Raw genomic sequence first — 144,179 nt, 5'->3', positions numbered from 1 at the left:
AAATGCGCACTTCCATGGCTTTCCTAACGCTTTCCATTACTTCGTAATGGTTTGTATGAAGTGAGCTCGTGCCGGATTGATTGTACGACTTGGGTCCGATCAACTCTCGGACACTTTTCCGGCAGCTCTCAAATATTCAGTGAACTAAAAATATCTCTCAAACTAAGGAACGCTGCACCTGCGTTCCTGTTGTTGTTGTTCGTTGCGGCCGTCACGCTCGGGGGGGGGGCACCGGAAGGGGGGGAGATGGGCGAAGGCAGGGAGGGTGGCCAGGAAAGCCGCTGCCTCCATGGGGNCGAGGGCTGGTTCGACGCACTGCCTAGATACGGACGGCTTGGTGGCGGATATCACATTCGCTGCAAGGCTCCGGCGCGCTACGTCCGAGTGGTGTACAATTTTTTCGCGGTACGGCGGACGACGCTAGGCCATTCGATCGCCGGCTGTTTCTCCTGAGGGCTGATTGGTCTAATTCGATTGATTCGTTCTGTCTGGTGGCTTTCGGCTGCCTATATGATTTTCCAGAAGTGTTGAAGGCTACGTTCCGGAGGGCAGGAGTCATGATAGTCCATTACATCCAGGGCAGTGGTGGTCTTCGGCAGGCTTCCCGGCACAGGCCAGATCTAGGTGAGCGGATAATGGGAGGACGCCGGTCTCCTGGTGAAGATGAGCGATCGGGGCCATTCTGAGGCAGCCGGTGGCTAATCTCAGTGCAGTGTTTGCATTCATTTAACTACAATGCGGGCAACACAAGGGGCCACCATAAAGCAACACTAGGGGCCACGGCTATAAACTAAAAAAACTGCGCTGCAACTTCTCCACGTGAGAACATTCCTTCTCGCTTCGAATCACCGACATGTGGAACAGCCTCCCTGATAACATCGTTGGCGCTCCGAGTATGAACGCGTTCAAGAACAGACTAGAGAAAGCTATGGAAAAATATGTTCAGACTTAAAATGCCTGGCACCATATCGAACTCGGTGGAAGTCTAGTAGCTACTTCAAACTATCGTCAGTCTTGAAAATATCCGGTCAAATGACACGATTTTTAGATCTTCAGTGAACAAGTTACGAAAAATACAAGAATCGGCATCAGGCCTACTCTTTAGCGCCGACATCACTTATGTCATGTTATGATGTTTAGGTCGTTATTATTTTTTTAGATTTTGCCTTCGTTTCTCGCGGGTAGAAATTCCCAGTGAATTATTTTCTAAACAACAGAACATATTTGTAGAAAACTTTAAATATGCATTAATGATCGCATATCTCTGATGTTTAGCTCGTGCAAAAATTTTCAATTAAGTCTTTACTCACGACTTAAAAGACTATACAGAGAAGCTACCGGAATTTCTGAGGCCGATTAGAAAATTTGCAATGAACATAGAATTTTTTCTCAAACTAATGAACGCTGCTCCATGAAACTTAGCACAGGCCTTTAATAGTACCTAAAGGTGCCTGTACACAGGGATAGTACTAGCCGCTAGTTCATCCGGCGCTTGAACTGTCCACGCTACTATCCTCGTGTATAGGGGTTCAGCCGCTTCAGAGGCATGCGCCGGCAAGTGCCCGAGGCGCGGCCGAGAGAGACAACGATGTGTTGATATCTTGGCTGNCTAGATGTGTATAAGAGACAGTCTAACGACTCACTGGCGGGCGCGAACGAGAAGATAGCGGCACCTTATACTCTCCTCGTGTGTACAGGCTTACTAGCCGGATAGTCACCAAGCGACCGACACTAGCCAGATTTATTAGCCGTCTGCACTATCCCTGTGTACAAGCACCTTTAATAACGGTAAAGTTTTGGGCCCGATCGTTTTTTTTTCAATTTCGCCTAGGTTTGCGACGTGCGTGAACTGTAACTGAAGTGATAGTGCTTCATAATAATTACGTTTTTATTGGATTCCGCGCAAAGATTTATACGTCGCAAACTAAGGCAAAATCGATAATATATCACGACCTAAACATTGGTAGGTCCTAATGAATGCATGTGTAAATTTCACCGTGCTGCGTTAATTAGTTTGAGAGATAGTTTATGTGCACTGAACGGCCGCATAAGTGTCTGAGAGGTCTAAACAAGTTGGACCAAGTGAGCTACACTACTGAAGGGGCTACATTTTTTGCTCATCCCAACGGGTTTTTAGCGGCTTCAGGATTAATTTGAGAATTAACCTCAAAATTAAATACTAGACCCTTATAATTAACGTACACGAAAATTTATTAATACAAATGAGTGTTTCCTGTGAGTTTAAGCTTGTCATATCTCTTCATTATAACGATCGAATGACAGTGATAGAACGTTCATCTCAAAGTTTTTTGTTCTGCACTCAAAAAAAACTCCCAAGGTTGGACGATGTGTTCAACTATGCAAACTGCCATCAACGAACAAAATAAGAACTACTCGCATCTTATACTGACTAAAGTTGAACTGATGTTCCATAACTGGTCATTTTTCATCAATAGCTGTAGTGAGATATGATATGCGCTCTTCACCATTGAATTGTATTTGTTTTATTTTACATTACAAATTAGCAGCACATATTGACTTGTGCATTTTTCCTATTTTAGTTAATTTTGTTGCTGAGGATCTACGAAATGGTTTCATATGCCGACGTCTGGTGTACAAGCCGAAATAACAATTTTTTAACGTGGATATTATATCTCCGCAATGGTAACCAATTTGACCACCAAAATAGACTTATTGTCTATTAATAATGTCATTAGATTGCTTTAATCACAGATTCACTAGAAATTTAAAAGCTAAGAAAACACCGCAAAAATTAAGCATATCTCTATTGAAAACGTTTCGGAGACCAGCTCCATCGTTAGTTCGATAAATCTAGTACACAAATAAAGTCGAAAAATTAATAAAGTTTGTAGTAAAAAAAGGAGTTAAAAAACTAAATTTACAAACAAAGGGCAGAATAATAAAGTAAGCACCTATCTATTCACAATTTCTAATGGATATGAACTATAGGCAGCATTTAAACTAGGCTTCTCTTTAAAAATATACAATGATTCCAAAATACGAAGATCGGAAGCACAAGAACTATAAGCTAAAACCTTAAAGTCAGTGTTGGACACTGGAACGTTGCACTGTTCGGCGTGAGTGCGCACAGCCGAATGAGGAGGGCACGATAGTAACTGCCCAGTCTTATAACTCCTCCTCTGTGCTCAGCGACCCTAGTGTAAAAGTTGCGTACCGTCATCCCAACGTACGCAGATGCACATCGTGCACAACTAAATTTATACACTAGGAACGATCACATGTGACAAGGGAGGATAACTTTGTACCTAAAAAACGAACCTATTTTGAAATTATTCACCAGTAAGATACGAAGATTAATGTCCGGAAAGTATTTCATAAACAAATCTCTTAATTCTCTTGACATAACTTCGGACGCATGGCCAAAGTATTGAAGAGGACTGTAAATAACGTTTCTACTATCAGGCTCTGGAACAACTTCACTGTGGCGCTTAGACATGAATTTCTTAATATGGGTAAAATCCAAGCCAGAAAAAGAAATCCATTAGGCTAGAAGATATTGCACAAAAATTCAAATTCAGAATGCAGGGCATGGAAAGTCGAGCAAATACGAAAGCCGCGGTGTAATAGTGTTTGAAGCCTGTTTAACTTGAATCTAAAAGAACAAATACTAAAAAAGCTGGTACTTAAGCCGGTGTAAGTTGATTTTCTGTAAACAAATGTTTGAAGACGGCCATTAGATTTAGGAATATTGCAGTCTAGAAAGGACAAACTATTGTTCGATTCAAGTTCCATGGTAACTTTAATAGAATTATGTTGCCAGTTTAGATAATCGAAGAAAAGTTATTAGAAATTTTACTGATTCGTGTTACATTTAATTGAAATTATGTTCCGTTTTACTGTAACGGAGACCTTAGAGATTAAGTTAGATCAAGTATCGATTTCGAGAGAAATTTTGAAGCATTAGGTTCAACTTTTGACTGGCTTATGTGATACGGAGGTGACTCAAATGGTGTTCTAGGCTACTGTATTGCCCGCAGTGACCAGAGTGCAATTTCACTTCCTATCATCTTTTTGAATTAATGCATGCTATGGGCCCTCCATCAAGTTAATGCATGCCACGTTACTATTTGGTTTGACCCAACTTTAAGACGTCTCTGACGCATTAATTAAAGTTGGCAGTATTGCCGGCTTTCGAGCCTATTAACTTTACGCCCTGTGGCGCTCGAACCTTATTAACTGAGTCACGTTGGGTCGACCAGTCATTTATTAATATACTAACCTTTGCACTCAATTGCACTTTCAAAACACCTACCTCTAAACGGCTTTCAAGCCACTTCTAAATTTACCCCAGCGGTAATAAATTAGAAGGTTAGTCTCGAAATATTTAATCTTAACTTTGCATAAATTGATCAATATATCTTGATCCTCATAATGATTAATAGCATATGATACAATAACACTTGTTCAATCAATCTAATCTTGGTTTGTAACTGTTAATTTTGCAGTATAACCTCCGTCGCATCTCGTACGTCACATCTCTTTTGCCGTGTGTTTCGTGCCTCCAGTGCAGCCAGCGCGACATTATTTGTACTGTACGCGTTATTTCATTTGAGGTTAGATTGGGAATATGCGTTCACTGTCAAGTTTTGTACCGCTGAATTGGAATTTCTGAGCATAATTGATCAAATCATTTCTCAAGCTTTGGCATTCATTAAGTAAAGTTTATTTTTCTAATTTCAGTTTCCTCAACTGCATCCATCTGCCTATATATAGTTCCTATCCATTAGAAATCTTGAATAGATAGGTACTTACTTTATTATTCTGCCCTTTGTTTGTAAATTTAGTTTTTTAACTCCTTTTTTTACTCCAAACTTTATTAATTTTCTGACTTTATTTGTGTTCTAGATTTATCGAACTGACGACGGAGCTGGTCTACGAAACATTTTCAATAGAGATATGCTGAATTTTTGTAGTGTTTTCTTCGCTTTAAAATTTTTATTGTCTGTTTAATTATACAATAATACTCCAAACTATTCCAAATAATCTTTTTTAATTATTTGTGATTAGTACAATCACACTTGCTGACCAATTAATTATTTTATAACTTTATTAAATTGATAATTGATTTACTAATAACTAACCACGTGCCATCATAATAAGTTTATTCTGTTAACACGCATACAACTTTATCGCATTCAATGCCATTTAATCCTATGGAAAGTGTGCGCCCCACCAAAAATAAGCAACCAACTAAATTCGCTTCTATGAATAAATGCCTTTCCAGCACTGGACCTGCAAAAATTTACTATCTGTCTAAACATCGACTTGCCTGAACGACTTTACCTGATATTTTAAAGGCTCACGGTGCAAATCGAAATTGAAAGTAAATATGACAGCAAATTAGGATCTGATATTATTAATTTCAGAGTTGATGATATTGTATAGCCTATAACTTGTTATTCTACCGTCACTAATAGCCGTGTTGGAGTTCCCACTGTTCATGCTTGTGTAATGTCCAACGCGTTCGAAATTAAGCTGCCAGTATATACCGGATTCAATGGCGAATGATGCCAATTTTTATTTGTCTTATTAGAGTCTCGGGTTGGCAAGCGCAATCGTTGCCTGCTGTGCATTACTTCACACGAGGAAAACCTGTTCTCCCCCTTCAATTTTAAACCATTTTTGCTCCATTTCGAAAGTAATTCTAGCTGTGTTTTAATGAATTATCCTGTTATTTCCTATAAGAAAAATTGATGAAAATTTACTATCAAGATCTGTTTTGTCGTATAATAATCAGGTGCTCGCAGCTTTATCGTCAGTGTTTACGATGTTCGATAATCGGTGATCTCGGTTGCAGCTGAAGCATAAATATATATACATGGATAGTTTAGAGGGATACACGACAACTTAATTTATTCGAGAGTATCATTGAGTTCATCTCATGCGGTGAGCGCACCAACTGCCGGCTTGCCGAAGAGTTCATTCTGCTGAAAATTTCCTCTTTCTCCCGCCTCGACGACGTAATTATTTGAATTTGTATTCTATCGCATAAAGGCAAATGTTTTCAAGGATTAAAAGACGTTTTAAGTTTTTAATTGGACACAAAAAATCAGCTTGTTTCCCGAATTCAAATTGTTTGCACGCAGCCTAAAATAATTATGAATCATGAATTGGTGGGGACACGTTTTACGGAGGGCGAAATAATTAATAGCTGAGACTACTTCTTTAGAAAATAACTGTTTTATAGATTCTAAACGAACTATACAATAGTTTATTGCACTTCAAGTCCTATCAAGACAAATTAATTCGCTTCTTACTGATTCGACGAAATAAAGTAAAGACTGATTTATTTTCATTGCAAAAATGAAGTTTTTGTACGATTATCCAAGGCCTAACACTGCCCAAGGCATGCAGAGAGCTGTAACTGGAAAAAATCCAGACTCGAATTTAGTACATCGTTATCTGATGGGCATTTTTCTCGAACCGGTTCACTGCTTTACGAGAAGAAACTCTGACAAGGTTATTAGTTCAAATGATATCTTTAAGTCGGGGACACATCTGGGTATAGAAAAACGAGTGGTACTTATTCTATCAGTTAATCAGCGGGAAATGTAGAGCTTCATATCAAGCCGAAACGATCATGTTCGCTCGTATGAGAGACTAAGTTTGACAGTGCATCGATCAGCTGTGCCTTCTTCGTAAATGGCAGTTGTGTGACCACGACGGCTAGAAGATAGATTTTTTTTTTAGAGATGCCATACTTGGCTGATCGGCGAGTACATATGAGGCGGCGCATAGATTATGTAATTATAGTTTTTTGGTACGTTTTGAGAGCATTTTGTGAGCATGTTAGGCACCAAGAATTTTTTTGCAGCAAGCATGTCTGGTAATGATTTTTTTTCTGTCGAAAAAGCGTTGTTTACCAAAATTAGTTAATCTGGGAGACCGTTAGTTTAATAAATTGCAGCTCGCTGGTTAATATGCACATATTTAATTTATTTGTTGTTCGTAGGAAATGAATTTGTTATGCAGGTAACATTGTCTATAACGAATTGCTTCATCTGTAAGGCCGTTACGTAATGAATTTTCTCGTTCGATATCACATTAGGTAAAAAGTTCCTTTTATTAGTTAAAGTTTCTTTTAAAAATAACTACGTTATTTATTGAGTTTGTTCCCAGCATTGAATAAGGCGATAAATTTATTAATTGTAATTGGCATAGTTCGTTAGTTTAAAATAGGTTAGCCTAGTGGTTACAGTTCAGAGTACCATGATGGTAAAGTTCCTGGGAGCGCAGCCGTGCACCACCAATTTTGTGCACCAATAAGCCCTGGATCGAACGCCTTGGATCTCTCCGGACATCCACCAAATCAGCCGTGAACCACTCGGCTTTGTCTTCCTCCGGCCTACTAGCATAGAACCTGCCATGCACCACCAGGCCTCGGATCGAATATGACTTCCGGGCATCGTTAAATTACGTAATTTTACGTTCACTGCATCTGAGGTTAGGTTTCAGATAGCATTGTTCTGTTCCAAAATTTATCGTCCTTCGACAAGTGGCCGTTCGACCGAGAGCTGGTTCGACCCACGGCCTAGATACGGACGGCTTGAAGTGTTGAAAGCTACGTTCCGGAAGGCAGGAATCATGATGGTCCATTACATTCAGGGCAGTGGTGGTCTTCGGCAGGCGACCCGTTTCTCTCGGTACCATATTGACATGATTATTTTTCAGCTAATATTATAGTCGAATAAAAAATTATTCACTTATACTAAGAACGAGGAACCTGAATGTTGGGTCATCCGAGTTATTTTTTGTTAAAGTTACACTATCAAACATGGCTAACTAAAGATTAGTGCAGGTTCAACGGTCGTTGTAAAATTGTTATTTTTGTATGTTATTCGAGACTGGCAGCAGCAGAGGCTGATTGACTGCAGGTCTGCAACCAGTGTGATAGATGGTGAGGAGGTGGCAGGTGTCTGAAGTCACTCGGGGCCCGTAGAGTCGAGACAGAAGCAACGCGATGCAGTCGGACTCGCTCAGTTTCTTGCGCGGGGCGGTGAGAAGTGAGCCAAAAGTAGTACTCCTTACCCAAGGGACTGAAATTTCCCGTGTGTTTTACGGTGCTAGATTCCTCATGTGTTACAGCCGTCATTTGATGGGAAAAGTTGTGTGAATGGGTGCAAGTCGGACTCTATTCCAAATATATCATAGATCCGTGTTCTCAAACTATCTTCTATCTTCTTTCAGAATGTATCTTTTTTGCTGGTATGGTGATTGAATATTTGTTACCACATTAAGTGAATGCACGCTATTGTTGATCATTGTTTCATCACTTTAATGGCCGGACAGTTAGCATCAGAAAGCTAAACTCAGGCAGATATATATGCACTATTCCGTTGTAGGAACTGTGTTCTCCACTTCCGTCATCAGAGTACCTGGCAATATTTTGAAATACTACGACTAGTAAAAAAATAATTTAATGATGAGCACAGTAATTTTTTAAAATCTATACGAAATAAACACACCACTTTCATGTACGTCACAACGACCACATTTTTAAATTAACATAAACCGGCCGGTATTAATTTAAAGTTTCTTTAAGAATATAAAAATTTATTTCACCAGTCAACATCAGTTTTCCCCAAATTCAGCTCAGCTGCCCCAAAGGAAGGTATTACTAGAGTTCAGTGACTTGAGGAACTTCATTACTACAGAAAAACTAAAAGATATCCTTATTATTTTCTAAAGACCGTATATTTTTATACCAGAAGTGAATATAACTTTTTGATTCGACTGTGTACCCGAAGAAATGTGAATAACTAGATAAGATACTAGGTATATTCTTGCACCGGAAATCAACGTCTGTCAATTTCAGCGGAATTCATACTCCAAGGAAATATTTTCAAACTTCTGAAAAAAAAAAACACAATAATGACTGCCAGCACAGACTCCAAGCATAGGACGTCAGTTATTCTTCACATTCATTCTTGTTGATGTCACAAGATGCATTGGAGCCGTTCGTTAAAACCCCAAGTATGGGCTCTGGTTTACATAATTGCATCGCGGCTATGGGTTCCAACAAACTGCATAGTTGAAGGTATTTCCATGTACCCGAAAAGCAAACACGGCTTTCAACTCTCCGAGATATCCGTGCCGCAGTTTCTGCTCCTCATACTCGTGTTTTTAGAGCTGGTCCTGCTCTACACGTTGGGCATCTTGCCGGTAGAGTACGACTTCAGCTCGAACTTCGCTAAAAAAGGACTTGATGCCTCGTTGAAGAATGACACAAGCAGCGCCAGCGTCGCTTCACCGAACCGAGTGTGTCACAACAAGCAATTTAGAAAAATTTCTAATACCTGCAGAAAATATTTTTTGTGAAAACCATGCGATTTTTTGAAGCAGTAGTGCATCTATATCATATATGCCTTATTTATTTTGATTACTCCCAGGGCACCTATGCATTACTGAATATTGCATGTTAACCATGACAAAGAAATTGAGTGTATAAAGTGGACAATACTAATTTTAGATACACTTTGGCCAAGAAATAATGTCTTTCTTTATCACTCATCCTTTATTTTTCCATTCTTTTCTTTCAGGTTTTGAAGGTTGAAAACACTGCCGGTGAGTTGGAAAATAATTTGTGCTATTCTTCCGTTGCACTAATTGAGTAATCCGTATATGGGCAATGTCATTTATGTTCTTTCACCAATATTCTGGATAATTTTACTTTCATTCTATTCGCCAATAAAGCAAGTGGCAGTAGACTTGAATGAAATTAAACTAGCAGTGACCGCTAAGAATCACTTGAGTCATCTTCACCTGAAGATCGCAGTTCGCATTAAGCTGATTAGTGATTACGTATATAATTACTTGTTTCCGGAGAGGGGAAAAACTTTCCGTCGGGCTGAGAGATCAAATTAACCATGGTTGAATTAATACTATTAATTCAACCATGAAATTAACAACTCGATTAAAGGTGTTTGCCACCTTTGTTATATAGCTACATCGAGAACAAAACTAGAGACTTTTAAATAAGAGTCTCCTCATAAATGTCAACAGATTCGTTAGTAAATTTTGCTCTTTATGAATTAGGCAAGCCTAACATCAGCTTGGCTAAATTCTTCACTAATACAAAACATTACTTCTCATTGTTGCGTATTATCCTTCGCTTATATTCGGTTAGACTCGAAAACCTGTACATTGGTAATAACGTTGGAATAATTTATCCCTAATTTTGAAACGAAATTTGATTGAAGGATTTGTACAAACTATATAGTGAAATCAAACTTTGGTTGCTTTTTCCTCAAATGCAACTTAATTTTCACAGAATAATTTTGATATAAATAAAAAATCAATAGACCGGTAGCAATGTTAATGGTCATTTAGTTATATATTAATAATATTATATTTATTTGAAAAGTTATCATGCTACAGTTTGTTATTAAGATAAAATTGATTGCTAACGCACCTCATTTGTTGATTTTTTTTATTGCAGACACTGTTGTCCTGGAACAAATTAATCGGTACGACTACATAATGCTGCTGATCATCCTTGTGGTGTGGGCTGCAGAATCTATACCTTTCGACTTCTTTTCTCAATCGCGTAGAAAACGAGATTTGTTGCCAGAGGTAAGAAAGTGTGTTTGGGCTCTAACTCTTGTATACCTGAAATATCGGATTAACTCTTGTGAATATGGAATATCTTAGAAAAATTCAAATTCTTTAGTTGATGTACGTTAGAAATATTTTTTTAACTGGAAATCTCTACAGTATAATATTTATTTAAATTATTAGACGAAAGTGCTTGAAACAGCATCCTCCTCTCTGCGCACTGCGCAGGCATACAATGCACTCGTTTTTGTTTGGCAAACTAAAATTTTTATCGGCTGAATAAAAGATATATTCTGTGGTATTTGCTATATTTGAGAGACAACATCAACTGCGGTTTTTATGGCATAATGACTTCGTGCATAACGTTTGAGGTTCATTTTTTCCATTCTTTTAAATCCTGTTTATTGTGTCGAAGTAACTCCAAAAAAAGATAAATTTTCAAAACGTGAAATCATGTTTACATAAATGCAATAGGCTCGCATTCGGTCGATAAATGCATTAGCACAACGTCAACAGTTGATCAGATCTGAGAAGGCTTCTACCGGAGTTGGGCCGTTACATTCTGAGGACCAGGTACTGGCCGGCACTCTGGACCGCAAGGATAGAAAGCATTTGCAGGTTGTTTAGGCCAGTCTGAGACATGTTAGTAGGTCAACCTGCGTCTCGAAACGCAGAACAGTCTTGATTTCGCCACCTGTGGGGAGCAAGCGTGCCCTAAGTCGCTCGCGATCGAACTTTATTCGCCGGTACTCCTTGCTGGTCATTTTGCCATTCAACAAATAAACTAAATGATATTAGAATGCCGATTAAATGGTGCATGATGTCTATGTGTTTATCGTGAGTCACTTAAAATGAGTTAAATAACACAAATATTTTTAATACGGGATCAAAATTCGTTATTGAGTGTGTCTTTAATTGTCGTTTATGTACAATTTTTTGTTGATTTTGTGTGCGTCTGAACTTTTGTTGAAACTGAAATAGGATAAATATTGTCCTCTATTTGATGACTCTCACTATTTTAGCGAAATTAATGACCTGAATAGATTTATATTTTTCGGATACGCAAACAAACATTTTAAGGCATGAGGTTACGGAAAGAAAAGCAGCGGCTCGGGCTGCTACTTGTACTTGAGGTAATTTGTGCGCTAATCGTCGAAGTCCATGCTATTGCTGAGGAGATTGAAGCTACGCCAACGAATACAAACGGAGTAGAGCTCGGCGAAGTGTCGATGGCGCAGTTCATCTTGCTGCTCTTCGTGTTCCTGAAGCTCACGCTTCTCTACTCGGTCGGCATCTTGCCCCTGGAAATAGATTTGGGTGGACTATGGGACCCGGCTTCCGGCTCTGTTTTCGGCAGTCATAAATCGTCATCCGCCTCTTCCGCCGCGCCTAGCGAAGTTGAAGTTGGTCGCTCGTTTGATGGTTACCACGCAAAATACGATGAAACGGTTTCACAGGTAACCTGTTACGCAAATTTGATTATTACTGTTATAATTACGATCAAATGTTTTCATCTGTAACCCTATGTGAGACTCGATATGGCATTGTTTTTCAACTCCTTTACTGCCAGCGAAACAATCTTTAGGGCAGGGTGGCCCAGTAGTTATTGGTTAAAATTCAGAGTAGCAAAATTGGAGCAGAGTAACTTCTTTTCAACATTCAACTTTATTTAAGAAGTAGAAGTAGGGTTGTTACTGGGAAAAGTTTGATTTTTGCACGTAAGCTCGCAATTTTTTCACGTTTCATGATGAATAAATTACATGTTTTTTAGGGAGGTTGCATGAAATTGAAGAATTAAGATTAAGATGTCTTTTTAGCACATTTTCTCATTTATAGAAAAAAGGCGCTATTGTGCTTGTCATGTCCGTCTGTCTGTCCGTCTGTCCGTGACTTCACGTTTTCGTCGACGAGAAAATGAGCTATCTGCCACTCACTGCAGTGAGTACTGAGTTATATTTTTTGTGTTGATGAACGGCAGTGCTAAACAGTTGGCTGTAATAAGTGCTTCATGGTCATCATGGCAGTTGCCTCGTTTTTCTAAAAAATTGTTACACTTGATACATGTTTGGCCGCTTGAAGAACATTTATCATTTTTGTATACTATTTATTTATGTTGGGGGGGGACTTCTAACTTGAAGATTTGTTTGCATGTGAGGATACTTTTATGCTGGTCACGATTTATCGCGTATGTATTATTTGTTGCGTTGAGGAAGCGTTTTACACGACGATAGATATTGTAATTAAATCTTAGAATCAAGTCCGTACAAAGGAACGTACGTAAAGCTTGCGGCCCAAAAAATTTTGTGGCAAAGAACCGTGTAATGGTCACGCACAGGGCGCACATTCATTGTATCCACAATCTTAGCTACAAAGTGCCCCGGGTTTTGCCATTATTTACAGAAGCTCCAAAACGGTGCTCTGGACCACAGGGATGGAAAGCGCCTCCAAGACGTCTGCATGGGGCCGGAGCAATAATCTTTGTAGGTCAGCTTGCATCTCGAAACGCAGTCTTGCTTTTGTCAACTCTGAGGCTCAAGCCCGTTCTAAGTAGCCGTCATTTTACATTAATTAATGTCATTTAATGGTTCATAGGTACACTGTAATTTCAGCGGTCATGATTACCATAGTTTAAACAGTCTAATGAACTCACAGGTAATCCGTTATCCGAGTCTCAGTGATAACAACACGATAAACGATCAAACTGAGTCGAGATTACACTATTACATGAGAGTTGAAACGAACGGCCTCACTGGTAAACTGTTTTTCAGAAATTGATGATTCCTGCATGAAATACGGTCACATGATAACTTTCATGAGATTATTAATGGTTAGAACCTTAGAGAGGATTTAAGTGTCTCTCAGGTAAACTTTCCTGTGTCTTGATGATTACTAGTTAAGAAATGTATTCTATCAGATGTCATCACTTGTAGCTCGTTTTGCGAGCCGTGTCCATTACTTCTTGAGAGAGATTTCACTAGAGACCACTATAGGGTATATTGGGGCATAGTAAGGTAATTAATTTAATTGACACCATCATTTATGTTAGCGGCACAGGACTCTCTGTATCTGATGGTCACCTCCAAGGAGCACATTTTCAGTTTTAATCATTGATCCTAAAACGTACCGTTACATGCTGAAGCCAGAGAACAATAGACTGGACCTAAGGAGATTAGCGTTTGCAGGGTTGTCTAGGCCAGTTTTAGACACGTTAGTAGGTCAACCTGCGTCTCGAAACGCAGAGCAGTCTTGCTTCTGACACCTGTGGAGTGCAAGCGTGCCCTAAGTAGCTCTCATTCCAATTTCGATAGATTCATTCGAAAATTTCCCTATAAACTCATTCCTAAACAAATAGAACAGGTTTTTATAGCACCTAAATTTTCTGTGCTCAAAGTGAGAGGTGTGAAATGTGATTATAAAGAGAGAAAATTATAGTTTATAGTCTTTCCCTACCAGTTTAATATTGAATGACCGTTTGATTAATGAGTTTTCCAGAAAATATGTCGAATATGTTTTCATCTAAATTTATAGTGATCGTGAGTTGATATCAATCATCGATTAATGACCAGAAGAGTTTTCATAACAGCGCGATGAATTAATTGCTTCTAAAGAATTTGCCTTCGATAAGTCAACAATACATTTAAAATGTGGATAACGACGGAAAAGGCGCGGCTATGGCTGCTTTTCGTTACTCTTCTTACTTGTGCAATCATCGCTGAAATCAAAGCGATGGTTACGGAAGTGGAAGCTACACCAACGGCGATAAACGGTCTACTGATCGGAGAATTATCGGTATCGCAGTACATTTTTTTCATGCTGATATTCCTGAAGTTTACGCTGCTCTACGCCGTCGGAGTATTGCCCCTCGAAATAGATCTTGGAGGAGTGTGGGATCCCAACTCGAGGCCTCTCCCCGGCGCGGTAGATCCGTCTCGTGTCGGGTCCAGCGAAGCGCGGTCAAGCTTTGGCAGATCACTTGATCATCACGATACGAAATACAATCAAACGGCTTCACAGGTAAACTTATGCGATACTCCATTAACACTAAAGGGAATGCGATCAACTGGCCTTCAAATTGAAAGATTAACAATTCTTCATATATGTATTGAAACCAAAATAAATGGAACTTCCAGAGAAACGAAGCAGCTGTCGTGCGATTAAAAGTGTGTTTTAAAATAAAACTTCCTCACCGGAAATAGCTCGCGCTATTATAAGTAACTTCCAGGCATTCCCGGAGTTGCGAGAGATAAGCAATCAATAGAATTAATAAGCATCACGCTGCGTATACTGGCAACCTCAATAGCTGTGTTTTGTGTTGGCAACACTAAATATGTAAATACTAAGGCTGGTTTTATTTCGCGCGCTCCTTTGATGAGTGACATCGAACAACTTTAAATTGTGTGTCAAGCTAGCAGCTACTACTTGAACGATAATTGCCAAATTTTCTTTTTCATTACGTTGAGCAGTTCTAAATTTAGTAACGCCAAAAATCTTTAGTTAAGACTACCGATAATCTTATTTGCGGCTGAGCTATTCCACTCTATTTTCCCATTGAGCGTGTTTATTTAAAATTTACATGCTTTTACCAATAATTTTTTCTGTGGAACTTTCTTATCACCTCACATCTGAACTAACATGTGACTTATTATTTGAACAGAACCACCTACTACGCTCCGTCATGTGGGACTGTCCCCTGCAGTTCGTGTGCGAAGTCGACCACTGGGCCAACAGGGACCACGAGTTCCTCATCGAGTCCATGATTGCCAAGTGGCTCAGGTCTGTCTTATTCATTCATTAATGATCATAATATTGCAAGTTATACATTTAAATGAATAATATCTAAATAAAGGAATACGTATGATGAACTGAAATTCGCGAATATAACTAAGCAGGTCACTGAATAAGAAAGTGAGCGAGAGCAGTCTGATAAGATATCTGTTTTTATATTTTTATTTTATAGATCATGATATTCGACAGTAAAGGCTAGAAATAATAAAATCAGAATTAAAAATACATAGTCCATTTCCTCGAAAAGAACATTTCCTTCTCTGATTTTTCAACTATACTAATGTGCGTTTTGGCTTTATTTACGTGTTAAAAATATTAAAGTTACAATTAATAATACATAGTCAATTAACTCAAACTAGCTTCACGTAGTTAAGGATACTTTCTGCAATGTTTTTATTGGATTATTACGTTCAGACCCTCACTGATGCGCCCATCAGCTAGGTCAAGAGAAAGCCAATATTTATTCAGAGATCACATTGAAATTATCTGTACATTATATGATGAAGATATATTTCACATGTATTTGATTTATATTTAAGCTGAAGAATATTGTGTCATGTTTCAGTGATAATAAAGAAATGGAATATAATAACCACCTCCAGAGTGTTAAAATAGTATTTTCTATTATGACTGCGTCTCGGTGTTTCCAATACCCGGTATAAATACTTCAAACTACACTGCCTCAAACTCTGAGCAGCGATAAGCGATAGTAATTACATCAATTGATATTTCCCACTAATTAGGCAATTTCTTTAACATGCTTAATTTTAAACAATCCTTGTGAGATAACTTTAACCAAGTGTGATGCCGTGCAGGAACCCGAGCAACCACACGTTCCATTCAACACAAGGTCAAGTGTTTGGCGGGCTGCCCGAGACCTGCCCGGCGATGTACCCTTGTCCCTTCGACGTCCAGAAGGCGGTTGGTATCACCATTCCAGGGTCGGCTCGCGCCGTCAGAAATGATGTGGACCATTCTGATCCTGATTCATACCTTTCACTATTTTAATTATCAATTATCATATACATGGTTTGATTAAGTGCGTAGGCTAACAACATTCAATGAAGTCTCATAACTCTGATTTGAATGTTGCTCTCGCTTATCGTTACACACTTTCGCAAGGCATTACCTAGACTTTAATTTTCTATGTCGGCTAATGGCTCTGGCTACAAGAAGGAGTGTTGGTTACAAAATATTGACAAGTCAGTCAAGATTTTTCCGTTCTTCATAATTTCTATGACAACTATTCCAAGTTGAATAAAATCAAGAAGGAAAATTAATATTTGCTACAGTTTCCTAAGGTCACTTAATTGCACTAGACTCAGAGATTAAGATGCATTGAGTTCTTCACTTTACTCAAGCCAAAACTGGTGCAATTAAATAATTAAGCGCTTAATTGAAGCTCAAGTTCCTAAAATACCATGACTCGTATAGGTGTGTTGACTGGTTTAATATTATTGTGTAATGTGAAATTATTGTAGAAGTAATTCTTATTATTCATTAAATAACGTGAACATAAAAAAAGTATTATTCATTTTTTGACTTTAGATCTCGCTTTGGCTATAATACAATTTTGCTTCATCTTTATTTATTTATACGAGGCGTGAATCTCCTGGGATTTATCCCCGGCGTTATTTTTATAGGTTGAATTTATAAAAAATTGCTGGAACTACTGTAAGAAATCCATTGTTATCACAAAGTATTATTATAATTATTCAAATAGTTTATCAGTATTGTTTGAGCTTGATACTTGTTCGTAGCTCAAGACCTTTATAATATTTTTAGATTTTAATTTTGTTCAAGTTTTTCTTTCTATTTCTTTTTTTTTGCCAAGCGTCCGTCTTCAGAGACAGGATTTTTTATTTAAATCTGCCTTAATTTGTGAAATTTGTTAGTTCTATTTATAATTTTAGCCAAGTTGCGGCTTTTAGACTTCTTCTCCAACTATTAAGCGATTTTTATTCAGAGATGCTTAGAATATTGTACAACTGCAAATCTAAGAGCAAGTCCATGGCTGTATTGTAATTCTGTTGTATTAGGGTGCTTCTAAATACTTAGTATTATGATGAAGAACTATTGCTGGTTCTTGTATAACTTAATATATTAAAGTCTCGTAAATTGGATCATTAAATTTTTAGCGGAATGTGTTTCGAATTTTAGTTTGTGTTCCAGCAGCTCCCAGAATAGAACGACATCTAGCATCATAGTTTTATAGTTAGCATAATTATAGTGGATAGCATCATAGTTTTATAGTATAGTTGACAGACAGCCAGAATAATTTTGATGCATTTCCGTGTTAATTTCTACGCATATACTATCATTGTTCAATAACACTTCATCCCTAGGCGCGTACTTTTAAATTAGGTTACCAGGAGCGCATGTAACAGTAGCACTTGATAATAGTTATTACAAGTGCTTGTTGCTAATAGGTAATAAAAGTAGGTAAAAAATAGGTAAAAAAAATAAAAGTACTTCTTCAGAATCTCAAAAAACGACCGTTTGAATAGTCTTCTTCTAATTACCTAATTTAATCATTTGCATCAGCAAAAACTTTTCTGGACGCGATGGCATTGGAACAATTTCATAATTTACTCGAGTATTTAGCTTTATTACATTTATTCGTCATGACCAATAAGTTTGAACTGTGAAATATTCGAGAGTATTTTTCTGGCTAACCGATGCCCGGATAAACGGTGTCCGTACGTTCGCTTATTATGCTGGCTTTTGGTATGGAACAATTATTTAATACCATTGTTTGCCAAATGTAACAATATTTAATATATTATTCGAATTCCATGGACTTTAAATTGTTCAGCCAATATGTTCCACACAAAGGATGTGAGAAGTTCTACCCTCTGAAACCGACTCAAATCACTGATAGACAGGGCATGTAAAAACACATTAGACTATAGTTGAACAACAAATAAATGTAATATAGTATCTTGCGACAATTTAATTCAACACGGTTGAATAATCAATACTGTTGTATCCCTGCTTTTTAAAGCAAGAATTAGTGTGGTGGGATAGCTGGCTACATTTGAACTTCTCAGGGTTTCTGCCAGCGGGCCCTACGCTACGTAGACGATGTAGACAATTTAGGAAGTACTTCCGACCGAATGGTAGATTGATTTTTAAGGCTCCATTAAATTCGACTGGACGATTCATCAAATACTACGATCCGACAAAATAATTTAGTGGAAACTTGACACAATCTTGGCAACGTTAAAGATCGGCTGGAGACTATCATAAGAGATGACCAAGGTAGAAAGTATGACAACATTCAGTATTCCGACATAAAGATCATGTTCACAGAAACTCGACAATACGGCGGTTAGGCGGAGCCAGGCTGACGATTTTGTATTCACGCTTCAAGCCTTTATAGCTCCCAAGATCCCCATTGATACACGTGATTTCTTATATCAAATCTGTTAACTGTTATTGAACTTGAAGAACTTTGAAGTTCTTCGATAACTTATTTTAGTTCTTGGCAATAATATAAACACATGATAGAATTGCTGCTGAAAATGACCCATCTGACGCGGCCAATTCTGGATAGAAGCGCGGCCAAAGTCTGAAAAGTATTTTGCGTCGGGTGCATCTTCATCGTTTTGGCATTGGCCACTATACCCTTGCATGATTGCGATGTGGGGAACACTTTAGATCATTTTCCTCTAGAGGGCGCACAGTTTAGTCTGGAACGTCAAGTTTGGTCACTATTACATACAGGACTTGAATTTTGTTCCGATTCTGTCCATTGGATAAGTCGATGTACGATGTACGTCTTCTAACCTCAACGCCTTTTCCCCTGCTATACCTTCACGTCCAAGCTTGGGATTCAGCATAATGAACATTATCACTTCTCTTTCGGCGGGAATTTTCACGAGAATAAGTTTTTATAATTAGCCAATTTCCTTTACGAACTAGTACACTATCCCGTTAATCACGGAATCGGTGAGCTTCACAATTGAATTTTTTATTAAGTGCGAATCAGGAAGCATTCAGTCTTCAGTAATTTGATTTTGAAAAATGTGATGTTGCATTTACCTGAAATAATTGGATTTGCGTTTTCCTGGTGACTTTTTTTTATCTCGTGCAGAGCTTTTAATATATTTGTATGACATTCCAGAACTCTCCAAAAAGAATAAATCGAGCCTATGTTAGCTGCAATTTCCAATGTACGAGCTAGCCTCGCACTAACCCCAGATTGACTTCGCGGTACTGAACACCCCCAAAAAGATAGTATCAAACCGCTGACATCTACACCTGCTAGAATAAGGATCATCCTCGAATTAGCTTAAGATTGAACATCACGGTTCTGAACTGTCTTTTTCCACACCTCTTGAAATATATTTAACCGCTGTCGGTTACGCCAGCTGGTATACGAGCAATATTTAAACTAAATGAGCTGTATTACCTCGCTGCACCGCATTAAACTTTCAATTCGTAGGGGTTTTTATTGCGCGGTCGAATGATATAGTGTAACCCATAAGCCAGCCTCACCGTCGCCTCTCAACAAAACATAGTCTATGCCTTCCAAAACCTCGGAGTCCTCTGATTTTGGGTTCGTTAGTTGAAGTTTTGAGCGTAGGAAGCGGAATATGGGCAGCACGTACGATGCACATATGGTTTAAAGGGAGAGTTCTGCCCTCCAAAAAATGCCTTAACTAACTGACCTATCTTTCTGAAACACTTAACACTAGCAAGAACATATTGGTCGTCTGAATTTTTTGAGGAAATGAAAGAAAACGGTAAAGTGGGGAATTTTATGAATCTCATCTCTGTTTTTTAATTTACGAGCTATAACATCGAGTATTATATCATTCGATTCGTACCGCAAATCTAGATGCGACACTAGATGCCATTTTTTAAGAAGACTTTTTCCATTTTTACACCGCTCGCACTCCGTCTCCATAGTTTTTACTATGTATAATCCAATGAAAAGATAAATCGGAAAATAAGGCGTCTAGAACCGCTAGATATTCTGTTTTACAAATCGAAGGATTTGTCTCAAAATATTGTAGCTTGAAAATTAAGAAAGGAGATTTTGAATGAGGCGAAAAAGGCAATTTCAATTGTTCATCTAGATAGTATAACTTGTATAATTGAAATGTATTTATAAAAAGAGGTGAAGGCTAAACAATTTGCTTGAGAATATATCCATCCCCTGCTTTCATTGAGTAAACGAAGTTTTGTTATTATCTGAAAATACGCCAAAACCGAGCCAACAATGAACTAGCACCAAACGGAAGCATCGCGACAACCATCTCCTCCCAAAAATATATGAACTGTGAGGTCAAGGCAGATGAACGAATCCTACAGTCAATCGTGCAAAATGAAATTACGAGCACAAAAAAACTGACAGAATAAAACTTTTTATGTGCTATATATGAAAGAAGGAAATCATACAAAAAAATCCGTGTGAAATATCCGGACTCAAGATGCCTGTGACGTTTATAAATTTCTTTTGAGGTTAAAGATTCTTCAAAAATTAATCTATATTGGCTTACATCAACTACGTTAAGCCACCGTCTCACTTGCCAACTCCAGACCGGAAGACCAAAGAAGAACATGAGGGAGGCTCACCGTGAGACCAGCGCGATCCCGACGCAGCGCCGCCCTCTATGCATGCTTGCAATACCTATAGGCAGCATCGCTCAGACGCTACAAGACTGACATGAGCTGAAGCTCTCCTCACCAAGAATACGTCTTCAAATATCAATTGGCAAGCAAGTGAGTTCTTCAGGTAATAATTTCAGAGAAATCAAAGCTTTAATTTGATCCATAATACGTAATTTTCGTACTTAATTAAGTCAACCCAAAATCTAAATGTTAAGCCCTGTAAATTATTAGCTATCAATTTGCAAGCTAGTGAGTTCTTCAGGGATTTGGCATAATTTCAGAGAAATTTAAGCTTTAATTTTATTCATAATACCTAATTTTTGTACTTAAGTCAACCCAAAATCTAAATGTTAAGCGCTGTAAAACCTTCGCTTTACTTTACAATGAACAATATGTGTTCGAAACATCGAAATATGTTAATGAAGCTCCCTTTTCAAACATCATTTTCAATTTTTATTCCTTCAAAGAAATAAATTCAGTAAAAAGGGAAAAAACGACAGGAAAATTGTTAATAAAATTTGTTCACTGATCTTGGACAAAACCTGCATCAATGGATAATATTATACACTTGGATTTGATTTTTGCGAAGTAAAATTCCTCATAAATAGATAAAATTTGCTATGAATACACAGTATCATCAATCACATGACAATTCAATTCTTCTGGTAGATTGAAGCATGGTTGAAATATGTATTGAAGAGAGTGGCACGAAATCAATTCAGTGTTCGACAGAAGTGTTTTGCCGGTAATCTCAGTCGAACATTTAATAGATTTTTCACACAAAAAGCATGCTGGTTTTAATTAACCTTCCTTGCAAATCAATTTATAGATGTGTCTACTATCCTACAATCCTAGGTTATGAAATTTTTAGAACTTTTCCCAGAGAATTCTTTTCGTACTTGATAATCGGTCTCATACAATTGAAAATGTAGGATTATCCAGAATATTTTGTCTCCGAATATCTTACCGTCTCCCTTTGACGACGCACTGGCGTTATTCTCTCTTCTCTAATGGCATCAGACATCACTTTAATTTCAATATGAAATAATTTTTCTCTTTTGCTAACCTCATTGTAAAAAATTAAATCAACTATTACAGATAAGTATTTACATTTAAGATTCCGTCTTGAGTTTCAAAGACTCGAGGCCAACTTGCAATTCTTTTTTCAAAATTTTGTAGCGCTGATAATTTTCCTGCACAGAAAATGCACATTAATCAGACAACGGTTTAAACAATCTTGATGTTTATTCTTTAATTTCTAATCTAACTAAACATATAACTCGCACATCTGCAGCAATAAATTATCACTCCGAGAATCTCACAGACCCTTACCTGATTGTTCTTGTGACGTTACAAAAGATATTTTTCAAACAACAATTTATAAATGAAATTTTTAAATTACTATGATTAATTAATTAATTAATAATTACTATGATTAATGTATCTATAGTCGGTACGTAACTGCTACGTGGTAAAATTACTTATATAATTACCTAAATTTTCTCAAATATTTGATATCAAAGTCACCTTTATTTCACGCAGTCTAAATTTCGCATAAGTTTTGAGGTTCTGGAAGCCGAAGTGACTGAGGAAGGCGCGATCCAGCACCCAGTACTGGAAGCCCAGCGCGTGCAGCAGGTAGTGCTGTGAAAATAGCAGATAATTCATTTCAGTTATAAAATTAAAAATTGATTATTCATATCAATTATTTATATTTTTTCAATTGTTGAGTAAAAACGTTGATATCCGACAGCTGCGATTCGAATGAGAGATTTTCTAGTTTTTTGTAATGATTACTGGATGGTCATAGTTTGAAATTTTTTCTCTAGTACTCTTTAAGAAGAAAAAAGCGATTTCTACGAAATTTATGGCATTTTCGTAATATTAGAAAAAAAATTTTAGCAAGAACGAGTAGAAAATGTCAGACTATAGGAAAAAATTGCATATTTAGCTCCATTAAACAGCGGCAACGATCCCAGTCAACTCATGAATGTGAAAACAGCAATCTTTAATTGAAGTCTTTGATATGAACAGCCAGCTGAATGTTTCTTAAACTCATTTCTCATACTATATTGAACACAGAATTATAGTAAATTCTAATATTTAAAGTGCAAGATTATAAGCAGCTTCTAGCTTCACCAAACTACTCCGGCAGTGACCGAAGCCCACAAATCGTTCGTCAAACTCTGGCGCTCTTCTGTCAAGAACCACAATTGGCTCCCAGAACTCCTGGTACGAGGTGATGTTGTAGAGTTCTTGGTATGGCGCCAGTTCCTCGACGCTGTCCACGGCCTCGATGCTGCGGTTGCCTCTGCCATTCAGTGTCCAGAAGAGGGCATCAGCGGACGAGTTGGACACGTCGGTGCCCCATTTTTCCAATTTGCTGTTGCCTTGGTTTCGGGAGTAAACCTTTGAATGAAGCAACATATTAGTTAGTAGTATAGGCCAACGAGCTGAAATTTAGTCACATACTGGTTTCGATATATAGTCGTGACGATTCGGCTGTTAAAATAACTCAATCTTATACTTGTATGTTCTGTAATTGTTTATTAAATTTTCACATTGTCTTGATAATAAATTACCAGCTGGTGTACATCAAGTGAATGGACATGTTTTAATATGTTTAATTTATTCAATTTATTCGCAAACCAAACTATCTAAGACTCAAATCGGAATCAAATCAATCGCAGAACATTGCAAAAGAAAAACATCAAACTAAAGATCCATGTACTGAACGTTTACGCATACCACCTGAAATATGTCTTCGTGCACCAGTAGTGGCAGGCCCATATATTATACAGTTCGGAAACCTCTATCACACAGTGATAACAATCGAATGAGTAGCGCCTTATTTGCCATTGTCTGATCATACTTCAATTTCGACTGCACCTCGCATATGATGTGCAGACATTAAGGTATGAATAAAAAATGCAGAGCGTTTCATTGCCAGTCTTTCATTCGTCTTACCTTGCTGTGATATATTCTTGCTTCTTTCTTCCTCACCAAGCGCATCAAACTTTTTTTGGTAGACGGTAGCAAATTTCCCGGTGAATTTTGAATCTCGTATATAGGGATGACATAAGCACACTTCTCACAATCAGGTTTAAATTTCAAAAAGGCAGAGAGATTTTCGTACATGTATGGGCAAGGAATCATGTCAACATCGGCAGAGACGGAAAACGGTGTGTCGCAGCCACGTCGAGCCAAATTCCGCATAAAGTTTTGTGGGAATTGTTCGTTCGTTTTCGTTGGATCTAATTCAAACGATGTCAGGATATCATTAATTGCTTCTTCCGGACTGCCACATTTTAGACTATTCAAATCAATCGAATCGTTTGCTCTCAGTCCAAACTCTGGTCTGTCGTCACTTGGGTACACAAGATGGATGGTGACGCGTGCCATTCCGGCACCGTAGCATTTCCGGAGATAAGCTTCGATGATATTAACGGCATAAAATTCGTTGCCTTGAATGTAGGCAGAGACGGACACAGGACCTTGCCAAGATTCTATGATCCAAGGAAGCCATAACAATCTGTTGGCTGTAGCGAAGGTCGTGTAGCAGACCACCAAGTCCTCGCTTGCAGGACGAAGAGCTGGCCAGAAGTGCGGATGTTCCACCAAACTTCCAGAACGCGAGTGAAGTTTTGTCGTCGTTGAAAGCCGACGTTGCGACTGTAGCTGCACAGATTGATGGTATCTTTTTTAAATTTGATATTATAATTCCAAATTGGGCATGTCACTCCTCTCAGACTGATAAACGGTTTATGATTACTTTTTTTTAACAAAAAATCCGTCCAACCTTTTGGGTTGGAAGAGGACGATTTGCGACTTTCGTAAAATTTTAGACACCGTCATGAAATTACATTTCGATTTAAAAAATATTCCAAACTAACTGGTTTTTCAAACAAACATGTGTCTGGAGTGTATTAATTTTCAAACAAACCTGTGTCAGGAGTGTTTTGAAGTGTGGTGTAGTATTATTAAAGTGCTCTTCGATCTTGCGGTCAGCGCTTGCCCATAAGATGTCTGAAACTGGAAATGTCAGCTTCCCTCTTTCAGAAAATTTTTTTCGATAAGCAGCGGAGAAGAGGAATAACAAACCGATGCATAAGCTGGTGAAGACGATCTTTCTGCGAGTGACATGACGATTTCTCTGTGGTAAATAGTAAAATAGTATTATGTTATGGATTGTTATTATTGTTGAGTAGATACTAATTTACATTATGTTGATCGTTGACGTCTAAAAACAAGTGCAAGTTCAAGTATTAGAAGGTATTAGAAGGTATAGAAGAAGGTATAAGAAGTATTAGAAGGTATAAATTTGATGCTGAGAAATTGTAGAATTAGGAATCAACTTTTAATCATGAAAGTTTAATCATGAAAAGTAATCACTTTTAATCAAAAGAATCATGGGACGTGAACGTGGTCATTTTTCTATGATACTTGATGAACCATGAAACTTCGTTGGTCTAGGAAACTCTATTAATGGCGTCAATCTGGGAACATTTCAAATTAAATACATACAGAAGTTTGCTGCAATAACTGTCAGGAACTGGGATGAAATTACCAACATTTTTCGAAGTGAAATTAAACTTACATTTGACTATAGTCAAAAAGTTTCGCATTAACTATTTATATATCAATGACTTCATCACATCGGAAAGAAAATCTAGAAACAGAAAATTAAAAAAAAGTAATAATGGTGAGACTTAATCACAAGAAGCACAAATTATAGAATTATTTAAAGCTATATATAATACAAACTTCTTTTCAATCATAATTAGTTCCATATGAACAAGTTTCTATGTCATATAAATTTTCCAGCTTGTTAATTTTTGACTTAATTTGTACGTTTTGATGACTAAACACCATAACGTGATCATGATGACAAAAGAAATAGTGTACAACAGCAAGAATATACAGCCAATATGACAGACGGTTACTCAGTAAAATCGAAGTATGAAATATCTTACCGGGAGGCACGGGAGAGACGGCATCGAAGAACTGAAGTTTCACATCCGAAGCTGCAACTTTATAATCTATGTCTTTGAGATCACACTCAATATGTGAATACGACGGAAGATACAATAGCCGTTATCTTTATACGAGCTCCTGATACGAGTTTGATGTTCTCGGAATACCATGACATCATGTCTACTCACGTCCATACGAACTGATCGGGAAAAATAATTGCTCAGTAGCGTTCAGACAACAACAAAATTCAACTAGTCTATATAACAAAATTCAAACTTGCCTGAAAACTGCACCAAAATAATTATAAAAATTATTTGTTATCGAAAAGAAACTTGCCATCGATCAAGGAACTGATACTCATATCTATAAACGAATGTTTTCCAAAAACTGAAATTTGGCAACGATTTGAATTTAGATCGCGAGGGTCCATAGATTGATTTACTTTGATCGCTTTTTCAACAGTGAATTTAATCGAGTTGAGTCGTGCGTCAGATTAAGAAGAATTATTTTCCAGGGATTTCCACGCCAGCTCTTTTTAACGCATTTTCTCATTTATGGAAAAAATGCACTATTGTGCTCACCATGTCCGTCTGTCTGTCTTTCTGCCTGTCCGTCCGTCCGTCCGTCCGTCTGTCCGTCCGTGACCTCAAGTTTTCGTCGACGATAAAATGCGCTCTCTGTCACTCACTGCAGTGAGTACTGAGTTATATTTTTTGTTTCACTATTTTACGCAAATGGGGCACAAATTTTGATACAATATTTTGTTGAAAAATTGGATTCCGTCGAATCTGGAGTTTCATCGAATTAATAAACTCTTTTCAACTCAATATCCTAAGATTGTTGCACCAGAGATATTACTTATTATTCACCATAGCCCGGCTTTTTATTATCAAAAATATCAAATAATTTACTTGAGAATTTGTTCTGACGTAAACTATATTGGGTTAAACTATTCAGAGAATTCAAAATTTCTCATAAACGTTTCCAAACAAAATGCAGAATTGTGATTTATTTCAAATATCTGATGAATTTGCAATTGCTATTTCTGTTCATAAGTGATCAGTAAAACCAATAGTTTTCATTGTAACCATTTTAGCAAATAGGCTTTGAATAATTAGTTGGTTTATTAATTCATGAAGCTACAGTGCGATAAGTTCCCTCAATATCAGTTCATCTCATCAGTTCAAATTGTTGCCTCGATAGTCTCATTTAACCATTAGATCATTTACGGAAGTAACAAAACACAAATATCTTATTATTATTCGTATTGCTTCATCGTAAACTTTAAACATTTGTTCATTGTTTTCAATTGGCTTCTCTTGCGTCGTTTGAGCTTTTTGAAGTTCTTGATATAATTGCGAAAAATCTCGCTTTATATTTTTCTTTCTGCTGAATTTTACACACTTATTCCTACCAACATATGATCATTGACCATTTCATGATTAAATTTTCATGATTAACCTAATATTTCTAATTACATTAATTCACGATATTTTCTCTATGGACACAAGTACTTAAGGTAACGACCCGAGCTCGGTAACGTCAACACTGATATGAAGCCGCTGCCTCACCTGGCCTATACTGTGCCTGCCCGTCTACCCTGCCAAGAACGGCCCACTCGGCTGCCAAGTGTTCCGTCTGACAACTCTGCAGGTGTACTTATATATTTCATCTACTCTGGTATAATTTGTCTTCTTTAATACACTGTATTGAAAACAATGAATAATTATGTTAGTTATTTAATTTGAACGGCTGTCAAGAGTACGCGTGCTGGCGAACCGCATAAATATTTAATATGCTATAAAGAATCATTTATCGTTTGTTTATATGAAATATTATATTGTTTATATATTTTTTCATATAAAACATAAATGAAAATCATTTGAATACGCGAACCCCTGAGTCGTCATGGGTCAAGAAAGATTAATTATATTAAATATTTTTCGATGTACGAGTGGAAAAGCGAACGCAAGTGTGCGCTCGATAATAATTAATGGCGGATGTAATAATATGAATCTATCTGTGGCAAGCCTTGAGCCGACGAATTTGTATTTGCCACAGCAATGATATCCAGGGCCTTCCTTTTTTTCAGTCCTGGTTCAAAGCCATTAAATTCTGCAGCTGTGGGAATCTTCAGTGTAACTTTAACGATAGCTGTACCATCTTAGCTAGAAAATTTGGTATATCCTGAGCAATATCTTAGCTAGAAAATCGGGTAGATCCTGTGTTATATCTTAGCTAGAAAACTCGGTGGATCATGTGCAATGCCTTAGCTAGAAAATGTAGTAGATTCTTTGTAATATCGTAATAGTGAACAGATACATGTGTATGCGGATTTAAGTTAATACTAAGTAATTTAAGAAAATTTTCAAAAAAAATCTACGGAGTTTTGTAACATATTTGGATATCGGAATAAATTACGATAGCTTGAAGAGGAATTAAATTTGCTTTTATACAAGCAGTATGAAAATTATTTGAAATTGATATCGATATATGATAAGTTTAGAAAAATATTGATGAATGGATTGATTTCTAAAGATTGCAGATACTAAACAAATTACAGATCATGAAAACTAAGCGAGAAAAAATATAACAAGAAATACATTATTGGTTTGAAGGAAGATATCTATTTCTAAATAATTTATGTATGAAGCTTGATAATTTTTCTAAGTCATTCTTATCTCATGCTCATCATATAAGGCGTTTCTATCAGCCGCCGTCTGGTGTGGCCATTTCAAGTAGATAGCAAGGTAATCTACGAGTAAGATACATATTGTTCCCTCCCATTGTCATTCATGTTGTATAGTCATAACTTATATGTGAAACTTATTATAGAACATAACTCTATATCTTCCCGCAAATTGACGCTTTTGTGAGACAACACTAACAGTCCAGCACAGTTTTTCTATATTATGCATGACTCTATTAACAAATTTCATGGAAATTTCTATTTCAAAATTTTCTCGTAATTTATAAGTTTTGTAATATTATAAGTCATAATGATCTGACTGAATTTTCACCTAAATACGTGACCGAGTGGGAGAAACAGAGAGCAACCGTATGTTCATATAAGTCTTTTATTGATTTATTCGACCACATATACAAGCCTAGTCGGCATGACGCTCCTCATCAATAGACTGCAACTCACCCCTCCAACAGCGGGCTGCTCTGACAACTTCATCGGCGACGTAGAGACGAAGCAAAGGCTAAGCCAACAAACTCACGCTGCGCAGGTATTAAGGAATTTTTCTCTCGTGATCAAGTCGGAAACAATCAGTTACATCACGACCCATAATGACTCGTTATATAGCAAAGGAGATTTAAAGGGATTTACAAAGGGATTCATTCAGGATCCAATTCACAAAACCGAATCAAGGTTCACTAATACATAGACCAAAGACCCATTTTAAAAAAACCCTATATACGGCTCATGACCAGGGACTCCTTACCATGGACTGGTCCTATATCAAAATCAAAGAAAAAAATACTAATTTTTTGCCCGGGGGTCCCTTCATGCATGGTATATCATGTTTATTTACATCAACCTCCTCCACGAACTTAACCTTACATATAAGTGCAGAAATAAACCATTATTAGGACTTTGGATGGATAAAAAGAAAGAGAAACGTCAGAAAATATAAAAATCGTATGTTTCAAAAATCGTATCAGATTCAATTTTTGAATAAAATAATTGAATGGAAGAAGCTGGCTACACGATATATAAACTGAAAAAGTATGGAATAGAAATTTACTTGGCTATATCGAGTTTTATATATTTCGAAATCTATTAATAATAACAGTTGAAAATTGGTATGAACTATATTATATAAAATCAATATGCTGCTTAATCGACCTCTTTCATACCTCAATCAAATTTTTGACCAGCCTAGTTTTTTTCTCCACCCCCAGAGGTCGATTTATCGGATACTTTGGCGACCTCTGATCTAAAATAACGAATAAGATCACAGAAAACGCAAATAAATACCAAGAACTACAACTCAAGACCTTGACCAAAGACCGTTATTCTGATCCAAGACCTTGACCAAAAACTGAGACGCGAGAGCCACACCAAAGCCTAGACTCCAACCTAAGACTCCTGAAACGAAATCCAGGCCCCGTTATATAGTCTGGGCCATGGTTCTGGGTCTTCTGTTCCAGACCAATTGGTGGTCTCGCTCAAACTTGATCACTAGAAAAACTTTATCAACATCTACAACGATCGTTAGCTCGACCACAAACCATGCATGGATGTGGGGAGCTTTTTTAGGACGTTGATTTTATGTTACCGTGAATGGCATCAGTTAAAAAAGCAGCGACTGTCAATTGCGCGCGCGGGTCGGCTACGACACCGAACTTACTGGTTCTGCATTCACGGAGGTGAGCTGCGAAAACTAATGCGTAGTGCTCGCATTAAGCTCTTCATGGTGCCTTTTCCCTCCAATATGGAGGGTAAAACCTCCACTTATGCCTATATTAACTAAGTGAAAATTTGAAGTCCTGTGTCTATTACCTATTTCTAATGCTATAGCGGTTTCAGCGTTTAGTAGGCCGTAGGCCTGTCGCCGATTCTTAACATCGCAGAACACTCACAGTATTTTGCGGTCTCGAACTCGCAACTCACTGATTCAATTCTGTTGTGCTTAACCGCCCGGCCTCCTTGCCGATTCTGACCAGAAACTGGCGCACAGAGCTGGGATCGAACCCGCGCCTCTCTGCGCCAATTCTAGTACTCTGAACTTTAACCACTGGGCCACCCTTTAATACTTGAGTCCTCTTAGCTCTTATCCGTCTCTCTTATCCTGTGAGCTATATATGCGAATAATTAAGACTTCCTGTTAATCTAAAAACATTTCACGTTACAAATTAAAACGAATTGTTTCCCTTGCGCAGTGCAAACTCCTATTAACTATTATCTAGTTGAATGCGGGCGAGTGCGCTGAAACTCGGGAGGCGCGTCCGATGGTGGCCACTGCCATCCTCGGCTCTCGACGCGGTATTTCTTGCGGCGATCAATTAATAAACAATTATTTAGTTGATATTGCCTTATTTATCCCCCACTCGGCCGTGTTTTCAATATAAGGCATTTCAATTTGTGATACATTAATGGAATCTTTTGATGAACTCGACGCCTAAGACGAATGAATCAGAGCTTTAATTTCATAGATTGAGTTTGCCAACTTTGGTCAGTTTTAATATCTTCATGGTAACTTTATTTCATCTGAAATGCCCCATTACCCACAGACAGCGGCATAATGCGCCTTAAATTCATGCCTGGACTTTCATTGGACGTTTTCGAGTTGCTCGTGTGCTTGCATGCTTCGTCTACGAAGTCTTGCTTAGCGACGCTGTATCCCAGTGAGCAGAACGTGCTTCCCTCACAGTTCATGTATAATTTTATTTATTTCAGTATTAGGTGGAGTATACACGTGGCATATGTAGAGCAAGCATAAGTAACATTGGCTTAGTAACATGCAACGTGAATCAGAACCACTGATTGAACTGCTATGCTAAAGACGTCCACTCGAATGAAGGGGATTAAAATCATTAACATTATCAGTCGCTGCCTGAATTGACACCACTGTGCAGAAATTATTCGTACTCATCACATCCTTCACAAGATGTCCCTGTATCACATCGTTTCCCATGGTTTAGCATTTTAAATCCGAAAATTATTGGGTATCAAAAAATTCCTAGGAAATTGATCAACTGCATGGGCTAAATAAATCTTTGTGCGCGGTTGGATTATTGTGCGTAATTACATACAAGAGCGGAATTTATGTGCGTGATTTCATTTAGATAATTGTCGAGTCATGCTTCTGCGCTCTTATGAAAAATTTTTCAGGCTAATATACTCCCTCCAAACATTTAAAGACGTTTATAATGGACCAAGTGCAGAGATCGTCATAAGCGATGATAATTTATAGTGCGCGATCCTTAGAAGTAGTAGAAGTTTTCGCGTACAGTATAAAGAGATAACCTTCAGAAGCCTCGATCTGACTGGTATCAACCGAGGAAACTAATAACATTATCATTTATACAAGCCAAAATTAAGGACCTTTCATTGGGAAATATACTATACAAACTTGAATTTCTAAGTATTTAACGAGTTAATTTCGCTTCCGTACACTGAAAGTTCACTTCACAAGCGAAAACCTCTACCACAGCGTATAAGAAAGAAAAATTATGGGCCAATCTGCAAATTACAAACTTTAGGAGAAGAAGTCGGAGATACAATTAATATTTTGCACAACAGTCAGTCGTAAATTTTTGTCTAAATTCAGACTCCAGCGGACTAAGTAACCGAAACCCATGCCAGTTAACAGGTTTGCAGTTGACAAAATACGTGGGGATTTGAAAGTTTATAACTGTACGTGACGCACGGATAACAATAGAAGCGCTTAGCTTCGTATGTATTACACTAACAAATTTTTTAACACCATATACACCAGCCTCCCCAATTACATCGTTGACGCTCCGTGTATGAAGTATGAACGTGTTCAAGAACCGACTAGACAATGCTATGTAGAGGTATATGATTAGACTTGAATCATATACCTAGCACCCTACGGACCTGGGTAGAAGAAATTATAGGTAGCAATTTCAAACCCACGTTAGTTTAGAAAAGATGCGGTCAAAGTGCCAGTTTCTAAATCTCCTGTGAACATGTCCCGATTGGTGCAAAAATTGAAGACAGGTAGCATCAGGGTTATTCTTCAGCGCCGACAATTCTATGTTAGAATATTTTATTTTATGTTATGCTATGTTATGTTATGTTATGTTATGTTATGTTATATTATGTTATGTTATGTGTAAATATTTTTAGCGAACCTTTTGTTAGCTTAGTTTTAATAGTCTATTTTTTTATGCGCTCCTATGATTTACTTGTTAATCCGACCTTTAGAGTGTGTAGATATTGTTGTGTTGTGTTGTGTTGTGTTGTGTTGTGTTGTGTTGTGTTGTGTTGTGTTGTGTTGTGTTGTAAAATAAACACATGCATGGTAAGTTGTTATCTAAATATCAAACGCATTTGAACGGAAAAGTGGCTTGTGGTTCAATCGTTTAAGCCATCGACGTCTTCACTTATTCATTTGAATTAAATCGTTATTAATTCCAAAAGATTTTCCGGGAGAAGAGGGCAGCAGACTAACTATATCAACGGAATCCAGGCAACTCCTCCAGCTGGGTGCGCGGCAGCAACAGCTTGCATAACATCGACTGACTTTTTGACAGGTTTTCTTTAGAGTTTAGAGCTTCTAACCTCACTCTCCCTTATGGAAGCTTCAGTATTTTGCGCCTGTCAAAGGCAGCCCTTTAGTTTTCGTTTGCGTAGCTTATGCTTTCTCCTGCCCAGTTCTTCACTTCTTGGCCAAGCGGTTCTGGTCTATTCATTTATATATAATCAGGTTACCTGATGTTCAGAATGTGGCCTTCTCATCTAGTGGTAAAAATCTTGAGCTTTCTGGTGTTGTTGTTGCAAGTATATGTAAACCTATCACCAGCAATACTCTGCTGGAACCAGAGTCGAACACAGAAAATACCATCACGTAAGTAATGAAAATCTTAATGAAAATTCTATCTCATTGAAAAGGGAGAGTTATTTGGGGCCGAAGTTTGGTTGCATGGTGTTGAATAAGTGCCTGGCTTTGTCATTGTCTGCTCAACCGTCTTTACTGACAATGCTTCCAAGCCGGTTTAGCGGTCCTCGTCGTGATGTTTTCTTCTGTACTTGAATAGGTTGGTCTGTTTTTTGAAGATGTGGAGTCGTCCCCAAGAACCGAAGTGTAGATTAATTGTATAATTTCACGTGCTGCTGCTTGGTGGGAAAGGTTGCAGATGTTGTCTGCAAATTCAAGATCCACGATCGAGCGGCTCCCATGAAGGTCTACTGAATGCCAATGATGTTATGCATGGTAGTTCTTTTCATGATTGTCGATGGTCACTAGGAAGACTATGGGCAGGATGTAGCCATGCTGCGTCAAGATTGAATTCGATTATTTTAATTAATTAATTAGTCCTTAGACTAATTGTTCTTAGGCACAACTTCCGTCGGGGCCATGTATGGCGAGAAAACTCAGTAAAATGTAATGCTTATCATTATGAAGGATGGACAATTCTGTAGATAACTGCCTGTGAAGAGACTCATAATTTTCCAGGTTACTTTTTTTTGAGTGAAATAAGAAAATACTTGAAAATTGTAAACACAAATGAAAACTTTGTCTTCAAGCCTATCAATCATACCTCCTAAATATGAGGCATATTTCAATCAATTATGGTAATTTGAATGCTTATACACTTGCACATAATTTGATAGTTAGTTCTTTTGTAAATCAATCTATCACGAGACTAACTACGATGACGGTGGCCGAATGTTGAATTATTTCTTACACTTTCAAAATGTTTTATTCAACGGAGACCTCTACGGCAATCTCCGTATATAAGTAGGCTGACATGCCTATTGAGTTCTTCTAATAAATTATCATATATATTATAATCATTTGAGCCTCTACGGAATATTATTCATTTTTTCATGTTGTAGTCTTTAATGAATAATTACGTGATCGTTGTATGAATTTTCTCCACACATTCATTGTAGTCTGTTTCCATTAATTGTTTCCCGTCTTCACTAACATTAAACTTTTAATTGCAGAAAAAAATGAACGATATTTTCATTTCAATTTAATGTATAACTTTAGACGACTGGATCGTTACGAATAGCTTGCTGTGAATGAATTCGTCCCCTCACAAAACTTTAGAAACATTCCCGCACTCTGAGACTACAGTATGCACAGGCACAAACTAATCGCATCTGAGGTAAGTCAAAAAATCTTTAATCGTTGTGGATTGTCTTGACGATGATTCATAGTGGGTCCGGTAGCTGTCTACAGGAATAGAATAGGCTTTCAATATCAAGCGCTTAATTCTTAATTGTAATTAATGGGTTGATGGTTTACATTAGTGTAGTTAGTGGCGTAGTAAGTAGCTGAACGTCACACGAGGATCTCGTTAGCTGCAATCAGTGCTGGGCCAGCGGAACAGAGGAGTGCATGTACACTGAGTTGTGTGATACTACATCGCAGTGCCACTTCTGCCCGCCGGCAACTGCTCTCTGCTCTTTAATTTGCTAAAATGAGAGGCTGATCGTTGATGAAAACATATTTTTGTGCATTTGATTCCATAATCTTGAACATAAGGTACAATTTCTCAATGAATGATAAAATTGGGTGAGTAAATTTGCATGTGGTAACGTGTGCTTACTAATTTAACAGGGAACGGTAACACGCTCTTCTTATTACAACCGAGGATTTACACGTGATTATTTTTCAAAATATGAATTATTCACTTCATCATCGTGACGTAGCAAAAACTTCGATGCATGTTTGTCATTCTCACCATCGATCTGAACGTGTTTTGGTTCAGCGAGTTAATTTTAAACTAAATTAATCGCACGACGTTGAAGGGCTTCTATTAATATTTTCATTGTTACTTGTCGTTTCCTGCCGTTGTTTTGTCTGAATGGGAAAATTTGGCTTATGTTATTCATTATGAAGACTGATTATTTGTTTTGACCGCGCTTCTTCTTGAAGTGCGCTGGGACCTGAAGTGACCAGGCTCTCATGCTGGGACCTGAAGCGACCTGGCTCTCATGCTGGGACCTAAAGTGACCAGGCTCTCATGCTCGTATAGTTTGCTTCTACTAAGATGGCCATTACTTCAATTTTCGCGTGAGGATAAAGATTATTATGAACAGCTCAAACTATTGTTATGAGAAGCTCATACTATTAATATGAATAGTTCACAGTATTCCTATGAATAACTATTAAAATTTTCGCTAAACTAACCAGTTTTAAATACATCAATTCAGCCATATATACTGAGGGAAACACGAAATTTTTAATGACACTCTAAGTTAGCTCGTTAATTGCTCAAATTTTCTTATTGCAATGTTATTCAAAGTACATAATGAACATGGGTATTACATGAAGTTTAGACGGAAACGTATCTGTTTTGATGATGAGAGACTGAATATTACGTCATCAGCTCTTATCTATGTCTAAGCGCACATACATGTTTTTGTTTTTCATTACTGAGGCATTAGAAGTTATTTCTGTAGTTTAGGTTTGACAGGTCATTATAATAAAAAAAAATTATCTGTGTTTGGTACAGGTATCGAGTTCTGCTCGAACTGCCGCATTCCTATCCATCGTTTCTCCATCAAGCATCACTGCACACGGTGGCGTGGAAGTTGCACAAGTTCTTCATGCTGAAATATCTCCAGGAGACATTAATACATTCCTTATTTCTTCTGCAAGACATTCATCATGTGCACGGTGAGCAAATTTTGTTCTTGGAACTCATCCGTTCAAATCATTGTGTGAGTATCTGGGTTTGTGATTTATCACACACATGTTCTTGCTCGCTGCAATTCGTGGAAAATATAAGACCTGTACAAGATATTGTTCCTTTCGCCGAGGGACGCATCTGATGTTTTATCTTCAGGTTAATTTTAAAGGCATTCTTCATTAAAATAATGAATAATGACAATTTGGGCCCAAATGTTATGTGATAGACTTTTGTGATCCTTGCATGCTGTAAGTTGTAATAATTTGTATTACCTTAATGCATTGCATGATGTAAGTTGTAATAATTGTATTACTGCAACTGTTATAAGGTTTTGTCTATACATTAATTCGCGAATATATGGTCTCTAAATCCTAAACTTTACGGTTGCAGATGAGCCACATTTTATTTTATCAGGCCGGGCGTCCCGTAACATTAATCTCAACCTTTTTCACACACATTCGTGTCACATTCTTTTCTTAGTGTTGATAAGTTATCACTGAAATGATGATAATTAATACTATCGAATTGCATAGTTGACCTTGAAATTCATTCATCTCCATTATTATCGTTACGAAGTATCAATACATTTAGAACCCCCAACCTAATTTCATCAAGTCATCTCGCCATTCTCATGTACTTCTTTATCTAAATAATTAATTTGTCATTAATAGACTGGTAACTCATCCGTTAGTTTACGTCCTTTTGGTCGTGTAGATTATTTCAAACCTTAGGCGTTTGAATCTTTCTTCAATTATAAAAACAATTAACAATAAACTTTTAATTTTGAATACAAAGTCATTGAGAATCAGACTTTTTATTTCTGTTAATCTTAACAATTCGTGGGCCCAACAAAGTGAAATACTCTTACGAAAGCATTGTTAACTATTTGGTGAACAAGAGCACGTGATCACCAACATTGCAGGTTGGACTCTTCTAACAGCGGTGACGTAGTAGAGTGTTCACTCGTAATCATGTAACGCGAGGCTATACTATCTGATAAAGTTATCTCTCGTATACGGAGTGCCTTGACCGCCTCGCTAATTCAGCCTCGGCTACCATGTAGTCGAGCGGTGTCAACAAGTCATGCGGAGTTTATCCCCTGAGTCGTTTTGTTCTTTCAATTATTCATCAAGGACAAGAATAGTTTGTTATTTGCATCTCAAATTACTTTAGTTTGCTTCAGGCTATGTCATTTCGTGTTCCGACTCGTTAGTCCTCGTGCTTTTGGTGATTTATAAAAGTGAGTGCTTTGTTGGAAATGCGTGGAGATCACTTGTGGAATTGTGGCGGAGATAAAATAATCTTGGAAATAGAGCTTGAATGGCTATAACTTCGGGTACTGAAATGTCTGTGTTAATAATGCATTTCCCAGCTCCTCTGAACCAGGAAAATTTCTGTTCTTTGATTAATTGATGACGAATATTGAGTGCTCCAGTTTAGAGTGTCTGTCACATATGAGGTGCATGCATGGACCGCCTTCGATATTATCCTCGACGTTGCAGGGAGAAGCTGCCGGCCTAGGGATTCTGGTAATGCAACGTTTAATAGGGAACTTCGAGTGTAAAATTTCGCATTATTGCGTGAGTATGGAACATTGAGCAGGCAAAATTGAGTATGTGACTCCGAGTATGGAACATTGGCTCTACAATATTGATTATGCAACATTATCTACCGAACATTGAATATGGAACATTGATTATGCGGCCTGGAGTGTGAAACATTGACTCTGCAATATTGATTATGCAACATTATCTATCGAACATTGAGTATAAAACATTGATTATGTAGCATTGAGTGTGGAACACTGACTCTACAATATAAAGTGTGCAACATTATCTATATAACATTGAGTGTTGAACATTGATTATTCAACATCGAGTATTTATATATTCGTATATATATTAGGCAACATTGAGCATTTAGGTTGAATACTTTTGGTATGCAACCTTTAATATAAGAGATCGTAGATACAGAATTGTGGTTGAACTTTTTTGTTTATTTCAAATCTGCAACTTTTGGTATGCAACCTTTAATAAATTAATATGAGAGATCGTATAGACAGAATTGTGGATGAAATTTTTTTGTATATATCAAATCTGCAACTTTGAACCTACAAAATTCAGTACGCATTGAGCGTGTACAACTTGTCACGATCGTTCATAAACTTAATAGTACCTTTCATGTGTTTTATTTTAGGAATCGTAATATTTTTGTTTCCGTTGAGAGCTGAGTACCATTTATATTACACACCTCATTAATATTTAAAACAAATGCGCCGTATATCTGGTATTAAATGACAATAACTGAAGTTCATCACTAATTTATTTTATGCTTAACTAAACAGATGAATAGGTTCTATCCTGTAACCACCTAACAATTAAGTGCATTGTTTTTTACACTTAATTGCAAAATTCATATTAGCGCATGAAAAATTTTCGTTTGAAGGAGAAATTTGAAAAATTGGGTAAAGCCACTAGTTTTCGTCCCTTATTATGATTATTATTATTATTATTATTATTAATATAATTGAAATTTACCTAGAATTAGGTTGGTGCGTTTCAAGATACTTTAAAATTTGTTTTTATAAGAATTTCCTCAGTTACGAGATGCTGTAAAATGTAGAACTAACACTTAGTCAGATATTCCTGCAGAACGAACTTATTTCACATTTATTTATTGGTTAACGATGACAATAATCGAGAGTCTTGAAGGTGAGTCCTATCTTCTGCGTTTTGAATAGTTCCAGTCTCGAACAACAGCCTTTTCCCAATTTTGATACATCATTATCGATCTTCTTCTATTACTTAGCACTATTACTTCATTGATCGTCAAACATCGCAGCACTATATAATAGATGCTAATGAGATCATCCTTATTCTAAAGCATGAATAAAAAACTATGCCTATAATTTCCATGGTCGTGATCCATTTAAAGTACAGCCGGTTTGATGAGACCCATATGCACTCATTCTCTGCAGTGATGCAGTAGCTTCAGGTCTATATTCAGTCCATTAGTTGGTATTCATCTAAAGAACCACAATTAAAAGGACTCGTGAACTGAGATTTCAATGAGAATTGAAGTTTCTTCATATTTATATATTGATCCTATGTCATATAATCTATTCATACCGACGAAGTCTTTCCATCACGTGCTGTGGAGTTCCGTGTCTCTCTGCATGGTGTGTTTTATATATGGAGCTCTGTCATAATTGCAGCAATATTTTTTTTTCATTTCAGTTTAATGACCACGCAGAGGAGAAAGACTTATGAAGCTCGCTCATGTCCAACACTACACAAAATATATGGATCTCCTGGATATATGGATTAATAAGATACATGATATAGTTTCAGGACATCATGAACCTGCGGTATTGTTTGAAGCTAGCCGTCGTGTTGCTGCTGCTCAACGTGTCAGCCATCATCTTCATGAACATCATTTTTATGCTGACGACGCCTTCGGCAGTCAAAGAAAAATACGTCACTGTGGGCCCTCCTAAGTCGCTCCTCGAGGTGAACAAACGTTAACCAACAGACGATATACATAGCACCGATCAGATCCATGCATTTCTAGATAGATTAATAGTGTTAACGGGATTCTTCCATCTGTTATCGAAATTAGGTGCATCGCACGTCATTTCCTGCAACCATTACTCTTAACGGCATTTTTCGAATTAAGAAAATACTTTCTGAAAACATTTCCGAAGGATTTTGGACTTGGGAAGTGAATGAAAGGCTTGCGTGTCAAAACATTGATGAAACTTTGTAAAGCAGCTCATCGCAATTGACATGCACATGAAACAAACGCAATAATGCGTCTGTTACATACATGTGCTGGGCGGGTGTGCGCTGCAGACGTGAAAAATAAGTACTTTAGGTCCATTTCTTGTACAGCACCTCCTAATTTCTTATTGTGTTGTTATTTAAGTGACCTGGGCTGAAATGCATGACTTATCGTTATAAACGTTCTTTGTCAGCTAGCTTAGTTGTTATGTCTAAAAAATATTCATACAACTTTAATTATTTTTCAACGAACTCTGAAGGAAAAACACTAGTTTTTCAGTATGGCATCAGGAGTTCAAGGTATCAAGATTTATTTATGATTTTTATTGTTTTGTGGAGGAAAAAAACTCAAAACATGTGTGAATATTCATTGTAATTCCTCGCAACCTCCATTTTACAGGATGAATACATTGCTGAAGGGGATTATAAAGAGACCGAAGACCAAACTAGAGAAAAGAAGCTGATAAAACAATTTGAAATCGATTTGTCGACCGGACTTTGGGACAAGTCACGTGTTTTCAAAGTTCACCCATTCATCATTAAATCCTCCAAGTGGGATGAATTACGGCGTTGGGAAGTGTGCATGTCTTCGCAATGCTCAGCAGATTTGCTGTTCTGGGTCGTAGAACAAGTCAAAACATGGCAAGGCCCGGTTTCCATTGCTGTCTTTGCACCAGATGTGGATTTCATAGTTGCTAAACTAATGATTCAGTACATGAGAACTTGCTTTCCCGAGGTCAGGGAGCGAGTTTCATTCCACCTGGTATACCCAGGCATTATGCCTCCCGTTCTAAACACATCCAAGTTATTAGAATATGATTGCCAGCGACATGAAGATGTTAATAATGAATTGAAAAATTTATTCCGAACACCAGAATTAAAGAAAATTCTAGGGGTATCCCGTTATCCTCAGAATTTAATGCGAAATACGGCCAGGCATGCTTGCCAGAACACATTCAGTTTCACCCCTGACATAGACATGCTTTCCATTCCAAGCATGTCGGAGCAACTGAATGAATTCTTAGCGAGGCCAAATATAGCTAATTGCCATAAATGTGCGTTCATCATTCCCACGTACGAGATATCAATTAGGGCTCCAGCAAATCCTACTTCAAAAGAGGAGCTAGTGAAACTCAGGAGCAAGGGACTAGCGCAGCAGTTCCACATCAGAGTCTTCAAGAACAACCAAGCCAACTCAAATCTCTCATATTGGGAGACTGTACCGAGTACGGATGGGTCGTTAAATATTGCTTACAACATAACCACGTGGAAGCGTCACTGGGAACCCATCTACGTGACCAATGCCAAGGTGCCAGCTTTCGAAGAGAGGTTCATCGGCTACGGTTTCACTCGCAACAGCCAGGTTTGTGGTGCCGCTGAACTGTTTTTAGGCTTTGCTTCTAGCTTCGCTGCTCAAACGAACTCTGCACGTAGAAAATTTCAAAGACACAGAGAAAAGAATTATTCTAAAGATTGGGTCTGTTTTAAATATGTTGTAAGTAAAACATAGTATTTAATTCTTTATCTATAACCGATCTACACAGAGTTTTGTTAGTTGACTATAGATATGCCTATATTCCTTTCAGCAACCCTATATATCACTCTGAGAAAAATTGCTCATGGAGCTTAAAACGCTACTTTCTTGTCTGCCGTTTGAAATGATCTTTTGACTTTCATCACGTAAATCGTTATATGGATGTAAATTGAACGGAAAGAATGTACGAAAATAATCTGTGATCAGGTATACGAGATGAGGCTGGCGGGCTACTCGTGGTTGATGCTGGACGGCGCCTTCTTGACACACCGCGGCTTCCAGACCAAGCGCACGCACACCAAGACGCGCAGAAAGCAAATCGCCGAGAACAGCGGCCGTTTTAACGTGAGTCTTTTAGCAGCACATGCAATGAAGCTTGCGCACGTGCGTTTCCTAAAACTTGAAGCAAATTTAATATCCGGTTTCTTGGGAATTTTCAAGTGCATTTGTTCTTTAGAAAATGAAGGAATTTTTACAAGGTGAGCTGAATTTGATGGGTTTTTATTCATGGTTTCAAGAGCTGTTTACTGAAGACATGATGAGTAATATTATTGATGGTCAGCCTACTAAGTGCACGCACAATTAGCATCGGTAGTGGGTAGGTCATACGAATAATTTCTATCTTCTTGTAGTTCTTTTCTCTAGAATCTTAAATACGAAGGGACAGTGCAGTAAAAGGAATCGCTACTGATAACAGTTGGATAATCATATTAATTTTTATGATCCTTGAACAACATTGATGATATGTTCAAGCCCTCGTTTTTTTGCAAGGTGCAATTATGATCCGCATGTAGGAATAGTTGTAGGAATCAGTATTGCGGATCAGGTTGACATATATACAGCGTCAATTGGAACGGCAAACCTGCCTATCTGAGTCTGTTGTGCATCCTACACCACAATATAATTGTGAATTTAAAGTTGAAACATTGCACTATTTTTTCTCGCATGTTTCGTGAGCGAATACTCGCATCAAAGTTTTGAAAGTGGCAGAGTTTGGCCATCATAAATATTGAACAACAAAGCATTGGTGCAGATGGCTGTTTGTGACACAAATGAGTTTGGCCTGGATAAACGATGAAGTTAGGTCTTTTATTTTTTCATTTACGCTAAGACATTTCTTCTCAGATTTTTGTACGCGAGCTCTACCAGCGCTACCACATCCAATTGAAGGACGAAGACGCTATGTCAGCCTTCGGCCAGAAAACCCACACAAAGACGGAAGATAAAAAGATCGAGAATCATCAAATTGAAAATGTAAATTCTGCTCCTGATTCGCCGAACCAATCTTAACCGGCAGATGTACTTATTTTGTACTTATAATTATTATTTGTGTTTTCGAACTAAGTGCTTATGAACTCAACTGTACAATGCTTCCTATATTTAAACAAATTTGTTGTTAGCTATGACTTAAGTTGTTGAGTCACGGTTACTATATGATGTCTGGTCTAGGATAATTACATATAACATTTCATTGCTCCACGAGCCAATCTTGATCTGTAACATGAATTTACATTTTTCGATGAAACAATTAGGAAGAAACTTCTACTAATGTAAGTATCAATTTGCGTGAAAAACATTTCTCGCTTATAAGAATAGAATTGATTGTTGCAGTGTTTTCGTATCTAGCTAATTAAGAGTAAGATGTATGCACGTAGTCTGTATATATACTTTAAAGTACAAGTTTGTATGACAGTTTATTTGAAGAAAATAACAGTCTATTACTATAATCCATTGCATGGATGAAAGCGAGGTAAATTCAACAAGAAGATTTTTCGCGTGACTATACGTTTGTGTCGATGATATTTAAAATAGTGTAGAAGAGAGGTCTAATATAATATAATTAACCCTGATACGCGCTTTATCAACATGGTTATCATACCATTATTCCCACGCCTCACAATGACTCCTCTAAGAGGCCCCTTGTTGCAGTAAATTCATCATAATGTCTTCATGATTAAGCATGAGCAGGATCGGCTCAGTGAGCAGATCGTTTTTTAATTGTGAGCCAGTGCGTGAACCGCAAATTTCAGGGAATCCGCTGTATATGAGCAAGAGTTTGCTCGTATATGAACGAGTAGAGCTCCTTTACATTACAACGCAGTCATGTAGTTATATTTTATACAATAATTTTATTGAAATAATTAAAAAAAATAAACCTAAAATTTTACAATTTCGAAATATATGGGGAAAAATCGTTCAAGGGGCCGGCAGACCCGGTACGTGATAATAACCCGTTTCGCCTTTTTCCAAATGTGGTACGGGTTCCTTGAGTTAAAATTACAAAATAAACGGCAACACGCTATTTTACGGCAGTTTTTTCGAACAGTGTGGCCAACAGCGTAATCTCTAAATCGTAAGTGTTTATAATTTATCTTCAGTTTACGGGGGTCGCCAGATTGTTATCTCTTGTTTTAGAATTTTGTAGTGCATAGTTAGGAATGAGTTCATATAATACGTCCGAATGAATCTATTGGCAAGTTATAATTTTAAAATTAATTTACGTTAAATAATCATTTGCCGAAAGGCAAGATGAGGCGTTTCGCAGGACGCACCATCTCTGAAATGCAGATGGCATACTTGTTAAACAGGGTTGGAATAACTAGCATTGATATTGTGCTTCATTATCGTCTCTATTAGAATCGTGTTTGAGTAAATAATACAATAAATAAAAACTACACTCAATATAAGGAAGTAAAATTCGGGAACTAGGAAGTCCAAGTAAAGTATTAGAATATATGCTTAATATTTTGCTCATTTTGATGTAGTTAAATACTTAAGTGAATTTCTAAACCTTTAAACACATCACAACAACAGCACAACAACTCATAACGTGCCGAATCTAAGACTGTTGCTACTCAGCCTAGCCTGTCATTTCGTAACAACTTTTTCCGGTCAAAATTTGGCTCGACCTTGTCGAACATTGGCTCCATATATGTTGCGTGCTCCCCTTAAATGCACTAGCCGGCCGCATTATCCCTCAGTCAGCACGTCCTGGCATTCGTCAGCACGTCCTGGCATTCGTTTGTCCGTCCGTCCGTGACCTCAAGTTTTCGTTGACGAGAAAATGCGCTTTCTGTCACTCACTGCAGTGAGTTCTGAGTTATATTTTTTATTGATTTTCGGGAGGTCAAATTAAAATATGCTTCAAATTTATTCTTCGACACAATCTTCGTTAAAAATCAGGCAGTTTCTAATTTACTGATAAATACCGCTCTAATCTTGGTTATTAAAAGGCACGATCTTTTCTCTTATCATCCATACGAAAACATAATATTAGAATAACTTTACATGTTTCACTTGAATTGAAGTCCATTTGGCTTCGTATGATACGTTTTAAAATTTAATAACATGTTTAGTCTCAGAATTGGTGATCGCTCTGACATTTCATAACGTGTAGGTTTTCGCACTCGTTCAAAATACCGTTTTTCATATTAATTTAACTTTCTCCGGTTATTTAGCAAACGTTTTACCGATGCAAAACAATGATCAAAACTGCTCTCACATAATCATATATTCTACATTAAAATACAACTGCATTTCCCTCACCTTCATTCTACACAGTGATTTACGAACGAGTTCATGTTTTTTCGGTGCGAAATTTGTGCGGCTAACTCTCGACGAACTATTTGTTGTCAAGCCAGTTGATGTACATAATTTGTTACGAGGAAAGTTTCATTGATATTCACATGGAACTATGCGCTCAGAAATTTAATTTTAAGGCCGTTTTTTAATTCATGTGAAAAATGGGTATACCCGTTCCATATAGGAATAATGCATGATCTGTATCCAAGATTTATAAAATATCTTATATTTTATTATAATTTGCTGGGGTTGTCAATGTTTTAAGTTATTATTAATTCTTCTGTAATTCGCCTTCATCTTTTGATAGGAAAAGTTTTCTAAATCACTATTTAATTCGCGCTATAAGTAATTGGTTATGAGTTTTAATGTGCCATTTGCGTGCAGAGACGATTTGTTAACAAATATTAACTTGAGTTCTTTGTTTCACTATTGACCGACTCTAAACAGACTCGCTGCGTTATCTTGGTCTCTGTAGATTGAATTTTAATAGCATTCTAGATAAAAAATCAATGCAGATCACACGTTAATGAATTCAAAATCAAATTTTAACCTACTATTGCACCAATCAGTAATTTATAATACATTTCGTTGGGAAGTTTTTGTGTTAAGTTTAATAATACAAGTTCGAAAAAAATAATATGCACCCTATACCTCAAGTGAAGGTAAATTCCTTGAAACAGATAAATGTAAACAATGTATGTATATCACACCAAGAAAATATGTTATAACCGTAGACCGCCGTGAACCGGGTAGTTTCTCCTCTAAAATGAAACTATAGTAATGGTACTAGTGGTTCCAGCCTTCATTAAGCCGTAGGCCTGTCGTCGATTCCTAACATCGAAGAACATTACCAGCTTGCTGCGGTCTCGAACACGCAACTCAGTGCTCAAATCTTGGTGTGCTTAACCGTCCCGCCTCCTAGCCTATTCTGGCCACTACCATCGCACAGAGCGATACTCTGTATCCTGAACTGTAACCACTGGGCCCACTTGCCGATGTGTCGGATTTTGGTATTGGCTCGGATTTTGGTATTGGCCGGTTCCGTTAAACTCTTCGATGATGTCGCTTCCAACAGAGCCATTCTTGTTTATTAACACATTGAGTGCAGCACGACCCACCGGCGCCTGCCAGCTGGCCTAAAAACGGCCGCCAAGTCCGCAGTTAAAAAGGCCTATGATTAAAAATATACTATTACATTTGTAGGTTCCGGAGCAAATGTTAACTTTTCCTTTTTTCCGTACTTTTTAAATTTAATAAGGTAGTCCAGCCATCAGAAATTTTTGTCGACAGACGCTATGAAAAAATACTATATTGCGGAGTTTGTCCGGAAAAAAGACCCTGCTACCCACCGGTGGGTTGTGCCGCACTCAACGTGTTAAAGTTATTGTTGTATTACGTTACGGAGTTCAAGTTCGTTGTCTTACGCATCGCTGAAACACTGACTGGCTTGTCATTAGATGGAGCGTTGACTCCCTCATTCAGCGATTTCCATGACGCACTAGATTTTATTTGCCTTTACGTTCTTATGCAATCATAATGTTACTTGACATACGTGAGCATTGAAAATCACTATCTAACCCAGAGTTTTACTGGTCGGGTTTCGGTAATTTGGTGGCTATTTTTGTATGAGTTACTGTCGAGTGCGAGTCAGTCAGAATGCCCTATCCAGCTACCAGCTCCATGAGCTAAATCCTAAAACGCAGTCAAAATAGGATCTGCTTGAATCCTACATCGCAAACCTCAAAACGACAATGGGTTGAACAATATATTGAGGGTCGAACGTTTAACGTATCTTCGTTACAACACTAACTTTCGAATGCAAGTTGACTTCAAGGAATTTTCTTAATCGAACATAGTGTAGATGCCGGTAAAATTCATATTTTCCATTAGGGGAAACCTCATCAATTTTTCCATGTTTTTTTTTTCAACAGACTTTGAGCAAAGGTTTTTGCCATTACCGACCATTTTTAACAATTTTTCACCGAGACGAAAGTGCTTCGGCGACTAACACGCAATGCTCAATCGTGCACTTGTATAAGTGACTGTCAGTCGCTCGAACTAACTCTTTTATTGGAGGAGTTCTTTTCAGTCCCTGTCTCCACTTATAGCCGATTGGCGAATGCAATTATTGAAATTTTCTGACGCACAACAAGCAAAACAAACATTAAATTGGGTTGTTGATTGAATAAACAAAAAAAACTAAACGAAAATTCATACGGCTTGTAATGTGCCACTTGAAACAAATTGATACCTCGACATATTATTTTGAACATAAAACATGCTATCAAACAACAAATTAGGCGCTGTTTTTTTATAATTTTGATCTGCCTTCTTTACATAAAAAACTAAAATTGTTTTGTTATTAATTTTTTCTGCTGTTCTTCATTTATTCCACAATATTTTTTGTCGTTAAGGATGCTGCTTATTATGTTTTTTTGGCGGTTTTTTCTGCTAAAAGTTTGAAGACATACAAAAATCGCTCGAATTTATGGCCAAGTTAACTTGAATCAGTAAATTTGGTGCAAGCCTCATCACGGATGGATCAAAGATCGGCTTAGCAAAATTATGGATTTCGCGCGGTCATCCGGGACTACATTTTCTCATGCATTTATAATTAATCATCAATTTCCTGGAAAATCCTCTATAGAGGAAAGCATGCATGTGGGTATGGAGCTGGACGCGATTCGTCCAAGAGGGCGGGTCTAAAATTTTTGTTCCCGCCACTGACAGTCACGGTCGTGAGTCACGGAGAATATCACGCGTTCGCCGTCGTGGCTTTTATTGCTAATGACCAAAAAAATGGGCGAAGAGAGAGATAAAAACATTGGCCAGCTCATCTTTCAAATTCCCGCCCGTCTGCATGCTCTCAGATGACCCTTCCAGTTACCAACATGGATTATTATTATTATTATTATTATTACTATATCAAACTCATTATGTAACTTTTTTGAAGCGCGAGCAAAAGAGATCGGTCATGAAGGATAAGTCAGTCGTTACGTCAACTCTGCAACAAGGATTTGAAGCTGATGAGCTCCTCGCGCGCTCAGCGAGAAACATTGCTAAATATTCTAAATATGCTGTAGTTGCTTTCATCATCAATATACAACATGATCATTCGACTGCATACATCTGTTTGCTACACGGACAATTTGTGGGTTTGTTTACGAAAAATCTTGAAATATTTTGGAGTTTAAACGACAATTTCCTTCCAGATCTTTGTACGTGAGCTCAACCAGCGCTATCACATCCAGCTGGGCGACTACGCCGAGTGAGCCGCCAGCCAACGAAATCGACATTTAATGATGAAAATTGGACACGAGAGACTAAAAAAAATTGAATCGGAGTCATCAGTGCCTATTTCAATGTCAAATCCAACTAGATTCCCTGAACAATGTCAAATCCTTAGATTTACCTGAAAAGCTATGGTTCCTATCAAATTTTAGGGTGGTAACTAAATTATAAATTGCTTATAGTAGAACTACAAGCCAATTTTATAAAATTTTCATGCATGGATTTTTGGTCGCGTTAATAATTAATCTTGATTTTCTAAATGGTGATTTTGCATTTATTGTATTTTCGCGGTTTTCGATACGTTTTCTTTTATTAAACAAAAATGTCCTTTCTTTAAGAATTACTGAGAATTGTCCAGTGTATACCAGTCAATCGCGTCAGCTTCTGAAAATAGAAGTTCGACGGTAATCGTCATAAGTCTTATGAACTTGATTTGCTTATGTAATGTGCAATAAATTACATTTTTAAAATAATAATGGTAATGGGGGAACGCTTCAACACTCTTTTTTTCCTTCTACTAACTTTTATATCTATCAACGGCAGATAATGATGTTAAGAACAGACGAATGAGACATTATACTTAAAATTTTTTCTAAAACATCTTGTCCAGAGATGAAGTTTAGATTATCCCAATGTGGAGCAACAACAAAAAATTGCAGCAATTAATATTCATGGAATTTTATACTCATGATAAATGCAAGAAAGGCTACAATATTCCTATCACATGATTAATTTTTCTTGAAGACCTGTGGAGTCGCTATATCGAGTAAATTTATATCGCTCATCTCGAATTGATTTCCATTTATTTTTGAAACATCCAGGAATGAAGATGCAATGCAAAGAGTTATCCAAGAGCCGGGAAAAGTAGTTGGAATTATCGTGCTTCAGAGTTCATTTTTAAATTGATTAATTTGATCAAACTGATGATTTCATTACCGTAGTCAAAAATAAAGAGTATGATTCTACAGTTTATAAGCGTTCGATGTTAGTTGGCGCAAAATAAATTTATTTGAAAAATTACACAAGAGCAGATGACGAAACCTCTCTGAGTTTGCGGTTACAATATTTTTCTGATTTTTATTCCTCTGCCAGCCTTTCTTCACATTAAGTTTTGAGAGCAAAAAGCGCTGTGATCTTAGCACAATTAATACGTTCCCCGTGAGATGTTGGCATGGCGTTGAGTTTCGTAATGAAATGATTGTTTCTGAAGAATTTGAAATCTTACGTTAGATCAACATGGAATAACTGATGTATTATTGGCGATAAATACAACCGACACTACAAGGCTGCAACCAATCAATGGCAAGACCCTGAAAGGCTGCCACCTAATCCTCGAGCAATATAGTCTTTTTAGCGCATTTTCTCATTTGGAAAAAATGCACTATTATGCTCGCCATGTCCGTCCGTCTGTCTGTCTGTCTGTCTGTCCGTCCGTCCGTCCGTGAACTCAAGTTTCATTGACGAGAAAATGCGCTCTTTGTCACTCACTGCAGTGAGTACTGAGTTATATTTTTTAGGATTGCCCTTGAGTGTGCAAGTGATTGTGCAATGTGCACCCACTCATTGGAGGATGCAGTCAATAACAAGTAAGTTTCGTTCACGTGAAGAACAGTAAAGCTACAAATTAGATTGGAATAGGAGTTGTCACTTATAAACAAAATAAACAAAATTAAGCAACTACCAAATTTTGAAGGGACGCCGGTGGTGTTCAAAATATGTAAAAAAAATTGTTATTAATAATAAATTAAATCTATTCTTCAGCTGTGAGAAGTTGCTGATGAGGGAGGCACTTATATTAGAAGGTTTGGCATGTGCTGTGATCATAGTGACAAACTAGAGATTTTTTAGAATCATTTCATTTTAAATTTTCTATTCACTCAAGATTTTAACCAATTTATTAAATATGATAATGNAAAAGATGAGTGAATCAGGAATAAGGATTAAGCGGGAACGTGCAGAGAACAGTTCTACATCGACTGCTTGGAACATCAAGTTGCGCAGTGATCAGTTGGAGACTTGGAGTCCCGCCGTTTATTTGGCAGCACCAAACCAACACGTAAGTCATTACGTGCATGATTGAACTGAGAACTACGAGCGTGGGTCAACCTTATATATTGTGGTCATAGTTGAACATCAACGTTCACCTATGGTTACATGTACCTGCGATGTTTTGCTAACATGGTCCCTGCCCTGTGAGGTGGGGGTTGGTGAGTCGCAGAACACTAGCCGAGGTACGTCAGACCGGGTATGGAAGGGAAAATTTACTGCAGGTTTAGGTTAAGTTAGGTTGATGAAATGGGAAGGTTACATCACAGTGAAGTATCACAGCCTTAAAACCCGAAAAAAAGGCCTGCTGACGACGACGAGTAATAAAGCAATTGAGAGCAAAAAAAAAAAACTTCAGAAAGAATTAAAGTAGGTCATTATAACGCACCAGAACCTGCAGTATATGTACACGAACCATTACCCACTCAGAGCAAGGACAGGACAATAGACTGTAGAAGGTCAAAACCAAACAGGAAAATTGCACGTGGAAATTTAATAACCTCATACGTGAAAACATTTGCAGAAGTTTTTCATAAAATCATTTTCTGTTTTGCAATTATGAATAGAGAAAACAAAAATTTGAATATGAATAATTCTGAGTTTTTGGAGACATTTGAATGCAAATTTAGTAAATTTCTTATATCTGGAAATAAAATTTCGTTTTTTTTCTTAAATGCTGTAATATGCGCGCATAGTTTAAAAATATGCACTTATATATAAATCTCTAAATTTATGTATATTTCTTAGAATGTTGTAGTCGAACATTTACATTTAAATCAAGACAAATTTAAAAATGTCTAAAAATTTAACAATTTGTGTCGTTATTTGTAATTTTCGAAATATTGCTTGAATGAAAAGTTGAAGAGAGTTTTAGTTGGTTAATTCTTTTAATGATAAAGAGTTATAATGCAACAAATTTTCACACAATTTCCAATGGCAGCATGAAATTTATTTATTTTGGCTCTGGTTGAGAATTTATAATGATAGATTGAAATACAATCCGTGTGTTGAAGACTTTGGTGTTTGTCGCTTATAGTGAGTTTGCACCCAAATATTGAAAGCTGGGTCGATGGTCGAATTATGGTTAATATTGCTTAATGACGTGCGAGATGCGTCGAGCAATTTGAGGTAAGTTTTCAAAAAATAAGAGCCTAGATGTACTTGATCGGTTTCCTGTGATTTTTAAATTTATTATACATATGAATAAACTCAATTGCACCAATCTTTCCTGGGAAAGACGCTCCAGCGGCAGTAGAACTTGGACTATGGCGAACGTAAACACCGATTTGCGGCGTGTGTGGTCGACTTTCATATGTCCTGCCCTGCGAACTTCACCTCTTATTTGATAAGTCGATTTGCCCGTGTTTCGAGTTGCGTAATGCTAAGAATTATTCTTCGAGACTTGAAATTTACCTCTACCTCCAATGAGGGTATACAAGTCCTTAATTCTTAACACAATTTAATTCCTTGGAGCGACAGGCCATTCGCTTGGAGTCGATAAGCTCAAGAGATGTAATAATTGGAATTTGAAGGCTTGAAGCTAGCTATATGTATACTATTATACAAAGTACCTACGTCTCTCTGGATGATAACAAACGCATCCTCCAACAAGCCAGTTATGTAAGCAGTTTTGTGAAAATTTCTTCAATGCTGGGACCCAGACTCCCGGAGCAACACAACTTGAACTTCTCACATTCAATTCCGATCAGGGGTAGACCGTAGAGTTTATATAATAATTGATAAATATAGGAATTATAAATGGTAATTAAAAGGGAATAGTTAAATATATAACTCATGTTTTGGATCAAACTAGTGAGCTAGCTTGATTAAACTTGCATTGATAAGCTGCCCATTGTTCATAGAATTTAGCCTGCTTGCAGAAACTCTTCACTCTTCAGTCAAGTGACTAGGCTAGGTACTGCATAGTGACAAACCAGAGATTTTTTTTAGAATCAACTCATTTTTAATTTCCTCATTTACTCAAGACTTAAACCAATTTCTTATGTAAGATAATGCTGGTATCCATGATACTTTACTGGTCTACTTATAGGACTCAAAAATGAACTTGAGGGAGAGTCTAAAAAACTCTCTGCTTTGCCACTATGCTAGGTAGTATAGACTAATTTACTAAGACCAAAAAGTTGCAGGTAATTTTACCCTTTACTATGGTATGGTGACATGGTCTTAGCCCAATTTCTTGTGTGAAAATGATGTTAAATAATATATTTTGCCCTAAATTTTTGGGATAGTTATTAGAACTCGCTAAGGTAGTTATTTACATTATTATATGTAATTTTGAATAATTTTGTCTAGCATAGTGGCATTCCAAATTTTAGTGTTTATATATGTCTAAAAAAATTTTTATACCAAAATAATATGTATGCTGCTTGAAGAATGAAAAATATCAGAAATTATATAATTAAAATTAACACGTTGGCCGCGATGTGCGCCATATATGTACACGCTGTACTTCTCAGAATCACGATGTGTACACATGTGGTACATGCCTATGAAATATAGATATTTTTATAAAATCTTATTACTCTTTCAAATTTAAAATTTCAATGGTACAATTCAATAGGCATGTTAGGGAATGCTTTGAAGTCAACTACTGCTTAGAGAAATAGTCTTATTTTCAAATGCAAGTAAAACAAAAACTACAAAATTTGTGTCCATTGATGAAAGCAACATATATATCTATCTTTGCATGAAAACAAAATAAAATATTTTTTTATTGATCTGAAACTACAACATTGGGTGCTGCCTACATCATTATCTTGCATACGTGATTAAAAACAATTATCGCACACGTTTGGTTTTCCTTAACAGTCATCAAAATATTCTTTTACCCTTTGAGTTTCACCTTTGCTATGGCAATTCCCTCATTTGCTGAGAGCATGTTGTACTTGTAGCATTCATGGCAGCGCATCCTGGTTTTAGTTATAGTTGCTTCAATGAAAGTGGGCTGTCCTCTTTCCCACTCAATAATTTGAGATATACATCCTGATTTTACTCTCTCTGAGATGCTGCTTGTAACAGAAGCTAAAGACAATATAAATGACGAATGATCTCTATAAGGTAAATATAACTGAACTAACAATGTAAATACCCTTAATTTTATTCAGGATTATGAAAACCTGGACACCAATCTCTTTCCATAGTAATTTCCATGCGTAATATACATCATTCACAAAAAGCTAAGAGATGCTGGTAGTCATAATATGTGCAATTATGCACACAGTATTTTTGAGTCATAATGTGTGCAGTTATGACTCAAAACTAATGTAGATTACTTGTGTGCATCACTCACAGTAATAAAAGTGATAACTTTAGGCATTTTTTGGCAATATGAGCCATAGATGCATGTCTTTGCTTGGTACACATCACTCACAGTATTAGAAGTGATTACGCTAGGGGACATGAGCCACAACAGGCATGTCTTCACTTGGTACACATTGCCCAGAATAATGACAAATTTCAACCCTGAGTGATGTGCACCAAATACAGTCACCAATTTTACATGACACAATGACAGAACATACTTGTGCAATTATGCACACAGTATTTTTGAGTCATAATGTGTGCAGTTATGACTCAAAACTAATATAGATTACTTGCATGCATCACTCACAGTAATAAAAGTGATAGCTTTAGGCATTTTTTGGCAATATGAGCCATAGATGCATGTCTTTGCTTGGTACACATCACTCACAGTATTAGAAGTGATTACGCTAGGGGACGTGAGCCAATATGAGCCACAACAGGCATGGCTTCACTTGGTACACATCGCCCAGAATAATGACAAATTTCAACCCTGAGCGATGTGCACCAAATACGGTCACCAATTTTACGTGATACAATGACAGAACATACCCCTGCAGAGCTGCACACAACTTTTCTCCTTGCTATCTACTGAGTGACTGAAGATATGCAAGTTTGAATCTATCACCCGTATGGCATTCGGGCCAAATCAGCAATCACGGCCAACGTGTTAAATATGTGTTAAAATTACTAACAATTTTATATCACCATTAAAATTGCTTTTAAGAATAGATCTTGTTAATGCCATTCCTGTCAAATTCAAATTATTGAGCAAAATTTTTCAGAAATTATGGATAAAAACTTTTTGCAGGTATTTATAAGAAATCTCATTTTTTTTTTAATTGCAGGCAAGACTGTGAAATTGGTGGCTTCTGCCCATTTTTCCATAATGGATTCCAGTGGCCATTTTCTCTTTGCATTAAAACAGAAACGTGTTTTCATGGATAAATGATAATGATGTACAACTCACAAAATTAGGCTCAACTATTGATGAAAATGCATTCCTATTAGGAAATCTTTTTGATAGGTATATATATACACAGGTAGTAATTGTATTTTTATATTACATATCGAATTGAACCAATGACATGATGTGAAACGCAGTTCTGCCAAAGGGTTGTTTTTTTGTCTTTCACTACATATTCATCAGCTTCTTGTGCTTGCAGAATAGCAAAATTTGGAAATCTTACATAAAACTATCAGGTTATTTTTTGTCACTCTAGATCAGTGGTTCCCAAACTTTTTGAGGCTGGTGCCCCCTTTGGCTCCCCAGTGAGTCTTGACAGACAGACAGACAAATGCCTATTTCTTGATATTTATTATTATTATGCTGCAATTTTAAAAGAGAAATGTTGAACACAAATGTGTATTTCAGAAATAGAACCCCATTTAGTAAACCAATATATTTTTTACAGTTTAACAGTTTCAGCACTAAAAATTCAAGACAGCTTGGACTAATTTATGGCCGGACTTGTATCTGGTAGCACAGCCGGTCTCATGGCCTATCCCCAAATTCAGTGACCAAGTAATACCTCCCAAACTAATGAAAGCAACTTGATAAAACTTGGACCACATATTCATTAGGACCTAATTGTGGTGTTTAGCTTGTGAAAAATTTTTTAAATTTCACCTTCATTTGGGAGTTATATGGCGATATGGGCCAAAATTTGCTGTGATCAAAGAATTTCTTCTAAACTACTGAACAGATTTGAATGAAAATTAATAAATTCTTATTTGACAAATAGTGATTTTTAGCTTGTGAAAATTTATTTAATTTGGAGTCATGTTCTGCATGTGTTGTGTACAAATTGTCAAATGTACTAACTTCTGACTTTGACTTCGCGGAATTCTGCCCCCTACTGCCCTCTTCTTCCTCACTGCCCCCCCAGATCTTTCCACTGCCCCCAGGGGGGCAATATATCCCACTTTGTAAAGCACAGTCAAACAAGTACATGGTAAAGAAACTATTTCAATGAGCAGGATGGCATATGGTTATGATGCAGATTCTTTTGTTAGTTTCCAAAGATGAATTGACAAAAGTGAGCCATCTGTTAAGCATAGAGATGTGCTGGTCTACCATTTTGCTGCTTAGTTGTGTTCTTTGCACATTTTTTTTTGGCAGATACCTAATTTATGGATTGATTGTCTTGCAATAGGATGCTCCAAATTATTTGGCTTTAGCTTGGGCATACAAGAGATGAGGTAGTTCCTTCAAGTCCTTTGAATGGATGCATGAAGTATCATTAATTATTTTAAATTCCTAACTTCTTTAAATTCCTAATTGAGTATATTTTAAATTTATAATCATTTTATCATTATGAGCATGCAAATTAACCAAAAATGAATATTAATTCTGAGTGACGCCAAGAAATTTCACTTATTTCGAAAAACTGTTGGCCAATATTCATTAAGTAAGATTCCTTGCAAGGACTAGAATCAGGAAAATTATGGTAGCTAAGTTTGATGACTTGAGAAAGTCTCTTGGTAGCTCGTGAGCTATTGCTGGCAAAATGTTTGTTTTTAGTCTTCTTAAATGTTATTTTGAGGTTATTTCCTGCAGATTAACAGAAATAGAAATGTGTTTAGATCTATTAATTTGTTCCTAAAATTATTATCGTTTTCACACGAGTTCTTTGAATTTTTTATTCTGATTTTAAATTTTTGAATGCCTGAATGCGAGAATTCACTGGCAATTGGCAGGGGGTAAACTTGAATTGTTAGACTCAAAGTTTATTACTGTGAAACCACCTGCAACATGGCTTTACGTTTCATGTGTCTGAATGGTATCATTTGAAGTAAGCATTGAAAATGAGTTTAAAAGATATCACTGTTGATTAATTCATGCACTAAAGTAGGTTCATATGGGTATTGATGTTTGTCGCAAAGATGCTGTTCTTAACTGCAATTTTTATGGGGATATTCTTGATCTCAAGTTTCTTGATCTGTTAAATTGTAGCAATTACTAACACCAGCCACAAAAGTGTTATTAAGAACAATGTCAACATACCTGTCATAACATGCACCATTTCTCTGATCTGTCTCTCATATTATGGAGCATGGTAACTCATAAACTTTGTTTGACTTGCTTTAACTTATTCACAGAAACTTTTGTATCATTCCCATATTAGCCTCACATTCCATAAAGCGAGCACAACTGTCCATTTTTGATGAACTTGATAGCTGCCTTCAAATGCATGTGGTGGGTATGGTGAATGCTTACCTTAATATGTCAAGTTTTCCACTTTGTGCATTTCCAAAACTTGTTTTTATTCTCTATGATGTTCTGTTGAAATTCTAACTTGTGTCAAGTCTCCACCAGTTGTGTTTGGGTGNCACCTTGGCCTGTTGGCCATTATTGAAGGCAATAAGTGCCCTTTTTAGCCATCCATTATGGTCCATATACTGTTATTGTTAGTAGGCTGATTGCAACATAAAAAACAACACTTCAAAAAGACAAAAAAGTTGAAAAAATCAAAAAAATCAAATAAATCAAAAAAATCGAAAAAATCATTTATTTTTGATTTTTTTGATTTTTTTAAAAAAATCAAAAAAATTGCCAACCCTGGTCAAGTCTCCACCAGTTATGTTCAGTTGTCATCATGGGTTACATGTGATGTGTCTAGGTTCTAATTTGCACCAAGTCTCCATTGTGCTGTATTCAGTTGTCTAGATGTGCCGCCTATAGGTCAATATTCCTGCTGCTTCAAATTGATTAAGGCTGTTAAAGAACCTCTGGATTCCTGCCAAGATTTCTGAACATTCTGACAACTTCATGTGACTTTAGTTTCTTCATTTTTAATTTCTATCTTATACTTTTCTCATATTTTCTTCACTAGCTCATGCCAAATTTTTCTTGTCAATTTTTATTCTATCATTGAATGCAGACTTGAATTTGAGTTGAAACTACTTCTACCATGTTGAAGAAATTGACTGTAGTTATATTTATGTATATTTTCATGGTAATAAAAACTTGAAGTTTCTTTACTAAAGAACCATTCTTTTGGCTAGATAATTGAACATTTATGATGATATTATGGGGTTATTAGGTAAAAATATGCATAGGAGCATTGGGTATGGTTCATATAGAATAACAAATTCTTTATTGATTGTTGTAAGCCATCTATGTATAAGGAAACTCTTTATCCAACTGTTTAGAAGGTTGAGTCTGGCCCCAGGCTCTGGACTGATGTTTATTGCTATTTTTGTGACACAAGGAGGATACTTTGCCTTGAGCTTGTCCATTCTCACTCATTAGGTGCTAGTTATGTGTGATTGAAACGAAAATGTTTGTCTTTTAGTTTTATTAAATGACGTTGATGTTATTGTTTCGTTTTAAGATTTAAATCTAATGGTGGTAGAAATCTCGGCTATTCTTTCCATATGACGCAATTAAAGAAGATTAATCTTAATATATGGACATGTATTTTCTTACACCTTAAGTTGTGTATTGGATTTGTGTGCTGCTTTTTCTAATTGAAGGTATTAATTCCTGGACATAAAGTCTAAGTATTTGAATATATACCTTGACTGTATTTTTCTAGTAGTGTATTTTGGGCCCGTGCACAGTGCGTACACTGCCCTACATGACCGTCTACGTGTACGTTGACGCGCGGTTCACGTGTGCGTATTCCTGTACATGTACGGACTACTATTTTTTGCACACATGTGCGCGCTCGTGTTCCGTTTGGTGGAAGTGACGCGATGTGGCAACGTTGCAGCAGCGGCACAAATGCTGCCCCCTCTCCAAATTTTCCCATGCCCCCTCCCTCCGTAGCTTGCCTCTCCTCCATCTCTAACACTTCCCAACTGTCGCCATCTTGTTTCTCTATGCTGACGCCTATCATCTTTCTTTTTATAAGTTATGCTTATTACGGAAAGTGCATAACAGAAAATCAACGATTTTATTTGTTTGTTGGGAAATCGTTCTTATCGTGTTTGGCGTCTGGCTTCTCACACCCTCCTCTTCCTGCCTTCTGTCACATCTGCCCCGTTCATTTTGCTCCATTTCCTCCTTACGTGTCAGTTCGTATGAATTATTGTGTGTATTACTTCGTATATAATATCGTTCTTCTTCAATACCCCATACTTTTCCGTGTTTAACAAGAAATTATTGTGTGTTGTATGAAATTTAAGTCTGTGATGGCATGATGCTGATAGTGGTGATGCCTTGCGTGTTGACGACGATGGTGCGCTGCTAAGGTTGCCGCGGCTGCTCACACCGCCATAGCTGTCCGTCTGTTGGTGTTGCCGGGTTGTTTCTTGTGTAACTGCTATTATTTCTGTTTTTACCGTCTCGTAACGGCACGTGTTTTGGCAGTGCTTTTATTTTGAGTCGAAAAACGTTCTGTGCTATTGGTGACGTGTAAGTTCTTCATAAATTTCCACGCATGTGAAGTGAAACTTATGCTTTCCATACGATGCTCCGCCGCCTTCACAGAAACCGCTGGCGCTAGGAAGTGTTCCTCCTGTCAAGTTTACGGATCAAGCGTCCTACGGGACCAAATATCCTTTGTGCCTTCGTGATTATAAGAGTGAAGATTTGTACCTCGTCGAGGGTGCTCTTGAAAACTTTGTTATCGTGCCGTAATATGCATCTCTTGTTTGTATTTTGTGGTAAAAAAAATTCAGTGGTTAATTTGGCATAGATGATAGATCGTATCAGTCGTCCAACTTCCTGTGAGAAAAATAACCCAAAGCTGAAGTTGCTTAATTGAAATAAATTTAATTACTAGATCAAAAATAAGACGGAACTCTTCTGAGTTCTGAGCCTGGGAGCAGGATAATTAATTATAATTAATTTCTTATAATTAATTTCTAGATATTGGCTGCTGATGTTTTTAATAGCATTCTATATAAAAAGAGAAGAAGTAGCATTCTTGGACTCTGTTATTTGTTTGAAATACTTTGCTTTTCTTCCTCATGAAATCTTTTTTAGTATCTTTCATATTTAGCATTGAATTTGAAAACTAAACTTAGTTTAGGTTTGAATTTTAACATGGTTTAAGAAAATATTTTTATCTGAAATCTTGTGGCTCAATTGTGCTCTTCTGTGGATGGTAGATATTCTTCACATGTAAATGGCAAGAAGCAACAAATCAGAAAACTGCATCACAATAGTTTTTAATCAGCTGATTTTAACTTATATTAAATGTTTATTACTGATGGAAGCAGGTATTTATTGCAAATTTTCAGCTGTATAAATCGTTTTCTAAAATTTATTTATTATTTGTTAATATCATGGTGACTCTGTCATTCCTATGACACAAAAACCCTGGATTAACTTTTTCTCAATGCTATCTATAGTATGAAAAGTTTCACTACTTTGACCAACACAGTCTGATGCCTTGACACAACCTAAATTTATTTTTCATCGTGATAGATATCTATTATCCACAGATGTGTATGTAATTAATATACACATCAGAGTGACATTTTTTCCTGATCTGTACCAAAGAAGTACTCCAATTCAAGTTAACAGTAGCCCCTTGTCTGCTTGCTTGATCTATACAAACAAGCATTAAGTTTGCTATGGCATAACTAACTAACTGATGTAGAGACTTCTATGTGATGTGGTAATGAAGATGGCTGATATTTCAATATGAGTTGTGCATCATATGGAGGGCAATTATTTGAATCTAATTCCTTTACCTATGCCTAAATATCATTTTCTCTAATTGTGTGCACAATTGTCTACATGTGACAAATGTATACCAATGACCTAAATATTAAGCATAGAAAATGGCAAGATGAATTTAATGTAAACATTGCAGGATTCATGTTATCCAAAATGTTTCTTAGCAGGCTAGCACTGGTGATTTAATATATTGTAGGATTATTGTTAGCAAGTAAGCTGTCACCTGGAATATCACGGAACAAGCATCCATGCTGGATGGTTGCACATTCATCAATGCACAGCTGCTGGGTTGGCTTCCTTGCACCTAAGATGTCATCACACATGCAAGACAATGTTGAGCTTGGTATGGACGGGAAAAGCTGTCACGATTATGTGTTTTTTATGTCATAAGCGTATGGCTTTTCCCCTCTGTCCCAAGCTTCATTCGGCAAACTGCACTTCTTCCATGATCTGGCACTGCTCCCCTCGTCCCTGCACCTCCAGCACAGCCACATGCACAGCGCAGAGAAATCATTAAGTTGTCTAGTCCACGCAGCTCTGCAATGGTTCTTATAGTTTTAAGATACTATTTTTTGTATTGTTCAGAGTGCAGCAGCTTCTGAATAATCCTGTGCTCAATGGTTCCTCCATTCCTCTTACTCTGCAGTGGAAACTTAATTTTTTTTATAATGTAAACAGTGATTCATTCATGAATGTATGTGAAAATCAGTGGGAAAGAAGTAAAGTAAAGTGTAGTTGATCTCATTTGGATCCTGGAAATGTTATCTTGACAATTACCTGTGTTCTGGTTTTTTACAATGTTCTGGAAATCTATTTACAGACTTTGGAAGCAACTCATTGTCTTAGGATTCTCAGCTCCTATTTACCCATTTGTATTGTATCTACTATTTGCATTTGTATCATATTAATGTTATCCTTAATATAATTGTTTGGAATATATAACTTATCATTCTTTTTCCAGATTTGAGTGTAAATTATCATTATTTAAGCTATACAATTTTTGTTTTTTCTGCTTCTACATTATGTAGATTTATGTAACATAAGTCAGGAATTCAAATGCTACAGAATGAATATTTATGATGCAAATGGTTTATTGCTGTGCTAAATGAATTTTGATAAAAGTGTACATCACAGTGCATGGTAAGTTTCATCCAGTAATCTTAATAAAAAAAAGTTCTCTTGCAAGGATGTGCAGGGCTTATTTATGTGATGAAGATGACACAATGTTTCACTGTTGCTTTATCATGTGACATCAATATTTCTCTATTGCATTCTAAGAAGTCATAAGCAACAGCAGGTACACAACAAATTACCTATTCACCTTAGTAAAGTGTCTTTGGTCCACATGAAATGAGAATGAGGCAGTTGCACTGAATTGTATGTCATTTTCAAGTTAATACCAAAATTTAAGTTAGAAATTCTAATTTTCAAAACTCTTAAATGAAAAGTACATGGACGGGAATGAATATTATACAATAACCTGCCATGCTAAAAATGTTAACTTTGTATATCTTTCCTGTGCAGGCCTTGTGAGCTATGCATTCAAGACTGGTAGCTGCCACCAACAGTATGATAGGCAAGAAAAGAGCCTGGTCTATGATTATCCAGCAGCTGAGTACCTAGCAAAAAGTTATTCTTGTTGAAGAATGGATAATTTCACTGGTCTCTTTGGAGATGCAGATTTAGGGGATTTGGATTTGGGTGTGGACTCCTTTGGAGGTCCCCCCGGTCCTACACCAGTGAGCGTATCTGACCTCGACCTGGCCAATTACTCCCAGCCAAGCTACACTAATATTGGCAGCAACCCTGAGCAGCAGCAGGCACCGTCCCAGCAACCTCAGAAAGCTGGTCATTTGTCTTGTCAATCTCAGCCTCAACCCCAACAGCTGCAACCCCAAGGAGGGGGTATTCCTGGGGGACAACCAAGTTTTGGAGTTCCACCTCAAGGCTACCAGTATGGCTCCTCAGGAGGAGGAGCTCCCCAGCAGGCACCCATGGGGCAGTTCTCTATGGGAGGTCAGTACCGGCCTCCTTACCACAGCCAGGACATGTATGGCCAGTCAGCCATGCCCAGCTGGGGAGGCAACTCTGACCCGTTCAGTGGTCCCCCATCCCAGCCTGGCTACCCCATGCCTGGGTCTCAGCCTGGAGGGCGTCAGATGGGCGGGTATCAGGGTGGACCTATGCAAGGCATGCCTAACAGCCTTCCTCCTGGTCCCCCCCAGCAGCAGTCAGCGCAGCCAGGCAGCATTGGTCAGAACTACCCTGGGCACGGTATGCCTCAGGGATACCAGGGACAACCAAGCCCATACGCGACAGGGCCGCGCCCGTCGTACCCGAGCTATGATCCTCAGCGTGGGCTGGCTCCTGGAGGCTCCATGATGTTCCCCGGGGGACCTCATGGTGGTTCACTAGGAGGTCCTGTTGGTCCCCACCCTGGAGGACCTTTGGGTCCTAGTGGTTCTCATGGCCCTGGCAACCCTCCGCAGCAGTACGTGGTACGGCCGGCCACTCAGCAGCCCCAGCAGTACGCTAACTTCCCTCAGCCTAGTGCCTCTCAGATGATGGCCAGTCACGGTTCTCCGGCAGACATGTCACGACAATACAGCACTCAGCACCCACAGGCACCAAGCCACCAGATACCTAACGGCAGTCCAGCGTATAGGCCTTCATACACCCCATCTGCCACCCAGATGTCCCCACACTCACAGATGTCCCCTCATCCTCAGATGTCCCCTCGTTCTATGTCTTCCCCTCACCCCACATCATCTCCTGTCCCTAATCAGTCAACTTCAGGTGCTGCAGGGCAGGCAAATAGCGCTACAACGTCGAGTGGTGGGGTGGGTTCCAGTCTCCAGCACCTTGAGAATATGGTGAAGCCTTCTATGGGGGCGCCACCGAGCTCGGCACCTACGAGCCAGTCGGGCTTGCAGTCGTCCATGTACAGCGGACCCTCTGGCATCCCTAGCCCCATATCAAACAGAGGAGCCCCGATGTCGCCGGGTGTCTCTCGGCCTGTTGGCCCCTCAATGAGTCCTGTTATGAGCCCACGGCCCCCCATGTCTCCTCAACAATGGGGTACTCAAGCTAGACCTCCTCAAAACTACAACATGCAGCCTGGATACCACTCCAGCATGACAGCTAGAGGGCCTGCGCCAAACATTGCCCAGTTGCAAGAAAATATGCATCCTGAAAGTATTGGTAGTGCAAGTGATAGTAATACGTTGACTCAAAATTGTGGCAATGTGAATAGTGCTGCTCAGTTGAATGGACCTTTATTAAATGTCAGTGTTAATAACAGTAATAGTACTACCGTTGTTAGTGATAGTGTTAAGGATAGATTAGAAAACCAGCAAAGTTTGTTGAACATTAATGGTCCAGCTAGTGGGAAGCTCAGTATACCAGCCAATGTGCCTCAATCAACTTCAGCTATGCCTGCTGTGGACTCAGGTCTGTCAGGTGTGACAAATGTCGCTGCTGCCACTGCTCCTTCCAGTATTCCGAACCCTCTGGGAGTCGTGCAGCAGCAACAGCCTGGAGTTCATGTGCCTCCTAACACAATGCCAGGAAACACAGCCCCTGGTGCGATGCCTATTGGTGGTGCCGCTGCTCCCAACGGCATGATGTCGCACAGACCGCCTGGCTCTTTAGCTCCATGTGGTCCTTATCCTCAACAGTTCCGCATGAATGGACCTCACCAATACCGGCCTGGCAGCCCGCTGAACAGCATGCCTCATCACCAGGGCATGGCTCCCCGACAGCCGTCGATGCTGCCGAACATGTCTCAGTCGATGATGCCTCAGCCTCATCATCCCTCCAATTCCAGCGCACAGGCCATGAGCGTCGCCCCCAACGTCAGCGCTCACCAGATCAACTCGATGGCGCCTTCTCAGATCTCCACCGCTCACCTGCCGCGCTCGCCGCAACCCGTGTCGTCCGCCAGCCAGCATTTTAGTATGGGGGGTATGACAGACCTGCCGTCACCTCACTCCTCCCACACCAACCATGCTATGAGTAGACCGGCCACTGTTTCGTCGCCCGCCATGTCCCAGCAGTTGTCCGCGAGTGCTGGCTCTTCCTCTGGCTTGATGAGCCAGGCAAACTTGCAGGGTTCCGGCATGATGTGCTCGTCGCCCCTACAGTTGCAGCCATGCGGGTCCCCACAAATGATGCAGCAGGATTCCTATTTGCAGAGTGGCTCGCCAAGCACCAATACTGGGTCGTCTCCGCTACCCAACAACTCAGGTGCTGACGCCACAAGGCTGTCCCCAATGGGGACTGGTATGTCATCGGGATGTCCGACGCAGGTGCCGAGTTCGGGGAACACAGAACAGCATCCAGACAGCAGCCCCCACCACTTGAGGCCCAACAGTCAGGGACCCATGATTCAAAATTTAGATGGCATGAGTGGTGGCCCCTTGTCGATGGGAGGCTCAAACCAGAGATCGTTTTCCCAGCATGGAAACATGGGATTCGGAAATACGAGTTCAATGGGCCCAGCCCACATGCGACCCAACTCCTCATTAGGGATGCACGGCAGCAGCGGGGCGCCAAGAGCTCCCTCCCCGTGTGGGCCTAACGGGTCCCCAGGCATGTCAATGGGCGGTGCCAGCCCTATGATGCCATCTTCAGGGCCCGGGCTTGCTGGCCCACCCCTGCATGACCCAATAATGATGCAGCAGAGGTCAGCCGGGCCGACCCCCACTCCAGGCAGACCTGAGATCCCCAGTCCTCTTCGAGCCCCGGGCTCTCAAATGCCCATCGGGACTCCAGATGACGCAGATATGGTGGGGTCTGGGTCTTCCCCCAGCACTCAGCCGTGCGGGGGATCAGGCGGTGGCCAGTTAGGCACGGCTTCTCCCATGCTTCACGGCAGCCCTCAAATGAACCAGGGGAGTCCTGTGCCATTAAGACCGCAAGACCTCAACCAACCTATGGGTGGGGTCACTCCACTGGGAACCAATGGTCCTGGCCCAATGAATATGGGAGGATCCAACGGTCAGATGCTTCCAGGACCACCCGCCATCAGTCTACATGCGCCTATTATTGGTCCCGGTGGGATGATGTCCAGTATTCCTTCCGCGGGTCCATTAGGGCCCGGGATGAGACCTGTTGGCCCGAACATGATGGGGCCTCGGGGACCAAGTGGGCCAGTGATGATGCCTCTCATGCCTGGTCAGCCGCCGCCTAACCTGCAGTTTGAGCTGCAGCAGTGCCAGCAGCAGCTGCAACAGCTCTATAAAATGCCTCAAAATCTCCAAACGCAGCAGCAGGTAAGCACAAAAAATTGCGCCCGCAGCGGTGTGTAGTTCATACCAGAGTTTCACTTGCTCAAGTTAAAAGCAATATATTGTATTATTTCCTGAATATTTCCCGTATACAAATAAACTGAAGGTTAGTGTACTTCCATTTTATGATGTTAGGGCTATATTTTCAACTGATATTTTCAAGTAGATGCATCTCCTTCGAAAATTTCAGTCGGGATGTGACCTCGATAAATGTGTAAAGGCAGGAGGAATCGAATCCTGAATGCGGTCAATTAACACGCTTTATATATTTATGTGTTTCCATCTTCGGCGATACTAACTTATCGACGCTCTAGCGTCGTTCGCATAACTTTTTGGTCTTATTTTTTAATTGTTAATTAATGGGAACGGCTTGTTAATTATTCAACATCGTTTTCGCTTCCTAGATAAACGACATACAGCAGCGCATCAATCAACTCCAGCAACAACAACAACAGTTCATGCAGTCGCAAGCAATGTTTGTGGTGAGTACTAAAGACCTAAGACTTGAGCGTTTGTTGTTCATGTAGTAAAAATTTATATTATCGTTATTCACTTGCACCACGCACCTTCTTTTATCTCTGCAGTAGTCGGTGTTAGTGTGTTGGCTATAAACTACTACTAATTATAGCCGTGCTTCTAGGCTTGGCTATGCAGGCATTTCAAGTAGTATATGATTTTTTTAGGCAATTGAAGTGCGGTAAGCTAATTTAGCGTCATATCTTTCCCATACATCCATCGTGGCCTGGGACTACTAATATATACTAAGGATACAGCGCCGAAGTCATTATTTGAGCTCACATTAACTGTGATCTTGTTAATGAAAAATATAGCTATGCGTGTTATGTATAAATGTTAGATTTTTCAATTGTGTATACGATAGTAAACCAGCAAACGCAGCAGCTGCTTCGGTGATATTTGTAGGAGCGCTGCGATACATTATTCAGCATTGAGATAACATCGCTGTGTGCTACGACACGCTCGTATCCCGACACGCGGCCCAAGAGGCTCTGGTGCTGCTGGTGTGCGGCCGTACGTGGCATGCGACGCGCCCCTAACTGGACACCGGGCGCATCTAGGGCGCTGGCTGCTCTCGCAGAACGAACAAAAAATGAGTTTTTTTTTTTCTATCGTGCGATTCCGATAGTTTTTGTTCACAGGACAACCGTCCATGGCCGCCGTACACCCGCGGACGCTGATGTACACCCGCTAAAGACTGCCTCAGTTTCATGTTGCATGCCAAGAATCTTTCTACTCTCTGACTGTTTACTAGGGGAAAGCAACGATACTAAGAATAACGATTTTCCAAGGTCATCCCTTCAAGACTTGTTAAGCATATAGATCACGGGTAATGCACGTATTGCTAATCTTCAGTTATTATACGTGGAACTCCAGGAAAAATGTAAGGGATTTTTTGCGTTTATTTAGCAGCTCCGTACTGACGCTAGCTAGGCCTTGGGAGGGGCCCGGCGTGGCTGTTGTGTTGGGTTTGTCACGGGGAGAAGGGGGGCGAGATCGTCAGTAATGCCCACCGCAAGAGCAGCGAGCGGCCGGCATCAAACAGCTGTATCGATTATGCCGCTGAGATGCCGCCGCGCCGCTCTGCATTGCTGCTGCTACTCTGCGCTTCTGATGCTGGTGATGTTCTATGCTTCTGATGCTGCTGATGCCAAGCGTCGTCGCTGCTGCTGCTGCTCTGCGTCGCTGCTGCTGCTGCTCTGCGTCGCTGCTTCTGTTGGTGATGCTCTGCGTCGCTGTTTTTGCCGACGATGCTCCATGTTTCTGCGCTGCTGGTGCTGCTCCGTGTCGGTGGTGTGTTGCTGCGTTCCTGCTGCTTGATGTCTTTGCTGGTCCTGCTGCTGGGGCGCATGTCAATCACTCGAAGGTCTGGCAGTGCACAATTGGTCCTCACTGATGCGAGTCGACAGCGCACCAGCCAACCCGCCCAGAAGGCTACCCTCGCGAGAGAGCAGTAGAGCTTGTGGCCATCTACTATTCATGGTGGTTGTAGCGATAGAAAAACAATTACATAACATTCCATAGTTAGACCAAACCTCATCACTTCTATTATCAACCTTAAGTGTCAGTTCGCATGTTTTCTTACGCGCGTCGTTGCATGCTGAACTCATGGTCACTGAAATGCGTATTTTTGGTGCAGCAAATACGGCGCTCACTGCAATTAATATCAGGGGGGATTTATTGTCAATGTTTTGGATTATTATCAAACTAACAGCCTAAGAGCCTTTCACTCATCAATTTTGTGAGCGAAGTTGTTCTACTCACCTTAGGATTGCTTATATTTATTTTCAATGACGGCAGTTATCGTCTCGGCAAACCCAATGCGTCTTATTACGATGCCGTATCATGCGTGAATGAACTGCTATCATGAAATTGATCGAAAATGAAGATTTGGCGTTGGTCCCTTCAGTAAAATTCAGGGCGTGTCCAAGCATCCGTCACGCATTGAATAGCAAGTTGATATATGTAGATCGTGAGCATACATCTTGGACGATTTGTTGTGTGATGTTCTTAGTACTGCCGTGCATGAGTGCTCTCACTGCTCTGCTCTGGCCGAGCACACCGTGATCAGGCACGTGCACGCCGCACGCGTGCGAGGTCCAGAGGTGCTGGCCGATAAGAGGCGTCGTGCATGGCTGTGTTGCACCGTGGGAACTGACCTGCCCGAAGCTCCCGTCCCCTCTGCCCCCTTGAGCCCGGCAAGGAGGCAGGGGAGGTGTCGCATGTTGCCCCACTTCGACCTGATTGAGAACGACCTCTGTGGCCGCCTTGCCAGCATTCCAACTTCAGCTCAACGTATTCGCCAAAACAATGACCAAGTGAAGAATTTAGAAGAATTTAGCGGCGAATGTAATGAGAACCGTGATAACAAGCGTTATCTTAATTGAATAGTAACAGTTAACAAGACGATTTTCTATTGACAGCTTACAAATAGAAAAAATTAAGATGTATTATCCTACAAAAATTAAGTTTAATTTCTTCTAAGCTGTGTCAATTGATCAGCCTGTAGCTACAGGATCCCTTAATTTCGATTAAAGTATCCACCCCCGAGGAAGCGTAGCGTTGTGAGAGAAATGTTAGCCATGTGAGGAGGAAGTGAGCTTTGTGAACTAAGCGCCCGTTCTTGGGATGTATTGCGTTACACTTATGCCTCGCCCGCAGCCCATGCCCTTCTCTTTGTTTCTGATCACCGCTCTTACCGCTTCGTATGGACACTCTTTGTGCGGAACGCTTTTGTGTACTCTTTTCATTTGGAACTAGTTTTCGCTCTTTTTACTTCTGTCGTTTGATTGCACAATGTACAGTTCCAACCTAAAGATTTTGCTTAGGTTCGGTAGAGTTCTGTGTATCATCGCCTAACGATAATCGGAGTGTGGTATAACGATCATCGCCGTATTAAGACCTGAGCTATGACATCTTCTCTAACGGCAACGTATACTCATATCGCGTGCTAAAATTCTACAGCAATTATCAAGATTCATGCATCGCGTCTAGTTTTCAAAGGGACTGCTGCTCTATTTCTAGCTAGATCAAGTCAAGATAAATTCTCTAGCTGCGTTTAAGAAGCGTGTAATGCGAGTTGATCGTTCGTGTTCATATCTACGTTGAGCGTGTATCAGGAGATAGTATATTAACTTGCATCTTTCAGTGCGTCAGCCTTGCATGCACTCGCTCCACTGCGCCGTCGTTTCCTTGCTCGCCTTTGTATGGTTGTGCGTTCGTTTGTACGGCGGTGTGTGCGTGTCTGTGTGCGTAGTATCTCTAATATTTTCTCTATTGAATAAAATCTAAGCTTTGGCCGCCATTTTGAATGGTTGAGCCGGCACACTCGCTCTCTATTGCCTTTCGTGTGATACCGCGGTAGTTTCTTCAGGACACTACTTGCGTTGTGACATCTACCATAATGCGTCTCTCTTTGTTTCTCTTCTCTCTCTCTGCCTCTGTCTCAGTCTCTCTTAATACCGTACCGCTTTGGCAGAAAGTTCGAATCCTGGTTTGTCAAACTGTTTGTCAGAGCCAGTCTAGGGCGTCAAGTCTATCTTGACGAAAGCGGGATTGACAATGTGTTGTCAATTTCTATTCGTTATTCATTATATAATTGCTCATCATTTAACTCGATTCCCTTCTATTCTTCTATTTCACATAACCTTGTAATGCTCAAGTCGGCCCAAGAATAACCCAGCCTTGTGGTCATTCTTTTCTCCACTTTGTAGCTGCTTGCTGGCTTTTTTTCCTAAGCAACTCAATCGGTATAAGTTCTCTCCAACGTCTCGAACTCCTCCATATTCACTTCTACTTGTTTGCCCAGTAAAAGTTGATACTTGACGAGGAAAATCGTATGAAGAGAATTATCTCCTAGAAATGCACGTTGGAGCCCGTCCTAATATGCCATGCTTGTTAACGTTTACCTTCTACCACCGCTAATGATGTTCAAAAGTTTCTTTTGACAATTATGAAATGTGACACTTTCCTCGATGAACATCAGTGGCTTGTGCGCTTGCACTGGTGTGCGTGTCCATTCGAAAAAGGCGCACATGTGTCGGTCGTGCTTCCACAGACCTACTTGGTAACGGTATTCGTTCGAGACCAGCGCAGCAGTGGTATTCTTACGGGAGTACTCTCAAGCACTGAGGTGCAGACAGGGCTCTTCTACACATTTCAGGAATGCCATTCATGCTGCCGCTGCTGCTGCTGCTGCTGCTGTCTGGTCTCTGTGCTTCTTTGCTGGGCGTACGGGAGAGGCTGCGTCCCACTTCCTGCCCGCTCTACGTTGCTTTCTTCTCTATTTCTTCAATTGTCTCATCGCCATGCCTTCTCCGTCCAGCCTTCACCTCATCGGATGGCCTTCTTTCTAGTGTGCTTTCTCTGTCTAGCTTCATCTTCCTTGTGAAGCCGTTTTCTCGTTGACATGCCTTATTATGATATCACTGCGCTGTCTAGCCTAATTATCCCTGTGCCACTTTTTCTCGCCGACTTGCTTTCTTCCTTCTGTATATTAATACTCTGCCTAGCCTTCTCATCTCTGCCTGACATTTTTACTGTCTGCCCTCTTTTCATTCGTTTTTGTTTGTCTAGCCTTCTATTTCTAGCCTTCTTTATTTCTCATCTTGCTATGAATTTTTTTGCTTTTCTTTTGCACTTCTCATCTATTTTGCTTGCTCATGACACTGGCCATCGAACTTTTTCCTGTTTCATCAAATTAACCCGAACTTACATTCTGTTATGTAATGATCCGTGGCGTTTTATTAACATGATCTTTTCGTTGCCATTGATATTAGTTACTTTTTTATTAACATTTAAAATTTCTCTCAAGTGCCACTGCGCATTTTTCGCCTCGACTTGCTTCATAATGACTAAAATTTGAAAACTCTCACATAAGCTTGATCATACCAGTGTCATGCAATGAAGACAGTATACGAATAAATAGGTGTATTATTGCATTAAAAAAAAATTTGTGGATGTTGTGGCTGTTCAGGTTTTCGCTTAAGTTTTTCTCTACGCGCACGGCAAATGTAAAATATTTAGTTAACTGTTCCTAATGCATTCTTCATATACCCCTTAGAATTTTCAGCATATTATTCTGTGCAATTTCAACTTGAAAACAATTTTATTTGACCCTTAGTATGTGGGAAACAGTATATAAAATAATATAAACCCAAATGACGATGTATGGTTGCACGATTGCCGAACGATTTTATTTTAATACGTGAAACTTTTTAACCGTCTTTTTTCTGCGGGGTTGAGGGTAAATCATTTACAGTTTTTGTACTGAAGAGTTATTAAGTTTCTTTTCACAACGTTGGTGTGTGTTTCTAACTTGGATAAAGTCTAATTTCTTTATTTTTTCACAGCCGTTCCAAACCTATGCTGCTATAGCATTTTAACACGTTCTAATTATCCTACTTGATTGTCAACCATATGCCTATCTTCATGAAACAAATTTCCATGCTCATCTCATTAATTTGATTTGAAAAGCATTTGTTGGCATTTCGATATATATATAATACCAAAGAGAGCCAGCACTGAGAAGTAATATTCAATGGCTTGCATCACGTCTCTGTCGGCGCGTGAGTTCAAAGGTGTTACCAGCGACGCACTCCGACCGCCGCGACAGCGATGCTCCTATACCGGCCCGCATCATCCGCTTTAAACCAACGCGCCCGGCAACACTCGCATTACCTTTCAACTCGGGTCATGAGTCATCGTTGTTTTATTTCATTGTTCTTAATACTGTTGCCATCGTAAAGGCTCGGAACCAGGTATAATTCTTTTTAATTGCTGGGGTCTGACAATTTGAGTCGCTAAATATATTTGGATGGTCAAATAGTCACGTATTGAGTGGGAATAAAACCTCGACTGCATGAATCTCAAAGTTCGTGTTTGCCTCGTGTTTCAAGGAAACACGTCTGTGGTAACTTCTATGATAGTGGTAATTTCTATGTATTTTGATGATAGTGGAACAGTGAGGTTTTAGACGTAGCTCCATGACTAGTTTTTCATAGAAACATGTAAAATCATTTGGCTTCTTGGCATCCACCATTGAAATGAGAGCCTTCTCTTAGTTTTTAGCTGACCAGCATCCATACGCCACTTTGCCACATCCTGTGATTTTCGACGCACTTGAGATTTGTCCTTACGCAGCCTCTTGTGACGCTACACCTGCTGCAGCTGCTGCATGTTGCTTCGAGCAGCTGTAACTGCCGCTTGTCCCTCCGATCAATACTTCCTTCTCTTATCTTGCGATCCGCGGCCTCTCGTGGGATGCTATCCTCCGCGATTGCGTATTCGCTTCTTTGCTGCACAAATCAAGTATTTAGCACACCTTTCCTCTGGTCATGAGCGTCGTCCTTATTTGGCTAGTATTACTGCAAAAATGGACCGATGTTGGGGATCCATCACCTTTGACTTTCAATCGCAATGGAAAATTGCCTGCCCGCAGATATCATTGCACTTACCATAGAGCATTTCTTTAAATAATGTACCAAATTTCGTCGCACAGTTCGTAATTATTTTCTCTTGAGACATGGATCATAACTGCATGCGGATTGACTAAAAAAATCTATGATCTTGGTCATATATAACCGCTGACCTCTTCACTGCAGCTGATAGTCATGATTTATTATCAGTCAGGTCACCTGAGGTGCGGTGTGTCAGGTCACCTGAGGTGCGGTGTGTCGGGTCACCTGAGGTGCGGTGTGTCGGGTCACCTGAGGTGCGGTGTGTCGGGTCATCGGAGGTGCGGTGTGTCACTGACTAGTGTTCTATATTTCACAAAGTAGTAGAGTTAATAGTAACGTCTGCAATTGCCAATGGTTATTTCTGAATTCAAGAATACTCTTGAATGGCATCTAATTCAAGCTTGAAACGAAAGCTCGATTCCACCCCTGACGATGTTATTACCTGGAGTCAAGCAACAATACGTGCACGTGCTCGAACTCTTTTGTCAAGAACCCACCTCGCGTTCCACTTTCAAGAGCTCTGCTAAGATGGTTAGCGACAACGACATACAAGGAGTGTTGTTTATACCTGGCGATCAAGTGAGGATGACTCCAACGACGAGCCTATTGAATCACGAGGCGAACAAAACGATATGAAGAAGCGAATGATGATAAAAATACGATGATGAAGAAAAGTACGATGACGGAGAATACGATGAGATTACAGCCAGAATAGATTGTATGGTTAGCATCAGTGTACACGAGACCCGAGGATTCAAGTGGAATTTAGGTAAAAAGCCAGATAAACGGAAAATAGAAGTTGAAGTTGATGTCGAGAGAGATAGAGAGAGAAATCGTTATATCCTTCTAACTTTGATTGGTAAATCAAAGACGAAAGATAAATAACCCTTCTAACTTATTGATGAATAAGATACTTTCTTCTTTTGTTAATGATCTTTATTGCTCTTTGAATTCGTGTTTCGTTTGTGTAGCTTTATTATTTTTCATTTTCCTTCTTTACACTGGCTAGTTTTCATCCCTAAAATTTATCACAATGCTTTCACATAGTTTTCGAATAAAAAAATTCCTATGATAGCTCTCAATATTAAGTTCTTTTCTTCGCTGAAGTGGCGAATGTTGAAACCATATTTATTCTCTTGAGTGACTTAGAAAGTTTTCCCTTACTCATTCATTGAATCTGCTTCACAATCGTAACCGTTATTTTGCTGTGCTTTGATGCGAGGTAGATGGCTTTCTGGTTCTCTAATTCATAAGATTTGGAAAATTTTGCGTTGTTTCCTCTATATACGGTACTTTACTATGCTTTATATTCTGTACTTTGAGAACATGGTTTATGTTGTTAAACGCATGTTTGACCGTAGTTTTTTTCCAGTTGAAAGTTGACGCTGCTACTCATGTGAGCTATTGTCTAAAGCTCCAAACTCTAAACCATGTGTCCCTAAATCGGCAGGCGTGAACTACTGACGATTTTTATTTACTCATAATTTGGGCATATTGCGTCATTGTATTCATACACCATATCCATCCTCTTCAATTCGGATCTGCAGGGCACGTTTTCCTCTTCTGTGACTCAGACCAGCAGAGCACGTTTTCCTCTTCTGTGACTCAGACCAGCATAGCACGTTTTCCTCTTCTGTGACTCAGACCAGCAGAGCACGTTTTCCTCTTCTGTGACTCGAGCAGCTTGGTAGTACATTTTCGTCCTTGCGACCGAGACCAGCTGTTTTCGGGGACGTTTTCGTGCGGTGGGAATTCGAGCAGCTGTTGACCTGCAGGTTTGCTGCGTCCCTTGCACACGAGACCAGCTGTTTACCGCCACGTTTTCGTCCCCTGTGACTCTTACCAGCTGCTTTGCTTTTCCTCGGACCGCCTCGCATTCCGCACCGAGATTTGAGTTAGCTAGGCTTGTTGTGCTCGAATGACTCACAGCACCGGGCTTTTCCTGGGTCAGCTCCTGCAAGCACCGTAGCTATAGCATTGACCAGCGTGCGGCGCCGTAGCTATAGCATTGACCACAATGACCAGCCTTCAACGCATTCGGGGTTGAACTTGAAATCTACGTTTGTGTGGCTTACAATTTGAGCGTATTATTTAAGACTTGCTTTGTAAACATGAATATACATAACAAAGAAATCCATGATGATTTGAGGTATTATAAACTGAAACTATACTCTTAGTATTAGCGTAAAGCGTGAACTTGATTCAAGGTGCCCAGCATGTGATGTCTTGAAGCTAGAGCGCTCGCTTGTTCGCCCGACGCTCTCTATGGTACGCGACTCTTGAAATGCCTAATAGATGCTTGCCGCTACGTAATTTCTGAAACAAAATGGCCGCCGAGGCGTTACTTCTCTTCCTCGCTCTCCCTTTTCGAGTTCTATTGCATCTGATTTCTAATGAGAAGTTCGTCCCGAACATCTGATCAGTTGCGTGCGAGATGGTGTAGTGAAATGTTCTCTAGTGTGCAACACGTAGCTCGGTTGCTATTAGTCTTTTAAATGATAGAAAATGTGAAGTTAGATGCCGGAGGTGCTTTGTGTGTTGGAAGTGGCATTGCAATGCTAGCCAAACATGAGCCGGTCGTTGGTCGCGTCATATCGAAAGCAGCATCTACCGCTGTTCATTGCCGCCAAGACTCGACTCTGTGTTGCTAGAAACCTCCACATCTCGGCTTTTGTTGCTTGCCTCACAAATATCACGTGCGTGGATGCGAGAAGCTCAGTACGAAGCTTTGTGGTTAGCATGACGTGCATTAGAATATTGATCGGTAACAGGAATTCAGTGAAGAAGATATGTGGCACGTGTGCGATAAGCGAGTGATGTGGCACACCAGCAATGCCTGCCAGCCAGCTGCCGCTGCTACTTCCTGCGAGCTCTCCCCACCCTTACCCTCCAAATGATCGAATTAAATATACCAAGATCGTCAGTCATTGTGCGCGTGTGTGCGTCTGTTTGTCTCCGAGTTCATATTAGACGCCATTTTGTGGAGGCAGCAAATTTCGCCGCTACCATCGCTCGTATTAGGAGTTTACCCAACGACAGTCGGCTAAGTCTTTCTGCGCTCATAATCCTGTCTAGCGCTAACAGCAATGTCCCTTGTCATGGATTTGTACGTTTATATTCGCATAACATGTAATCGTGCATCCATTTTAAACTTGCTCAACATTTCCTTGAAGCTTCACGGAAAGTATAACATACACACTTATTCTATAACAAATATCAGCAATTCGATTGTTGCTTTGGTATCGCACGTAGTCGTCGAGTACCACGCCTCGTGACGGTGACAGTCCAGCTCTCCGAGTCATGATTGTACCGTGCTTCTCTTCTGATACAAGCACTATATGGACTGTCGTTGAGATTTACCACTTGAGAACATATGTTCATTTTATTATGAATCTTGGTAAATCAACATACGAAGTCCATAGTTTAGTTACGAGATAACTACAACATAGTTTTAATTACGAGATAACTACAATTGTTTTCTTGTCATCATTGATACACTTCATTGCATTGTGCTTCTCATGTTTATTTTGCAAAGTAGTAGCATATTGTTACAGCTTCAGTGTTACAATTTTCAAATTTTTTCATAAGATGGCAGCACCTCTCTCCTAATTCGTCTGTAGATCTCCATGTTTTACATTGCATTCTAACTATGACATACTTTTTCGGTACGCTTGTGTTCCAGCAAATGAGTCTAAGCTGAAGTTCCATTTCAGTGCAAATACTCACATGCGCCTGCCAGACTTGCGCGTTTCCCCGTTTCTGTTGTAATAGCAGCCATACCTAAGATGATGGTGATTCCTTGGCTTTTATTACGTAAGGGTACGCACACAGTGGAAGCAGGTTTGCCCGCGCGGGCAACCTGCTCCAACCTGCCACAAGAATGAACATAGGATAATAATGTAAGTGTTCACAGTGAAAACCTGTACGAATAGGCTTCTGTATTCTATGGTTTCAGGCGCCAGCCTGAGCAGGTAACCAGCACGCTGGCAACCTGCTTTCACTGTGTGCGTACCCTAAGCTACGGATCTTTCCCGGCTTAGAGCTAGAAAGAACTGCCCTAAGCTTATTATATACGCCGAGAAACCTGACTATGCTAGAAATCATAGTCCAGCAAATTTTCACTAGATGGAGGTATAACAGTTCATTTAAAGATTTTATCCGCCTACCGAGCTGAATCAGCTGATATATCGAGTATGCTTCAGCACGCCGTAAGTAATGCGCGTGACGTTAACGCCAGCAACTCGTTGGCGGGGCGATGCACCAGCGCACGTTGCCGTCTGCTGGCCGGCTGGTCTCGCGAGCCACCTGGCCGTTTGATAGCTGGTGGTCATGCAGCCTGAGGTATGCCCAGGTGGTGGAGGTGGTGTAGGGCAGATGGTACAGCGGAGCACGTGACTCCCGACCTTCTTTGACGTCTTCAGCATTGTGCTACCGCCCGCTGAACACTTGATAGCGAAACATCTTTTGTGACTGTTACTAGCGTAGTAACTGAGAGCAGCTGTCTGTTTTGAAACATCCCTCGTATCATTCGACGACCAATTTCTGTTGGTGACAATGCCTTAGATTTAAAGTTTCGGAATGTTGAAGATTTTCGGAATGTTGAAGTCAGTGCGATTTAATGCAGTCTGATCTGTTTTTTTTTCTGGCTGGCATATTAGTTTCCTTTTAATCTCGCTAGACGCCTGCAGCTCATTTCCCTTTTAGCCAAAACATGTAATATATATGAGATTGATCGCTCCTCGTGAACTCCTCGCTTTCGAAGTGTCGATAGCAATAACCGTCAGTTGCCGACTGGTGGCGGTGCTCCAGACTTGATGTTCTTGTCTCCTGGCAAGCCATTCCATGAAGTCCAGCCAACTCAAGAGCAGTCACCCCTCGAAACTGCTTGGTCTGTCTCCTCAATTGCTGCTGTGCCACGTGTCGTTCATCACACCCTTGCCACGTCTCATTGCCCGTCTTCTTTGGTCGTCAATGTACAGAAGGGTATTTTATTAGCTTCGTTCACCATTAGGATATCACTAACAATTGCCCACAATATATCGGTATTCGGTATTTTTCTCACGAGAAAAGTTGTGGCATTCTTGCTCCGTAGGTTATCTTGGGAAGTTCAATATTTCCTTCCTACTGTCGAATTTTCACTCAATTTAAATACAACACAAATTTGGTGAAGCATTAAAAGTATATAAAAAAACGAAGTCGTTACGCTTGCACCCTTTGTTCTTCTTAATTGAAACGACGGAGAATACATCCTTTCATTCATGTGTTAACTACGAACTCTCTTATTTTGAGCAGTGCCAAATAAATTGTACCACAATCGGACTTTCGTATTTTAGCAGTGAATCAGGAAAAGATAAGAGTTGCGTCAGTATTGAGGTAGGAACGGTAGGGACGGTAAAATGTAAATTACACAGTCCAGGACCCTGAATGCGAAGAGGTTTGTGCAGCAACGGACTGTTTCGTTAGCTTTATTGTTACCGGCTTTTTGAACCCGTCGTCGCTTGCGCAAGCTCTGGATTATTGCGCTCGCTCATGAACAACTTGGTCAGATGTGCAATCGTTCGCCAAATTTATTACCAAGAATAGTGCAAGCTCTGAACCATTAAAAATATAGTGATAGAGGATTTCTTTCTTTTAATGCAAGGTTTTAATCTATCATTTCTCGACATTTTTTAACTGCGTCTTCCAGATTATTTAAAACAAACCCAACAGCATTATTTTTATACTAATTCTTCGTGGCAAGGGTAGAAGTTGTTAACACTACTAAGAGTTATTGTACGTGTCTGTCGCTAGTCTTGAGAAAAGTAGGCATTGCATGGCTCTTAAGCCCGTGTTGATGTTACAGCGAGCATCTAAATGTGGCATTAATAGAACTAGTAAGACTGGTCGCGCCAGTTAACATATACGCGCGCATGCACCCCTCCTTCTTCCTTTTGAAACTGCCCGCGTGCACCACCCTTACCAAGTTCCATTGTCGAGATGCTGGGCCTCCCTGGCCCCCCGTTCTCGTGTTGCTTTTCCCAGCAGCGTCATCGCGTTTTCCTGGAGAGATGTTTGAGGAGTGACTGAGTGCGCTCCACGTAGCTCCGCACCCTCCAATCTAACAAGTAACTTCTCAAAACTCGCTCGACGACCATTTCATCAGTGTACTTCTGACTGGCTTGTGAGCAACGTGCGAGAGGATTACCGGTCGCCATATTCCGCTGTGCTTTCTCTTGTTTCTTGACCTTAGGTGTCGCACCATATCTTCTTGACTGAGTTACTTTGTCAGCTTCATCATGAGTATGCGATAGAGACAGCTGTGCTGAACGCGTGTACCAGCAATAACATCTGGTGTGTAAGGCAGATATAACTGCTCGCTTTATGTACAGCCGCGACCGCGTGTGAGTTTCTCAGTCACGCTATTGGTTCGTTCGCCAATGCTTGCACACGATCCCATGTACACACAAGTCTGTGCTATGGATCGCTGTGTGTGTATGTACGTGTGTAGTTCGATTGTGACAGTGCTCAAGTAACGCCGACCCTACCGACGCTGTCCGCTCTTGATAGCTCTCATTCCTAGAACTCAATTTTATGTGACGACGTGGACTTATTTTTATCCTCATCCTGTTGTGCTCGTCATGATTTGAATTGTGTTGCTTCTTGAGGAAGTTTGTTGCTCGTTTGATAACTTTTTAGAATGTCATTGCTGCAGTGTAATGCATTCGTTCCTCCTCTGATCGCTCGTGCAAATGAACTCCCGTTATTTGCCTGGCCTACATCGACCATCTTATCACTGCAGTTGTCGTGTTCAAGAACAAATTTTTGCGGCTGAATAAGCCAGTATTTTAATGGTGGAGGCGCAGGAGTTCGGTTCATTTTTAGACTTGAAGATTCGATGCAGATTTAATTTCGTTTTAATGAATTCTATGCTATAATTTACGTGCTAAAGTGTTCATGCAAACAACATGTGCTAAAGTGCATTTAGCACATGTTGTTTAGTTTAGTGTTGTTGTAAAGTTTAGTGATCATTGTCAGTGATGTTTAATTGATAATTTTTTCGGGTCCTGATGCTCAGTCAGTGCCTGTGCTGTGCAGAAACACGACGTTGTAGTTTGTATTAAATCTAACTTCATAGAAATATTTGTGGTAACCGTATATGCCTTAAGGCGTTGTAACGAGATGACTGATGGGAAAATAAATCAATTATTCTGTTAACGTTGCATTCTTTGTCTTCTAATTTAAAAAGGTTCTAGATGTGTAAATTTTTAATGGTTGACAATTTAACGTTACGCCATGCCATATTCAACTGTGAAATAGTCTGTGATGAACCGATTCTAGTCAGTGCTATACTTAATTGATGTGTATAGTTAGCGAAAGTATATACAGTCGCAATGCAGCTCAAAGAGCGAGATGAGTGTGCTGCTATTGCTGATATGGTGAGACTGTCGTTCACGTTTACCTAGTCCATCATGCATGCCATAAGCAATAAATTTCAATGTGAAAGGTGAATAATTTATGATGATACGTTCCTCTCATCTGTATTCTCAATAATTTATTTCCTTGAAAAACTGCTTCTGCACTTGCTTCACTCTTTGAATTTTAAGATAATAATTTTGTGTCATAAAGTATGGGACACCAAGTCTAATTAACTAATGATATGTGTGATTAATTAAACCACACCAATTAATATTCAAATAATTGTACGAGTAAGGTTGCAGTTTAATTTTCGACTGTATTGTGTTTGTTTCTGCTTAACCTGATGTAATAATCTTTGTCAATAACAGTGAAATTTCAAATCAAAATATACTTTCAGTGCTTTTACAGCTTATTTCTGCCAATTGCGTTGGACTACCTGTCTATTCTATTTACTACGTACTTTTTACCTGGTTTCTAATAGTGGATCAATCAATTTTGCATATGTAATTTCGTTTTCATGGTGAATTTAAGCATGCGGTTTTATGATAATATTTTTAATCGGTGTTCATATTTAGACCCAGTGCACAATTGGATGAATTCAGATCCTTAAAAGCCCATTATGTCCATGAAATTTGCAAGTAAACCTAATTTCATCATTCATTTGTTGCATTTGAAATGATGAGTGCAGTTTGTCAGTGGGACACCTTCATTTTACAACTGTCATGGATGCCAGTGTTGGTAATATAAATGTATTTTGCGTTACAGCCTCCTGGCGCCGCTCCTGCTCTAGACGGATCTGCCCCAAGCACCCCTGAACCTGGCACTCCGACCTCTAAGAAGAAGAGGGTTCGAGCTCCTCCCAAGCCCAAGACGCCTAAAGCTCCCAAGCCTCCTAAGGAACCCAAGCCCAAGAAAGAGCCAAAGCCCAAGAAAGAAGTTAAGCCCAAAACTCCTAAGGAGCCGAAGGACCCGACTGAGGCTAAACCCAAAAGAATTCGAAACAGGCAAGGGTTTATTCACTTGTTTCTGGAATGTTCACTTGTTTATGTACCATTCAATGCAAAATGTTGCTATACATTAATTTTTACGAGCTTTAATTGATTTCAAAGAACCACACTGACATTCACTGTCCCCTGAAGCATTGCTTTGAAAACTAAAGTTTGATGAGCATCGTTTGAAATCGGACAGGTCTCCTACGTAAATTTGGTTTTCGGATGAGAGAATTGCAGATAAGAAATCCTGCATTCCATATCGGAAAAATCCTGTCTATACTAATTTCATTGGTGATTAATGTGTATGAGGTACTGTGATACAAAATATAACGCTTTTTACTAATTATTGAGTGAGAATTTATCTCAATGTAACGTTTTTATTTACAGAACTCCCAAAACTCCCAAAGATCCAAATGAACCGAAGACGCCGAAGAAAAGGCAAGTTTTGTCAATTTGTATTAATTAATGCATGGGGGAATGATTTCAGTGATATCTAACTAAATGAACGTTTTAAAATTTAAATCATGTCTGGGTGAACAATGTAGTATTACTTGAGCTTTTCGTCAGAGAGGAATATTGGTTACAAAGTGGTGTAGATATTAAATAGGAACATTAATTGTTTGCATGCTTACATTTGTGGTACAATGAATGTTTCACTTGTGCAGAGTTCGAGGGAAGAAAGCATTGGAAGCGCAGAAAGCTGCTGCTGAAAATGCTTCCGCTGCACCCGGTGCCGATGAGATTGCAGTTAGTGCGGATGATTCAAGCGCTGCTCTCGGAGAAGCTGAGGTCGTGCCTGAAGCGGCGCCCTGCGTCGAAGAGTCAAACGAAAATTTGACGTCTGACATGGAACCTACGGCAGATGGTGAAACTGCTAAGCTGGACAACGTGGGAGATGGAGTGGTACCTGCTGACGGCGAAGAGAAGCCACTCTCGTTCGGGGCTGCTCTTGACCAAAGTGCTAAGGTGAGCACTCATAATCCTCGGGTATTGCTACTGCATATCCTTAATATCCTAAGTATGTGTTTAGGACGTAGCATTCCCAGGCTAAGCTAGCGCGCACATGGACTCTTCTTGTCAGAATTTTTCTCTTCTTCTATTAATCTTGTTCAAATGAGAAATTAGTTAATCGAGAAACTCTTGCACTCGGTTATAAATTCTTTGCTTATTTCTCCTCCTAAGAACATCTATAATCTCGAAAGACCGATCTAATACGCTAGAATTTCAGCTGCAGCTAAGTGCAAAGATCGACACATTCGTATCAAGCAGTCCTTCTCTGCACAATGTCCGTTGATTTGTTAACTGGCCTCCTACCTCGGTAATTGATATCAATGACATACAATGAGTAAATTTTTTAGAAAGGTAGTATAATGATTATTTGCAAGTCTTATTTGTAGCATGAAAAGTTTCTTATTTTTTCGTTCTCAACAGGTTTTCATATCAAGTATGCAGGTAATCGTAGTATTCTCATAATAACTGAAAAGTCATTCATTTGTAATAAGTTTCTTCTCCGTCTTTGGCAGGAACAACAAACTACAACCCCTAAGCCCAAAAAACCCAGAATTAGGAGCACTGCCTCATCTAAAAAGAAACCTGCTGCTAAGTGAGTGTTTTGATCGTTATGAGCATAATGACTCGTAAATTCCATATATTCGTGAAGTTATTCAAATTTTTGGCCCGTTTAATTACATTCCCATTGAAATTGTTGTGTTGTACATATCACATTCTAGAAATTTTTTTAAATTGTAATGGGCTTCTTTTTGGAGTTGATGTGCATTATGTTTTATGCCATAAAGTAGGTATAATTTAATACCATAAAATTTATGGTATCCTCATTTCAAGGTTGGCAATACCTACAAAGCGGAAAAGGAAGAGACGAGGTTCTGAATCTGACTTTTCGGACAACGACGAGCAATCAAAGAAAAAGAAAGCTGCCAAGGAGGAAGAAGACGACGATCCTAATAAGAGACGATCTGGTCGAAATCAAAGTAAGACAATGCCACTTTCGACTTTTCTTTACCATTTCGTGTCGCTGAACAACGTACTAATGAATTCTTCTCGCTTGTTATAGTCATATTAATTATCTCGTATCTTTTCGTTCAATTGTTCATTTAAGTTATCGCGCAGACTTTTTTTCAATAACTTGATGATGATTTCCTTGTTGCAGCAGCTGGCTCCCGTAAAAAGTACATTGATGAACTGGACTTGGACTTGTCCGACGACAACGACTCCCCTGCCGTTGCCCCGGCTGGCTCGGAAGGCGACAGACCTAACATGGTTTATGTGGTAAGCAACCCGAATTTTCAAACTGCCTTCACTTCTTAGAAGCATTTCATGCAAGAACGGTAACGGTGAATGTTTCATACAGATTTTAAACATTCAGAATAACTCAGTCTCGAAATTGCTGTTTCGGTACAGTAAAATAGGATAATGTGATTAATACCATATACTTAGTTTGATGACGCATTGGTTCAAGTATCGTCTACATTTTGTGCAACATTGCCGATTAAATTGGTTGAAATCCAGACTTTTTACATTTTTCCCACCCCAAAATATTTTGCACATGTTGTATGTATTTTCGAATTAATCTTTCCAGGACCCTAATAATGAGGACTCAATGGTGGTTCAGTTTATTCTCAATATGCGCATGGGAGAACGCGAGGTAATATCCGACTCTGAAGATGAGGAAGAGAAGCCAAAAGCTAAGAAGCTAGAGACTACTCAGCCTGATAATTCTAAATCACCTGATGAAACTCGAAAAACCGAGGCCGAAGCTGGGAATGAAATGACGAAGCCTAAAGAAGAAGAAACTAAGGCCACAAGCCTAGGCGAAGAGGCGAAGCTCGAGGACCAAACTGGTGGAGAAGAGAAAATGGAAGTTGACGGCGAGGAGACCAAACCTGAGGTCAAGACAAATGAGCCTATCAACGACACATCCACCTCTGAATCTCCGAGAAAAAAGAAATCTTCTGGAAAGAAAATCCCAGTCGAAGAATACTTTGTCAAGTACAAAAACTTCTCTTATTTGCACTGCGAGTGGCGGACAGAGGAGGAGCTTATGAAAGGAGATAAAAGAATAGTTGGTAAAATTAGGCGCTTTATGCAAAAGCGTTCGGCTAGCATGAACATAATGGACTTTTTGGAGGAAGAGTCTTTCAATCCTGACTACATCGAAGTTGACAGAATTCTAGATTCCTCAGAAACTGTTGCTGAGAATGGTCAGATAGTCCGCCATTACCTCGTCAAGTGGAAGTCTTTGCCTTATGAAGACTCCACGTGGGAGCTCGAAGACGACGTCGACATTGCCAAAATTGAAGCGTATAAACTCTTCAAAGATCCTCCGCCTCGCAACGAGCGCAAAGTTAAGAAGCGGCCTTCGCCCAGCGAATGGAAGAAGCTAGACGAGAGTCCAATTTATAAGAATGATAATTCTCTCCGGGAATATCAATTAGAAGGACTGAATTGGCTCAATTTTTCATACTATAACTCGCACAACTGTATTCTAGCCGATGAAATGGGTCTTGGCAAGACAATTCAGTCTCTAAGTTTTGTACATTCTTGTTATAAATATGGTATCCGAGGCCCATTCCTCATCATTGCACCGCTGTCGACCATCCCCAACTGGCAACGCGAGTTCGAAAGTTGGACTGACCTGAACGTGATTGTTTATCATGGTTCACAGGCGAGCCGCAACATGATACTCGAGTATGAAATGTATTTTAAAGACGATAAAGGCCAAAGAATCCCTAATCTTTTTAAATTTAATGTGCTCATTACAACATTTGAAGTGATCATCACAGACTGTGTAGAACTGAAAGAGATCAATTGGCGTGCTTGCATTATCGATGAGGCTCATCGTCTCAAGAACAGAAATTGTAAGCTTTTGGAAGGGCTTCGCTTGATGCACTTGGAGCACAGAGTTCTGTTGTCAGGCACGCCACTGCAGAACAACGTCACCGAATTGTTCTCGCTTCTAAACTTTCTGGAGCCTTCGCAGTTCGCTGATCAAGAGGCTTTCATGAAGGAGTTCGGCAAACTAGAGAGCGAGGAGCAGGTGAAGAAACTTCAAGCTCTCCTCAAACCCATGATGCTCAGGCGTATGAAGGAAGACGTTGAAAAAAGTCTCGCTGCTAAGGAAGAAACAATCATTGAGGTTGAGCTCACTAATATCCAGAAGAAATACTACAGAGCCATCCTTGAGAAAAATTTCGAGTTTCTCAAGAAAGGCGCATCATACGCTAACGTGCCGAGCTTGATGAATACTATGATGGAGTTACGGAAGTGTTGTCTGCACCCTTACTTGTTGAACGGGGCAGAAGAAACGATCCAATCTGATTACAAAGAAATGATAGGTCACAACGTCAGTGAACCCATCGATGTATACCACAACGCCATTATTCAATCATCTGGCAAAATGGTGCTCGTCGACAAGCTTTTGCCTCGGTTAAAGCAAAACGGGCACCGAGTGCTCATATTTTCTCAGATGGTTAGATTATTAGACATCATTGAAGACTACCTCATCTTCAGAAAATTTCCATACGAGCGACTGGACGGCAGAATTCGCGGTAATCTCCGGCAGGCGGCCATCGATCGATTTTGTAAACCTGATTCTGATCGTTTTGTGTTCTTGCTCTGCACTAAAGCTGGAGGCTTGGGTATCAACTTGACAGCCGCTGACACAGTCATCATCTACGACAGCGACTGGAATCCCCAGAACGACCTGCAGGCCCAGGCTCGTTGCCATAGAATTGGGCAGAAGAAAAACGTCAAAATTTACCGACTGCTTTGTCGAAACACGTACGAAAGAGAGATGTTCGATAAAGCTTCACTCAAACTTGGTCTTGACAAAGCCGTCCTACAGTCTATGAATACTGACCAGAAGCCTGCTGCGGGCGGGAACGCTCTTGGTCTCTCAAAGAAAGACATCGAAGACTTGCTGAAGAAAGGTGCCTATGGTGCCGTCATGGAGGAAGATGGCGGCGATGACTTCTGTGAAGAAGACATCGATCAGATTCTTCAGCGACGTACGACGGTAATTCAGCACGAGAGCGAGAAAGGCTCCAGCTTTTCGAAAGCTTCGTTCTCAGCGTCTGCCAACCGTAACGATATTGACTTGGAGGATCCTGACTTCTGGAAGAAATGGGCCAAGAAGGCTGAAATAGATACAGAGGTTCACGAGAAGTCAAGAAAGGTAAGGCGTTTATATTGTTTAATTATGTCAATTGATATATTCTACCTGTTGTGAGTTCCTACATGATGACATTTGGTCATGCTAATACTGAGGGGTTGCTTTACGAAGTAACCTCTATGCGTGCAACTTATTCTCTTTCAGCTGAATTTACTCAGATTCTCTAACTGACAGCTGATTTTTACATCGTGTGCATTGAGCTAATTATGTTTACAGCAGTTGATCATGGAGGAACCTCGGCGTAGAGCCCAGATTCGACGATATGGCCATGACGAGTCTGTGGTGGACTGCAGCGATCTCGAGTCTTCTGAATCTGACAAGGAAGGCAAAGAAAACAATGAAGAGGAAGAGGAAGAAGACGGTTCAGTAGGTGATATTAACATGCGCAGCTTAAGAGCTAGCAAATACCGTCCCAGAGGTGGCCGTGGTCGCGGCAGAGGCAGTCGCGGAGGCAGGTGGGGCCCAAGAAGTTCTCGGTTCGCCCCTGAAGAAGAGTTCAATGATACCGATGAAGTCAGATACGGATACTGGACTAGGTCAGAGTGTTTCAAAGTAGAGAAAGGTTTGCTAACCTACGGCTGGGCGCGATGGAAGGAAATCTTGAAGAGTGCCGAGTTGCGTTCAGCGTGGGGCGAGAATCACGTGCAGGATTGTGCTAGGATGATTCTGCTCTACTGCATCAAGTTCTACAAAGGCGATGATAAGATTAAAAGTTTTATCTTCGATCTCATCGCGCCTACTCTGGACGGCGAAACCAAAGTTCATCGTAATCACATCGGCTTGTCAGCTCCCGTTCCGAGAGGTCGTAAAGGCAAGAAGAAGTTGCGTGAGGCCAAGATGGTAGCATCGCTCATAGAAGGATCTGATTGGGCAAAAGACGATAAATTCGACCCAGACATCCATCTGGATCAGGGCTACTCTCGTCACCTCACAAGACATGCTAACAAAGTTCTTCTGCGGGTCCGTCTTCTCTTCTATATCAAGCAGGAGATCGTCGGAGACTTGGCGGAGCAGGTGGCTTATTTTTACTAGAATTCATGCACATATACAATTCCTTTCCAACAATAGAGTGAAAATAGATTTTGATTGGGTATCTTCTAGTATAAGTTAGCCCAATTAACCGTTGGTTTACGGATAGGTAAACGGTCGTCAATATTATGTCTTGAGACTTTGGCACTTTCCCATTAATTATGGGAAATATTTTTCGCGAGTGAACGCGTGTGCAGTAAAACGTAATCTTATTATTCATTGCGACGCATCCTCTAATAATAAGTCAACTGTAAATATTTGTATGCAGATCGAAAGTGGCGCGAAAAGTGCCGACATTCCAATCTACCCACCACCGACGGAGCTGCCGCCCAAACCGTGGTGGGACGCAGAAGCGGACAAGTCACTGCTGGTTGGCGTTTACAAGCACGGCTACGAGCGCTACAGCGTCATGCGCAACGACCCCGCGCTTTGTTTCCTTGCCAGATGCGGCCCTCCTGACAAGGCAGCGCTGCAGGCTGAGATGAGCATTGCAGTGTACGTCACTCGCGAATATCTTTTCTTTCCTTTAAAGATATTCAAGAAAAGATATTCATTTATTTTTTTACCTTTTTAACCCAATTATCTTGATCTGGAAATAACTTGTCCAAGGTTTAATTCTTGGTAGAAAAATGCAGATTGATTGTGTTTCAGTTTACTTGCTGTATTGATGTAAATATGTTATGTAATTTTTAAGACATTCTGAGAAAAATACAACACTGAATGCAGATCGTCAATTTTCTTGAAGCTTGAAAATCATAATTCATTACTCTCGACTACTCATAATTGAAATATTCAATACATCAACATCCTAGTGGTATTTCAGCACATTAGAATGCTCATCACTCATAAGTATCAAAACGACTCGCTTCTATAAGATGGCTTGCCATAGCCATTAGCCACATCAACTGTATTGTCACTGCACTGCGTTTGAGCTCCTTTGACTTGATTCCGATTTTTACACCAATTGAATTTTCTATTGTGCATAAACTAGTGTACTTCGAATTTAATGTCTGGTACATTCTTCCATCATATTGATTGCGATAATTTTTATGTGATTTGCAGGAATGAAGAGGACATGGATAAGGAAGATAAAGAAGACGACAAGGAAGACGAAGACTCGAACCACACGCCGTTGCCCGGGAGCCCGGCCGTGTCGTGCTCCACTACGCGCTCTGACGAAGACAAGCTTGAAGACAAGGACAAAGAGGAAGGCATCCATGCGGTGCGACAGTACCTGTCCTACCCCAGCACATCTGACATCAATGGCCGCCTCCGAAGGGTCGTCACTTCTTATCAGCGCAGCAACAGGAAGGTCGAAATGCGCAATGAAGTCAAGGTTAGTAAGCGTAGGAATTTCAGCCAATCGACTTCTCTGTTCCTAATATGGTTTTAAATAGAGATGGATTTATACTTTCATAATAATGTAGATTGATGCCTCCTTTAGAAGTATCTAATTTCAGCGGCATATCTGTGATAGGCAAGTCTTGTTCCCGTTCAAAGTATTGATATTTACGGAATCAAGTATTGCACCGAATTCTATGTTTGTACCGTCTAATTACAATTACTAATGTCGACGACAAATCGTACTAAAGATATACTTCAAGTTTTGTTTGAATTATTTGAAGTTGATTGCGTGTATCCTGCAGGGGCTCGACCACTACCTGGCGGACAAGATATTGCGGCGTGAACGAATGGCCGAGTACATCCGAGAGCGCGAGCTGCGACGCTCTGACTACAATCAGCGGCGCTGGAGCAACAGAGAACAGGCTGAGTTCTACCGCACCATTTCCACTTATGGCGTCGAGTATATCAGGTAGCTGCGACACATTCACCACCGCATTATTACGTGATTAAGTTTACCATAGTTTTATTTGTGCACGCAATGCGTCAGAACAAGGGAATAAGTAAGTCAGTTTTTCGGTCCATTGGTCACTCTGAATTGTAGGTGTAAAATTCATTAATAATTTCTTATAAATCTCGCATTTTATTGTTATTGTTGTAATTATTATTATTGTTGCAATTATTATTATTGTTGCAATTATTATTATTGTTGCAATTATTATTATTATTGTAATTATTATTATTATGCAATACCATACTAAGGTATATTCTTTGAAGAAAACCATGTATACTCAAATTATAAGTACCACTATTGAATTTTTTATCAGCGACTGCTAGTTAAAGCAAAATTTACATAGTAACCCGATATTTTCATCTTTAAAAGGCCGAAACTCGTCTCATGACTTGGTCTGTAATCTTGTGTTTCCTCATTTACATTCCTTCATTTGACTACAATCTTATTTTTTCTGTGGTGGCAGGAAAGAGAAACGTTATGACTGGACGAAGTTCCGTCAATTGTCTCGCTTGGACAAGAAGTATGACGAGACGCTGTCTGAATACTTCCGTGCGTTCATGGCCATGTGCAAACGGCAGTGCGGCATCAGGCTCTCCGAGGGCGAGAATGCTAGTGAGTTCAGCCACATCTCGAATATGTTGCATGCCCTATGAGTGTTATATCCTTGAAGACTGTAGATCGGTTTACATGAACTCGCAATTTCAAGTCCTTTCACTTTTATTTGGCAAAACGTAGTTTACTTAATGCCTTTTATGCTGAATTTCAAGTTAATGCTTTGTGGTTGTGAATACATTAATGCATTAGAAGCATTAATTTTGTTTTAACATCAACCTGGTTTCTCCGGTTTGAGATAATTTTTGCGGTAATCAAGTCACATATACAGGATTTGTTCATTTATGCAATGTGTAGGCATTCACTAGCTCAATGAATTGATTTTATTTAGATTAAATTTTTATAGAAGTGCATGTATTAGTTCCATATTTCTTCCCCTTCCATTAAGACGATTTTTTTTATTTTGACTATTTGTTATCACTTTTTTCATGTTCATTGCTCATCCCTGGACTCATTGCACAGAAATTTATGCTGTGGGTGTTGACCGGCTTCCTGAAGAGCGAGCTCGTCGCGTGCTGGAGCGCGTCGACCTCCTCAACAGGTTGCGTAACGACGTCCTGCCCAGCCCCGCCCTAGAGAGCGCATTGCAGCTCGCACTGCCATCAAGAGATATGCCTGACTGGTGGATCCCTGCCAAGCACGACCTCGACCTCATCAAGGGAGTAGCTCGGTGAGACAACATAAAAAAAAACTTACGACCATAGAAGGGATTTCCGTTTTTTGCATAGGCGATTACATCAATCCTATCTTTATCTCCTTAATTTCTGATAAGAAAATTAGCTTCGTTTACACGATGGTGTATATAAACAATCGAGATGGCAAGAGAGCAAAGTTCTTATTTGTTTAGTAGCGAGAAGTATTACTTGTGTATTCATGTTGGCGTTGTACATTAATGAAGTCCTTCTTTACACGATTACATTAATGAAGACCTTCTCTTCTTGCAGGCACGGTTTAGGTCGGACAGACTACTATATCCTCTACGACAACGACCTCTGCTTCCGAGAGATAATCCGTCGTCACAATTCTGGCGAGCCTCTCATTACGGCGCAGGAGAAGAACGAGCTCTACAAAAAGTTTTTCCCTGAAAAGATGCCGAAGCAAGGAAATCAATTACCGCCTGAAGAAAAACCGGTACAAAAGAAGGAAAATGTCGACATGCCAAAAAAGGTGGAGGTTAATGCTGTTGAAAGTGAAGCGGAGGGAAAACCTCTGAAGGCAGACGAAAAACTTAACCCGGCTGAAGAGAGTAAAGAAAGCGTACCTGAAATCAATAAAATAGATGAAAAGGAGCCGGCAAATATTGATGATGAAGCTGCTAAGATGGAAACCGAGAAAATAACTGAAGAAGACGAGCAAGAAGCGCCTAAATCTGAAGGCTCGCCGAAGCTTGATGAGAAATCAGGGATGCTTGATGAAAATGAAACTACTAATCTTTCGGAGCTAGGAGAATCTCAAAGTGCTGTTGTGGCTCACTCAGATGAAAATGAAATTACTGATCGTGAGGCAGAGAAAATTAGGGAAGAGTCCATTTTAACATCCAATCTTGCCTCTGGTGAAACTATGGAGCAATCTGCCATTGCCGCCCCTTCGGAAGCCAACCCCAACAAGAAAGTCGAAGAGGGAGAAAAACCTAATTCTAATGAAAATTCAAATGAGAAAGAAGAATCCAAGTTAGATGACGTTGAAGATTCGCAACCCAATCTCGAGTGTAGCCCTGATGGTTCCACTGTCGGTGATAGAAATAACGGAGTTGAAAATTCTTCAGACGCAGTTGAAGCCAATCAATTGATAGAATCCAGAACTGAATCTGAAAATGATTCAATAATAAAGGCTGACAAATCTGAAGTTAAAGAAGAGTCAATTCAGAAGGTGGAAAATACTGATATTAAGAATGAGGAAGATGTTCCCTCCAATTCTGTGAAAGAGGAAGAAAAGGTTGACGAAGAGAAGCCTGATCTTGAGTTAATACCGGTCAAGACTGATTTGAAACCAAAGGATGCGTTGCTCAGCCTTCAGCAGATGGACGAAGCCATGGCCAAACTGGGAGCTGCCAACCTCGATCCCTTGGTGACGAGTGAGCCCACCGTCGCACAGCTCCTGGCGCAGTCAGCCGCAAATCCTATCAAGTGGCCAAAAGAAAGAGCTATACAAAATAGGGTTGAACATATTATGTACGCTGTTGAGAAGAACAGATGGCCTGTTGACAAGTATTTTCAGACCACTGATTCCGAATCTCGTGATATGTTGTTGCATCACCATCATCAGCAGATGCAGCAACAGCAACAGCAGCAACTACAACATCAACAGCAGATGCACGAGTCTGAAAGACAGCGAGCGGTTGATGCCGAGTTGGAGCGAGCTCAGCTCCATGCTCTCTTGCATCCAAACCTACATCATACGTTAGGTTTGAATAAGGGAGGACTATCAGCAAGTAGCCTTAGATCATTCCTCGAGTCTGAAGGAAGAGAGAAATTATCTCAAAGTGACAGCAATGCCCTACGTCAGTTGCAAGCTCTACAGGGTTCTCTTGATCTTACGATTCGACCAGTGTGCAGTAATGCCAGTCAAGCTCAGCTCGTGGAAAGCATGGCTGCTCTTGCCCCACCTCCGAGGAGAGGGCCTGGTAGACCTAGACTGGATGACCCGTTACGTGCCGCCGAGAAGCGGATGGCTGAGCAGCTTCACCATCTCCAGCCTCAAGAGAAGAAGCGAAGGAAGCTAGACGAAATTGTCATGGGACTTTCAAGTAAAAGCAAAGGTCCTGATCAAATCACCTCGCTCCCTAAGGATACTAATCCTCTTTCTTTATTGAGAGGCTCGGCTGTTTCACTGTTATCTCGTGACAAAAGTATTCTAACAAACGCTATTTCTAGTCCTCGCCTCTCCACTAGTATTAGTATATCTCAGTCTTCTGACCACAAACGGCCCGACAGCAGAGACGGGCCGTCAACTCCATCCAAATCAAACCACACAGTGGATTCGTCTAGTGGTCGACTTGTTAACAAAACCGATTTACCTCCGGGCATCAGCTTACCTCCAGGAATTGAACTGTACAGACCTAATGAGAGCAAAGTCGATAAGTGGCTGGAACAACACCAAGGCTTCCTTGGTGAGGGCTCTCCGTCCAAGGAAAGTGCCTCCAGCAGTTCAAGTCGCAAGCGGCGTTTGGAGGACTGGAGTTCTCAACTCACTGGCGAAGAGCATGTCCCGCTAATACATTCCAAGACTGGCCAGAAAGTGAGTTGTACTTTTTTCTTTTTAATCTCATAGATGATAGCATTTATCTACATGCCTCATTTTAGCATGTCAATCATTGAGACCAGTTCTCTACTCCTTCTATCAATGATGTAATATTTCAGGTCTCGACTTATTTATATATTGTTGAAATTTATGTACATTTTATATCGGGGGCTTTGCCTAAAATATATTATCTAATTTACAGGTACCAAGCAGCGATTCTCCCAAGTTGAAAAACCTGCAATTGTGGCTTATGGAACATCCTGGATTTGAAGTTGATCCCAACTGGGCTGAGGCGATGACCAGAGAGCGTTTACCCTCTCTCACATCAAGCTTCCCCGATATCCACAAGCGCCTTGCAGATAAAAGATTCCAACATCCTAGTTCATCACCTAACCCCCCTGTGAGCTCGCCAGCAACAGCCACTCCCCCTTCGGCGTCCCCCTCCTTATACCAACCGTCCCCGTCGCCGAAAAGTGGTCACATTGACCCTTATGATCTTAGAAATCCACTCACGCTTTCTGCTCTCACAGGGATCGATCCAAAAATCCTTGCATCCATTGATCCTAAAACTTTGGCATGCCTCGACCCTAAGATGTTGAGTGCTTTTAAAACCCCTGGATTAGATAGCAAATTACTTGCTAGCATGGGCATGGATTCGAAAATTTTCAATATGCCTTCTTCGCGATCGCAAGATTCTCCTAAACCTTCTACCTCACATTCCCCCAAAAACGACTGCCGAAATTTATTGGCTGGAATAGACCCTAAGATAATTGCTGGTCTGGATCCCAAAATGCTGGCTGGATTAGATCCAAAGATTTTGTCCAGCTTAGATCCGAAGATAATGGCTGCCTTACTGGATCCGAAAGGCATGGGTGTTGGACCGAGTGGTAGCGGCGGCACCACGACGCGCAACAGTAGCCCGAGTCCCAGTGGTAGTACCAGCAGTGCAGGGAAGTCTCGCAACGCACATCAGTCAAGTCCTCAACTCGATTATAAAATGTTAGCGGGCATGGATCCCAAACTCTTGGCAAGCCTCGACCCCAAGATGCTGCAGCATGCAGGCTTTGATCCCAAAATATTAGCATCCATGATTGGTGCTGATCCGAAGATGTACGGTTTTGACCCAAAAATGATGGGTTACAATTTTGATCCAAAATTATTGGCTAATCTCGATATGGACCCAAAGATGCTTGCTAGTTTGGACCCTAAATTCTTGGCAAGTCTAGGGCTTGATCCCAAAATGTTCGGTATTGACCCTCAACTGTTCGGAGGAGCAGAATCTAAATCTAACTCTAGCAATATAGACTCAAGAATGCTCGGAGGCCTCGATCCCAAGATTCTTCGCAGTCTTGGTTTGGACCCCAAAGCAATCGCTAGTATGGACCCTAAAATTCTTCAAAGTCTTGGGCTGGACCCTAAAATGTTCGCCGGTGCAAGTGCTGAACCTAAAGCCCCTGCTGGCATTGATCCAAAACTCTTAGCGAGTTTATGGCTCGACCCGAAAATGCTTTCGAATATTGATCCCAAGTTACTAAGCAGCATGGGTCTTGACCCTAAAAGCATGGCAGGCCTTGGGTTCGATCCTAAAATTTTATCTGGCGGAGGTATTGATCCCAAGCTACTTGCAGCGTCTGGTTTTGATGCTCGAATGTTAGCGAGCATCGATCCGAAAGTTATGGCTAGTTTGGGCATCGATCCGAGATTATTTGCTGGCATGGATTCAAAATCGATGGCCGCTCCCGAAACAAAGCCTAATTATGACTCCAAGATAGGAGGGTTGGATCCTAAATTTCTTGCAAGTTTGGGCTTTGATTACAAGACCCTTGCTTCTCTTGATCCCAAAATGCTTGCTAGTCTTGGACTTGATCACAAGATGCTTGCTAGTTTGGACCCTAAGAACTACCGAAGTCAGAAGAAGGCGAGCGAGCCTCGGCGGCAATCAACGAGCAGTAGCCTAGACACCAACAAGCTGATGGGAGGCTTGGATCCCTCACTGCTAGCTAACATGGATCCTAAGATGTTGGCTAGCCTTGGTATCGATCCTAAGCAACTCGGACTGGACCACAAGAAAATAAATCTGAGTAAAGAAAACAAAGCATCGTCTTCGCCTGCTACTTCAATGCCGGGAGGCTTTGACGCCAAAACTATGAATGCTCTTGATCCCAAAAATTTGCCTTTACTTGACCAGAAAATGCTTGCTAGTTTAAGCATGATGGATCCTAAGATCTTGGCGTCTATGTACGGTGGTATTGATCCTAAGCAATTCGCGGCATTGGATCCAAAGATGGCTCCAAGTTTTGACCCAAGGATGCTGGCCAGTCTAGATCCTAAAGTTTTGGCGAGCATGGGTATTGATCCTACGATGCTGATGATGATGGCTGGTATGCCTGGCATGAGCAATCCATTCATGGGCGGTTTGCAGGGCTTCGGTATTCCTGGCCTCGGTATTCCAGGCATGCCTCAGACTAGCGAAGCTCATGCCTCAACCTCCAAAAGCAGAGACGGTGGAAGTTCTTCTAAGAGCTCGTCTTCACAAGCTGCTAACCAGGCAGGGCTTCTATCAGGGATGTTTGGCGGCGCTTCGGCAGCCAGTTTACTATATCCGCACTTGGCTGGCATTCCATCTTTCCCAGGGATGCCTCAAAGTTCTACTTCTTCGTCTTTGCTCAACGGTCTCACGTCTCCAAGCGGACGAAGTCCACGTCTTGAAGCCGGCCAAGATCAGCGAGGCAGCTCTTCTAAACAATCCCAATCCAAAGACAAAGTTAACACAGGACTGTCGAAGGAAGAGAGAAATATGCTTAAGCACATGAAAGCCGACAGGCTTGCCCGTGAGATGGAGTCGCAACCTTCCGAGCCACCTCAAGATTTGTCTTCCCCCAAGGTATCACAGGAGCAGCCGGAGAACTTGAGTCGTGCCAACACCCCGGGAACTACTTCTTCATCATCGGCTGCTGTCGAGCCTGCACCTGATGCTGCTGAACCAGAAGAAAAGGAAGACGAATAAACTATCTTCAATTCTCACAGTTTTCTAGCTCATATTCATTGTCAAAAAAAGTCACTTAATTTATGTAAAAAATTCGTTCATTAACTAGAAAAATCTTCTTTGATTTTTCTTGTACATTTTTTAATAATGACAAAGAAATATTTGTTGAAATTACCGACATTTTGTTTTTACATCCAGTGAAGACGGTGAATCAGGGTCACAATTGACAGTATTTATGGACCTTTTTCGTTGTCGGTTTCAACCAAATTTCACACTCGTACGGAAGGCCTACGCTTATGTGAATACTGTACCTTTTAACTTTGTGTTAATCCGTTTAATATATTTAACACGTGGCTTGACTCCGCTCGTTCCCATGAATATTTTCCTTCTCTCAGAGGGTGTGGTTTAGTTTTCTCGTTACTATTAGAAAATGACGTGATTATGCGTTGTTTGTATTTAATTTAAATTATGTAATTTATGTCTCGCGTTAGAAAGTTAAGAATTCGCAGCAGGTGAAATCAGGGATTACCGCCCCACATAACTCGTCTTAGGTATTTATTACATTTGAAGTTGAAGATAATATTTCTATTTTGTGACACTTCTTGTGAATTACCTGACATTCTTAACTTTCCGTTATTTGCCGTGCTTAGAGCTGAGCTCCCGTTTCTCTCCACTTGACCAGAAACTGTGATACTCAATTGACGTGACATCTGCTCCCCTTGACGCCACATTCTTGGAGTATTAATTGCTGGAAATGTGGGTATTGATTTGTTGTGCAAGTCTGAATATCCATGACTGCGTGCGACGCAGCTTTGTTGAACAAACAATTGTATTGTAGTGTTGTGCTAAGGACTTCTACTCTAGATCTGATTATGGATAGTTAGATTCAGGCATACATTCGTTCAGGTGTCATTTCGGGAATTGAAAAATCAGTTTCACTGTTCCAGTAGAAAACACATTTTATAGTTAGTGTCTCTTAAATGTGCTTTATAAGTCGAGTACAACTTTTTTTCTTGTTTTTCTTTAGGAAGGCTCTACTCTCTTGCTTGTAAATACTATGATATCGAATTTTGTAAAACGTATGTAAATTAGTGTTCACTAAATTAAAGAGGGAATATAGTGAACATGTTTTATATTATATAAAGATTTTCATTACCCTATAACCATCTAGATTTCGGAGACGTTCTTTGATCGCCTGTCGCTTACTGCGATCAATGTCTTCGTAAAACTGAACTGTTGGCAAGAGATTCATTTCTCCATGGAAATAATACTGTAATTGATTATTCAGGCAATATGCGTCGTTCTTCGAGATTTGAATACAAGGTATGGAGTTCATTGATTTTGGAATGTGTCTTAAAACATCAGCATGGTTGAGTAAATTAATATGTTTATCTTTGTACCTATATAACTTTGTAATTATTAGATCAGCGTTTCCAAATACTTGACACAAGAGCTGCTCTCTGAGCAGACCATGACGGAATACAGTTAAGAATGGAATAACCATGATGGTTTTGACTGCCCATTGATAAGAGGAAGCCTCGTTTCAATAATGCTTAAAGTTATAATTTTCCATTTTTCATAACTTATACTTTTTAGTCAATATTTACGAAAATACGGTTGTGTTGTCACTTATTCCTAGTGAGACGGCACGATCGTTATCTTGGTACTTGTTTGGGACGTAGCCGTCCCAGGCCACGATGAATCGCCGCCTCTGATTATCGTTCATACGCCCTCATTTAAGCCACCTGATGCACGATGCTGTAGCTTGCTTCTCGCCGCTGGTAGTGTTGCAGGGGAGGCCAATCTGGGATTGTGCTCAGGAACACGTCCAGTTGTCTCTTGAAGGTCTCCAGGGTGAACTCCCCCTCTATTAGATCCTTAGGTAGAACGGTAAACAGCCTTGGCCTTGCCACGGAAAGTGATCCTTCCCGCAGGGATTGAAATCTGACTGCGGATCTGTTACGTAGTGAGGGGATCTTGCACAGTCTCCCCTTTCTCTCGTTGTGATATGTCTCAATCCTGAAGGCCTCGCTCTTGAAGTTTGGCACCATTCCGGTTATCATTTTCCATGTGTACAGAATGACATACCTCTCCCGTCTCGTCTGCAGTGAGTACAGGCCCAGGCGCCTCAACTTCTCCCAGTAGTTCAACTCTTCCATCCCTCTGATCCTGGAAGTGAAGGTTCGCTGGACACCTCCCAGTTGCCGCACTGCGCCGAGTGTGAACGGGGTCCAGGGCTGGCAGCAGTATTCAAGAGATTGGTATTACAAGGTCTCTAAAGAGTGTGATCAATGTCGTTATGCGATGTCTGGATACATTCTCGATATCGTACGCTGAATAAAAATACACCAGCAAAGTATTTAAGCTAAACATATTGCTCCTCGGTTTGCCAGAGATCCATTTTGACATTTTTAATAGTTGCCTTATTATTCTAGCGATTTAATCTTTGTAGACGGTATGAATGACCGATTACGGTGTCCTTGTCATTGGTGTTATTTTCAAATTGTAGCATGGGTCAAGGTCACTTGTTGATGAGCGTAAATATATGTCCGACAATTGTTTTGCTGTTATTGTAAAAAATGATTTTGGTACCTGTCTTCAACCCCAATTCTATTTTCCAGTCTTACTTTATCAATGGTTTCGAATCCGTATAGCGATAACTATAAGTTACCATTAGGTACTATCTTGAAGTGTTGGCAGGTGGAAGGTATAGTAAGCCATTTTACTGTTGGCAATATATATTATGCTTGCTTACAAAAACCTCGTTCTCCTGATCACTAATCAACACTCCTAGCGTAAGAAGAAGCTATTGACTATCCTTCAGGCGTGGCTGGCCTCACAAGGCGTGGCGGTCCAGCGTGTTTGGTGCCCTCAAGTGTGGTTGGTATCCTCAGGCGCGGTAATTGTTCCCGTGTGTAGTTGGCGATCCCAAATCAGGTAGATACGTAATTCTCCGGCCAAGACTGGTCTAATCACTGGCCACTGCCATGGTGGCCTTCCTGGAGTGGTTGCGAGATATGGAGCGATCTCTAACCTGGCGTGGTCGCCTCCTTAGCGTGGTTGCCCCCTGAATGAACCCTCCTACAGACGTGGAGCTGCATGGACCCGTCTCCGGAGCTCTAATAATAACTAAACAAGGAGAAGATGTTCTTTTCTCACATTCTTACATTTCAGATCCCGGTAATATCCCAAGGCCTCAATAATCGTAGATAGCCGCACAAGCCGCGCCTGTAAATTTTTACAGGTATCAAGCGAGCACATAAACAGTTTCAGACAAATATATGTATAAATTATTTACACAAAGCTAAACTTACGTTACCTATTTTAATTTGAAATCAAAGTATTTTCCGATTCGCTTCAAATTTTACTCAGTACCGGACCGGTCGCGCATGGCCTCCATTTTCCGTGAACACTTAACCCGCTTGGTGGCTCTCTTACACTTGTGATCATATTTCATAGCTCGTAGGTACTTTTCAGGAGGATGGGAAAAGGCCCAAGGCAGATTCAGACATGTTTTGGTAATTTGGTCTGAGTTGGTGTCGGTCAATATCTATGTCGGATACGGGCCCGTAGGTGTTGCCGGGGCCCGGGATATCAGATTCAGACACTCGGACTCTCGGAGAACCAGGACGTCCATTCTGTGATTTTGACGCACAGACCCAGTTCTCAAATAGGACATGCAGTGCTGGGCAACATAAGCACACCTACGGGCTATGGCCTAGGGTTAAGAGATATTGTCAGGGAACAGAACAGCAGACATGTAAAGAGTAGGGGAGCTTCCAAGGTTACTGCCGCTGGTACTGTACTGGTATACTCCCATGGATATTATGATTTCTGAAGTAGACTTAGATCTTAACATGTTACATGAATACCTAACAAAAAGAAGCCTGGTAATAAAAAAATTGAACTCTCTAGTCTCTAGGTATGTATTAATTTTAACATGTAATGCGGTCAAAATTTTCTAAGGTATATATATATATTTTTTAACTTTGCTTCCTAGTCAAAAGAAGCTAGCAATACAAGCCTGGAAATTATTTACCATATGCAGTAGTGGGAGGCCTAACTTTTGATAACACTTTAGCAGTGTTTGGTCTAGTTGTTGAAAAGTTTTGGGGAATTTATTATGCCAGATATACCAAATACTGATCAAAACTACCAATGTTGTGTTCAACTACCACATAATAATTGTGAGGGTAGTTTGGTCTTGCCAGAAAGTTGTAGCTTAGTTTTGTTTATATAAAACATTATTTCTTTTGAAGTCCAGTGCTGTTTCAAAGTTCAAACTAAGTGATATACCTATGTAGGTAACATACCTAAGAAAAAATCAATGTCAATTTCAGGCTTTTGACATTTAATTATGTTATTTTAGCAACTTTTAACTGATGGGGTATGCTTGATGGATAGGAGAATAAAAATCAACTGAGAAAAAACTAGCTTTTTGCAGCTCAACATTAGCTGTCAGAAAATAGGGTTTGTTTCAACTTCAAGTGTGTATTATATTTTTTACTTTTATCTTTTCAAGTTTTCAAGATACATTATGTCTGATGCAAATGATCAAAAAGAATCTATGTCTGAGCTGGAAAGAGCTGCTGCAGAGCTAGACTGGATTGCTGTCCATGGATATGGAGATACGTCTCCTAAGAATGATGAAATTCAGCAGCGTGCATTGAGAAAGTTTAAAGAAAATCCATTCATACCCATTGGTGAGATAATTCCTTATGATAGGTTTTTCCTAAAAAAATGTAAAATGAAGGTCCTCAGCTTAATAAATTATTCATAATATTAATATAGAAAGATTCACAGTATATGGTGTCACATGCTGAAAAAAGATTGATGCGTTTTTTCAGCTCAATTATCTATATTGGCAAACCGTTTAATCACATTTCAAATGAATGAAGTTGTAATTTTCAGTGACATTAGTCTTGGTGTCTTATAAAATAGATGAAAGTTCAAAGCTCTTTGCCAATTATATTGTTAGAATGTTATTCCTGCTCAAAGTGCTTTCCTACATAAGATTCACAGGCCATTTATTTGGGCAGGATGCTTGGCAACTGCTGGAATATTAGGATTGGGACTAACAAGTATGATGAAAGGTAACCAGAAACACTCCCAGCTCTTCATGAGAATGCGTGTAACTTCACAAGGACTGACTGTTGCTGCGCTGGTCATCGGAGCCATTTTTGGAACCAAGAGCATGTAATTTAACCAGGGCTCACCATTTATGCACTGGTAATTGGAACCAAGATAATCAAACACAGCTCTGGTAATTTCTTATTACTATTGTTTAGTTGTAATACATTTTTTATTGTTGGCATGCTGTTACCAGGTGTTACATTAAATAAACTTGCAATTTTTCATTTTATGAGCCCTGCACTAGAAGCTCGAGCATTTTTTTCATTGGTCTCTCATTGAAAACGATCTGCATTGAACATGAATCACTGCATAGTTGTTATTTGTTTACCCTTCTTAAATTCCTCTTGATTTTCTCCATGAAACCCATTTTTCACCGATTCAGATGAGCACTCAAATAGTTGAGATATATCTAGGCAAATTCATGTTCTATATTGATGAATATTAGCCATGTATGCAATGCTGCATTGCTGCTCACTGATATTTGTGTGAAGTGTACATAGTTTGGCATTCAACGATGTTTTCATCTTTGAAGCAGTGCATTTTTAAATTATCAAGTACTAAAAAATTATCTTTATTTTATTGATATTATTTATTGATTGATATTATGGAATCAGCATATTATAACATAATGTATCTATAGAAAATCTTCGTTCATATTGATAAGTCATGTAAATCTAAATCTATGGGAAAGGGAGTAACTATTTATTAACTCAGTTAAATTTGGAGCTAAAGCTTTATTCTGAATTATTGCCATCGTATTTTGTTATTGCCCAGCAGATTATTTTATTTATTGCAATGTATGGAATCATTGGAAGCATAGACAGCTCTCGTCTGGCTGCCAAATCTTCACTTGAAATATTATTGCAGTTGCTGATCTTTCCTATTGCCTGAACTCGAATATCTTCCAAGAATTATGAATGCATATTACACAAGTTAAAATGTTCGGGCGCCAGGCCTGTTTTTATATTTAAAAATGAGCAGTTTTTGTAAGGTGGCGGATGTCACGTAATAAATTCGCTCTGGAGTTACCGTACCAAGTTATTTGCCCAACGATGTGGTTTTCATTCCAACCAAGCTCCAGCTCACAGGTATTCACGCGAACGAATTTTTTCAATTCACAATCGAATGTATTGAACATGCGACACTAGTAGCCTAGTATGTGCCTTTCTGCATCCGACTTGATACATATTTATTGGTGGTAGATCAAATTGCATCAACTAAGCCACAGTACATTACGTTTCACTCGTCAATAACTTATTTCGATTAAGCATTTATACTTAAGTTGTCGTTAAGCACGGAAAGACCTGGGGCCGTGCAATCAAAACTCGCAAAAGTACACGTAGCTGCTTACGTGCAGTTAGAGGGCAATTTCACTCTGCTTGGTGAGTTTAGCTTGGAAAGTCGGCAGTAATTTGCTGCCGGAGATACGAACTCTTGAATTATTTTTGATAGTACCGCCCCTGAATCAGATTCATTCAGTGATGACGTAAGCGCTGTAACTGTAATAACACATTTCAAGTTCGGAGATAAGGATTTATTCAGTAAACATGGAAACTTCCTATTTACAGAACGAGCTAAGCGAACGTTCGCAGCTTATTTTACTGATTGCAGCTGTACGTACAATTTCCATCCGATTGTGCATGATTTAAAGCTTTAGAATCAATCTTCATACTTGAAAGAAAAAATTTATGACCAAGTTCAAAATTTCCGATGAAATGCAAGTGCTAATTATGGTGAATAATCAGAGATTTCACAAGACATTATCATTGAAGCTGCCATATCCTGCGAGACTCTGTGTGTCGCGAGCGTAAATTGAAGACTAGACATTACATCTAAATTTCATGGCATACAAGCGTTCAGCCTCTACTGACTATGCGGCTACTTTTAACGGTGAGAACAAGTGGAGACTAGCTAGAGACGTCAAAGTGAGAGGAGAGCTCGACAGCAAATACTTGAACGGTTATTTACAAAAACTTAATATCAAACAATCTTCTTTGACTAAAATAAGGACGTCAAAATAATTCAGTCTTGAAACGATGCATCGCTGAACTGGATGTAAAATGGAATCAGATTCAGAGATAGCCTGGTTACCACAAGAAAAGTAATTTAGAAGTTGTAAAATGATCGGGAATAAGGATGATAACTCGGGTGACTCATTCCATGGCGCATCATCAAGATCAAAATAACAAACGACGAACTTACAAATTCTTGCTTAAGTGCTTAAGGTAAACTCATATTTTGAATAAAAACTCGATTACAATAAAAGTTAACACACAAACATATCAACAAACCACACTTAACGGTTTAAAAAATCTAATATGCCTTAACATAATACACTAACGGTGAGGTAACATAGATTGCTAAAAAATTTCATTACTTCTGCCTAATCCAGAAATAGGAATGATGTAGAACGATGTCGGTACGACAACAGTAACGTAAATTTTTTGCAATCCTAGAAACTAAGAATTTTGCCTGCATGGCTTGAGAGAAATAAGGTTAGCACAATGAATAAAATAATATTCATCACCTGATAAATATTGAAATATATAGTAAAAAATACAATTGTTTTGACTAAGTAAACGCTAACATCGCACCCCAAAGAATCAACAGAAGTCGATTTGCCACCTTAACCACACCACAGCCACCTCAACCTTAACCACAGCGAGATCCATGGTTGTTTCTATAGTCAACAAAACATTTTTTGCAAAATTTATCAATCTTTGCAGCGCGAGTTTCTGTTTTTAGTTGCAATGACTTCAATATTCTCATAAGACGGCTTAACTATTGGCCAATAGTTTAACACACTAATGTTTTTCAGCTGAAAACCTTCAAAACTTGAATAGAAAAAAGATCAAGCCGAAGGAACGAAATCATTCCATTAAATACTTGAAGAGGCATGCGGAACAGTGACATGCAGAAAATGTTCGCTATGTTAGAGAAGTGAAATTTTTTCGGTACTCTCATAATGACGTTATCATACAATTGTGCCAAAAATTTCCTGGGAAACTCCAGCTTATTCATAAATTTGCCTTTAAGTTCTATTTTGAAAATTATGAAACCATGGATGGTTATCAGAAAAAATCCTCAATGTGAAAAATAACCTTGGTTACCTATTGCTAGTTACTGCAGCATAATGACCTAGAATCAAATAGGACCAATAGTACAGCTCAGCTTATAACAATAATCTGATAGAGATCTGCATTAATAACGACTAAATGCGATGATATAAGATGTATATAATCACCAAGAACTCACTCAAGTTATCAAGACATTAACGCATTACTCTTGGTGTTGATTATGCGATGCCTGTACTTGATACTCTGCGGTGCTATCCGTAGCCGGGACTCTGCTGAGCAGACTGCCAGCCTAAGCTCTTAACAGAGATCATCGGCCGAGATCGTTTTCTTGACTCGCAGCAGCAGTTTGGTGTACCACTGATCCAGGCGACTGATGGAATCGTACTCGGAAACTGCCTCAGTGAAGCCATCAATGTTGCTTTCTTGAAGATGTCCCAGCAAAGTCTGCAAGTCAATCAGAGCGTAAATAATTACCCAAATGCTATCATAGCATTCTGATTGTAAATTCAATTAATGCAGGTATATCGTCCCATGTTATATAAATTTACAATGACGAACAACCAATCTGGACTGAACTTGTAGTTCAATCATCGAAACTTTTAGGCCTATATCTATCTAGACAGTTCAGCCACTGAACCAGCAACCCTTACCTTGATGAGCTTGCACTCCCTTGAGTCCTGGAAGGCTGGATACTTCTCTTCATAACGACGGAGAGCAGATTCGGCGTCGGTGACGTCATAGCATAAATAACAAATGGAGGCACGGAAGAAATATTCCTTAGCACTGTACTTCAGCAGCGAGCTTCCAAGTGCATTATCACCAACCTGTACCAAAAAGTGATAGAGAATACATTTCGAAACAAAAAAAAAAAACACTTCAACTCTGAACAAAGTTGTGTAATACTGTTCATGATGGGTTCAGAACAACTAAGAAGCATCCATTACATGAAGCATAAGTTCAGTAAACATAGTTAATGGTTTACCCACTGGCTTAGCAACTTGAATGAGAGGTACTCCCTAATAATCTTAAATACTTCATAATTAACGTCAAAATACAAAATTTCTGCAAAAATTGAAGAAAAATGTTCAAAGAGTTGTGATACCTATCAATAATAATTTTGAAAAATTGTGAGATTTTTTAGCATCACCATTTTATAAAATGTAGGTCAACCGAAAATTTGTTCAACCAACACTGACTTACTAATATAGGTACCGGTACCCAATTCTCATAACAGACAATCACCTGCTCATAGATATTGATGGCTTTCTTATAATTTTCCATCTCAGCAGCAAACATGGCTACTTTGAGCTGGCATTTGTTGGCAGATGAGTTGTTCTCTTCACCCCTAAAGAAATCGGAGGCCTGCTCATAGTGCTGAATGGCTTTCTCTATGTCAGCAATCTGATGCAAAACAATATGGTGAATATTCTCAGATGTTTCATTATATTAGCAGCCAAGTACAAAAATTGGATTAAGGTAATAAAATTTAATCTATATTAACACAAGTTTTGAGTCTAGAATTAAATTAGTCATTGCTTTTAAAATAAGTCAGAACTGCAGGTATTTGTTTTCCAAGAAAAACAGTATCATAGAATAAGAGAAAAATATTTATGGTTCGTTTAGAAATGTTGGAATTTATACCTCAGTCTCATAAATTTCTGCAATTGTTTGATGATGCTTGGCAGCCATGGTGAACTTGCCCATGTCTGTGTAGATCTCAATTGCCTTCAGAAGACTACTGACAGCCTCTGTTGAAATACAAGCATTGTGATCCTATTACTAAATGCACTAAAAAATACAATTCAAATGTTTGTGCCATATACACATTAATTGATTAGAAGTATTACTGTACCTGTAGAGATTTAACTCTACTGAATTAAATAAATTGCTCTAAGTTTTCTGAATTTTGATCTCAATCTTATCCCTAACAAAATTCAAGGTATGCTTCAGCTTCCGCCCCAGAGTCGCTATACTCGCGTTAAGAGTTATTCTGGGTCAGTTGGCCAACTGATCGCAATCAGCGACTAGTCAGAACCTCCTTGCCAACTTTATAGTCGCCTGAGAGTAGGGCAAGAGCTGGCAGAATCCCCTCAGTACCCTCACCAGGCTCTGGTAGCTGTCTGATTCGGGGACCGGAATATAGACCAAAAAGCGGACATAGAGAAGCTGATTTACGTTCGGTCCGAGTCCTAGGCGGTTCCTAATTCAGGCTCGCCACCAGCTAAAAATTTTGATAGGGATATTTATCCAAAGAGTTATTTATAGCCTCGCCATCACCAATTTCCCCGAGATTTTTTATTACAATTGTTAAGATTTTAAACTGACACAGACAAAATTTTAGTGCAGAATAACTTAATAAGAAAAAATAGAGAAATAAGGAGAATCAAATTGGGGCTCAGAAATTATTAGAAAATAGACATGTCATTGAACTTCATAAGGGGATTAAAAATAAGTCTCGCCACATTATTGAAAGTATTTTTGTAGTAGAATACGATTAAAGTTACACATAAATACCAAATATTCATTCTTTATTAAAAACTTCTTGAAATGAAAAATTTGTTATTCACTTTTATATCAGCAAAGTCAATTACCTACTTCACAACTAATTACACAAAAATACTAGAACTATACCCTAAACATGCTAATGCAATACATGAGCCATTTTTCAATTATGTTTGACACTGAAATGAAAAATTCAACCTCAACAAAATTGGTAGCGGCAGTGGAAAATACCACACTATAAATTGGCTCCGCAAAATATTTTGAGTTTTGACCAAAATGGTGAGCAACTGTTGAATCGTCAGTTTATTTGCACAATGCACAGAATGTCAAATAGATATTCTTATCAAACAGTATAGATACTGATTGAAATAGGTACATTGTACATAGCAAGCAAGCACCAAAGGAATATTTTTTTACCAAGTTCAGCTCCAAAATTTGGAATTTTTCAGGTCATTGCTATATTTTTAAATAGCTGAATGATCACTAAAAGGCAATCAATGAGAACCTGAAAATTTTATAAATTGTAACATTGAAAGATTTTGCAGGAAATTGAGCATTTATTTTGTAAGGTTAGGTTAGGAATAAAACTGGGAGAATAGTCAGTGCTTATTACCATCCATTTCATATTGATTACAGAAATAAAAAGGTAGAATTTCTAAGTGCTAGCATTTGCATCAATAGTGACTGACAGAACATTTATCTGTGCTGTGCATGCTTATTAAGTCTGCCCAATTGGGAAAAACTTCATTAACATTTCTTCATTAGGGCTTCAACTGCACAGTATAAATATAAGGAAAACAACATCCATTTGTGTTTTCATGAAATGAATTTTGATGTATACAGATGCGGAGTGAAATTTTTAGGCATTAATCACAGCAAGTCCCTCATATGCCTGGACGAGGTTAATGTTTGGTGTCTACAACAAAATCTAAATTCACTTGTAGGAAAAAAGGAGAATGTACCATATTATTATTACCACACTTCTTTAACTTTACTTCTTGTCTGTCTGTTACAAATCTTATAATCAATATTTAACACACTTCTACCTGTCCAATCGATCTGAAATTTTGCACACTTGCATGAAGTTGGAGATAATGCATGAATCAATTGACAGAATACATTAATATACATTTAAAAATTATCCAGTGTTGCTAATGTTAAAGATGTACAATAAATTTCTCGTTTTATTTTCAAATATTGAAAAAATTAATTTTTCAATTTTTTTAATAGGTAAATAAAATTTTTTTATTATTTATTCTGTCAATTGATTCATGTATTGCCTCCAACTTCATGCAAGTGTGCAAAATTTCAGATCTATTGGACAGGTAAAAGTGTGTCAAATATCAGTTATAAGATTTGTAGCTGACAAAATTATTTNAAGGGAAGGATTTACAATAATATCTCTTTAAATGTAATTTAACGCACTTGTCCCATGAAGGTGACACGGGATTTACCATAATAAATATAATTATCATAATAATATTTTATGTTTAAAAATTACTTTTTAAAGACAGCACTTCAAAAGAATCCAGTGTCTCCAATCTTACAGATGTACAATGAATTTCTCATTTAATTTTTGAATTAAAAAAATTAGTTTTTCATTTTTTAATACATACATTTTTTTAATATATAATTTTTTCAAAATTAATTATTCTATTAATTGATACATGCATTGCCTCCGACTTCACACAAGTGTGCAAAATTTCAGATCAATTAGACAAGTAAAAGTGTGTCAGATATAAGTTATAAGATTTGTAGCTGACAAAATTATTTTTTCAATTTTATTTATATTGAAAAAAATTAATTTTTAAAATCATTTATTTTGACATTTTATTCATGCATTGTCCCTAACTTTACGCAAGTGTGCAAAATTTCAGATCGATAGGATAAGTAGAAGTGTATTAAATTTTGATTACAAGATTTGTAGCAGACAGACAAACAAACAGACAAGAAGTGAAGTTAAAGAGAAGTTGTAAAAAATAATGATAATAATAAACCTGAATGTAAAAATAAATAAATAAAATAAACCAGAAATATGAAATAAGAGTGACTCACGGTGGGGATCTGATTTCTTGTAACAATTTCCAGCTTCAACAAAGTTGGTTGCGGCATCAAGCTTGCTATCATTCTTCTGGTAGTGAGTGGCAGCCTCAGTGAATGCTCCTCCAGCCTTCCCCCACTGCTTGGCCATCTTGAACTTATTAGCAGCTTGCAAATAAAGCTCAATTGCCTCATCAACTTTGCTGCCCCCTCCTCTGCAAGAACAAATATTAAAAGCCACTGTACACATATATCAATAAATCTTCAATTTTTATCATTGAATAAATTATTTGCAGGGCATCAGGACAGTGAAATTTAAGAGAACTTAGAGAAGTAATATGTAAACAAGTAATATGTAAGCAAGTATTATATATTACAAGTTATATATAGTAATATATGAACATATTCAATCTGGGTTATTAGGCAGAACTTTCCTAAAATCACAGGGGAAAAAAAATTGAATGGTAGATTTTCAAAAATTCAGAACGCCGTTTTTATGCTGATGAATGCCATTGAATGGTGATGAAGGCCATTTTTTGTATTTTTGCCAAAAATAAAGAAAGTGCCATATAAACTGGTGAAATTAGAAATATTCATAGTAGTCTTGGCAGGCATGGAATACATCTACTTGGCAAGCTGCAACTGGATTTTTTGAGCCATGGTTTTATGGGTTTGCCAGCAGCAATTCCATTTCTTTGAGCCCTGATTCCATTTCTCCGAGCCATGAATTCCATATTTCGGCCATGAAAAGCCATTTACAACCCGCAAACTTATTTTCAAAGTCCCCTGCACGTGTTACCGTAAAATGGGGTTACTTTGACCGGTGGGGTAACTTTGACCACTTTTTGTTTTTTTAACAAAAACCCCCAAAAATCAAAAACGATTCAACATAGAAAAATTTTGTCAATGGCCATCAAAGGCCTAATACTGAGGCTACGTAACACAATAGAAAGATTTGAAAAGTTTGCATATCTAATAGGTTAATCTTTTTTTGAAATTACATCAAAACTATGAGAGGCAGGAGCCAGCAATTTATGGTGAGTAAAGCTAGAGTATAGACCTATATTTTGTATGTTTCAATTTAAGTTTAACTTATCTAGTAAAATAATGGCATGGTTTTGAAAAAAAAGTGGTCAAAGTTACCCCATTTTACGGTATGAATTCAAGTCTCATGACTGGAGATTTCAAAATTAATTGTACTATCACACAAGCATGATATAAGCTTTTTATCCTTTCAATGAACCAAGTTTATTTAGGTTCTATTGGCCGTAATGGGTTGAACAATGCAACATGATTATTGCCAACGATCGATTGTCCATCGGTTGGTTATTTCCAACGATCAGTTGGGTTGCGGGTTGACATTCGGCTCTTGATAATGCTGATTAATTGTGTACAAATATTGCGGTAGATACATCGTCCAAGAGTTTCAAAGAAAAGATTTTTATTTAAAGGATAATAAAATAAATCAATTTACAATTGTTTAATCCCTCTTATGGATATAAATAAACATCATTCGATTTATTTCAAAAGTGTTGCATAAATGAGCATTAGAATATTTCCTATGAATAAACCAAGTCAAAGTAGCAAAATAATTTGTTTGAATTTTAGATTTATACAAAAATAGTTCAAACCTCTATCAGAAACAACATAATTAATCATTCTCTTGCACTAAATATATGAAAGATAGTTGATTAGTCAGACTCGGTTACTGTCAACACTCAACAATGATCCTGCTAGATTATGCACCAGGAGGCGGGAATGAACTATGAAGCTATTTCAGTCGCACACTTGCTCTCGTGATGTGTAGTTCCGCTCGCCTGAATTGCAGCGTAGTTTTAATTACTTGATGAAGTTTAGTCCATTGCGGTCAACTTAAGAGACAAATCTCTAGCTAACTAATACTTTTTATAAGTTTAATTTTAATTGTTGAGTGAAAGGGGCAGGCATGCAAGTTCCAAGTGATTACTTTATAGAAACTGAGCAAGTTAGCGTACTTTTTATATGGTAAACGCGGTATATTCCGACATGGGTAATTCCAATGTCTCTAGTTTTTCCTTTATATTAAGCTTTGTTTTAGTTCCATGCGTTCGTTGATGGTTGAAATAGTGACGTCATTCATTTGCGCGTCGAACTACTGCCAAAACACTAGGTCTGGGCCATCTAGCGGGAAAATGTTGAGATCCGAAGAGAGACGGTGCATACCACTCAATGAGATCATCGAAAAATGTGTCAAAGTTGACAGTTGACCTTGCTCTATCAAATAGTGATAAACTGTGTAGAAAGAATATTATGGTTTGAGACTTTTAAATACGTCTGTGAATATATTAGGAATCCTTTAAGTATACTTTTTGCTGATTTCAAGTGGTAAATAAATTAATAGATGATTAAGTTGAGAAATGGATTTAGACACATAAAAACTAATTCCGACACAACTTGAATTGGACACACACAGCTCGTTCCAAGCTGTGTGCAAAAATTAAAATTTTCTTAATTAAAAGCTTAATAACTGTTAATTAAAAGCCTAATTAAGTAGTGCTCAATATTCAATAGTGTTCTAATTCAAAGCCGTGTTGTATTCCTATACAGCTCACACAGCAATCGGAATTCAAACACGTGGATGTCAGAATTACGTATTAGTACAATTTGAAGCGCGTTTGGAATGTCTCACCACGTGCCGAATATAGTCACACACAGTGTTGGAATATAGGGATTTGGTAGGTTTGCATTCTAAAGGCTTTTAAATAAATATGGCAACATTTTGTGTTGTTTCATTGTTGCTGGTACGTCATGCGGTGTTTTGAGAGTCACGTAAAGCAAACAGAACTCAAGTAACGCATACGTTTTTTTTATAGTTTTTCATTTCTCGATGCGTCCTCAATGTATCGGAATATACCGCGTTTACCCTAAGCCTTTAAAAAGTTCATCTTTTGCCTCAAATAACGATGTTGGGTCAAAAAATTGTCTTGGTGGATCGAAATAATATATGAACCTTCAAAATTAGAATTCCATCCTGGACGGTCATCGGTGACTGTGAGTGATGAGTGTCTACTGGTGTCAGTAGCGACCTTGTAACTTCTACCAAGCACAACGTGTACTCTTCTTTCAGTAGATTCCTATTGCTTATCCGTGAGTGATGCGCACAATTTACAATATTGGGATTTTTTCTGTGTTGCCTGACGTAACGTTCATGCCGAGGCCAATTTCTGGCGAGTGAGTGACAACCTGCAAACCTGTTTCTAGTTGCCACTTGCCTGGAATGTTTTTTTTTTTTTTTCAAGGCGGAACGCTTTTTTCAAGTGAACCTCTAATCTTAGATTTCCACTCTGCCTTAATGTGTCGGAATATGGTGTGTTTACGCTATGCCAATATTTTGGAACTGATTCAGTCACCAGGCAGGGTAAATTGATAAGTAAACAATAATTTCTAAAATTCCACCCTGATTAGAGAATAATTTGAAAATTTAATTTATTTTTCTCCACAAAATTATGCACCAATGGCAAGAAAGGTTCCAAAATCCAGATGTTATAACTAATAAGCAAAATCTATATTAACAATTCTAAAAGTGCCAAAACCAGATGAACAGAAAGTGAGAATGAAATTAGATTTAAAAGCCACTTTTAAGTTGTGAACTAGCCTCAAATAGGTATACCCATGTTTTAACCCTTTCATGATGGCAATGTGTTCTACAACTACAACTTTTTATTCATATTTTTCTACAGAATCATCATGAACTTGGACCGAATATTGCATCTCCGTAAAAAATAATTATATATATGTTAATGGTAAAAATTATATATTTGGGACTAGAAAATCCCGGTAGTAATATGGTTCCAACGTAGGTGACACAATTTGCGACATCACTGATTTTGATAAAAAAAATATTTTCGTAATATTTTTTGTTAGTAGTTGAATAACATCACAAACTTCCTTTGGCAAACGCGTGTAATAGCTTATACAATAACATACCCCCCAAAAAACTTTATTAATATTCCTTTAGATTGTACATATGTAGGCGCAGGAGTGTTTCTAATAAGTCCCTGTAGTTAGCTATGCCTTGAATTTAGAGCTACATGCAAGTTATAGAGTAAATCGTTGGGTGGGACGTCTCAGTCCTGTCAGTCAATTACTTTTGTGTTGACATGGCGCAGGAGTGTTACTCAGGGTGGAATTCTAGAAATGGAGGTTCACTTATAAAAAAGCTTTCCACTCAAGGTGGAATGCTTTCCCTAGATAGTAGATACAGTGCTCTGCAGTCTGTCAGGTGAGTGACTATATCACTATAAATCAAATAAATGAAAAGGAGGATCAAAAGTGGACAAACTGTTTCTATTGTATAGTACCTCAGATTTGCTATAAAATTGTTTGAATGTCTCTTTTTTGATAGATATTTTCTATTTTTCTTTTATTTAATGGATTTTTTGAAAAATTTCCAGGTTTTTTGTTTGTAATGATCAAGTTTAAGTTAAGTACCTATTAAGTTAACCAGCACTGTAGTACATATACTATATTGGGGGCGGGGCTTATGGGCACAACCAATCACAGCTTGAAAGCATCCTCATCAACCAATCACAGCTAGAAAGCAGATAACATTACAATTCCATCAACCAATCACAGCTGGAAAGCTGGAAGGGGCTAAAATCACAGTCCCATCAAGGCATCAACCAATCACAGCTGAAAAGTGATAGGATATGTATAATCATGGTGCCAATCCATAGGTTATTCAAAAGAACCTGTTCTTATGTCATTTTGAACCGATCAACACTTCTTTATGGACCTATTGTAAAACACACCTTCACCGGCAAAAGCTTTCACACTTCTGAAGAAGGTGAGCTGACAGCTACACTTGACCAGTAAAGTATCCTGGATACCAGCATCATCATGAATAAGAAATTTGTTTAAATCTTGGATAAATGAGGAAATTAAAAGTGAACTGATTCAAAAAATCTCTGCCTTCTCTGGTTTGTCACTATGCCTAAAACATAGTGGCAAAGCAGAGAGTTTTTTTAGACACTTCCTCAAGTTCATTTTTGAGTCCTATAAGTAGACCATTGAAGTATCGTTGATACCAGAATTATCATACATAAGAAATCTGTTAAAATCTTGAGTAAATGAGGAAATTAAAAATGAACTGATTCCAAACAATCACTGGTTTGCCACTATGGCCTAAAACATTGAGTGGGACGTCACAGTCCCGTCAGTCACGAAAGGGTTAAGCTAGACTGGTTGTAGGCTTGTAGCTTTGTCTAAATTCTAATATTAAATTTAGTAAAGTGACAGGTGACACATTAAAAAGCCATTGTGAAACTAGGCTATCACGTTTGCAAACAATTTATAAAAAAATGGTACCTGATATTCCAACCACTAAAAAAAGCTAGCCTAACTCGCGTGAAATGTGACCGAACAAAGATAGTGAAATGTGACCGAACAGGAACAGACCGAACTATTTTTTTAGACTAAAAAATCTCACCCGAGAAGGGAGCTGAAAAACCCTTTCGAAGAACTTAATTTTTTCTCTGCTTCAGCCATGAGCTGCATTCCTTTCTGTTCCGCATCAGCCATGGCGAAAGAAATACGATTTACTTAAACACAAGATAGCTGTACGCCCAAATACACTGCGCAACGCCAACAACCTATTGCAGTACTTTCAGCGTGAAGAAATAGATGTCGTAAGTATCGCAGCTGAGGAAAATTTAAAGCGTTGCATAGCTTCTTAAGAAGATCAAGCACTACAATAACACAACTGAGCATCATTTAAACCTTTGTGAGTAAATGTTTAAAGTGTTTATTATTACCTTCTACTGATCGATTTTCCATCTTTAGAAAGTAATTCCATTTTATTCCCATGTTTCAATGCATTCGTTGTATCGATTTGAAAACAGAAAGTTCATACACATGTAATCATCAAGAAAATTGTTTCTTATATCAGATTTTAAGGTGGATCTTTTCATCTTTATATCTCACCTGTCACAATATTTTATCTCTATCAACGAGCATGGAAATAAAAAATTATTCTTGGAAGTCGATTCGGTCTAAAGAGATAGTTTGCAGCATGACCGTGATGACGTTATAAACTCTTCGAAATAAATAATGATGGTGAGTGGCGATATTTCGCAACCACTCGGGCACTTCTGGTACAAATTTTCATAATATGTTTACCACTCATATCTTTTTCAAATCAAAATTTATCATGGTCCAATTAATACGATGCTATTAATTCACAATACGCTAATGCGGGCGATTCAAAATTTTTTGTCAGCTTGATTTTGATTAGCGCGCTAAACGCTAAGCGAATTGTGGATAATGAATTCCATTTTACTTAGGTCGAGATCAGTTTGATTTGACAGACATATGCGTGGAAATTTTGCTATGAAAATTCGTCTCAAAATATTCAGAATAATTTCTCGCCGAAGACCTTCAAGGCATTTCACGTAATGCAGCAAGCCTACATACCTGAGTTATACGATACCGCTATGCGGGTCAAAATTAGCAGTGAACAAGAAAGTCAAGTCGGACAAATTTACGGCCGGACTTGTGGCCAGTCCCCAAATTCAGTGATCAAGGAATAACTCCCAAACTAATGATCGCATCTCAATGAAACTTGGTACTGCCAACGGTGATGTTTAGATCGTCCAAATTTTATCGATTTTGCCTTCGATCGCGAGTTATTTTCCATTTCACCTTCATTCGTGGTTTAAACAGAACTAAGGGCTTAAATTTACAGTGATCAAGAAATGTCTTCTAAACTACTGAGTAGATTTGAACGAAACTTTGTATAATAATACCTAACCTACCAACGGTGGTTTAGCTCGTGACAATTTTTTCGATTATACCCAGAGCTGGGCAGCGCTACTCTGAAATGTGCGGCGCTACCGCTACAGCTACATGCTCTAAATGTAGCGGGCGCTACCGCTACCGCTAAACCCACTAGATTGTAGCGAGCGCTACCGTAAAAGCGCCACAGTAAAATGTAGCGCCGCTACATTAGCCGCTACAATGGCCAAAATAATCGGAAATCTCTAAATAAATATTTATTGTTCTGCTATTGGGATTTACTCAGAAACATTTAATGATAATAAAACATTTTCAAAACAAATCAATGCAACTTTATTGCAATTAACCTAATCGAACTAGTACGGGTTAGATACAATAAATAAAAGTTACAGTTATTTTTACGTTTTACCTTCCCTACCTGGATGTCTACTTTAATCTACCAATCTAAAAAATTATCCACATATACATATAAAAATCAGTCTTTTATTTGTATATATATGTGGATTATTTATGAGATTGGTAGATTAAAGTAGACATCCATGTAGGGAAGGTGAAAGATAAAAATAACTGTAAGCTAACTGAAACATGAAAAAATACCTGTAGGTGGTAACTGGTAACAACTTAACAAGTAACAACTAACATGTTAACACTATAGTAACAGGCTGAGGTTGACAATATTACACCGAAATCTTTCGTGCAGTTTTATTCTGTAATTTATATTATGTATTTATCATGCTGGTTTTTAAATAATATTTAATCCTATTAAGTAAAATCTAAAGGCTTTATCTATAAATGTAGCGGTAGCGCTGTAGCGGCAAAACCTCGTATCGCTACTTAAATCTGTAGCGGGCGCTACCGCTACCGCTATATTGCCTTAAATGTAGCGCCGCTACCGGTACTGAAAATGTAGCGGCCGCTAGTAGCGGCCGCTACATGTAGCGCGCTACTGCCCACCTCTGATTATACCTTCGTTTGCGAGTTATACGGCTATACGTATAAGGCTCGTGGTCCTTGCAAATTTAAATTAGGCCTCAGTAATGCCGGTCGTTTCTTTGTAAGCGACAAGTTAACTTTTTACAATATCTCATACATTTGCAAAACAGTTAGCATGAACCGGCGTTTTGGCTATGTGTGCGCCCTGCATGTGTGAGGCGAATGAGCCTGAATGAATAATAATATCACTCGTTTGCTTGAAGCGCAAATTCACTAAAAACTTAATAGCAAAGAAAACACCACAAAATTTCATAGTATCTTTAAAGAAAACGTTTCGGAGTCCAGCTCCATCGTCAGTTTTTTGGCCTTGATTTTTGTTTGCCCATTTTTAAGTTAGACTATTATAAATTTTTTTTAGCCTTTGAAAGACTTGCTTTGAGTATAAAGAATGTTTGTAATAGTATAGCATGTTTGTATAGTAATAGTGATAGTAATGGTATTGGTATTAGTATTCGCATTAATATTAGTATTAGCATTAGCATTATCATTAGCATTAAGCATTATACATTAGACATTAGGCATTAGGCATTAGGCATCAGGCATTAGGCATTAGCATCAGGCATTAGGCATTAGCATCAGGCATCAAGTATCAAGTATTAGGCATTAATCATTCATCAGTAGGCATTAAGCATTAAACATTAAGCATTGGGCACTGGGCACTGGACAGTGGACAGTGGACAGTGGGCACTGGACAGTGGACAGTGGACAGTGAGCACTGGACAGTGGACAGTGGGCACTGGACAGTGGACAGTGAGCAGTGGGCACTGGGCACTGGACAGTGGACACTGGGCACTGGGCACTGGACACTGGGCACTGGACACTGGGCACTGGACACTGGACAGTGGACAGTGAGCACTGGGCACTGGACAGTGGACAGTGGGCACTGGGCACTGGACACTGGACACTGGACACTGGACACTGGACACTGGACAGAGGACACTGGGCACTGGGCACTGGACACTGGACAGTGGACAGTGAGCAGTGGGCACTGGGCACTGGACAGTGGGCACTGGACACTGGGCACTGGACACTGGACACTGGACACTGGGCACTAGATAGTGGACAGGGGACACTGGGCACTGGGCACTGGGCAGTGGACAGTGGACACTGGGCACTGGGCACTGGACAGTGGACACTGGGCACTGGGCACTGGGCACTGGACAGTGGACACTGGGCACTGGACAGTGGACACTGGGCACTGGACAGTGGACACTGGGCACTGGGCATTGGGCACTGGACAGTGGACACTGGGCACTGGGCAGTGGACAGTGTGCACTGGGCATTGGGCACTGGACAGTGGACAGTGGGCACTGGGCATTGGGCACCGGGCACTGGGCACTGGACAGTGGACACTGGGCACTGGACAGTGGACACTGAGCACTGGACAGTGGGCACTGGGCACAGAACAGTGGACAGTGGGCACTGGACAGTGGTCACTGGGTACTGGGCACTGGACAGTGGGCACTGGGCAGTGGGCACTGGACAGTGGGCACTGGGGCAATGACATTGGCATTTGCATTGGACTCGGCATCGGTATCGGCATTAGCGTTGGTGTTGGCGTTGGCGTTGGCGTTGGCTTTAGCGTTGGCTATGTGTCGTTGTCGTTGGCGTTGGCTTTGGCGTTGGCTATGTGTCGTTGGCGTTGGCGTTTGCGTTGGCTTTGGCGTTGGCGTTGGCATTAGTATAGTATAGTATATTCGGCATTGAAGAATAGGCCTCGATAGGCCTGTCGCCGATTCCTGTATTTTTCTTGACTAGACTGGCTTTTAGATCAAATATTTTCAACGGACGGTAGGTTTAAAATCGTTTCAATATTTCACTTGTTCCGTAAGATAAGAGGCATTTCAAGACTGAACATATGCTCCTGCATGGCTTTGTCTAGTCTGTTTTTGAACGCGTTCATGCTCGGAGCGTCGACAATGTCATCAGGGAGGCTGTTCAACATGTCGGTGACTCGAAGCGAGAAGTGCTGTCGCATGGATGAGTTGCACCGCAGTTATTTTAGTTTATAGCTGTGGCCTCTGGTGTTGGTTCTTGTTTCTAAATCTAGTAATCCTTCTGGGACCTTGTACAAACCATGAGTATACTTGTATACTTCAATGAAGTAACCACGCACGCGACGATATCGGAGACAGGGAAGTTTCATAATTTTTAATCTCAATTCATAGGACTTGCCCTTTAAGCCAGGAACTATCCTTGTTGCACGTCTCTGAACACTATTTAACTAAATTTTTGTCTTTGTCAAGTCTCGGTGACCACATAACGTTTCCAAACTCTAGGTTCGGGCGCACGACAAAAACTCTAGGTAACAGCTTCATCATTTCTATATCTAGGTACTCGTAGGAGCGTCTGATCAGCCCTAGTAGTTCATGGATTTATTAACTTGTGTTTCAGTATGCCTATAAAATTTAAGCTCCAATTGTCGACACAAACTCCAAGATCTTTTTCTACGCAAGACTTCTCCATCATAACCCACTGAAGAGGATTTGAACAGTATTCCAGCTATTGAGGAGCGCCCAGTCGGTTCTAAATTAACAAGTTTTGAAATACAAGAAAAAGAGGTTCTCAAGCGCCTTATCNATGGACGGACAGAAAAAGGTTAGTAAGGTGCTGGATTTAGTCGGCAGCTCGGGCTTGAACTAAGACTAAGTTAGAACTAAAGAACTTTAGTCGGCACTCAGCTTAATGTGGCAAACGTTTTCAGTCAATATTACGCAAGTTACCAGGTACAGTAAAGCGTAATCATACATACAAGGCGTAGTCTTGTATCAAGTTGTATGATTACGTATGAAATTTGACGCTGATCTACGTCTGTCTCTTATACACATCTAGATGTGTATAAGAGACACCAGCAGGCGAGTCCAATTATTCAAGGTAGACAGGAGATTAGTGGTGCATGATCTGCCAGCAATAAAGCCATGCTCATAGTCTGATAGTAGATGGCTAACGGTCAAGTGGTCGATAAACTATATCCCTCACAACCGATTCTATCACCTTACACTCAACACTTAGGTGAGACTGCCAGGACGGTAGTTACCGGGGTTACTTCTGTCAACTTTTTTGAACAGAGGTGTCACTTGGGCTTTCTTCCAGTCGGCCGGCAAAGTCCCTTCGATTAAGGTTTTTATAAAGAATACTGTTGAAGGGCCGGCCAGGACGGTTGATAATTCGTTGAGTAATCTAGGGTGGAAACGTCTGATCCAGATGACTTGTTGGGATTCAAGGAGACCAGGTGCTTGAGAACCTCCTCATCATGCATCTCAAAACTAGTTACCTTCGAGCCCACTGGTCGCTCCTTAATAGCTGGAATACTGTTCAATTCCTCATCTGTGAAGACGCTGTTAAAGAACTGATTTAGAACATTGGCCTTGTAATACCGTCCCTTGTCTTACACTTCGTACTAGCATACAAAAAGAAGGCTTTCGGTTTTTTTTTTTAGTTTTTGGCAACATCTTTTTCAAAGTTTTTGACTGCGGTGCTACAAGCTTTTTTAAGCTTGATTTCGAGCTCTTGCGTACAGGTTATACTCAGCATCGCTACGAGTCCGTAAGTAACGCTTGTAGGCTTCTTCCTTTGCCTTTAGCTTTACTTTAACCGTATTGTTCATCCAATGTGTTTTTCTGACTCCACCGAGCTTAATCTTAGGTACACTCATATCAACTGCAGACATAACCATATTCTTGATGAATGACCACGGCGTTTAAATCCATAACTTCATAGTATTCAGAGGTAGTATTCAGAGAGTATGATGCCGGTATAGATGGAAGCTTCACGAGCAGCCACTGGCATTTTATAGGTGCATGGCCAGTTGGCCACGAAGGAAGAGCGCTTCATGATGCCCAATTTCTTTCCTTCAACTTCCATTTTAAGCTCTGGGAAATCACGCAAAACCTCAGCCATCCCGTTACTACGTTTGCAATGTAATAACGGTTACAGCGTTTATTATGCCACAGGCCTGAGGCCGTTCCTTAGCATCGCAGAATATTCACAGCTTGTGGCGGTCTCGAACACGCAACTAACTGTTCCAATTCTGCGGGACTCAGCCGCAGGCCTCCTCACCGATTCCGATCAGAAACTGGCGCAAAGAGCTGGGACCGAACCCACACCTCTCGATCTGCTCCAATCGTGGCACTCTGAACTGTAACCACTGGGCCACTCTGTCCGTACGTTTGCCACATCAGACGTAGATGATGACGTCAGAACTTGAGTATTGGGCCAGTGTCTGAGAGGTGTAGGTCTTGCCGTTGCCGAAAACCCCGAAGATGGCTGTGGCGCCGCCGAGCACTTAGGGGAATATGGAATCCAGCACGAGCTGGCCCGTCAGCAGGGGGAGGTTGACCTGCATATCTTCTCGCTCAATGGGCGCGACTGACGCACTGGCGTCACATTTGTACAATCTGCACAGTCAGTGTTTTCATTCGGCGATATTAGATCATGCCAACGTACAGAATACATTGGCATCAAATTGGCAATTGAAATCAAATTATAAAATTAAATACACAGTTTTTATGTCCGTCGCACTACGGCGAGGAATTTTTTTCTTATTTTACCTTTTCCAGTTTTCAATTAAAACAGTAAAACGGGCGAATTCAGCCGCTTCGGCACCCTTTTTCCTTTCAATCAGCAATCAATAATTATAAGTAAAGTACACAGTTCTTAATACTCATTGCGCAATGGCGGAGACATTTTTTTATCTTTTAACCTGCTCCCGTTTTCAATAGGTTAGATTAGGTTCCAACCGTTTTACTGTTTTAATTAGCATAGCGCTGAAGAATAGACCTATTGTGGCTTTTCGCCGATTCCTGTACTTTTCGTCACTTGTACACACGAGATCTAAAAACAGGCCCTTCAACCGGATCTTTTCCAACCAGTCGATGGTTCGAAATAGCTACTAGACTTCCACCGGGTTCGATTTGATGCTAGGCATTTCAAGCCTGAACGAATATTTTTCCATAGCTTTATCTAGTCCGTTCTTGAACGCATTTGTACTCGGAGCTTAAACAATGTAATCGGGGAGGCTGTTCCACTTTTCGGTGATTCGAAGCATGAATAAAATATATTTTTAAAAGTTACTTCTTAAAGGCAACACGTGTGAAGAATCCAGTGTTTCCAATGTTACAGTCTTACGGATGTACAAAGAATTTCTAGTTTTATTTTCGAATATTAAAAAGAGTAAAATTTCAATTTTTTAATATATGAATTTTTTTTCAAAATTATTTATTCTGTCAGTTGATTCATGCATTGCCTTCAACTTCACACAAGTGTACAAAATTTCAGATCAATTGTACAGGTAAAAGTGTGTCAAATCAAGTATAATCTTTGTCGCTGATAAAATTATTTTTCGATTTTTTTAATATATAAAAACTTTATTTATAAAATTATTTATTTTGTCATTTGATTCTGCATTTTCTCCAACTTCACGCAAGTGTGCCAAATTTCAGGTCGATAGGATAACTAGAAGTGTGTTAAATTTCGATTATAAGATTTGTAGCAGACAGCCAGACAGATAGACAAACAAGAAATGAAGTTAAAGAGGATCTTGTAAAAACTGGCACTGAACGCGATTGTTGTCCATTTGCAGATGTGAATCAATCAACATAAGCTTAATTGACGTATTTTCTGGCGAAAATTGAATTTTTCTAGTGTTTTTACGTCGACTTAATCACATCTTTTCAACTAAAAAAATTGAAATTTGAGGCAAACCTGTTGTTATTAATCCAGAAAATGATCGCCAGTTTCTGACACAAAAATATACCGTTATGTGTTTCGTATAGCTACCGCAAATCGGTTAAATTTTCCACGGCCAGGAGCCAATTATTTTGAAAGCTCTCACCAAAACACAACATCTGTCATCAATTAGTTCTGACTGAACATGTTCGTAACATTTATAAAATAAATGAAGTTTGCTGACGCCTTAACAACGTTTAAACAGTTTGCCGTGTATATTTGTCAATGTCACGATGAAAAAAATTCAGTATCGATTCATCGAGTACATATATAGATTATTTGTTAATAAGATGAACTTTGAAGAATACAAAAACTGTTTGTTTTGCAATGATGCATCAACGAACTTTGATGGCCTAGGATCCGCACTTGCCATTGTACATCAACGCACGTTCATGTATCATTTCTAATAATTATATTATCGAAGGGGACGATAGAGCTACTATTGAGTACCGCACCGGGTCTTCTGTGATGGAAAGATGCAGCCTCAATCATGTTTGGTTGTGACAGTTGGCTCGGCCCGGGCGGCAGCCGCTTGCTTTACATCTAGCCCGGGCGGCAGCCACTTTTTAAATCCTCTTGCTCGAGTTTCTGCCTCAGTCCAAAGCTGGGTTGGCATTGATTAAATCAAACCGATTAAATCATATGATTAAATCATTTGATTTTTTTAATTGGACGGTTATAAATAGCTGCGGTGGATAGATTAGCAGCATACCATTGGGGTGAAACTTTTATAGCGATAGCTTACCCGTGGTACTCTCTCACCTTCTTTAAACCGTGACGTCATATCTGAGTAAACGATGTTATGAGTTCGTATCCACTTGAAACCGAATTGTTTAGCGTTTTCTTTCATTTTAATGCTTAGTTAATTTGAAAAGTTGAAACGAATCCGTCATTTCCTAATCTAAAGTAGAATTGACTTTGCAAACGAATTTAAAAACAACCCATACTTGATCTAACTATGCCAATTTGGAATTTTGGCAGAATTTGTCACAAATTTTCATAAAAGTAGAATTGACTTTGCATATAAATTTAAAAACAACCCAAACATTATATAACTATGACAATTTGGAATTTTGGAATTTATGCAGAGTTTGTCACAAGTTTTCATAAAGCATCGAACGAGTATAAATGCATTGACCAAACCTTCATTACTGCATTTTTGCTAGGGACGCACTCCAACAAAAAGGAAAACAAAGCCATCTTCGTCCCTGCATTATTCAGCCAAGTGATCATATAGGTCCGTCCATTAGCCACAGTGAGAACAAGTTTTCTTAATAATCTTTATTGCCAAGCATGAACATAAGAACTCGTGACAAACTGTTACTGAGATGGTCACTTGAATCAAGACTATTACTGAGACTCCTGAAATAAATAAACAAACAAGAATAAATATCTAGCAAAGAATCGACATGGACATAAATATTGATCTTAATAAGAAGCACGAAATTTGAGCATTAAAATTGACACAAATATTTACACAAATTGCACGCATGACAAACGATAGTAATCCTAGCATCCACTGTTCCTATTTACACGAGACGTACCTTACACATCGACGGCAACCACAAGACTAAACTAGGTTCCGCTATTCGGTTAAGGTCACGTCAAACTCTCTCTAAAACAAAATGAAAAATATACATCCTATCCAATCCCTTACAGTATGTGCTAAACTAATTTTTAAAATGTGTTCTAAATATGTAAAGAAAAGAGCACTTTTTGACCTCATGTGATGGTGCCCTCATTTTGATGGTGACTTCGAATCTTAATTCCGCACCAAAGGGTGGGCAACTAGGACGTCTTCCACTGCATTTAGATTGGGTCTCATAAACAAAATTAGCGGAGCCTCACATACACGACATTCATACGACATTCACCAGATGCAAACGATCAGTCACATGCAGGCTATATCAGGCTATATACAGGTCATTTTTTCGTAACAAGAAAACGATCACTTATTCGCCACATGCGACCGATCACTTGCTCGCCACATGCGACCGATCACTTATTCGCCACATACACACGATTAATTATTCGCCATCACATACGATTAATTATTCGCCACGGGCAAGCGATCACTTATTCGCCACGTGTGAGCGATCACCTATTCGCCACAAGCACACGATTAATTATTCGCCATACACATACGATCAATTATTTGCCACGTACGAGTGATCACTTATTCGCCACGTGTACATGATTAGTTATTCGCCATATATATACGATCGACTATTCGCCTCCTGCAAACGATCAATTATTCGTCAACTATTCGCCCCCCCAATCAACTATTCGTCACATACAAACGTACACGTTTAACGATCGTTTATCCGACTCCCAGGAACGACCGTAAAAAAAAATGCACGGGAAAAACTGGTAGCCCAGTCTGCTTTTCTTACAAGTTTAACTTTGATTGTTTTTATTTCTGATGGGGTGATTTTTTTTACACTGATTTCATTTAGGGTCACGATAACTTCAATTAATGCATTGCAAGGACATTATTTTGAATTGAACTCTCATTTTACATTTAATTAAATGTCTATAGCACCTCACTTCCCACCACAATATCGATGAATTTTTTCATAATTTTTAACGACGTAAATATTTTAAGCTTTCCGTTTCCATGTTATGCGATTTATAAGCGTGGAAGTGCACATTCAGTGGGTATCAAAATTTGTTAGAAACCTAGAAAATAACTAAATATTTTTAATCATAAAATGTTGGACAATAATTTACTATCGACGTGTCAAGTGTTCATGGAATAAAATCACGCAGGAAAACATCGAATAAAATATCCACCTGCAAACGATGTTAGCGTGAAGTATTTACGGGAAAATTATAGCAGAAGTATTTCCGTTCTTTTGATTTTGCCGCTGCTATATAATCATATATATATAATCAATATAATATATATAATACATTGAGGGGTTCAAATTAACGAATTTAGTAAGGCAACTTTGATACTGGTGACATTTTACTTGCTATTTTTGGTTTAGAATAATAAACTGATAAAATATGAGCCATTAAAATATAGGTACGTACGTTTAAAAATTAATTTTAAAATACGATACTTCTAAAAAAAATCCAGTGTCTCCAATGTAAAACATGTTCAATGAATTTCAAATTTTAATTTCGAATATTGAAAAATTAATTTTAAATTATTTTAGTACAAAAAAGAAATTAAATTTTCAAAATTATTTATTCTGTCAATTGATTCATGCATTGCCTCCGACATTACGCAAGTCTGCATAATTTCAGATAGATTGGACAGCTAGAAGTGTGTTAAATATTGATCATAAGATTTGTAGCAGACAAAATTAATTTTTCGGTTTTTTAAATGTTGAAAAAATATACATATTTTTAAAATTATTTATCTTGTCATTTGATTCATGCATTGTCTCCAACTTTACGCAGGTGTGCAAAATTTCATATTGATAGGATAAGTAGAAGTGTGTTAAATTTCGATTATAAGATTTGTAGCAGACAGACAGACAAACATGAAATGAAGTTAAAGAGAAATGTTGTAATATAAAATGTCGCGCGAATGAGTTGCAAACGCAGTTTTTTAGTTTATAGCCATGGCCCTTGGTGATTGTTCTCCACTGAATCGACACTTCTCCTGGATTTGTTGGTTATCCTTTCAAATCTAGCAATCCTTCTGGGAAGGATATTATTTCATGTTCGTTTTATTTTATGTTCAACGAATCTTGGGAGCGACCGGCTGACCCACCGAGAAGTGTTCGAGAAGGCCATAAAGACATCCATTCTATTATAGTTTTAGTATATTATAGTATAGTAGTATATCATAGTATTATTTTGTTCATTTTCTGTTGCAGTGTTTAATTTTTACTTAAACGGGTGAGAATTGAATACATCTGAATATACGTTAATTAAATTTTTAATTTACTAAACCCGAAGTTTTGTTCCTCATATAGTGTATCTTATTTGAAACTTTAAATGCGGTGTACTATCGTTCTTCCTAATAAAATAAACCAATATTTTTTATCATTATGATTTTAGATATTGATTGCTAAAAACTCTTGAAAAAATTTGTAATTTGTAACATAAATTAAAATTTTCAAGATCGTGTTTACAGAGGAGATCTGCCGCTTCATTACATTTAGCTTCCGATCTTAGTTTTGTTCTGACGCCGCCCGCCTTTCCACGTGTGACTTCAAGATCTTGATACAGGTTTTTAAGGCATCGCTTAGGTTGAAATACAGTTTGATTATCGATATATAAGTATTTAATTAGCTACAATGACAACTTCTGCAGAAAAGTCATATTTTTGGGGTAAGTCTATCCGTCATTTATCAATAAAATCGGTTACTATGTGGGTTTGTCAAAATTTTGAGTTGATGGAAGTTGGGTTTGTGTCAGCTAGGTAGTTACTGCCCAACTTGGTGGCAAATAAGAGCCTTTTTAGCCTTCATACACGAGTTCTAGTCTTTTAAGTAGGTAGCCTAGGAAGTAACACAGAAACCAGCATTAACATATAAAAGATAACAACATTAACATACAAAATTACAAACTTAGTGACAAACCAGAGATTTTTTAGAATCAGTTAATTTTTAATTTTCTCATTTACTCAAGATTTAAACTAATTTCCTAGGTATGATAATGCTGGTATCCATGATACTTTACTAGTCTACTTATAGGACTCAAAAATGAACTTGAGGGAGTGTCTAAAAAACTCTGCTTTGCCGCTATGCATAGNACACATCTAGATGTGTATAAGAGACAGCAACAGAACTTACGTAACGCACACATTTTTTTTATAGTTTTTCATTTCTCGATGCGTCCTTAATGTGTCGGAATATACCGCGTTTACCCTAGATGATGATTAAGTTGAGAGACGGTTTTAGACACATGATAAACACTAATTCCGACACAGCTTAGAATTAGACACACACAGCTCATTCTGAGTTGTGTGTGATTTTAAAAAATTGAAATTTTCTTAATTAAAAGCTTAATGGCTCTTAATTAAAAGCCTAATTAAGTAGTGTTCAATTTTCAATAGTGTTCTAATTTTGAGCTGTATTGTATTCCAATACAGCTCACACAGCAATTGGCATAGTGACAGACTGGAGATTTTTTAGAATCAGTTCATTTTTAATTTCCTAATTTTCTCAAGATTTAAACCAACTTCTTATGTGTGATTATGCTGGTATCCATGATACTTAACTGGTCTACTTATAGACTCAAAAATGAACTCGAGGGAGTGTCTAAAAAACTCTGCTTTGACACTATGGGCCAATCGGAATTCGAACACAAGAGGGCATAGTGGCAAAGCAGAGAGTTTTTTAGACTCTTCCTCAAGTTCATTTTTTAGTCCCATGGCATAAGTAGACCAGTAAAGTATCTTGGATACCAGAACTATCATACATAAGAAATCTGTTAAAATCTTGATTAAATGTGGAAATTAAAAATGAACCGATTCTAAAAAATCACTGGTTCACCACTATGCAAGAGGGTCGGAATTACGAATAAGTAGAGTTTGAAGCGCAGCCAAAATTAGTCTCGCAAAATGCCTAATTTAGTCACAGCATCAGAATGTATGGATTTGGTAGGTTTGCATTCTAAAGGCTTTTAAATAAATATGGCAACAGTTTGTGACGTTTCATTGTTGTTGGCGCGTAGTGCGGTGTTTTTAGAGTGACGTAAGGCAAACAGAACTCAAGTTGCGCATACGGTGATTTTTTTAGCCATTCAGTTTTTGCTACATCCTTAATGTGTTGGAATATACCGTGTTTACCCTACACTTTACCCCAAACGTGTTTAACCCGCGTTTACCCCAAAAATTTTCATTTTTTAATTAAGCTTTTAATTAAGAGCTATTAAGCTTTTAATTAAGAAAATTTTAATTTTTGGACACAGCTCAGAATGAGCTGTGTGTGTCAAATTCCAAACTGTGTCAGAATTATTTTTTATGTGTCTAAAACTGTTGCTTAACCTAATCATCTATTTATTTATTTACCACTTGAAATCAGCAAATAAAAGTTTACTTAAAGAATTCCTAATATATTCACAGATCCATTTAAAAGTCTCAAATCATAATATTCTTTCTACACGAACAGTTTATCACTATTTGGTAGAGCAAGGTCAACTATCAACTTTGACACATTTTTTGATGTTCTCACTATTATGATTAATAAAATGATTAAGAGATTCATAAAATAGCAAAGGATGTATAACTTGAGAGCTGTGACTTATCAGTTAACCTTAACAAAACAAGCAAGGGCTATAGTCATAATTAAATGGAATCAAAGCAAGTTGAGTAAAACCAAAGAACCAAAAGGGTTTGCAAGGTGAAAACAGTTGAGAATACAATGAAAGGCTATTAAGTAAGTATAGTTGACTATTTGTTTAAAATGGGAATCATGAGAAAATGCAGTTGTGAATGCAATGAATCAAAGAAACATATAATAAATCAAGAACCAATGCCTTGTTTACAGAAAACACAAGTTAATTAAAATGCAAACAAAACATATATATAAAGGGTGAACATTCACTAACCAGCATGGCTAAGCACAAGTGGTCAGGATTGTCAGACCGCTCTGTTACACAGCTGAGTGTCATTCATTGGCCCCAGTTTTATAGTTGATGAGACAAGGCAAGGCTAAAGACAAATAAGGATAAATAAGCACAGATAGGCTGTGCTACACAAGCCACAAAAGCCTCCTGGCAACAACACTATCTGCCAATAATGAAATCAATACGATAACATTGCTAGTGGGTTGCACAACTGGCCAATTACATCCCTGATTGTCAGAAGGTCAAAACCAGTTGTAACTAAGAGTTGACATCAGGCAGGTATTCCCAGTGGCTTGCAAATATTGGGTTAAAACCAGTGTATCAAAATGAAGTGGCTACAGAATTGCTCATGAACTGCAATGATACGTAGTCAGCTCTGTTAGGAAAACACTTGATATGAGATCTAATAGCTGTAATGATTCAAATTCAATGTAAAAGCATTCAGGTAAGTGAATAAAGCAATTCAGAATAGGAACAAGGTGACATTAAACAGGTAACAAAGTAATAATCAAGAATTATTGTAGTAAATCAAATGCATTAGATTGAATAGGACAGATATACTGATGCTTGAGTTGATCAAGTCTTACCAACTCACCCTTAAGGAGCAGCTACGTTGCACAGCAAGCAGGAATGGGTTGACAATGACTTCCAGTTTGAATGATCTTCAGGCAATGGGTGCAGGTGGGACAAGCAATAAGGTGCAGACATGGATCACTCTAAGCATGATAAGTGGTGTGCTTACTAAACTTAACTGAAACTTTTAATGGTGCATGCTACCATCAAACGGGGTAAAAAGGGATGGGCAGGGTAAATAGGGACGCGCGTCACACATTTCGTAGAAATGTAGTAGCAGCTAAACTGATCAAAATATTGCAAAACTAAAAATAGTGGCATAAACTTCAACATTTTTACTATCTATTATGTATTAAGCTAGTCAAGAAATCAAACATTTACTATCTCTGAAAATTGCTAAAAAAGTGTGAAAAGTGCGATTTTGGAAAAGTACCTCTGCCAAGGTCTGGAGCAAAAAAAAAATATATATACATATATTCAACGTATTGAAAAATTTTACTTACATAAAAGTTGCAACCAGGTGTTGGCTTGAAAACGTAATACAGAATTTGCCTATCTCATTCCAAAAAAAATGGCAGCCATTTCTGCACGATGGGGTAAAAAGGGACACCCCGCCGGGGTAATTAGGGACACCCTTAAAAATACATTTACAGTAGAACCTCCGTTAGCAAAGGCTCCAGTTAACAAAAAAATTGATTAACAACAAAGAATTTTGATTACATTTACCTCGCTTGGCAAAAAAAATTCACTTATCAAAAAATTAGTGCATCATTGGTTGTCACAAAATTGTACATAGAATGCTATATATAGAATTGTTCACCATGCATCATAGAATGAAAAGTAATTGACCTAAACTATGATTTATTTCTTCAAAACATATGATGGTTGTCCCTAAAACATTATTTTCTGTTTCGGGTATGTTTTTCACAATCTTTTTGTTATAGTGAAATCACTAGACTCGATTGAAATTGTGCGAAATTACAAACCATCCTGTAAGCTTACAGATACAGAAGAAATGCTACATGGCTGCTGATATGAAGCTTGCAGTGGATAAGGTTCTTGTTAATGCTCAATGGCATGTCCATGGATACAGTAATATCACATTAATAATGCGGTAATTAACCCATTGAAGCCGAATTTTGTTACTGCATGTATTGAAGGGTCTCCAGGAATTTACAGCTCGGGCACTAACTATGGTGGTAGCCCAGAAAAGGGACCACCACAATTTTTGAAGGAAATTTTGGATCCGATAAGTTTCTAATTGTTGGTGAAACAAATCATACTAGTAGAGCCTTCTATGAGGCAGTTTAGTTTTTTGAGAGAGAAGCAATACGGGCAGAAATACTCCCATGCTAGCAAAACTGATCTCATTACACTGCAGATTTTGTTGCTTAGCATATAATTTGCTCTGTTCACATAAATGATTTATCCATTAGTTAGTACAAAAGTAATTCATTGCGTGTAACAAGGTACTTTTCTCAGTCAGAGAGTACTGGATAGCATGTCGGATCTTCACAAAGTGCGGTATTGACGAAGTCACGTCATCTTTGCTCTATTTATAAACAATTAAGTTTTGCATCTTTGAAGGTGGTTTTCCTTTTGTTCGTTATCATCTTGACAACATGACTCATCAATACATATCTGGGAAAATTATCAGGTTTACAGGCAACCTTATCGTCAAAATCATCCGAATCCATGTATGATTCCGTACGAGTATTTTCCTTGGATGATAAATTGCAAATAAAACTTCATTGTCATTTTTGTCCTAGTCTACCAATATATCGTAAACTTCTGATAAAGTTCACTTGCATATGAATATATGTAGATATATGTTATAAATATAACAATCAAACTTCATTAAAATATCTATCAACTGGATGTTAACTTATTTTGTTATAATACATGTGGAACATGAGGTAGCCTTTTATCTCCGCATTCATGCAAAAATACAGTTTGCATGTCACGAATGCCGAGTGGCAACTTCAGTTGCCACTATATATGATTTAGCTTATATTGTCTTTAATGTTAATGTTTAATGCCATTTATGAATTTTGTCTGATTACTAGGCTCCTAATCCATCATTTCAATGCATAAAATTATAAAATATTGACTTCAAACAATTTGAACAAAGCCTTTTCTGTGGGCCGGTACAGGCCTGATCAAAAACACAGTGACTGCCTGCAGTTGAAAGGTCAACTGACTGAAGGGTGAGCAACCGAGGTGAACAATTCTTGTTCAGTAATCGCATGGAACATGTATGATGCGGTGTAGAACTATAAAACAGAAATTTTCTTTATATTATGAATAATACAACCATTTTTTCAGGTGGCAACTAAAGTTGCCAATAGGCTTTAATGGGTTAATGAATATGGTAATATATCAATAAAGGAAAAACAAGTAAAAATCATAGAAAATGTCATTTATTTTACATCTACATCATCTACAATGAAAGAGGAGGACTTCAGAGTATTGTTAGTAATAGATGAGTACACTCTGCATGTGTCTGAGACTAGGTTGTGGAAACAAGTCCTAATGTGTTTACCAACAGACCTAGTTAGCTATTGAGCTAACCTAGTTAGCTATTAAGCCTATCAACATCTGATAGACACGTGATGATCACGCGATCAAGACCTCAGTAGTGGGCGGAAGCAAAGGTAATAAAAGGGCTAGCAACCTTAAGCAAACCCCTCCAGTAGCTGATGAGCACTCCGCAATATAGTGTGTCGGTAGTGTTCTCCGACCTTACGGTCAATGCCGTAGCTTATTCCTCTGTATCGCAACTGTATTACCACCCTAATACAAGATACATTATCTGGATTTGTGTCTTACTTATCCTCACTACCTTAGTTGAAGAACCCGATCCTCAGGTAGAGCTTAATATAATGAGTTCAATGTCTTGAGAGCAACCTTGGACACATGCTTCAAATGTTTGAAATTGAGTTTTATTTCAAGTGTCCCTTTTTACCCCATTTCAAGATTAATTCAGGAGCCTTTTATATTGCGTCTAGTGCCTTACAAATAGCATATGGAATTTTTTTGAAGATGCCATTCGATAGCCCTTGCAAAGAGCTATGAAATGAGCCTAAACTTGTTTTTGAAACGTTTCATGGTAAGAAGTAAACAAAAAGCGCTAAAAACCGTCCCTTTTTACCCCGTTTGATGGTACACTTCAAACATGATGATAAGGCAGAAGCAATTGAACTTTTCAGACATTGCATCAAGTTGCATGCTCTAACTAGTAATTTATTGATGGAGAACAATAATACATCTGAAATAAATAGAAGGGAAGAAAACATTCATCACTAATAATGGTCACAAAAGCCCTAAATTAGATAGAAAGAGCAAACCATATTAGGAAGCATAACCTAAAGTAATCAATACACCAAAGTGCCATAAATGAAAAGTAAAACTAATAATCTAAGATTAAGCAAGAGGGGCAATATGCTCCTGTTCAACACACATTGTGCTGGAAGAACCTACCAGCATTATCATTAAGCAGTGGCCTGATATCAATCTACTGACAATGGATGACCTCTTTGTCTCTGTGGATTGGATGCCAGCTGTCTGTCTTCTTTTTACCAGATTTGTCTGAACTTTGAGATATAGTTCAAATTTGTACTGTATTATATCATATTTATGTATATTATGTACTTATTTACACCAAAATTTCAATGTTTGATGCTTATTGTAACTTGAAAATGAATGGTTGTTGCATTTGAAATGGCTGTTAATATACTAAAACTACTTCCTGAAATATGCTTTTTGATTTCCTGTCTTATCAGACTCTCTGATAAGTTAAATCAATGAAGTCTCTGGTTATTAACGCAGCATTTAAATCAGCAAATTCTGCCATGTTAAACTAATTTAGTAATTAATGTGCATGATCAAATTTGGTTCATGGTAATATACTTTGATCTGAATCTAATATTTTAATGGCCAGAAAGGTTAAAGTTTGAAATATTTCTCCCCCCAGACAAAAAATTCCCCCTCCCCACCCACAAAACAAGAATTTTGAAAAAGCTATGACAAATTGCTAGATATGGTCTTTTTGCATCGAATGATATGTATCCCAATGTTGTAGCTTGGGAAATCCTAGGAGCAGATAGATTTCCACAGTACCCCCTTTTTGGCCATTACCTATGAATTTAATGTTTTCTTTAATTAAAAAGAATTTACAATAACAAAAAGTCTTGAATTTCTGTTTTACACAGGAGTACCAAGTTTCAAAGTGATCTGTCTGTAAGTCAAGAAGTTTTTTTTTTTTTACCAAGACGCTCCCCTTCAGGTTTGCTGTAAGGTGCATCTGGAGGCTGAGGGACAGTGGATGACAAGAAATTGTTTTCTTATGATGCAGGGAAATTAATCAATGAGCACTAAACATATATACCAGTTTCTGTGCTATGCTGTCTATCCATTAATTTATTTGACTGGAGTGTCTGAGAATGCTTCTATTTTTCATTATATTTTGTCTTCTGGGAGGTGTGCTGACCTTGTTGATATGACTATGAGCTGCATGGGTGACCAATGCAAATGTTGACCTTAATCTCCACACACCTATTTCTAATGCCAGGCATTGGAGTTGATGTGGGGAAATTCTCCCTTCATTAGATCACATTCATTCTACTTGTAGTAGGTGGTGCAATGGGCCAGCACTGTCATTTAGAGGCTTAGAGCATATGTAATAACTCAAATTGAGCTTTGACATGGTAATAGGATATTTCTATTACTTCTTGATATTTCTCCATATGTCACAACTGTTCATTACCATCAATGATATATATATGATATTTGTAATTTATTATAAACGATCCTAATTTTATTCATTAATTATTGTAACACTTCTCTTTAACTTCACTTCTTGTTGTCTGTTGGCTACAAATCTTATAATCAATATTTAACACACTTCTATCTTTCTAATCAATCTGAAATTCTGCAAACTTGCGTAAAGTCGGAGACAATGCATGATTCAATCGATAAAATAAATAATTTTGCAAAATTTAATTTAAAAAAATGATGATAAAATTTAAAAATTACTTTTTTTAATATTTGATAATGAAATTTGAAATTCATTGTACATGTGTAATATTGGAGACACTGGATTCTTTAGAATGTTCTCCTGAAAAAGTAATTTTAAAATGCATATTATTACCTAATATTACTTCATTAAACCCTCTACAGGTATGCATTGAAATCTGCATCGATTTAAATTTGTGCAGCCAGAAGTAGCAAGAATTTTTTAAGATTTAGCATATTAAACTGTAAATTGTGGTTAAATTCTTTAAAGAATTGTCACAGTTTCAATTTATATTGTATAAATTTAACAGTTTTTAACTTGCAAATGTAAAAGGAAATGAACTTATATTTGATTAGGTTACAATTATTGAATCAATGCTGCTACTGTATCTTTCATGAAATATATATGGAAAGAGCATCAATTTTATCAAGCAACAATTTTAGTTTAAATGCTTCTGTTTTAATTCTTGGGAATGGTATGGAATAATGTTTTATGTATGAATGTTTGGCAGATGATTGGCAATGGAGAGAGGCATTAGAAATGTTGCCTCAAAAATAAAGCAAGGGACATGATGGGCATTTTTTTGAGAGGGGGAGATTTCTTATGTGACCATATGTGGTAACTTGCACACATAAATGTTGAATTTGTTATATTACAAGGCAGGAATATGTATATATATTTATGCTATAATAATGAATTCTTTATGTTCAAAATACACTTTTTAGGTGGTGACTATTTAGTCATTAATAATTTATTTTATCATGTTGATTAATGGCACCCATGGAATTTTTTGTTATTTATTTGAATTTTGGTTGTGTTGCACTTCAATGAGATCTCTCATTAAGAATGTATCAATTTCCCTTGAAATGAACGTTTAATGAAAAATTTGTTTCATTTTTGCAGCCATCACTCTTGATGCCGATCACAAAGAACAGAAATGGGATGGCCTGACAACGGAGAACACAGATGACATGATCATGGTCAACCACACACTGGCTGTGAGGCAGGTCAGTTTCTCCCCAATTATTTTGTCTTTATCATCAAAATGTTAGGTTTGGGTCTTTATCATCAAAATGTCAGGTTTCGGTCTTTATCATCAAAATGTTATTATATTTCTTGTTTTCTTAGTTGTAATCATAAGTTATGCAATAAATTTGATGAACAATTCAATCTTGGCATTCTAGTCCAGCCACTTGCGTTGGGGAAATGAATGATGGAAAATAGGTTTTATCTGATGGCTGAGACCTGCGCAATTCATCAATGGTTTGACCTGTATTACTTCCTTTGATTTATTTTAGTTATATTAATAAACTTAATGTCGATTGTAAGTAATTATAATCCTAAGTATGGTGAGATAAGAATCCATGTCAATAACTGCTAATAAACCTCTCAACGGTGAGTGTGTGATAATAAGTTTCTTGCTTGAATCACGGAAGTGATTTTCTAGTATGATGGTATTTCAGGCGGTGGTAGGACCAGGCTGCAAGGAAGATGAGGTGCAGGTTGTGGAAATGGAAGCCACTGGCTATGGTAACAAGAAGATCAAAGTACCCGTTTTTGCCAGTAAAGGTGTCACCACCGTCCCTACTGAGGTATGTCTGCGCAATTACTGCATTACTGTTGCAAATAATTTCAAATAAAAAAAGCTTTTATACCTGCCTCGCATTTATCTCACCAGTGTTGAGTTTTAAGTGCGTTCGCGGAACTTGGTGCCTTACTCATATGTTGTTGCAGTTGCTCCTCACCGACCAAGTGGTGACGTTCCGCCTAACGCATGGTTCAGGTCCCGTCTATATCTCTGGGACGCATGCGACAGAGAGCAGCGTACACCCTGATGACGATGAGGATGAAGATGGTATGATGGAGCCAGAAGAAGATGATATCGAGGAGGAAGAAGAGGATCTGGGACCGGTGAGAAGAAATGGGTCATCAGCGGGACAAAAACGTCGTCACTGAGACGCGCCGGCTCAGTCGAGCGCAGGTGCTAGGGTTCGTTTTGAGGATGGGGAAAGGCTGGGTTACTGCAGCTGCTGCTGCGGAATGTTGTAGATTTTTTCTGGGCATAGAATTTCTGTATTTCCACTCGGAACGGTTTAAAACGGGTTGGGAAAGAAATCCGCATAAATAAATTTGTTCTTTGAACACCAAACTTATAATCATGCTGGTTGGCATGCGTTGTCTTTCTATCACATTTGGTGTCAGCTTGGTTGAAATTCGAAGCAACAAAAGACCATACCAATGCTTGTCATATGAGCATGGTTATTTTGTTAAAATCAAATCATCTTCTATTAGTGTTGGTACGGCTCTGCTTCAATTTTGTCATCGTACCAACTTACGTTCAGCATCTATTCACGTTACCAACGTGTGATAATGTACATTTAATAGACCAAAGTGTTATCTCATTCTGTTGGGAACCACAGTGCATCTTGCGTTTACAAAATTGCGGGAAGAACGTAACTTGCATGTCGTATTAATCTGTTAATTTCATCTCTTTTCAGACGAAGAAGAAAGCCAAGAAGTAGAAGCTGGGAATGGAAAGGATATGAGTGTACTGTGGTCCACGCTAATAAAATAGCGAGTTCAATTTGGTTTATTTTGCCACTTGGCATACTTCATATCCTTCACAATATTTACATTTTTCAGCATCGAAAGTATTCTTAAATGGTTACTATAGGAGTATAGGTTATACGTAAAATACCGAAGCCAGTATTATGCTCATTTAGTGTTGAAATATACGAGCACGTCCAGTCGAGTCGTCTCCATATATAATGAACCATATTAATGACCTCCATGGAGTTGAAAGAAAGCTCCATCACTACATTTCAATCCATAATTGTGCCGTGATCATATTTTTGAAATAGCGTAAGTCATATCCATTCATCTTGAGTAAGACTGAGAAGCCTGGGGCACATTTCGCTGTTGGTGTATTAGCAACACTAGGCCAAATTTGAACGACGAATAAACCATAGAATAAGTCAGACCAATAGGGGTAATGTCCATTGCTGAATCAAGTACTAGGAATGATTTTTATGTTGAAATTTTGGTGAAATTTAATGCACAGGAAGAGTTGAACAACAACGTCGTTTGAGTTACTTCAACATTCTCAATTAGAACAAAACTTTCATTCGGCAAAAAGTTCCCAAACTCGAACGATTAGGATTGTTGGCTGAAGATGAACTGTAAGGCGGAGCACACGTTTACTGCGCTCGTCAATGGATGAGCACTCTTAATTGTGAGCTACGTGCTCTGTTCCATCTCATCTGATCACTGTTAATTCCCGTCTTCGATTCTGTGGGAAAATTAGATGCAAGCCCCGTGGTTTGAAACACAGATTATAGTCAGTAATAATATTGTACTAAATTCATTAATTCAACATTTTCCCCGGGAAAGGAATTCTCGATAAAATTGAATTTACTGCAACATTTTCCTTGATTAGGGAAATTAAAATTGACGGTCGTAAGTACACGGTTGAATACACATACTTTTGAAATTAAAAAAATCTCGTCAAAGATACACAACAGTATTAAGGTTCATATAACAAGATTCGAAGACTTTTTTATAAATAAATTTCTTGAAGATCATCCGAATCTGCTTCAGAACGGAAATTTTAGCAGTAAAGCTACCAAAACCTACGAAGGCATTCATCATAGATTAGTTACAGCAAAAAATCCAATTCACACTTGTGTCTTAATGCGAACAAACCGATTGGAATATAAATATATACACCTCCTTGCTTTTATGCGACAAATTTCAATAGACTGCAACTGACAACGATAATACAGATCAAAATTGAAGAAAAAAATCATGAGATATACTACCTCAAGATAAAGGCTAGCTATCGAAGATATTGACACCGTCCAGTATCGTCAGATATCTATAAAGCAAACACTCTCAGGTGTCCTTGCTGACACTCCTGCCATCGAGGATAGCTTTGATGTCGTCAGCATCGAGGGTTTCATACTTGAGCAGCGCTTCAGCCAGGGCTTTGTGCTCTTTAGCGTGCGTGCGAAGAATCGTCCTGGCGCGTTCGTATGATTCCTGAGCCAAATTGATACAGATGATCGTGATTTGCGGTTGGAATGGTGGAATTATATGCACAATTCAGAAAACGAGGTTGTCTTAACGGTTGATATTCACTTCTAGAGGTAGAATAATGTATGGTGGGTCGGAAAAAGGGAGACTGAAGAAACTACAAATAATATTTTTTTTTCAAAATTAAGAAAAAATATTAAGGAGGAGAATATGCTGATCATCAATTCAGGGTCAATGTATGAAAAATCTTAACCATTGAATTACAGATCAATGCAAAGAAAATCCCAGGAGAGCTGATAGTGGAAATAAAGTTTACTTTCGAGCAAAAAAATTCCACTCAGTAAGCTTGGAAATCAGTAAGCAAACACAAATTAATTTAGTGACGAATTTTTCAAGGCATTTTTCCTAGCGTTAGAATACGTTTTAAAGTACAAGAGAAAGCCTAGGCTTTGTGTAAACATGCACGTCACGCGCTATAGGTCACTTTGAAATATGAGGTCCCATATGCCGATCTTTCATTATCGTGAAGAAAACTTTATAAAATTTAGCAAATAGTTCGTAAAACACTTGAGAACAGTAAAAAAAAGCTTTAAATAACTACAAAAACAGCTAAGAATAACGAGGGCAGCAGCATCGCCTTAAGATCCGAGCAAGACACGTACCTGCAGAAGCCTCTTTATCTCAGCATCGATGGCCTCTTTGGTCGAGGTGCTCAGGGAGTCGCCGCTGCCGATCAGCTGTCCTGAATTGTCCTCAAACGTGCGCAGGCCCACGCGGTCGCTCATGCCTAAATCCTTGACCATATGTGTCGCCACGGACGTCGCTTGCTGCACAAAACAATTATGCACATTTACAAGAAGAAATTATTTTCTTGCTAATATTGGATAGTATCGTGAAGCTTACTGACTTAGTTGTAGCCAAAGAAAGGTGTAAATATAGATTTATTTCGTAGAAGCGCAATTATCGCTTTTTTAAATTCATAGACAAATATTTTCCTACTGATCCCCATACATTTAGTGCCCATTTATGTTTCAGGTATTATTCATGGTACGTGCGGTGCAGTAACCTTGAGATCAGAAGAAGCTCCTGAAGTTATCATTTCAGAGCCGAAGATGAGCTCCTCCGCCGCCCTGCCCCCCATGAGCGAGTCGAGCGTCGCCAGCATCTGGGCGCGCGTTACATTGTATTGCTCCTTTGCCGGGATGTACGCGGTCTGCACAAATAACATAATAATTGCACATCATGAATGCTAAAATAGCGAAATATTTCAGTATGCGCGAAAAAAGTCGCGTTAGAAAATAGAGAAACAAATTCTGTTTACTCTTAGCCTAATATTGACTTCAAACAAAAATTCTCGAGGGCTACTTGTTTGTAGGTTTTGAAATGTACAAAATAAATTATACTAAGGGAAAATGATACAAGATAATTCCTGAAAATATTGAAGTCAACAAGCGTATTTCACCAAGAAAAGTACCTCTCATAATCAAGAAGTTTTAAATTAAACGCTAATCGCATACATCATTGTGAGCTAGTGTCAGAAGACATTAGTTCATACTAGTTGTTCCCCCATGTCCACTCCAACTTTAAATGAACCTTATTATAGGGTGCTCACAGAGAAGACAAATCTCAACGAGCCTAAATATTTCAGCAATATTCTATTAGAAAAAGCTTTCCATTTCAGGGGTAACTTACGTGTCCAAGAGAGGGCCCTCTAGGGATGATGGTAACTTTATGCAGAGGGTGGCAGTGCTTGGTGTAGTGAGCGACGAGCGTGTGGCCGCCCTCGTGGTAAGCCGTCACCAAGTTGACTTCCTCGTCAGGAATACGTGACTTCTTTTCAGGGCCTGAACACAAACATATTTAACTTATGAATAAGCCGAAATCGAGGACCAACTAACAACAATTAAGTGAACAATTCACCCATGTGAGGCATTTAGAGAATTGAAAAATATTAAATATTCATCTTACAGCAAAATGTGTAATTTAATGGCAAGCTTATTTTTACACGCATGATGGAAAATACCGCGAATAAACCCAGACCAAAATGCAGTCGGCTAGAAAAGTTCTTATCAATTCAAAGATATTATTAAGAACAGTCAAGTTATTGCCAGGGAAAAAAACAAAATGGGAACAGAGGACGAGGTAGAAATTCGATATAATTGGATACTAACCCATGAGAACTTTGTCTCTGGCTGCTTCGAGATGCTTCATTGTCACGGCCTCTACCATGTCTGCTGCAGCGCGCAGGGCAGCCTGGTTCACCACGTTCTTGATGTCAGCTCCTGTAATATAATTTACATTATTACATGATTCCGTGGACAGCAAATGTTTAATATACGCTGTGTAATATTCATTCAAGCAAATAGCCTTTAAAAATCTCATATCAGTAGTGAGCGATCATACATAGATTTGTATGTTCCATGTTATGAAATTCAACAATAATGCTGGTGGTTTCTTCACGATGACATATACAGGCCCTTTTTCGTGTAATGAAGTACCAATAAATAATGCAACTATGCAAGTGTTATGCGCACTTTCCCAAGTAAATTTGAAATACGCAAAATGCATTAACCATGAACAGGTCATCTCACCAGTAAAACCAGTCGTGCCTCTAGATAAGACTTCCAGTTCCACGTCGCCCCCAATCTTTACCTTCCCCAAATAATACTGGAAAATTTCCCGACGTCCCGCAAGATCCGGAATAGGGACCTAAGAGTAAAAACATATCCATTTAATATCATTAAAAACTGCATTTAAAAGTCGGTCAAACATCATTCATATCATATCGAGAGTCGGATGCAATACTTGTATTGTTTGTAAGAAATGGAACTAAAAATTGTCGAATACTTAAAAAATTCCACTCCAACAAAAGAGACTTGGGAGCACAGAATACCAGATTGTACATAGGAAAAATATAGTGGGAGTTACCTGCACTTCAACATCGAATCTACCAGGCCTGAGGAGCGCCTTATCGAGGTCATCCCTCCTGTTGGTGGCGCCGAGCACGATGACGCCTTCGTTCTTGTGGAAGCCATCCATCTCAGCGAGCAGCTGGTTAATGGTCTGGTTGGCGTAGGGATGAAGAACAGAGTTCGTTCGTTTAGCTCCAACGCTGTCAATCTCGTCTATGAAAATCACGCACGGAGCTCGACTTTTGGCAGCTCCTGATGTCAATTACACAAGCATTAGTGAAAATGGAAATATATATCCAATATAAATTGCTAAATGTCACAGTACTCACCCTTTTCTCACTCGACACGGTAAAAATATTGCGGCCTTGAGGATAACTGAGCATGAGTTTAGATCCTTATGATGAAAGGCGGCCACATTAGCCACTGCTTCACGAAACGTTACAAACGTGATTAAGATTTACATCTTTTTACCTAAAAGCCAGCATTATTATTACACTCCAACTCCCATTAATTTCTCTGTATATTGCTAATCAACAATACGCCACCTCATAAACACAATTTTTATGCCAGTCTCACAGAACGGATCCAAAAAGATAGAATAGCAATTCCAAGCTTAAAGGTACAATGTAGAATTACAATATCCAGACTTTTACTTAATGAATCCAATTTAACAATTAATTTATCACCACAACAAAATAACCGAAGTGAAGTTTATTGACTTCAACGAACCAAATGAAGCAAACATTTTTTATTGTTATCATAACGAAACAAAATGAGAAGACTTCAATTATATTCATGACGAAAAAAGAAGTTTTCCAGCACAAATATCCAGGCGTGCAACCCAAACCCCGTGACCGAACTCACTGAACAGATCACGGACGCGGCGAGCTCCCTGGCCCACAAGAATCTCGTCGAACTCGGGCCCGGCAGCGTGGAAGAAGGGAACACCCGCCTCCCCGGCCACGGCGCGGGCCAGCAGAGTCTTTCCTGTGCCCGGAGGTCCCACCAGAAGCACGCCTGCCACAAATTAAACTCGGTATTGTGCTTGGATTGTGGCATTAAGCAAAGAATTGCCAATCCAAAACGTTTGGATCATTAAATAAAATGAAAGCTAGAAACCGTGAAGAAGCGAAATGAAAAATAAAAATTGTATTGCTAATTGAATATTGTTTACCTTTGGGTAATTCAGCGCCAAGAGAAGTAAACTTCTCGGGACTTTTGAGGAATTCCACGATTTCCTCGAGTTCTTGTTTGGCTTCTTCAACCTGTGAACAGACGAGAACTCATTAATTGATCCGGTCAATCTTTGTAAACTGCAGAGAACACTTCTCAAAATAATCAAGAAATTCGGAATTTAAGTTGTTCCACGGCTCAAACCATGGAACAACCAAACGGTAATCGATAACGAAGCATTAATATAGTGAACAAAGAAAAGCCTAAATAAGTTCTGGTCAGGTTCGGTGCGTGCCATAAGAATGAAACAATTACGAAGATTGAGTAGTTGACACTATATTACGACGAGTAGTAGTATAAAAAATATAACTCAGTACTCGCTGCAGTGAGTGACAGAAAGCGCATTTTCTCGTCAACGGAAAAGCAAAGTCACGGATAGACGGACACAACGAGCACAATAGCGCTTTTTTTCATAAATGAGAAAATGAGCTAAAAAGGATTAAGACTGTTGAAGATGCAAAAAATATTTGAGAGTGTATGTTCTTAACTGGAGCTTGAACCGGGAATACTCACTCCTCTAACATCGTCAAAGGTGACGGTGATTTCTTCAGGCAGCACTTCATTGCCGTTAGTGACGTTCATTCGGAATAGAGATCCACCCATGGTACCTGCTCAAGCAACAAATATTTTGATAACAAAATTCTCCCATTAATCAAAGGGATAATTTCAAGATATGACTTTAGTTGTTTGAAAATAAGAAGAAATTCAATCCATGACGAACTATATGAAAGAAACTCATGAAATTAATTTGAAATTCAGTAAGCCATTGTAGTTCAGCAACATCTAACATATTCAATGTCCATTATATCGCACCACCATTATGAGGATAGAAAGTTTGAAGACGAAGACTAAAAGAAGATGTTTTCATAATTTTAGACTAGAGCTGAGGTTTTTAGAGATCATGAAAATAAAATGAATGACTATAAGATGTAGGTGCACTCAAGACTCACTCATGACAGAGGCCAGGACGGCCAGCAGGACGACAATGGCGAGCATCTGCTGGAAGTTGCGCAGCCAACGCATGGCGCGGGACTTTTCCTTCTTGCCGCCGCTGGCTGAGCTGTCAGCCGCGAGGTAGCCTTCAGCAAACGCCACCTTCACCTGCTGCTGGGCGGCCTCTGTCTTTTTACCCTTTTAAAATATTTTGTAATCTCAGATTGTGGACATGTAATATGGATCAATTACAGTCAATAATCTAGAAGCATTGATCATCAATTACAGTCGACACTCAAATAGCATAGAGTTAGGGTCAGTTTGGAATGCACATACTTTTGAGCCTGGAGCTGTTAGCAGCGGCAGCGGCGGAGGCGGTGGCGTCAGTCGGGGACGGCGGCACCGGCGACACAGGACGGCCGCGGAGGCGCTCCCTCATGGACTGGTGGCGGAATGTTTCCTGCTCAGTGCTGCGTAAAGTCTTGAAGGTCCGTGTGGACTCCAGCTGAACGCGGTGCGCTGAATACAAACAACAATGATATCTGTATTACATGAGACATGAAAAATAAACACACATTAAACATAAATGCAATGCAGACAGTTGTCATTGTAAAATGAAAAGCAAGACTGAATTTTAAAAATACGCACAA

At 38.9% G+C, this 144,179-nt stretch overlaps 7 protein-coding genes and 1 long non-coding RNA gene across 17 annotated transcripts in view; 5 read left to right on the top strand and 3 right to left on the bottom strand.

Moving 5' to 3' along the window:
- Window positions 1–4,218: 4,218 nt before the first annotated feature.
- Window positions 4,219–4,716, top strand: LOC125179577. Its single transcript, XR_007157311.1, has 2 exons — window positions 4,219–4,350; window positions 4,488–4,716. It is a non-coding gene; the product is annotated as an uncharacterized LOC125179577 (long non-coding RNA).
- Window positions 4,717–8,576: 3,860 nt separating this feature from the next.
- On the top strand, window positions 8,577–16,881 carry LOC108681512. 3 transcript variants are annotated; one of them, XM_018170551.2, is made up of 5 exons: window positions 8,577–9,300; window positions 9,582–9,606; window positions 10,481–10,614; window positions 15,251–15,369; window positions 16,197–16,881. In XM_018170551.2, the coding sequence occupies exons 1-5, from the start codon at window positions 8,986–8,988 to the stop codon at window positions 16,387–16,389; spliced, it is 786 nt and encodes a 261-aa protein (XP_018026040.1). In that variant the 5' UTR covers window positions 8,577–8,985; the 3' UTR covers window positions 16,390–16,881. The 3 variants fall into 3 exon arrangements, with proteins under 3 accessions (XP_018026040.1, XP_018026041.1, XP_018026042.1); XM_018170552.2 differs by lacking the exons at window positions 8,577–9,300; window positions 9,582–9,606; window positions 10,481–10,614 and adding an exon at window positions 11,230–12,053; XM_018170553.2 differs by lacking the exons at window positions 8,577–9,300; window positions 9,582–9,606; window positions 10,481–10,614 and adding an exon at window positions 13,647–14,610.
- A 3,248-nt stretch (window positions 16,882–20,129) lies between these two features.
- On the bottom strand, window positions 20,130–26,256 carry LOC108681511 (beta-1,4-glucuronyltransferase 1). The gene is made up of 6 exons (XM_018170550.2): window positions 25,974–26,256; window positions 24,944–25,153; window positions 23,968–24,678; window positions 23,140–23,409; window positions 22,528–22,644; window positions 20,130–22,193 (listed from the first exon to the last, which is right to left on the bottom strand). Exons 1-6 carry the CDS (start codon window positions 25,995–25,997, stop codon window positions 22,113–22,115), a joined length of 1,413 nt encoding a protein of 470 aa, XP_018026039.1. The 5' UTR covers window positions 25,998–26,256; the 3' UTR covers window positions 20,130–22,112.
- Window positions 26,257–38,853: 12,597 nt separating this feature from the next.
- Window positions 38,854–49,212, top strand: LOC108681515 (beta-1,4-glucuronyltransferase 1). Of its 3 annotated transcripts, none has more exons than XR_001931506.2 (6): window positions 38,854–39,026; window positions 39,660–39,824; window positions 40,495–41,457; window positions 41,836–41,973; window positions 42,754–43,981; window positions 48,423–48,479. XR_001931506.2 is itself a non-coding variant. In XM_018170557.2 (6 exons), the coding sequence occupies exons 2-6, from the start codon at window positions 39,672–39,674 to the stop codon at window positions 48,480–48,482; spliced, it is 1,443 nt and encodes a 480-aa protein (XP_018026046.1). In that variant the 5' UTR covers window positions 38,854–39,026; window positions 39,660–39,671; the 3' UTR covers window positions 48,483–49,212. The 3 variants fall into 3 exon arrangements, 2 of the variants coding, with proteins under 2 accessions (XP_018026046.1, XP_018026047.1); XM_018170557.2 differs by having other exon boundaries at window positions 42,754–42,882; window positions 48,423–49,212; XM_018170558.2 differs by having other exon boundaries at window positions 39,552–39,824; window positions 42,754–42,882; window positions 48,423–49,212.
- Window positions 49,213–51,605: 2,393 nt separating this feature from the next.
- LOC108681507 (chromodomain-helicase-DNA-binding protein 7) lies at window positions 51,606–97,201 on the top strand. 4 transcript variants are annotated; one of them, XM_018170544.2, is made up of 18 exons: window positions 51,606–51,675; window positions 62,027–65,775; window positions 66,195–66,272; window positions 80,925–81,163; window positions 81,539–81,589; window positions 81,817–82,117; window positions 82,675–82,754; window positions 82,994–83,139; window positions 83,322–83,437; window positions 83,748–86,342; window positions 86,556–87,353; window positions 87,637–87,863; window positions 88,431–88,704; window positions 89,015–89,181; window positions 89,687–89,835; window positions 90,298–90,505; window positions 90,780–93,072; window positions 93,278–97,201. In XM_018170544.2, the coding sequence occupies exons 2-18, from the start codon at window positions 62,149–62,151 to the stop codon at window positions 96,080–96,082; spliced, it is 14,154 nt and encodes a 4,717-aa protein (XP_018026033.1). In that variant the 5' UTR covers window positions 51,606–51,675; window positions 62,027–62,148; the 3' UTR covers window positions 96,083–97,201. The 4 variants fall into 4 exon arrangements, with proteins under 4 accessions (XP_018026033.1, XP_047741628.1, XP_018026031.1 ...); XM_047885672.1 differs by having other exon boundaries at window positions 83,319–83,437; window positions 86,559–87,353; XM_018170542.2 differs by having other exon boundaries at window positions 83,319–83,437.
- Window positions 97,202–102,712: 5,511 nt separating this feature from the next.
- LOC108681508 (alpha-soluble NSF attachment protein) lies at window positions 102,713–114,469 on the bottom strand. Its single transcript, XM_018170546.2, has 6 exons — window positions 114,281–114,469; window positions 108,829–109,028; window positions 105,913–106,019; window positions 105,514–105,672; window positions 104,922–105,095; window positions 102,713–104,715 (listed from the first exon to the last, which is right to left on the bottom strand). The coding sequence occupies exons 1-6, from the start codon at window positions 114,370–114,372 to the stop codon at window positions 104,569–104,571; spliced, it is 879 nt and encodes a 292-aa protein (XP_018026035.1). The 5' UTR covers window positions 114,373–114,469; the 3' UTR covers window positions 102,713–104,568.
- An 11,944-nt stretch (window positions 114,470–126,413) lies between these two features.
- Window positions 126,414–137,003, top strand: LOC108681509 (nucleoplasmin-like protein ANO39). Of its 3 annotated transcripts, none has more exons than XM_018170549.2 (5): window positions 126,414–126,591; window positions 135,323–135,426; window positions 135,883–136,011; window positions 136,154–136,330; window positions 136,918–137,003. In XM_018170549.2, exons 1-5 carry the CDS (start codon window positions 126,558–126,560, stop codon window positions 136,939–136,941), a joined length of 468 nt encoding a protein of 155 aa, XP_018026038.1. In that variant the 5' UTR covers window positions 126,414–126,557; the 3' UTR covers window positions 136,942–137,003. The 3 variants fall into 3 exon arrangements, with proteins under 3 accessions (XP_018026038.1, XP_018026037.1, XP_018026036.1); XM_018170548.2 differs by having other exon boundaries at window positions 136,154–136,400; XM_018170547.2 differs by having other exon boundaries at window positions 136,154–136,408.
- Window positions 136,972–144,179, bottom strand: part of LOC108681506 (ATP-dependent zinc metalloprotease YME1L) — a 9,893-nt gene continuing 2,685 nt past the window's right edge. Inside the window, exons 4-15 of the mRNA XM_018170541.2 lie at window positions 143,866–144,048; window positions 143,547–143,714; window positions 143,110–143,204; window positions 142,538–142,628; window positions 142,228–142,380; window positions 141,380–141,615; window positions 141,043–141,160; window positions 140,623–140,733; window positions 140,144–140,295; window positions 139,518–139,664; window positions 139,114–139,278; window positions 136,972–138,457 (exon numbers count right to left, since the gene is read on the bottom strand). Coding sequence (XP_018026030.1) covers window positions 138,311–138,457; window positions 139,114–139,278; window positions 139,518–139,664; window positions 140,144–140,295; window positions 140,623–140,733; window positions 141,043–141,160; window positions 141,380–141,615; window positions 142,228–142,380; window positions 142,538–142,628; window positions 143,110–143,204; window positions 143,547–143,714; window positions 143,866–144,048 — 1,766 coding nt within the window. The 3' untranslated portion in view covers window positions 136,972–138,310. The remainder of the gene's footprint in view (window positions 138,458–139,113; window positions 139,279–139,517; window positions 139,665–140,143; window positions 140,296–140,622; window positions 140,734–141,042; window positions 141,161–141,379; window positions 141,616–142,227; window positions 142,381–142,537; window positions 142,629–143,109; window positions 143,205–143,546; window positions 143,715–143,865; window positions 144,049–144,179) is intronic.

The sequence above is a fragment of the Hyalella azteca genome, unplaced genomic scaffold, assembly GCF_000764305.2.
Source record: "Hyalella azteca isolate HAZT.00-mixed unplaced genomic scaffold, Hazt_2.0.2 contig264, whole genome shotgun sequence".
NCBI lineage: Eukaryota > Metazoa > Arthropoda > Malacostraca > Amphipoda > Hyalellidae > Hyalella > Hyalella azteca.
Note: the sequence above shows the minus strand (reverse complement) of the source record. Positions and strands in the feature narration are given on the sequence as shown.

Coding starts and splice junctions, on each gene's coding strand:
- LOC108681515 (XM_018170557.2), top strand. CDS start 39,672: ATGAACCTGCGGTATTGTTTGAAGCTAGCCGTCGTGTTGCTGCTGCTC. Junction 41,458..41,835: donor GTTTCACTCGCAACAGCCAG/GTTTGTGGTGCC, acceptor ATCTGTGATCAG/GTATACGAGATGAGGCTGGC. Junction 42,883..48,422: donor AGAATCATCAAATTGAAAAT/GTAAATTCTGCT, acceptor ATTTCCTTCCAG/ATCTTTGTACGTGAGCTCAA.
- LOC108681507 (XM_018170542.2), top strand. CDS start 62,149: ATGGATAATTTCACTGGTCTCTTTGGAGATGCAGATTTAGGGGATTTG. Junction 88,705..89,014: donor AAATGCGCAATGAAGTCAAG/GTTAGTAAGCGT, acceptor TGTATCCTGCAG/GGGCTCGACCACTACCTGGC. Junction 90,506..90,779: donor CTCATCAAGGGAGTAGCTCG/GTGAGACAACAT, acceptor CTCTTCTTGCAG/GCACGGTTTAGGTCGGACAG.
- LOC108681511 (XM_018170550.2), bottom strand. CDS start 25,997: ATGCCGTCTCTCCCGTGCCTCCCG. Junction 24,679..24,943: donor TCAAAACACTCCTGACACAG/GTTTGTTTGAAA, acceptor CAATCTGTGCAG/CTACAGTCGCAACGTCGGCT. Junction 22,194..22,527: donor TTAGACTGCGTGAAATAAAG/GTGACTTTGATA, acceptor TTTTCTGTGCAG/GAAAATTATCAGCGCTACAA.
- LOC108681508 (XM_018170546.2), bottom strand. CDS start 114,372: ATGGCTGATGCGGAACAGAAAGGAATGCAGCTCATGGCTGAAGCAGAG. Junction 109,029..114,280: donor TTTTTCAGCTCCCTTCTCGG/GTGAGATTTTTT, acceptor TTGTTCTTGCAG/AGGAGGGGGCAGCAAAGTTG. Junction 104,716..104,921: donor GGGAGTGCAAGCTCATCAAG/GTAAGGGTTGCT, acceptor ATTGACTTGCAG/ACTTTGCTGGGACATCTTCA.
- LOC108681509 (XM_018170548.2), top strand. CDS start 126,558: ATGACAACTTCTGCAGAAAAGTCATATTTTTGGG. Junction 126,592..135,322: donor AGAAAAGTCATATTTTTGGG/GTAAGTCTATCC, acceptor TCATTTTTGCAG/CCATCACTCTTGATGCCGAT. Junction 135,427..135,882: donor ACACACTGGCTGTGAGGCAG/GTCAGTTTCTCC, acceptor ATGGTATTTCAG/GCGGTGGTAGGACCAGGCTG.
- LOC108681512 (XM_018170551.2), top strand. CDS start 8,986: ATGCATTGGAGCCGTTCGTTAAAACCCCAAGTATGGGCTCTGGTTTAC. Junction 10,615..15,250: donor AACGAGATTTGTTGCCAGAG/GTAAGAAAGTGT, acceptor TTATTTGAACAG/AACCACCTACTACGCTCCGT. Junction 15,370..16,196: donor ATGATTGCCAAGTGGCTCAG/GTCTGTCTTATT, acceptor GATGCCGTGCAG/GAACCCGAGCAACCACACGT.